At 38.9% G+C, this 119,453-nt stretch overlaps 3 protein-coding genes across 3 annotated transcripts; 1 reads left to right on the forward strand and 2 right to left on the reverse strand.

The window, feature by feature from the left end:
* Window positions 1-50,539: 50,539 nt before the first annotated feature.
* On the reverse strand, window positions 50,540-60,979 carry MAIP1 (matrix AAA peptidase interacting protein 1). The gene is made up of 5 exons (XM_016221126.2): window positions 60,252-60,979; window positions 54,477-54,548; window positions 53,936-54,062; window positions 52,289-52,436; window positions 50,540-50,840 (listed from the first exon to the last, which is right to left on the reverse strand). The coding sequence occupies exons 1-5, from the start codon at window positions 60,699-60,701 to the stop codon at window positions 50,762-50,764; spliced, it is 876 nt and encodes a 291-aa protein (XP_016076612.2). The 5' UTR covers window positions 60,702-60,979; the 3' UTR covers window positions 50,540-50,761.
* Window positions 60,980-61,004: 25 nt separating this feature from the next.
* On the forward strand, window positions 61,005-74,666 carry TYW5 (tRNA-yW synthesizing protein 5). The gene is made up of 8 exons (XM_016221014.2): window positions 61,005-61,097; window positions 64,269-64,423; window positions 68,152-68,221; window positions 69,850-69,894; window positions 70,708-70,845; window positions 72,590-72,677; window positions 73,064-73,180; window positions 74,255-74,666. The coding sequence occupies exons 1-8, from the start codon at window positions 61,020-61,022 to the stop codon at window positions 74,509-74,511; spliced, it is 948 nt and encodes a 315-aa protein (XP_016076500.1). The 5' UTR covers window positions 61,005-61,019; the 3' UTR covers window positions 74,512-74,666.
* Window positions 74,667-78,580: 3,914 nt separating this feature from the next.
* Window positions 78,581-89,817, reverse strand: C8H2orf69 (chromosome 8 C2orf69 homolog). The gene is made up of 2 exons (XM_016220890.2): window positions 89,400-89,817; window positions 78,581-81,477 (listed from the first exon to the last, which is right to left on the reverse strand). Exons 1-2 carry the CDS (start codon window positions 89,727-89,729, stop codon window positions 80,653-80,655), a joined length of 1,155 nt encoding a protein of 384 aa, XP_016076376.2. The 5' UTR covers window positions 89,730-89,817; the 3' UTR covers window positions 78,581-80,652.
* Window positions 89,818-119,453: the final 29,636 nt, after the last annotated feature.

Consider the following 119,453-nt stretch of genomic DNA (forward strand, 5'->3'; position numbering starts at 1 on the left):
CATATCTTTCAGTTACTGGTATTAACTATGTTCCTCCCTGGGAACTAGATGCATCTATGGCAATGTGTCTCTATCAGGGACAGTCTATTCTTTCTAAAGAGTCAAGACAACTGTTTTTGGCTGGGCCAAGGTTGGAACTGGAAGTATCCTCTGGGAGATGCTTTTCAGAATTCTATGCCAATTAAGTATTTTCATGTCTAACTTCCTACTCTGATGCAATTATATATAAAACCCATGTTTGCGGGTTCTGACCCTCAAATCCTAACAATATCTTCACTAAGTATTTCTGGGAGTTCTTGGAGGTAACTCATCAGTGACTTCTGATATTTTTGCTCTCTCCTCTTGCTCCATTCTCTGTCTTCGAGGTGCTACCATGTTCATCAGACTCTCCTGAACCTGCTGCACCTGCCAAGGCTTCCCTACGACTCTGCTGTTTTCATCTCCTCTTCTGATGCCACTCCCTGGGCTGGAGACCACCACCGATTTGGTCATATCACCCATCCAGCAGGCTTTCCTGCCTCCCCCAGCAAACCACAGGCTTCCAGTGTTGACTCAAGGGGAACTTGACCCTCAGGATGCTAATGGAAGTGGAGGGAGATGTCTCCTCCTTTTAGTGTAAGACTCTCTTACACTAACTTGATTCATCAGCATAAAAAATATTAGAAATAATTTTTCAGTGGTGAATTTAGTGCTATTCAAGACGTGTGCCTGGCTAGGTTCTGATAAGAATATTTGAAATACTTTCTTAGCCCTATTTTGGCGTGTGGGTTGAGATTAGGGAATTTCAAATGCTAATGAATGACTATAGTGACCCTTAGATGTGGGTTAAAATTAATTTACACACATATATCATGTTGTTCATGCTGAACTGTTTTAAAATAAAATACCACACAGGCAATACAGTGGATTCAGACATATTTCTAGTGGAAATCTGGACTAGGAGACAAATCTAAGAGCTAATCATTCTGCTACACTCAGAATGGTCCTTCTAGTTCATATTTAAAAATTAGTAACAATCTAATTCAGAGTATTAAACCTGATTCCTTTTTCTAGAATGAATTCAGTTTCTCTCAGGAAGTTCCTCAGACTCATTTAAATAGACTCTGGGTGGTCCATCTAACATTTCCCTAAATATGCCCAAACTTGGCATTCCATCTACTTGTAGCTCTTGAAATTTTGCCACCACACCAGCATGTATATGTTCTTTCCTCCTTTCTCCCCCAGTCAGATTTCTTTTCTCTCAAGAATTGAGCAGGCCCTTCTTTCTCTTTCAAGAGTTGTTGATCACACTTAGGGTTCAATGCCACCCTCATTTTATTTTGCTGTTGGAAGTGGGGAGGGACCAGTCACTCACTCCTCCTCACTTAACAGTTCTAACTAATTTGTAAATAGACTCAAGGAGTCAAATGAGAAACACAGTATAGTACTGGCAGAGTTGATTTGAGTACAGTGCAGAGGCACTCAACTTCTTATTCCAATTTGAACTCCTCACCGATGAGACATAAAAGCTGGAGAAATACAGACCTTCCCAGCAGGTGAAGGTCTAAAGCAGCAATAAAAGATCAAGCTACATGAAGCAACTCCATCAGCAATCAGGCAAATGAAAAAGGAGGGAAGAAAAGTGAGCCAAGGATTAGCATGAGCCACTGGAAAGTTAGACCCACCAAGGAGAGACCCAGTGAACATGAGACTCTCACCAGTGTCCTGCTCCAGAGTGTTGAGAGGCCCAAGGGGACAGGAGGAGAATGGCCCCCTTCCCATATATACCCAATCAAATATTTTAATGACAAGGGCAATTCATGACTTCCCTTTCCTCAAAAACTCATTTCTCAGGAAGAAGTAAGGGAATGTGACAAGGGAATAGAAATTTCGGAAGGAGGAGCAAAATGGAGTTAAACTTTTGACACTCTCCAGCTTTCCTTCCTCCTAGGAACTGGACGGTAGCATGAACGTAGACGAGGGACTCACGCTTGGGAAGTGCTTCACGGACAATCAGGTGGGGCCCAGAAGAAAGGGGACCTGGAGCTGCCTGTCAGGCCTGTTTATCCTTTAAGTTATTAGGGGTTAACAGAGTCCATAAATGCCCCATGTGGTCTGCTCGCTCCACTAGCATTACAAATTAGAGAGGTCTGGATCTAAAGACCTAGATGGAGATCAAAAAGTTAGCATTTGCCAGTAATTACTCTTAGGCCTTCATGCCTTCAAAACCAAGTGGAGCATCTCCACTAGCCATTCAGACAACAGGGAGCCAGTCATGTCTTTGCTTTCCTTGGAGACTAGCATTTTACCACAGATAAGCCCTTCCCAAAGCACCTGCTTATGTTTCCAAATACATCCAGCATTAGCATTAACCCCGTGACATGATCATAGGATGATTTATTCTCGAGCTAAGACTGTAAGCTGTCCCCATCCCCGCACACTCACATATCAACAGTGGGGTTTGGACACATGCTTGATTGCTTCTAATACAAATACTAGTAACTATTTTGGAAACCAGACAGTTGCTTATCAAATTCTTTTCTAATGGCCTAATGTTACAGCCTTAGAAGAACTTGGTAAGGAGCGATGACCTCATTTGAATCTTTAACAGTCCTCCACCTCTTTTTATAGATATCAACATGCAGCTTCCTCCTGATTACGTTCATTAAGTCCAAAACCTGTCCTTCACCATTGAGGCCCAGAACATTTAAGCACCACCTTTCCGACTATCTCAGTTGAATTATCTGATTTATTTTACATTTTCCCAAAAGATTAAGCCCCAAGTTATGAAGTTTTGTCTTATTGCCTACATTGAACACTATCATTACTCCAGTTATCTCATAAGAGTGCACAGATTTTTATTTGGATGCGTGAAATTTTGACTGTCCGTCACTTGTTTGGAGGGGCGGGAGTAGAAAGAAACAGGAAGAGGCAAATTACTGCTGATTATGAACTGAGTCTGATTTCATAAAAATCTATATTCTGGATTGATACACTTTTTGCTAAAAGTCTCAATTAACAACAAAATGGTTTTGGACTTTATTCTTGGGTAAAAATTTTACTTTCCAAAATCTGATTAGAAATTAGTTGGGTTCTTTGATTTTTACCTTTTTTTCGCACGTCTTGGAATTTTTAACTATCTGATAGAAAAGAAGAATTACTTGTATAACTTAATAAAACAGTTGTAAAGAAGCTGGTAATATTGTGAACACTTCAGATTAGCAAGAAGTTGTTAACCCCATGGGAGGACTGTCTGAATGGAACTGCTGTCCTGCATTGACTCTGAATATAGCCTTAGAACTGTTTTTAAGGGTTCTATAGCTCATCAAAGCGAGGTCTGCTGGGCTACTACGGCAGTGTGAATTCATCTTTGAAAGCTCACTCTGCTCCAAACACATATATGGATAAAAACATGGATAAAATACATAAATACAGAAAAACAGTTCCAAGAAATTCAATCGGCTTGAAAGGTGAGATCAATATCTTACTAGGCCAGTCATGGTCTAGTATTTCTTAAAAAGTTAATGTTTTTTATTTTGAGATCATTGTAGATTCACATGTAGTTATAAGAAATAATATGGAAAGATCCTATAGACCCTTTACAGAGTTTCCACCAATGATAACAAACTTCATAATTCTAGTGCCATATCACAACTGGGCAACTGACCTTGATACAATCCACTGACCTCATTCAAACTTCATGAGTTCCACATGCACTTGTGTGTGTACTTAATTCTATGCAATTTTATAGTATAGATTCATGAAATCACCTCCACTGTCTGGATACAGAAGAGATCCATCACCATAAGGATCCCTCGTTTTGCCTTTTTATGACCACAGCCCCCATTCCACTCCTTCATTTCTATATCCCCTGGCAACCACTAATCTGTTCTCCATCTCTAAAATTTTGTCATTTGAAGACTGTCACATAAATGGAAGAATCATACAGTATGTGACCTTCTCAGACTGGCTTTTAAAACTCACCATAATTCACTTGAGATCCATCCTAGTTGTTGCAGATATCAGTTCCTTTCTGTTACTGAGTAGCATTCTGTGGTGCGGATGGACCACAGTTTGTTTATCCATTCACCCACTGAAGGATATTCGGGTTGTTTTTAGTGTTTGGCTATTACAAATAAAGCTGCTATGAACATTTGTATACATGTTTTTGTGTGAATGTTAAGTTTTCACTTCTCTGGGATAAATGCCCAGAATTTTTTTCAACCCCCAAAAATAAAAACTTAATAGGATGAAATCATGTATCTCATATAGTTTTCATAATTGGTCTGTGAGTATGGCTCAAAAAACTGTACTAGTGTTAGAGATGGAGAACCTGGAATTATCAAAATGATCTACCAGAGTTACTCCGGATGTCAACTTAGAAGTTGGAATTCTTTCTTAGTTAAGGCCTTGTTCAGTCTCTATAGTAATCCTTTTGGAAGGAAAGTAGTTTTCTCCATATCTTGAAACATGATATTTATTACCTGTTACCTCTGAGATTTTTCATCTTAGTTTAGGTCCTTATGTCTAAAATTCTACACAGGTTTAGAGGTCTGTGATATTGAAAACTGATCCTTTTTTTATTCTCTTAATGTAGAGAGCAGTGGAGTGACCGCAGACAATGAGGAATGCATTAGCACCAACTGGGGGAGAGCAGGAAGTCTGCAAAGCCCTCAGCTGAGGCTAGCTAGCAGTCTCACATTCTCCCTCCCCATAAACTGGAAAACAGCTGTCCCTGAAAACTGTTCCAAAGGAGGAATTACTTACACTCCTCTTTAACTCAAGAGATCAAGGCCTGGCCAAATAAAAGGCCAAGTCATTTGTCTCTTCATTCACAAAGGGCAAATTTAGCATCCCCAACCTCTAACTGGCTACAGCTTCAAAAAGTAAAACTGAACACCAAGAACCGCCAAACCCTAACCTTCATTATATCTTCCTTTACTGTTTCACTTTATTCAAATGAGCCACTCACTGATTATATTTTTGCCAATGTTTATTCCTGTAAGAGAAGATAAAAAAAACTTAATGACTTAAACCTATGGTCAGCAAAACCTTAAAAATTTTTTTATTCTAAATCCATCAATCCCAAAATGTGCATTTCAGAAGATAGGGAGCCAGCCTAATTTAACAATATGCTAAACAGGTAACATACTTTATCTTAGAATTAAACTCATCAGCAATGAAACATGCAGCTTCTACACTCTGCCTGGAAAAGACAAGAAATGTGAGAGTCATAAATTCAGCCCAGGGTGGGCAGGGATCCAAACGACCTGAATATGCCACTTTCTACAACTAATTCAGATGAAATGAATACTCCACCTTTCCTAGATACTGGGTTAGACTTACATATGAATAGAATTGATTACTGCCAATAAGATGGGATTTCATATAAATAATAAAAACAATATTGAAAATAACAACTAACATTTATTAAGTGGCAGCATGGGGCTAAATGCTTCACAGGGATTACTTTCTTAAATCATCATGATAATCCTATGAGGTAGGTATTATTATCCCAATTATACAGATAAGGAAACTGAGGTTTAGAGAGGGTAACCTAAGATCTAATAGCTATTATGTGATAGATCCAGGATTCAAATGTGGGCATGTCTAATTGCAGAGTCCAAGTTATGAGCCATATCCTCAGCTTTTTACTCACAAATTTTACCTTTAGAAAGCCACTTATTTGGCATAAGACACAGTCTCTTGTTAAATGCCCAATCTCTTTTGATGGTGTTATCAATTACCAACTCCAGTGTCAATGAGTTCTTCAAATCCTTTATAACTTGATAACAAACTGGGAGGAAATGTTTCAAGGAAACAAAAGGGGAGTAGGTATGGGAAGTCTAAAGGAGGGCAGTGAGGGACTCTGGGACGATACAAGGAGGAAATAATATAACCAGTCCCTATGACTGCTCACAAGCCTGGAGACAAGCTCACTTTTACCCTTCTACCTGTAAAGGGCATTCACACCTACATAGGACTGACCTTACTCATTGTCTATTCTTTTATGGTCTAATTAACTCTATTGACACTTCCAGGAGACAGTAGTGCACCGCCCGCCCCCCCCCCCCCCCCATCTTCCATATGCTTTCATTTACTCCTTTGGATCTTACACTCTACATAGATTCAGTTGCCTTTGATGGTCAAGAAACCCATTTACAAATTAAAGGGATGGACAGGAGTAGAAACTAACATGCACTGAGGATCTGTTATTCACTAGGCACCGTGCCGGGGACTGACATATGTGATCTCATTAAATAGTCACAGCAACTCGCCCTTATACATACAAGGAAATCCACATGCAGAGCCTACCCACAGTCTTGCTTAATAAGAGACCCAACCAGGATTCAAGCACAGATCTTCTAGACTCCAACTTCCATTTTTTAGCCAGAAGATGAAGCAAATGAACTACAAAATAAATATCTTAGAAATGAACTACTAATTAAGTTTAAAAACGTTTTCGAAGGGGAACAGAAAGGGAACTAACACCTCTTGTGCATCTTAGCAGTCAGGACATAAAACAAGATTGGATTGGCCTGGAGGGGGGAAAGCAGTGAAAGTGATGGTAAAGAAAATCAGTCTCCAAACATCTTGACTCACTTTGTGTGTTTGTAAGTGGCACATGATAGTTACGGTCAACAGAAAGATGGCCTGGATTTTGAATCCTCATATCTTTACCTTAGAGGTGGACATGTGCAGGTAGCATTCTAAACAAAGGTACCTTTCTTATTCCAAGGCTTGTTTTGGGTCTCAAAGCCCTGTCTAGTCTCTTGGTGAGAGGGGATGGGCCACTGTGAGCCCTAGCTTCCACTTGGCCTTCTAAGAACAGCCATGCAGGAGATAGCCTTGGGTCTTCTCATTACCCTGTTATAAACAAGGGATGCTGGCTCTCTGCTGAGAATGAGAGCTTTTAGCTTTTGCATCTCCCACTGTAGTTTTGCTCCAATCCTTAAGAAAGGATGCACAGTATGTGACTGGCTGAAGTGTGTCCTTGTCTCATACCCAAGTGCATTTCTCTTGGCCTGAGGGAGAGAGTCTTGAGCCCCTCTACAAGTGGATGTTTAATTACCTCCTATTCGCACCTTTGGTGAAGGGATTCCTACCTACTTAAGGAGGCAGCCAAACACATGACACCCAACACTGCCCAGGTGAGACTGACAGGAGTTTATTAGTCATATATTCTCATATAGCCCAGGAGAGGAGGAAACCATACTCCACACATGGCAACATGGGGTAGTACTGGAGAACAGAGAGATCCAGGGGCCGTGGGAGACAGGCTTTGCAGTGCCCCTTGATTTCCATGGGAGGATAGTATTAACTTGTTTAATTCCAAGGGATCATATAGAACTAAGCCTGCTACTCAGAGATAAATAGGCGCTGTGCCTGGTCCCCATGATGAAAAGGCTTATTGGGCTAGAAGACCTTATTCACAGGGAGGGAATGGGGAGGCAAAATTGCCGTTAGACCATCTGAGGCCTTCCTGGTTGTGCTCAGACATCAAAGCATACATAATATTGGGCCTTAGTTTTAGTCTTTATACCACAGTAGGACAAGCCACTAATGGAACAAATGAAAACAATAAGGAACTATTTGTATACATCCTTCCTCCTTCAATTTACATGCTCTAAAAGTAAACAAACACGACTAGCTCTCCCCTTTTATTTCCCTCATGAAGCCTTGGAAAATACCCTGTCCTTTTTGATGGAACACCACAATAACTAAACGCTTGGTGTTATTGGTTGAGGAATTAAATTTTTTTTTTTTTGAGAAGATACTGCCATCCAATTTTTTTTATTAATTTAAGGAATATTTACAGAAACTCTAAATAGTGAACATTTTATAGAAGTTGTATCAGTTAGAGTTCTTTGGCTGCAGGCAACAGAAACTGACTCTGGTTGACTTTAGCAAAAAAAGGAATTTACTGGATTGGAATTGAGTAGTTTCGGGGGGGGGCTTAAACGACCAAGACTCATAAAAGACAATGATCAGGGCAGCTCCAGGATCTTGGTGGCAGAAACAAATGGACACTATACTAAAGACATCATTAGCTCTAATCCTCCAATCATGGCTTAGCATTCAAACTCCAGGAAGAGTATGACACAACTTAGGTCTTGGCCAAGGGAAGGGAACACACTGACTGAAAATATCATCAGATCTGCAACAGGTAAGGAATGGTTTCTCAAAAAAAAAAATTTTCAAGTGACTATTTACCCAAAGAAAGGGGAAGAGATTCTGGGGAGGCAGAAATAAAAACAAACAGGTGTTTATTTCTAGAGATATTTCATTACTTTATATGAATTAGAAAATCAATGATTATTAAGCATAAGAGGTAAATCCAATTTTCACCCACTCATTCATTGTGCTTTCTATTTTGCGTATTTCTATTTGTGTATATATTTTCTTATTTCATCAAAAGGAATCATTTTCAATGCCTTAACATCTAGTTGTAGAATAGGTGTGCTAAGGATTTAATCCTCAAACAGGCCAATCTGCCTTTAAGTCTTACCTCTTACCCTAAACACAAAAACTGTTTGTTTTTGTCTTTTCTTTCCCACAAAGAATAAGTAGAGGTATGAATGGATCCATGGAAATTCAATGAGTTGAGTGACTTTAAAACTACTTAATGAAAGTATATAACACGTGCACACTGTAGTGCTAAACTCGTGGTCAGGAAAAAATAGCTGCAGAGAACAAAAAGTACAACTTCCTACACCTAAGGAGTTTATAATGAATGTCCGCACACACAGTGAAGTGCAGGTTCAAATAATAAATATGCAACACATTCTGTCAGCAGAAACTCCACATTCCTGTCCCTCCCAGTTTCCTGAAGAATCCCAGAAGCTGCCATACTGAAGGTCACTTTTGAGCCTTAGTGTCTGCTTTCCCTGGAATCTTATTTTCACATTTATTTCTGCCCCAACTGCTCCCTTTCCTCTGCTCTGTGCCAAACTAGCAATACTGCCCTTGAAAAAAAAAGAAGGGCATATTTGAGCCTAGCAAACTTTACTCAAATTTTGGAGAAAAGAAGGGGTCTCACATCACAGATGAGTTGATAAAGTATTTGATATCTAAATTTTAAAAAGTCCTTTAGCTGTTTCAAATAATTTAGGCCCTGTCATCCTGTTATGGATTTTAGCTTTCTCCCACTCTCATGCCTTGACAGTAATTTGCCTCATGTTATTATGCAAAGCAAGTCAGCTCTCCTTAATTCAGCCCCAGGCCTCCCTTGACACATCTAAAGACTCCCTTGCTGTTTGACAGCGGGTCATCTGCTTTCTCATGGGTCACTACAGGAGAACTAAGCCAATATAGATTTTTCTCCCCCCCAGGAATATTAACCTTGACACTCATCCTTGAGGGCTAAGAATGGGAGCAGAAATGATTATACTTAGCTTGGATTTCAAATAATGTTTTTCTTTCTGTTATAACTGCTTCTTGCTGGCCCATAAGGGAGGGAAGATTGTGGGTCCAAGTGATAAGGAAGGGGTTTTTGTGAAACACTATGACTTGAACTCATGACTATGATTTAAAAAATGTTAGGGCTGAAGTTTAAACTGGAAATTTTAGGTTAAGTTTTCCTAACTGAATACATATATTTATCCCTTTCTCAAATCCCATCAAAATGTCATAAGTAACATCAAAAGAAGAACAAACCCACTGTCCTATGAAAACTGGAGAGAGATACCTTCAGGCAAGTAAAGAATTCTTGGGAGATATAAAGCATATGAAAATCTCCCCCAAAGCTGAAGAACCTGGAACCCCATGTAGTTTAGCAGAGTGTCCTCCCTCAGAAAAAAGAAAAAGAGAAAAATAAATTTTAAAAAGGAAAGAAAGGAGGGAAAGACAAAAGTTAGTTTTCTAGAAGAATCTTGGAATCCTAAGATCAAGGATAGTGGGCAATAAAGAAGGAGTTGGCTGTGGGATGGTGGGCTGGGTGAATAATTACAGGCCTGCAGAACAGCTGCACCAGTCCCTGCTTTCAGAATTGCTGGTTCTGTTATTTGCCCCAGGATACAGTCTTCCATTGGCCAAATAAATAAAAAATCTGATACAGAGAATTCCCAGAGTGGTTGTTGGAACCAGAAAAGCAGGGAGCTCCCTAGGTAATACATAAACACTATGTGATCCCCAGTGAAAAAAACAAACAACTTGTACATGATTCCCACTACTTCCCTCAGCGATTGCCAAAAGAAAAGTTGGTATATTCAGAACTTGTCCCTGCCAGAGAAGCAGGGATTTTTTACTTGGGCTGAGGAAATGCACTGCGGCTACCAATCCAGGTCAATATAAACCATTAATAAATATAAATATACAATTAACAATTACCAATCATTTGAAAAAGAAAAAAAAAGAATAGGATGAAAGAGAGGAACCAAACTCAAAGAGTGGGAGAACTAATTCCTGAAGAAACAGAGTTAATAGAAGAAACAAGAGAGAGTCAAGAGCATAGCACATTCAAAAGAACAGATGGCTCTGAAAAAATCATCTATCAGAATCCTTGGAAATTAAAAATATGATCACCAAAATAAACAACAGATGGCCCAAATAACAGAATTTACATAGCAGAAGGTAAACTTAGTAAATTAAAATATCTGGCCAAGGAAATCTCCGACGATGCAGTAAAAATAATGGGATGAAAATAGGTACAAAATTAAGAGACAGGGAAGACAGTTATAGGAGATCCAACATTCATCTAACTGGAGTTCTGGAAGGAGAGAAAATCAAAAGGAATTAATAAAATAAATAATTATGTACATACATTAAAAAAATGCTTAACATAACTAATCATTAGGGAAATGCAAATCAAAACCACAGTAAGATACCATGTCACACCACTGGGATGGCTATTCTCAAAAACAAAACAAAACAAAAACCCCAAAACAAACAAACTCCAGAAAATAGCAAATGTTGGCCAGGATGTGGAGAGACTGGAACTCTCATGCATTGCTAATAGAAATGTAAATGGTGCAGCTCCTATGGAAAACAGTATGGTGGTTCCTCAAAATATTTAAACATAGCATTATTAAATGATCCAGGAATTCCACTTTTAGGTATATATACAAAAGAATTGAAAGCAAGGACTCCAACAGATTTTTGTACACTGGTATTTATATTGGCATTAGTCAGAGTAGCCAAAAAGTAGAAACAAAGAGCTAGGAAAATTACATCAAAACAAAACACAACAAATAAAAAAATAAAGCAGGGATGGCAATATTACTATTGAGCAAAATTCAGGTTGAAAAGTATTAAATGAAAGAAAAAGAATTATTTTATAATCATAATAGTGATAAATGATAAAAAGCTTCAAGAGTACCAACTTATGAACCTCAGAATAATATTAAATATATTAATCCAAAACTATTAGGAAGATCAAGTTTTGAACCAATTCAGGGGATTGGAGAGGAAGGAAGAAATTTTGGGTAAAAAGGAATGACTCAATCAGTGGTGATAACCGGGCGATACAGCAAGGCCACCCTGAGGGCGTCTGAGGAAGAAATAAGAACAATGGAGCAAGTTGAATGCTGGGTAATGAAGCCTAGATTTTACTCTCCATGAAAGGTAGTGAGAAGCAGAAGAGAGAATGGATGAAAGGTGCTCTTTAGGAAGAACGGCAGCAGTGTACAGGACTGGCCAGAGAAGAAACCGAGTATTGGCAAAGCAGGCCAACGTACAGATTTATATTGGTGAATCAGTAGTGCATTTTCATAGTATCCATATGTTGAAGAGTTTGAAAACTGAATTCAATAATGTATATGAAATCACTCTGAAAATTGAGGTGCTATAAATATGTAATATTAATATTAATTATTCTCATTCATTTTATAGTATTATATTTAAATACTTAGAGTCTCTAAATTATGATCAGCGTAAATTGGTATCCATCATCCTTATCTGGTAGGTAATTGGAAGCTTTGAAGACTTTGATCAAAGTGAATTCTTTCACCAAGAATCCAAGAAAAGCCAGAGTATGAGCAATTACAGGGCTGTCCAAGCATATCTATTCTTCTTCTCCTTTCTTTGCATGGTATCCCACTCTACATGCAGAAAGTTAAGATAAGGAAACTTTGGAAAGGTTAGAAGGACATTTTTCTCTTGTGGGTGAAGCTTTCTTTTTAGCATACTAAATCAGTTTTATAAATTTAAGAGATTTTCAATACCTACATTTTTAAGGAAATATAATTCTTGACTCTGTCGTGCTTAGGATGTGCACAAAAGCAGGCTGTGGAGAATGGATTGCCTGGTTTTAGGAGCTGTTGTCAGAATTGCACTCCCACCAATCACCTGCATCAGTGGAGATAATTTCAACAGAAGATCATTCAAAAACACCTTGCTCTTTGGTTTGGGAGCACAATCAATTACTTTCTTTTCTTGCAGCCAGGTCTTTCTAATTGCATATTCCTTAGGTTAATGTTCAAAGTCATTTGCTATCCCTGACCACACACTAATTCATAACAGAAAGAATGGCCCAGGTCTGCTGGTTGGCAGTGGTGCATCAGCCTGGGATTAGCCATTTGCCACAGATAATTACAAATGGTAATTCACAGCCAGATAATTGAGAATTCTTAAATACATAATTTTTTTAGGAGCCAACTGTAAAATTTCTATGATATCTGTGATTGTGTGTGGGTGGGGGGAGAGCAATTAAGAGAAATTTTATGGTAATCCTCTAGCACTAAAAGGGAATTACTAAGGTATTGCTTTTAGGAATTAAAGTCACTCTTTAGCCACTTCCTAACTTTGAAAATGTGAAGATTTTGGTTCTTAAAGAAAAAAGTTCAATGATGATTTTTAAGTAAATGATTTTAATGTCACATAACAGGAAAAAGACATATATATTAAAAATGAGGCATCACTTTTTAAGTGGTTTTATCAAGAATTAGGATTTTTATCAAAGCCTCACACATTAGCAATAGCAAAAAAAAAAAAAAAAAGATAATTATCTTTCTGGTCTCACCAAGCACCATTGTGAGGTACTGAGAGCACCTATTTAGATGGATATAATAATTATTAAAGTATTTGAGCTATTTATGTTTTCTCATAGTATTTATAAAATATAATAATTTAGAAGGAATTATAATCAAAGTGTGTATACAATAACATTTTCTTGACAGATAGGAAAAGGTGAGTAGTCTATTCTTTGGTGAATCTGTTCCAAACTACAAAGCTAAAGATAAGACAGCTACTGATGCTTGGTAATAGCAATGAAGAAATTAAACAAATGCCAGCTTGTCAAAACCTTATATTGAAAATGACTGTCATTCTTCCCACCTATTTCATTCCTGCTGCTCACTCCCACTTCTTAGAGGATGTCTGGCCATGACTGGAAGAAACACTAGAACAATGTGTCCTTGATCATCGGACAATGTGAACTGATTGGACTAAGGTTGAAATCTCACCAAACCTGAGGTCATCACAGTCTCTCTCCTGGTTTCAGATGTGCAGACTAGAATACCACTTGTAATCAGAGATGGGAACTGCTGTTTTAAGGACATAAAGCATGAAAGAGGTACAGCAGACACAGGAGCCAAGGGGCCAGAGAGACGGGGAGAGAAAGAGAGTGTGAGAAGAAAAAGAGAAAATTTTACTGTTAACTTTCTGGTTCTATAATATTTGACCATACTTTCTAAAGTTGGGCACCTTGAGATGCTTCTATATCCTGACAATAAAATTCTCTTTAACGAGCCCGGCTTAAGTGAATTTCTTCTTGCAACTATGCATAAGAGATTGTTCGACCACTATGTTAATAGTCATGATTTCTAAAGATGGCAATAACTTACATTTTAGAGAGAAGCAAAGCTGGCATCAGAAATGCAGTTACCTTGCTATTGGTTTGGATCTCAAATCAGTTTAGGGAAGCAGTGGGTGACATTATTTTGCATGGCCTAGAGTCGACCTACCCTATTCAAATGTATGACCACAATAAGGAGACAGAAGCGGTCAAGAATTTTTAAACGATTTTCCTTTAGTGAGTGTGGGGATTATGTGGAGAAACTCAACCTTTCATACATGGCTAATAGGATAAGTAAATGATACAATCACTGCAAAATTACTTGACAGCTTTTTCAAAAGTTCACAATATACCTAACCTTACAATCTAGCAATTCCACTCTTTACCCCAAAGAAATGAAAATATATGTCCACAAAAAGATTTAAACAAGAATATTCACGACAGCATCATTATTACAGCATAAAATTAGAAACAACCAAATTGCCCATCAACAAAAAGATGGATAAACCAGTTATAGCATATTCTTACGATGGAATGCTCCTTGCTAACAAAAAGGAAGACACTACAGACACTCGCAACAATACGAAACTCTCTAAAAGACTTTGTTGAGTGAAGGAAGCTAGACCCTTAAACTACATACCTTGTGTTTAATTACAGGCAAAATTAATATATGGAGATTGAAATCAGAGCAGCGGTTGTCTGAGGGAAGAGGCTGCGGACTTTGAAGAGAATTTTCTAGGGTGATGGCAATGTTATATAACTTGACTGGGACACTGGTTTTCAAGTACATGCATTCATTGGTCAAAATTCTTCAGACTGTGCAGTTGAGATGTGTATGCTTTACTGTGAAGAGGAAGTGAAGATATTTGAAAACAGTACTAAGACAGAGTCAGCAAAACAGGAAAACAAAGGAGGGACATTCAGAGGAAACATACTCTGGCTTGTTGTTCACCTCCAAGGGTCCTGACACGTTTGCTTTTCATGGAGAGCCCGGTAATAGATACTTAGCATGAAATTCAAGGACTCATGAAAATTCCAAACACCTTCATGTTTATTGGCAGTAATCGTTTTGAGAACAAAACATGCAATAAAGCATAGTGCTACCCTTAGGATTGCAGTCCTCACCTCCAAACGGAGGGTTCAGTCCCCAGCTCTGCCACTACTGATGAGACCCTAGGCAAGTCAGTTCACTTCTCAGTTGTTAAATGGAGATGGTGAGAACAGCACTCGCTTAGGACCACTGTGAGGATCAAATGACTTCACACATACAATGCTCTTAAAAAGTGCTTGGCATGTGAGAAGTGCTTGATAAATGTTCGAATCTTATGGTTCTTTTTGGAAAAGCAAAGAAGATCTCTAAAGTGAATCCTCGTGCATAGGCTCACTACTGTGCAAATTTTAACATATCCAAGTAGAAAATGATATCCAGACCCTTGAAAACTTGAATCTGCCCATGCATTTCTCTGAAAATGTCATTGGCACTTTTGTGGAAATCTGGCCGTGATGGTTTCCAGTCAGAAAAGATGTGGTTCTGAACTTGATATGGCTGTTGTCAGGGAATCAAAGGCTGTGAATTCTAGTTAAGGTTTTACTATGTTGCCTACCAATGCTGGGTGGTAAAGAGCTATCGAGGTTGAAAGCATTTCTTCCCACACCGATGATTGTAAGTCTTGTAAGTCAACCATTCCATTAACTGAGGCTGTTACTGTGTTTGCTCTTCTCCAAATTACATAAACTGTTACTAGTTGGAATACTAGTGGACTATTGAATAGTGCATTTGCTTTTATTGGTTCATCCTTCATTTGATCAAAGACTATGAGCATCTTCATTCTGCTTCAGATTTTACCAATGGTATCCATGAATTAGCCCTCAAAATGACTGCATTACTACAAACTAGATTAACTCAGCCAGCTTCTGTTACTGGCAATAGTTTGTCTTTGTTATGAAATAAATATACTGTCCTAAAAATCTGATAGAGCTCTCTTGAAAAAAATCCAATGAATTCTCTAGTAGTGTATAGTAAATTCAGAGGCATTATTTACTGAAATGGATGCAGCCATGTAATGTATCTTATTGAATCAGAAATATTTCCCAGTTGATTATTGGATGCATAAATCCAATCGGAGTTATCACCTATCGAACTGAAAACATTAAACTTACAAAGCCAAATGGATCACCTGGCAAATCATAAATATTGCCGCCACAGCATCTACACAGTGGTACTCTGTTGTTTTGAGTCAGGGCTTGGGAGAAACATTAACTCTTTAGGGGACCAGGAGTAGGGCAGCTGTGTTCTCCTAGAGCTGACTCCACACAATCAGGTTTAGGAAACCAAACTGCTCTTCACATCTGAAAAGGCATCCTTCCAAGTAATACATGACAAAGAGTCTTCTTCAGTCCCCCTGTCCTTTCTCCCATGGAGCCAGTGACCTCCAGAGCTGTAGACCAAGCGGCATGTCTGCTGCATTTAAAACAAACAAACCGGGCAGGAAGGTGACCCAGTGTGATCAAGAGAATATTAGGCTGTTCTCACTGATCATAAGAATGTAGAGTTGAGCTCTCATTCATATGCTGTTCTTGCTTTCCTCCAGAGAGAAAGTTGAATTTGGGGTTAGCAGGAGAAAGCAGGGCCATCCGAGGGTGAAGCCGAGTGGATTTTTAAAGTTTTAATGTTAGAGTGGCTTGTCAAATCCCCTATTCTTCCCCTCCTCTCCATGCCCCGTTATGTTTTCCTTTGTCCTTTATATACATTTAGACACTCAGTACTAATCAAACATGTTGCATATTTCTAGACACTTCTGCCTCTAAAAACGTCATGCTATTTTCTCCATAAGCATACTCATACCAGTTGGGTCATGTCTCCTACATTTTAATTTGGAAACCAAGTTTCCCAGTACGCCCATGATGAAAATACTGCCCTGTTCTGTGCAGGCCGTTCATCTTTATTCCTCCATCACTCAGCGTGGCAGATGCTTGCTACACTGGCATGCGCAGCCATAGTCTTTATGATAGTTAACATTCTTTCGGTTGTTAACTTTGTGATAGTTAACATTCTTTTTTTTTTTTTTTTTAGTTAACTTAACTTGAATGTTACGTTAAAAAAAAAAAAAAAATTATTGAAAGGATGCTGAGGCAGCTCCCCAAATCTAAGGATGAAGTAAACAGCTAAGCCTGATAGCTGAAACCCAGGGAGCAGGAATCTGTGGATCTTCTCTCTGGGGTGCTGCCAGTGACCTGAGCCAGCTCCAAGTGATCCATCTCTGTGTGTCTCCATTCAAAGTCCTAAATTGGAGATTCTAGAGAGGATCTGACTTGCTGAGCTGAGGTCAAGTGTCCACTGCTGTGTCAGTCAGCTACAGCCAGAAGGGAAGGCTACCTGGAGCAACGTGGCTGATCCCTCCCTTGTCTATCCGGGGTAGTTCTCCTAGAGGAAAGGGAGAACAGCCAAGAACTGCAAGGGGACACCAAGAGGCGTTTGAAGCTCAGGAACCCCTCTTTATTGCTCTGAACAGAACCACTCCTGGCAAGCATTTCTCCAATACTTTGCCATGATACTTACAACAGTGGCTGGGAGTATTGTCTCTTCCTCCCCCCAAAATGGTACATTTTTTTAAACCCAAATGTTTCCATGGCTTTAAAAAAAAGTTTGGGTCACCTTGATGTGGTATATAGAATGCAAAGATAGCAACAGATTACAATATACCTAGTGAGTGCAACAAACCAAGTTTTGGAAAAGAAAACTTCCATGACCGAGTAAGATACATCTACCTTCCACAAGACGTAATTTAGGAGAGAAGAAAGAAGGGTTCTTTTAAAATGCCAGCCAGTTAGTTTATAGCTTCTATCAGTGCTGCAGAGATGGAAAAAGAAGGTGTCAAAGAAAGTAAAATAGCTGATTTACTGTCTACAAAAGATTAACAGCTTTGCTAGGCCTCGGCAAGTCTGGAAGTTGAACAGAATGAAATGTTCCCGTTGGATTCGCACTGATGAAAAGGGGTTGGGTGAGCAGATTGACCAACTTCTTTCTATTGTGTGTCGGGGGAAGGGAATCGCCATCCATCACCATCGAATCTGGCCAATCTAGGGAAGTGTTTGAGACTCTACATTGCTTGAGGTTCGTTTACACAAATTGAGAAAAATAAGTGATTCTGGGAATAAAAAATAACCAAATTCCTACTTTCTGTCTAAATTATGGATCTCACAGACCATCAGTCTCCTGAGGGTTTATTCAAGTTTTTGTTTTGGAGTAAGGGATACCAAAAGGCCCAGAAAGAGACTGTAAGTTGGCAAAGGTTAACATCAGTTGGATTGATATGACCAAAATGTGAGTCAAACTCAGAAAACAAGGTATCAGCCAGGATTGGAGGGAAGCCAGTTTCAGAGCCAGAGCTGCCCTTACCAGACATCCGATTGGCACATTCTCTATCTGAACACTGTACGAGACAAGTGCCCAGCTGGGGATCATAGTTCCTCCAGCCTGGGGCAAGAGCTGTACCAACCCTCAAAACCAAGCCTGAGTGTGGGTGGGGGCAAGGAACTGAGTGCAGGACAGCTGCTTCCATATATTTGGAGGCCAAGGCTGTTGACTGAAAGATCTAAGGAGGTCATAAAGACATGGCTAAGTTCTAAAACATATTGAAATAAAAATTAATAAGAAAATATCTTTCTAAACAGATATCTTTGTAAGCAGAACTTGGCCCTCATCAAGAACTTTTGCTGCCTCCAGAGAAGGGGGCCTTGGCAGCACGTGCTCAGCTGGACTTCGAAGTTGCTGTGACCAGTGACTGCTTTACCTCCCATTCTTCCCCTTTACAAATTGGAGTGTTTGGCATATCCTTTCCCTGTCTCACTGTTAATGTAGGGTATGTGTGGGTAGAGGAAGGGGATGGTGATAATTGCATGCTTAGTTCCTAAGACTCCAGATCAGTGGAGGAGTCCCATTATATATAAAGCACCTCATCTGCAGTTGGAACCTGATTTCAGTAATGAAATCCTGGACTTTGAGTCTGATGGCATCAGACTTTTGAGGGGCCTGTGAAGACTATAGTAGATTTGCAAAAAAGAGTCACTGTTTCTTTGAATTTCCTCCCATTAACACTTGGTCCTGTGACCTGCTTTTGCCAATGGGACATTAGCAAATGTGATGCAAAGAGAAGCTTGAAATGTGCTTGCACACTGGGGATTAGAATTGTGGCTTGGAAACCATGTAAGCAAGCTTGAACTTGCCTCCTATGGGATGAGAGGAGGTGAAAACAGGCCATGGCCATCCAGCCCATCCACAAGCCGACTGCAAACACACGGGTAAGCCCAGGGAAGACCAGCAGAATTGCCCAATTGGCCAATTTACAGAATTGGAGCTAATCAATGATTGTTGTTTTAGTTCACTAAGTTTTGGGGATGGTCTGTTACACAGCACAGATTAACTGATACAGTAACTCTACAGCACCCAGAGATAGGAACCCCAGCACCACGAACAGCAGTGTGAAGTTCCCTGCTCAGCACTGCAGGAGACTTTATTACCTGGCTCACTGGAGACATCAGAGATACCAGCTTATCAAAAGGAACACTGGCCACTCTGATTACTGACTTGTCTTATATGTCCCATTTTCACACATAAAGTTTTCAATCTTGCTAAATTATCAGATCCTGAAACTACCTGAGAAAAAGAAATGTCATGGTTTCTACTACCTGACATTTTTAGGCAGTTTCTCTAACTTTAGTTTTACCTTTGGCTTATGAAATCTCATCTAATGGAGCAGTTGTGCTCCCTAAAAGCTTTGGGGTTTTATCAGACTACCTGTTGTTAGTTCACCCCTATGAATTTCTCCCAATTATCCTCGCTTACTGAAAGGTACATGTGATTAAATATCATTAACCCAACAGAACGAAAGAAGGTTCATAAATAGACATGACAACCTTTGACTAAATACAATTCACAGCCTCTTTCAGAAAAAAATGCCGATTTCCTTTTGGCATTTCTGGGTTATATTGGGACTGCATGAGGTAAAAAGGGTTCTCTGAATTAGGAGTTAAAAGGCTTGGCCCTAGCCAGTGTGTCCCGGTTGGAGCAACCTCCGGCACACGGAAAGGTCCCTGGTTTGATTCCAGGTCAGGGCACAAACCCAGGCTGCGGGTTCGATCCCGGTTAGGGCATGTGCGGGAGATAACCGATGGATGTTTCACTTTCATATCATGTTCGTTTGTTTTTTTCTCTCTCTCTCTCTTTCTAAAATCAATTAAAAAAAAAAAAAAGCCTGGCCTCGAGCAAGGATTAAAAACTGGTCTTTCTATTTGGTGCGAGATCTCGGAGTTAATCAATCTCACTAAGCCTCAGTTTTCCCATCTGCTAATGCGAATGCTGACAGCTGCCCTGCCTACCCTCCCAGGGTAGGTGTGAGGAATAAACAAGGTGCTGCTTTTGAAGGGATTTTGAAAGCCGTAAGATGTCTACATGCGGCCGCGTCACCAGCTGTCGTCCGGCCCGCGGAGGCCTTGCTTTTGCATGTTTGCTCTGATAAAACTTCACCTCTACGCAGTCAGCGAAGTCGAGACCGCGGTGCTTCCCAGGGAGAAGGGGAGGCGATCTGAGCCACCCGGTGCGGAGCCCTGCGCGGCTGCACCACGGCCTGGAGGGGCCGGTCTCCGGGGGTGGGGGTGGGGGTGGGGGTGTCTCCCCGGGGGCCGGGGGTTCCCGCCCGAGCCTCCCTCCGCGGCCCGCGCATCTCCAGCACGCGCTGCACTGGTTCGTCGGAGCCCAGGCCATTTCTAGGCCTGCAGGATGCGCTTCTGCGGAAGCGGGTTTCCCATCACACACTCCCACGAACACCCGTGGGACCCAGGAGCGCGGCCAAGAACATCCACATGCCTTACGCATAAACAGGTTTAAAGCTCATAAAGGAGTTAAGTAAAATACATTGTATCCTCGTAGCCTGACAAACATACGTGCACACTATTGACCTTAAGAAACAAAAGCGCCGGTTATCTTACCAGCAAGACGGGTTTACCAGGGAAGAGCAGACAACTCCCACCTGGGTGAGCCGAGCGCGTGGGGCGCCGAGCGAGGCCACAGACGCAGAGGAGCTTGCGCGGCGGCGCTGGCGTCTCATTGGCTGAGCACCGCGGCTTCCCATTGGCGGGGCTGCAACGCCACAGCTTCCCATTGGCGGGGCTGCAACGCCGCAGCTTCCCATTGGCGGGGCTGCAACGCCGCAGCTTTCCATTGGCGGGCCTGCACCCAGGGGCCCGACCTGCGGACCCTCTGCTCGGGAGCTCCGTCCGCTTGAAGTGCTCTGCTGGAGGTGCTCTGCAAGGTAAGGAGATGCTCTCCCTGCGTCCTGGGGCCGCGTGGCCTCCGGTCTGAGGCCTGGGCGGCCTGTGCCGGCGCTCTCCCTTCAGGGCTCCTTTATTTATTTGTTAAGAACACCGACCTCGAAGGCCAGTTTCACATTAGGGTGCCTCACACTTCTCCGAGTTCCTTTCCGCGGCGTGGTGACTCCAGGCCCCCTCTCTCTTCCCACCTGCCCCGCGAAGGGCCTCAGGATCACGCATGTGGACGCCTTGGTCCCCGTGTCCAGGCTCCACCCACACTCCCGAAGATGTTGGCCTTTTTGGCCGCTGGTCAGGCTGAGGAGTGCCCTGGGAGAGAATGGTGCACACTCGCGTAAAGAGACTTAGGTAGAGGTTTGCACAGGCCATTTGGGCAGTGACTTTCAGGGTCCCGGACACCTAGCATGTGGTCTGGAAGGGGAGACCCGGACTCTATGTCCCCTCGGCCCTGCAGACTCCTCAGCCTTTAGTTATTGGAATCCCTGAGGCCTTTATCTCTCACAGGCAGCACCTCCCTCCGTCCATCTTCAAAAACAAGCCATGGCTGGAGAGGAGATTGTATTGGCCACCAGGGATGACATTAAAAGATGTTTTAAAATGAATATGGGGTGAATACCATCCAATCAGTCAGCCATTCCACTGGTAACAAGAGACCCAGACGATGAGCAGTTGCTGTGGCCGTAGGTCTGCCTGGAACTAGCGTTGTTCTCTATCTGATCATTATGCTTAGCAGTTCCCTGCCTGTGCTGTGCTGGCAAAGTCCCTGCACTGATGTTCTGCCTCCGTCAGCCTGCTGCGCTGGAACCCTTCCCTGCCTCCCGGTGTCCTTGACACCCTTCCAGCTTTGTCCCAGCTCCTTTTCCCAGGTGCTGGATGCCTCAGTAAATAAAACTACCTAGATGCATAGTGTCACTACCTGTCTGATATGGTAAGACCTGCGGCCTGTGTCCCCACAGCTCCTCCCCACCCACCAGCATGGGTCTCATTGAACTCATCAGGATTTATTCTTCCCTTTCATGACGTGGGCACTGGAAAGCTATCAAGCCAGCTATACTGAGACGGACAAGATGCAAACACAGGCCAATAGGAGCAAGACTTTGGTTCAAGCAGGGTCCTGTGCATCTGGCCTCTGCCTTCCCTGTTTCCAGTCTTGAGAGTCCCTGGCTTCAGCCTTTATGACCAGGGACTCCTTTCCACCCCTCCCCTCCAACCCAGAATTTCTGGATCCCACATCTTCTGCTCCACTTTCTTTCTATCCTTGGTCGTCTCACCTGGTTTGCTCTTTCTGCTCCCCACTTCCAGCAGTAGCTGTCCCTGACCCCATTTTGCCCTGTGCTCTAGCACTCACTCTTGCTTACCCAGTTGGAACACCTGACTAGTCACCTCCCACCCCTAGAGCAATTGGGATTCTTGATGCCCTCCCTGGGGCAACAAGCCCTTATGTCCCAGGCAGTGTTACATGGGGTACCTGAGCCCTAGGTGAAAGTACAAATGGAGGTCCATTTACAGTATGTCTAAATATTTTAAAGTTATACATTAAGCCAACCAACTGCTAAATTAAACATGTTCTAATCTCCGACCCTGGCAAATATACCTTCATAGTATCCTTGAAGTCCAGATTGAAATTTTAATTTATTGGCCTTCTCAGAATTTTATCCTAGAATATAAAGGCAGATGAGATTTAGTCCCCAATTCTTGGCCCCAACCTGCCACACTACCCTTTTTTCTTTCTTACCTACCTTTGCTCCACATGGGGGAGGAGGCCTTGCGAGGACATGTAGACATCTTAGCCCTCACACCCACATTTCATCTACACTTCCTGGAAACATTTTCCCTTAACCAGGTTGAATTACCAACCTGGAGAAGATGCCTGCACAGGCTCTGGAAGCAGGCTTGAGGCTACTTGGACAGGGAATTCTGGGGTCCTGGATTCTCCAGTGGATGTAGTCTAAAAAATGGAGATGAGGCCCTGACCAGTATTGCTCAGTGGTTAGATCATTGGCCCGCACACCTAAGGGTCATGGGTTTGATTCCCGGTACGTGTCTCTGGTCTCTCTCACATCCATGCTTCTCTGTCTTTCTCTCTCCTTCCCTTCCTCCCTCCCACTCTCTCTGAAAAGCAATGGAAAAAATATGCTCAGGCAAGAATTTAAAAAAAAAATCTTTTTTAATGGGGATGAGGACTTTAGGTGGGGATGTCCCCCAACCTATGAACTGCTTGCCCTATGGGGACTGGCGTAGCTGGGGAAGGGTGAGAATGAGGCCCCCTAAAGCCTGAGGTACAGTGCTAGAGCTTCTCTATCCAAAGTCTGAAAGCTGCTCGGCAAGAGAATGAAGAATTTGGTTTTAGGTGTGTCACGTAGGAGGAGCTGGTAAGAAACCCACATGAAGGTGTCCTGTAGGACTTTAGAAATGTGGGTGTGAAGTTTGATCAAAGAAACGCAAGCAGAAATGTGAACATCACTAAAATGAAACTAAGTGGATTTCCCACAGTGGCTGACAGATGGTAGAAAGTTGTTGAGAGTAGAGCTTCACAGTGCCCCCGAAACCACTGCTCCTGACAAGGCAAAGGTGGTTGCCTTCCTCCCCTCCTGGGAAGGCTATTTTGTTGCTTTCCGGTGGCCATTAGGGGCATTTGAAGATATCCTAAAATAGATTAGGTTTGACTACAAGTGCCAAAAAATATCAATGATTTATAAAGTGGCAGTCCAGGCTGCAACCTGATGCCACAGTCTTTAGGGGACCAGGCTCCTTCTATATGTCATTCTGAATAATAGTTTCCACCTCATAGTTCAAGGTGGTTGCTCAAGCTCCAGTCATCACAACCATGTTCCAGTCAGCAGAAAAGAAGGAAAATAAAGTATATACTTCTCACTTTAAGAATATTTCTTAGAAGTTATACAGGGCAGTTCTTTCATCTCATTGTTTGGAACTTAGACACATAGCCACATCTGACTTGCAAAAGGCTAGGAATATAAAACTTATTCCAGTCAAACAGGACCCCCTATACCCTAAAAGTTTGGAATTCTATTACTAAAGGAAGTAGATAATGGAAACTTAGGAACAATTATTGGACTCTGCCACAGGTTGGAAGAGAAGAGATAACAGAAAGAGTTGCCTTAGCAACAGCCTCTCTTCGCTTGTGATACACTGAAACGTCCCGGCTGTATACCCACCTTCGTGTCCTGGCATTTCTGCTGCTGCTTAGGAGGGTGTGGCAGCAGCCTCCCCAGCTCCCCAGCCTCATTTCTTTTCAAGGAAAGCCGGCAGCGGCAGGCTACTATCTAGATACTGAGAGTCACGTCTTAATTCGTCCTTGCACTGCTCATCAAAGGCTATTTCTCTCTTTGAATGAGCCGTAGCTGCAGCCGTCATTATGCCCGGAAAGTTTCCACGCTTCAGCAGTTTTGGTAGTTGACTCTGCCTGATCAGATGTAGAACAAATCATAAACTATTCAACATGTAAACACTGAGGATGTGCTCCTCATGGGTAACTCGCGTGAAGTTTGGTTGGCTTAACTGGTCCTGGGGGGCTGTAACCCAGACTGTGGGGGAGGGGCGGTTCTAAATCCTGCCAGCCCAACGTGGCAGAGTTGGGAAGGGAGAGGGTGCTGAAATGGGGGAAAGAGGAAAAAAGTTGGGAGCACAGGATCTGTTTTTCATGGATGAGGCTTCCCCACAAGAGCCTGTCCTCTTTCTTCCTGGTTAGCCCCTCAAAGTCATTGACTTCCTGGGAGCCCACTGAGAAGACTCTTCTGGATGCTGTCACACAGCAGTCTAGGGGGAAAAAGCTGGTGATGCAAATCCTGTGGAGCATGAGCCAAGCAGTCTCAGGCTGAATCTCAGCATTAACTTGACTCCCCTCGTTCTCTTCGCCAGAACAGCCCTCTCATTCATCTGTCCTTTCCACCAGTTCCACTTCAGGGGGACAGAGCACCTTCCTGGCAAATGCATGGATTTTGGAGCCATGTGTTTCCAGCTTAAGATTCCAGATCTGCTGTTTGCTAGTCATGGAGTCTTGAACACAGTATCTTTCTGACCCTCAATTGACCTACCTATAAAATGAAGGGAAAGGGGAGATACCTCCCAGGATTGCAGTGAGGCTTAAGTAAGACAGCATGCGTGAAATCCTAGCTCAGTTCTGGCCCATTCAGGTGCATAAGCTATAATGTCCTCCCATCTTCCTTTCTCCCTGCTGGGAACACTGAAGCATGTGGAGGACCTGCCCAGGAAAACCTGCTGTATCTAATATTTCTTGCCCACCCCCACTGCTCCCAGCAATGAATTTGCTCTCTGTTGCTATTCCAGACTCTCTGGTTGAGCCCTATGCTCATCTAATTCTTTTCTCACCAGTCACAGAATGTCCTTTTTCAACAGCTGCCTGGCCCCCATCAAGTCCTCGCTGCCCCAGAAAGACTTATGGAGGAAGTCTTTCACTTCTTCTGCCACAAAACTGCTTGTTGGCTAAGCGATGCCTCAGCCCACATGACTTGGGTCTGTCCAGTCCACGGTGTCAGTAAATCCACAGCTGTGAAAACAGGCGGTCCTAGTGGCTGAATATCCCTTGATTCTGAGGGTCCTCTGAAACACCCCGCAGTGACTAAAATCTCTTGGATCAGAGCAGGATGTGGGACTATATGGACAATCCCAGAACTTTCCTACGTGGCTGTTGCATCTGTTTGCAGTTCAAACCCCCTTATTCTTTGCTCATCTGCCTCTAGGCCAGTAAACATGAGCAGGGGCCGGAGGAGCCTGGCCACACTGGGTTCAGTTAACACTGGAGACCTGAGTAGAAATAAAAGAACTTGCTCCCGATCCTTGCTTGTTTGCTTAATAAGACAGACTTGGTGAGAACTGCATCTGTTTTATCTTCTTCCCCCTCCTGCCACAGTGTTAGGAGAGCCGTACAGCCAGCCCTCTGCTTGGGCTCTGATCCTAGGCTTTTTTCTGTTCCCTTCAGTTATTCCATCTTCCCTTTTCATTATCAATGCTCCCCTCTGGCCTGGATCATTCCCAACACCACACAAACATATTTTATCATCTTCCATTTAATAAACAAGCAAAACAGAGGCCCTCTTCTCACCCTGTGTAACCCTCCAACCACTGTCCCATTTCTCAGAACCTCTTAGGAGGATTGTCGGTACTCTGATTCCAGTTTCCTCCACAGCCCAGTTTAATCTGACTTCCTTTCCCTCTCTCTGCTGACACTGTTGCTACCAGGACCTCCAATGACCTCCATAATGATAATCTCGGAATGATTTTTGTCTTCATTTTGCTTGATTTGGCATCGACTTTCAGCGAGGTTGAACACTGTCTTCCTTTTAACCTTTCTTTTGGTGTCCACAACACCAACTGCCTCCTGGTTTTCTTTTCTACTCACTTTGCCTTCCCTCTGGCTTCTTTGCTAGCACACCATCTTCTATCCAATTCCTAAATACTGGAGTTACTTACTAATCAGCCCAGGGCCTTATTTTTTTGTTTTTTTATATCCTACCTTCAAGGGCCAGATAAGTCTTACCCGTTCTCATGGGTTTAGAACTCTTTAAGTACCATTTATGTGCTGATTACTCCTCAATTCATAAATATTTCTCAGGCCTCTTCTGAAATCTAAACTCAACTCACTACTAGAATTCTCAGTTGGGCATCTCATAGCTATTTTCAAATGGCCAATTCAGAACTTTTGATTCCCGTAAGACCCTCTTTCTTCCTCAGCCTTCCCAACCAAGAAAAAGGAATAACAATTCTACCAGTTACTTGTTCAAGCCAGTGATCCCTGTTGCATGTAAGCTCCACAATGGAAAGGATTTTTGTCTATTTTCATTGTTGATGTATCCCAAACAACCATAACAGTGACTGACACATAGTAGGAACTCAATCTTTATTTGTTGAATGAATAATTTCCTTATTTTTTCTCATGCCGCCCCCATCCAATCCATCAGCAAATCTGATTAATAAAATTTCCAAACCATATTCTTCATCTCAAGGCCACCATTCTAATCATCTCACCTGGACATCTGAAATAGCCTTTCTTTTTGTCTTGCTGCTTCCCCTTTTGCTTCTTACCAATCTGTTCTTTTTACAGCATCAGATTATGTCACTTTGTTGCTTAAAATCCTTCAGAGGGCTTGAATCCTTCCCAATGGGCTTGAAAAGAAATATAAACTCCATTCTTTGGCCTACAAAGCCTTGCATGGCCATTGTCTAACTCATCAGCATTATTTCATAACCTTTTAAAACTTTCTCATTAAGCTTTAGTCATTGTTCTTCCATGAATTCCTGGAAATTTCCAGTCTCTTTCTACCTCATGGCTTTGTACTCGCTGTTCCTTTTGCCTAGAGTGTTCTTCTCTTTGCTCTGTGTATGGAGGGTCTTTTCTTAACCTTTAAGTTTTAACTTAAATGTCACTTTTTCAAGAGACCTTATTGACTACCTAAAGTAGCCCACCTTGATATTTTCTATTACAGTACTCCCATTGTTAATATTGAATAGAAACTATCATTATTTTGACCACTTGTTTGTTTAAATTTTTATCATCTCTACCCACCTTTTCCCCCACTCCTCCCACACTAATGTAAACTCCATAAAGTCAGGGGTCATGTCTGTCCTTACCATCATATGGGTCTAGTACAGCATTTCTCTCTACTTATTGAATAATGAATGATTTACTCAGATGGGCTTCCTCTGTCAAGTTATATGTACCTTCTTGAGATACCTGGTCCTACTTTCAGAATCATTAGAATGTTAACTCAGATATCAGCCGATGTGCCCATTCTTTCAGATTTACATATTGGTGAGAGGAGCTCTCTTTCCTGCAAAAGTCCAGTGTCTTCCCCAGAGTGTTTGTGAATTGCTGGTGTCTTAGGTTCTCAAGAGCACTTCTCGTTTTAATTTGCTGTTCCTTTAAAGTCTCGATCTCATTCACATCTCTTCTCATGCATCTGTTCTTAGCCTTTTGCTCCAACATGACCCAGATGAGAAACTGGGCTTTCTCTTTCTCATCTCCCCCAAACACCACCCTACCAGGCATTTGAGGACGGAGCAGACTTTTTTGAAGTGTTGGAGCCTTGGTCGGGGTGGAGAAGAGGCAGACAGGGGAACTCAGAGTGTTTACACTGCAGCACTAGGAAACAAGCAGCTTTAAATTTTAATATTAAACATCTCTGTCCTTAAGTCCTTTTGTCACCACCACCACTACCCTGCCATTGGTGATTTTTCACTTGTGACATTTCTCGGCCCCTCCTCTCCTTTCCCTTGCTTTTCCCTCACTTCTTTTGGAGAGCAGTTTAGTGCTCTCTTCCTGTTCTTCCTAACCAAAGGGGTGGTGGGAGGGGACAAAATGGGAGGAAAAAGGGATTCTTACCTTTCAAATACAGTAGTGCCTTGGTTTTTGAATGTACTCCATTCCGGAAGACTGTTCGAGTTCTGAAACTTTCGAAAACTGAGGGATCAACAGTGATAGCTAGGCCTCAGGATCTTGCCCTCGTGGAAGCTGTGTGGCATGTTCCACTTCCAAGGTGTGTTGGAAAACCGAAGCATTTACTTTCGGGTTTACGGCGTTTATAAACAGAAATGTTCACCCAGAGATGTTCAAAAACTGAGGCACCACTGTAAACAGAGGGCAGTCTACTCCCAGAAAAATAGTCCAGTTTCTCAGAAGCAGAGTGTCTTCAGGGTGTTGCAGTTTTAAAAACATTTTTTACTCCACTTTATGTATACATCCTACGCACCAATTAAGCAAAGTATATTGCCATATGTGCTGACATTAATAGTGATATATAGAGAGGGGGAGATAGGTAGAGATAGGGCTATTTGGGGCAATTGTTTTGGTTGTTTTCCAAAGAACTCCTGTGGCTAAGCCAGTATCCAGTGGAGGTCGTTCTCAAGGAGTCATGACTTTGAGGTCTGAGCAAAGTTTCCTCTTGATTGAGTCTGCAGCCTCCCCACCCCTACCCCTTCATACAGATACCTATTACTCCTTGGCTCAGGTAGACCAAGTAAGCAAGCCTGATAGAGTGAGCTGCAGAAAGGACTTAGAGACATTTACACTGGTTCCAGTTCATGTTGGAGCCAAAAAAAGAAGAAGAATCCTCTTTTGAGTGTAAACTATGGAACACCAATGGGAACAGTCTGACTTGATTTCCAAAAAACAGTTTTGAGCACATAGGAAATGTTACACATCTCAGAAACAATAAAGAAAATAATAAAAAGATTGTGTTCCTCTGGTGAAAGAGATTGAAACCATTTTCTCTGGATGAAAACATTTGGAAAGGTCACGTCTAGATGACCGAAGGCACATAATAGCTGACTCCCAGAGCTCAGAGCTCTGTGGTTACAGTAGGTTCTCTTTTGCAATCAGTCCAAGTTGGTATATTCTAGACCATGAAGACCAAGGAAATTTGGTCTCTGAATACAGAAGAATTTATACTTTAGAGAGAGCTCTGACTCATTGCTGGCTTGCTTATATTATGGAGAATGGGATTATAAATTGAATAATCTGCATTAATTTTTCTGTGGGTTATGACAAGATACCTGCCAAGTGGTCTAGAAAGAATAGAGGTAGGACCATCCCACTGCCAGGGCAAGGTGGAGAAACAAGAGGCTGTTGCCGTTCCTGTGGCTTCCCTCTTCAGAAAGACGTCAGGTAGGGCCAACCTTTGGCCCAGTTGCTGTGTCTTCCAAGATGCCTCGTTCGGAAGCCAAGTCTTTGAAGGCAGCTGGAGCCTGTCTGTTGGACGCCAGTCCCTCTGATGAAGAGGTTATGTTCTTGTTCTTTGCATGATTTTACTTCCAATACTTCTATTGCACCCTTCTGTGTCTTCTTGAGTACTACCTTCCTAGTTTAGGTCAGTGGAGGACATTTGGTCAGAGTTAATGACTAACTGAATTCCTTTTACTTCTCTAGATATCAGTATCATTTTTCCATCAGTCAAAAATGTCTTTAGACATTGCCAAATGTCCCCGGGGAATAAAATCATTTCCATTGAGAACCGCTGGTCTAGAGGGACACTTACCATCTTCTGGTGGATTGCAGTGGTCTGGAGAACCTTGGATCCCACAAAAGAAAGGAGAAAATTAGACTGGTACTAGGTTGCTTTTTATTCCTGGCATGAGGACCAGCACAGGGTATCCAAAGGCCAGGATGTGTAATCCATCTACCTCTAGCTTCAGAAATAGATGAAAGATCTCCAGGATGAGGCCTGAAGCTCACTGGAGATTTCCAAAAAAAGGAGGTGAATTAAACATGACTGAAAAAATAATTCATGCAACAGCGACAGGATTTAATTACGGGTGACTGCAGTCTATGAATGTGAATCAGAAAAGTGCCAAAGGCACGTCGTGCAACGAAGACTGAAATGATGCTCATCATAAACGACTGGCTCATAAACCAGGACCTACTGAATGGAACGTGTGGAATGAGCTACATCTGGAAGTGGCCTTAATCAATAGGCAGGTCCAGGTAAGCTGCTCAGAACCTGCTAAACTGATGCTATCATTTGCCCATGGCAGTGGGATGAGAGTGCTTTATAAGTCATCTTGACATCAGTCCACGCACTGGAAAAGCAAAGGTCTCAGGTCTTAGGTCTAGAAGGACGTGGTGTGTGCACAGATAAATTGAGGAGAGAGAAATGATAGGGATGAGACAGAAGTGAAATGTGCTCCACCCATTACCCATGTGAAATAAACTCCAAAACTGTATTGCAGAACTGCAAATATAGACACAGAGAGGCATCCAAACAGTTAAGTAACTCAACCTAGAAGGAACTTGGAATGGAAAAAGAATTACAGTACAGAGCCTTCCCAAGGAAAACAGGAAACCCGCTGCACTGGGGGAAAGCACAGGACCTTTTTCGAGGAGGCGATCCTGCATGCAAGTGGAAACTTGAAAGGAGACATGGAGCCATAAACTCTCCCACAAACACTCAGAAACCACATAGCAGCTGCCAGTGCAGAGCAGAGTCTGCGAATGTCTTTGAAATGATCAGTGATAACAGCTGAATAGGACAGAAGCTGCGAAGGCTGCTTCTCTGCGAAGAGAGGCTTTGAGAAAGGATCTGGGAGACCACGGACTTCATGCTTTCGACACAGGGGAAACTGTTTTGAAGCTCTAAACCACAGCTTGAATATAAGAATTGCTAAGCAAGTTATGTTTAATTACAAAGAAATCAGCACACATTTTCAGTGGGGAGACTGGTCTGCACACCTGTGAGGTTAAATGGCAAAGGAAAATGTTAATGGCTGAAGCAGCCTCTCCAAATAATGTAAACACCTTTCTGGAAAGAATTTGACACCATTCTTTGTAAAAACCCTAACCTGCAAAAATGTACTCTGGCATTTACAAAGCAAGCTATTTTCACCACAGTGAAAAAGAGGGCCCCCAAACCAATTTTGAGATAGGCTATCGAATTACAGTCAGTACTCCCGCCCGGCAGCAAGAACACTGAGGCTCATTTGAAATACCGTGTGCGGCTCTGATAAGGGCATAAATATGGAGAAGGTGGAGCAGAGAGCACCCAAGTGATAAAGAGACTCAAAGGAGACATACTTTACATTAGCATGTATCTTGCAAAATCAGCAACTGCATGGCACTTGGTCAGCAAAGAAGGGATTTATGAGAGAATTTCATTGAGATGTTAAGGAAATATCTGAAGGGATTACAAATGATAATGCAACAGGGCTGCCCGACTTTGAATATAAGACCAGGGTCTCTGCAAATTCAGGCGAGTAGGAAAGTAAATTTTTAAAATATGTTCTTGTTTGTGGTTTGAGGGAGGGTTTGGGGTTCTTGAGGTGGGAGAGGGGCCGTGAGGGGTGTTGAATGGGATAGAGGGATAATGGACTAATTGTCAGAACTGTGGAAAGGGTAGAGAAAGAAGAAAATGGATTTTATAGCATGTTGGACATGATGATATAGAACCATCTTACCCTAGGCTAGAGAAACAGACACTTCCCTCCTTGAGGCCACGTCATAACGTAGTGTGTGTATATAGCTCTTTCCCTTCTTGGGTCCACCTCATGGTGCATTTTGTGTAATTCTGCTCCATGATGCAGAAAGTAACTTGTTTCACCTTCATAGAGAATCTAGATCACATAGATCAGATGTATTCAAGTTCTCTCTGGCTTTTCAAGTCCAAGCCATCCTTCAGGATTCAGCCCAAATTCTGTCTTCTGGCTTCTCCAATTGAGAGTGATTTCTTCCTGTTGTGAATTCTTTCAGCATGGATTACCTTTCATATTCGTAGGGTACTGTTCAATTGCAAGGAAGGGGAACCCAACTGTATCATAGGAAATTTAAAGGCAGGAACAATATCTTGTATGTTTTGTGTTTCCCCTTAATAGCTGTCACTGCACTTTTTGGTAAAGGGCTTAAAAATGAGTGAGGGTTTGGTTCATGAAGTATACTCAAGCGTCGTATAATGAGCTCATTGAAACTTATTACCCTAGGGCTTGGTTACAAGGAGAGCCAAGCTGTGAGGTTCTGTTGTGGTAGTAATAATGGTCACCATTAATTGTGTACTTACTATGTACCTAGCATAAGTTGTGTCAAGAGAAAAGAAGAAGATGAAAGTGTTGACAGGAGAGTATGGCATGTTGACTGGTGAGAAGAAGGAGGACCAGCTTAAAGTTAGAGAACTGAGGTCTAATTCTAATTAAGGTTTGAAAATTGAAGAAATCAATTTTCTTAGAAAAGATAGAAAAGTCTTTTAAATGTCAATGTATGCTTATATTTATGCTACAGTATTTCATTATGTTTTCATTATGTGATCATACTCTATGAATATGTATGTAAAAAAATACATTCCTTAATGTTCTGGAGGGCCATGGTCATTGTGGCTCAGTTGGTTGGAGCATTGTCCAGTGCCCCAAAGGGTCATGGGTTCAGTTCCGGGTCAGGGCACATACCCAGGTTGAGGGTTCGATCCCAGGTAGGGGTGCATACAGGAGGCAACTGATCGATATTTCTCTCCTACATCGATGTTTCTCTCTTTCTCCCCCTCTCCCTTCTTCTCTTTCACAAATCAATAAAAACATATCCTCAGGTGAGGATTTTTTAAAAAAGTTCTGGAGAGACAGGCACCTGCTAATAATTGTGATTTCCTCTAGGGAATGGAGTAACTAAGTGATAGACACTCAAAGGAGAGCTAATTTATATGACCACAACCAGAATGGAGTTTGAGAAGAAGGCGGAGATGACTGAGGACTTCTGATTTGCCTCTGTTTGTAAATTATTTTTATGTTGATAAATGCATATGCCTGTGTGTGTCAGCCAGAGTACTAATCAGGAGAAATAAACCACCCCAATTATTTTAGCAGTGAGAATTTAACATGAAGAAATTTTAACTAGGTATTAAAGAACTGAAAAGGCGGAAAGGGGCACATGAAGTGTCACAGAGGCAGTAACTTCACAAAGCAGCCACCACCTAGGGCTGGGGAATCAAGGGAGGAGGTTGGGATGATTCAGTTTTAGGAGCTTGAAAGGGATCTTGGTTGGTGCTGATGCCTCAGGATCTCAGAAGACAAATTTAGATCTCTGACAAAGGGGGGGCCTGTGAAAGTTAGGAAAACTGCAAACTGGAACCAATGGCTTCCGAGGAAGGGACAGGGTGGAGGGCCTTGCTGGACACCCTGGGGGGGGGGGGCAGTGTCAGGAAACAAACAGGAAGTGGCTGTTCTGCCTCATCCTTGCACCCTCCTGTCTCCCTTTGGCACCCCCTAATGGAGACGGATGGTCCAGCTCCTTCCTCAGGTCCAGGGTCACGTGTATAGCCTATTGATGATCTTCATCACAGCTTTTTATTTTAATTGAATTTATTGGGGTGACATTGGCTAATAAAACATACAGGTTTTGCCCGGCCGAGGTGGCTCAGCGGTTGAGCATCGCGGTTCGGTTCCCGGTGAGGGCACATGCCCGGGTGGCCGCTGGATCCCCAGTCGGGGGCGTGCAGGAGGCAGCCGATCAATGACTCTCTCATCATTGATGTTTCTATCTCTCTCTCTCCCTCCCCCTCCCTCGCTCTGAAATCAATAGATATATTTGTTTTAAAAAAACACAAAAAACAAAAACACACACAGGTTTCAAATGTACAGCTCTATAGCACATTATCTGCATACTGTATCTGGCGCTCACCAAAATCAAGCCTCTTTCTGCCACCATTTATTCCCCCTGTGCCCTCTTCCACCTCTTCCCAGGCCCCCCTTTCCCTCTGGCTATCACCATACTGCCCTCCTGTTCTGTCTGTTTTTGTTTGTTTTTACTTAATCCCTTCACCTTTTTCACCTAGCCCCCCCAGCCCCTCTCCCTTCTGACAGCTGTTTCTATGAGCCTGTCTCTATTTTGTTTGTTAGTTTATTTTGTTCATTCGGTTCCATATATAGGTGAGATCATATGGTATTTGTATCTCTGACTAGCTTATTTCACTTAGCATAATACTCTCCAGGTCCATCCATGCTGTCGCAAAAGGTAAGATTTCCTTCTTTTTTACCACCGAGTAGTATTCCACTGTGTAAATGTGCCACAGCTCTTTCATCCACTCATCTACTGATGGGAACGTGGGCTGCTTCCAAATCTTGGCTATTGTAAATAGCGCTGCTATGAACATAGAGGTGCATATATTCTTTCAAATCCGTGTTTTGAGTTTGTTGATTTACTTATGGTAGCCATTCTAATAGATGTGAGGTGATGTCTTATTGTGGTTTTAATTTGCATCTCTCTGATGATTAATGACGTTGAGCATCTTTTCATATGTCTCTTGGCCATCTGTATGTCCTCTTTGGAGAAGTATCTATTCAGGTCCTTTGCCCATTTTTTAATTGGATTGTTTGTTTTTGTGATGTTGAGTAGTACGAGGCTTTTATAAATTTTGGAAATTAACTCCTTATCAGATGTGTCATTGGCGAATATGTTGTCCCATTCAGCTCACCGCAGTTTACTGATTAAGCTATGTTGCAACCTCTACAATCCTGGTGGACAAAATAAACAGTTCAGCTCTATCATAATCATGGAGTCAGAATTGGCCTCAAAGAGGTTAGAAATGAACCCTGTGCTTATGTGTAACTAGTTCCCTTGGAAAAGAACATTGTTTTGATAGAGAGTATGCACAGTTATGAGCCAACTTTTTTATTCTATTTCTGGCTCTGCCACTAAGTAGGCAATCTTATATAAACCACATAATCTCTTTTAAAATAACAATAAGAGTTAATTCCTGCATGGCGCTTATCATGAGTTAGGAACTTTTATAAATATTAAACGATTTAATCCTTGCAATAGTTCTGTGAAGATCAGGGACTTCAGTTAATTCACCCAAGGTAAGGAAACAGTAGGGGGAAAACCAGAGTATGAACAAAGAGGTCTGATATATACAGATTTTCTCTTTCATACAAAGCTTTGCTGCCTCTCAAATATTTACATGAGGCTTATCAAATCCCAGGCAGTTTTCTACACCCTTAAAATAGAGAAAAACTCTCTAACATAAAGACTGTCACCCCCATTGCGCAGATGGGAAAAAGGAAGCCTGAAGAGGCTATGACGCTCTCTGGCCTGTGTTTCCCTGTCTGTCAAATGAGGAGGTTAGACCAGCTGACATTGAAGGCTATTTCTGCAATAAAAACTCAGATTTTAATACAAAGGAGCTTCAGGGTCCTGGCTAACTCAGGACTAGAAAGGAAGACTCCTCTTACATATTTACAGACCCCTCTGATTTTACAAGACTGATAATAGCACAATCTTGTACATAAAGTACAGAAATTGCCAACTTGACACAGGTTATTACTCCCCATCATTTATTCCATCATCTATTAGACAGGAAATAAAAAGGGGATCAACTGTTTTTTTAAAAAATTATCTAGGATAATCTGTTTTTTGGTTTTGGCACATAGCTCTGTGACCACATGTGACTACTGTAAAACAAAATTAGTTTTAGACAGCAATAAATAATGAAAGGCATTTATTTGAGCAGAAAGGAGCTGCAGCCTGGGAGACACAGATTCAGGTGGCAACCTGAATTGTGTTCCACTGGAACAAAAGGGAGGCAGCCTTTTATAGTGAAAGTTCCTGCCCAAGTTCTCAATTAGATCCATCTTATGTAAATGAGATATTCAAATTGTGCAGTTCTGATTGGATGGGGCAGGTCTCAGTCCATTGATAGAAAGACAAAACCAGGGTTTTCCTGCAGTGGTTGACTCTGTTGGCATAAACAAGCTGGGCATAGTGCAGGAAGCTGAGAGTTCAGTCTGAGGTTCCTTCCTCTAGGTAGGCAGAGTACGTGAGGAGCCCCTGACAGCAAATGGCTCCTAGACTCTTATTTATAGAAGTTGGGCCCTCAGTTGACCATAGGGATAAATTTCTCCTTGAGGTTCCCATCAAATGAATCTTTTTTCTCAACAGCCACACTCTAAGCCTTAATATTAAATCGAAGGGGATAACACACACCTTTTATTACTTTATTTTTTCCCATTTTTATATCCTGTTTGACTTCAAAATTTTCAGTCTACTACAGGCCTTTGAAATGGATTAGTATTTTTACCACAGGAAGGTTCAGAGCCCAGAGAAGCTTAAGAACTTGCTTAAGGACACCCACTTGAGCTGGGATTTGAACTTGAGATGAATTTTACCTAAAGTGACAGTATCAGGACTGCTAAGACTAAAATGGACCTTGCCTTAGAAATCCTATTTTTTAAATAAAAACTCTCCTGTTGATATATAACCTTGTAACTCTTCACAAGTCAAGGGTAGAGACATTGATAAACTGCCAGGCCCTCAGCCAAGTGACCCGACACTATTGAATTCTGGCAGCATCATCACCTGACAACATCTGGGGTCCACAGGTGTCTAACATCCCTGGAAACTTCACATCACACTACAGGGCCTGGTATGTGGAATATGGCAAAACCTCCAAGAGCCTCAGGAATGGAGTGATCTTATAAGGACAGACACCCATTTTCTTAGTATGTGCCTATAAAAAATATTGTGTGTCTGAGCAAAAGCAAGTCTTCTCTGCTCTGAAACATGACTTTAGTCAGCACTATTATAGTGACACTTTAGGCTTATAAAAAAGTTTCTAATAGCCTTTTGGATTCTAATCTGCTGGGAAATAAAGGGTTTACTGTAATAATAAGAAGCCTGCCTCAGAGAGAGATGTTGATTCCTCATTTGAACATCCATAGAACCCCCTAAAATAATTTGGATATAGATGAAAGTGAAGGGAGGAGAGCAAGACTTCCCAAGGAATGGTCCTGGAATGCAGGTTTCCTATCATTTACTCCAAGAGTAGTGAAGCAGAAAGAGGGTGGAGAGCCATTCCTGCTGCTCCCCTTCCCTCCCAGGCAGGCTAGAAGTCCTTTGGGAATTCTAGACTCCTCTTTACCATGCACCTACCACAGCTTGTGCCCAACGTCCTCCTCAAACTTGAAAATGAATTACAGTCATGTGCCGCATAACAACTTTTAGGTCAAGACGAACCACATATACAACAGTGGTCCTGATACTGTTGTAATTAGCTTGTTATTAATAATAGGAAAGGAGCAAAGGGAAGGCCAGACATTATAGGCATGTTCCCTGCAAAACATTGGGGGAAGGGCACTGAACAAAGGAAAGATAGACTCATGCCCAGTAAAGTTGAGGGGACTAGCAAAGGTGCTCGCTATCAATCACACTTGGGGACAAAGATGGTTGGCCAAATCTTCTGCAAGCCCACGAAGATTGGGGATGCTTAATTCCCTGAACAAAGAAACTCACTCTCTTGCTCTTGGGCTCTCTTGGTTCCTTTTGGCATACTTGGTTCATGGCTCATCCTTGGCTTCCTGGCATTTGTCCACATGGCCCATGGTCATGTGGACCTCCCCACACAATGGACTAATGAACTGTAAGTAGCCTGATGCTGAACTGGACCTGTCTCCAACATGGAAAGGAAATCCTATCCACTGGCTTTGCTTCTAGCTTTACTGAAACCTCAGCTCCACTTCTTCTATGACTGGACTAAGGGAAATTGGACTTTAGAAACACAGGGATTTAATTCCACCCAAATGAAAATCACTCATTCTCCCGTGTGAGTCTTAGAAAATGCTTTTTCTCAGGATATTGTAAGAACTCCACCCCCAGCAGCACCCAGTGGGGAAGAGGAACCCTCACTTTGTCTGATATCAGTCCCATAAGATTATAATGGAATTGAAACACTCCTCTCGCCTTGTGCTGTCCCAGCCATCCTAACATTGTGAGCACAATGCATCACACAAATGCCACCGTGTTAGAACTGCCTGTTGCATTCAGTACAGAAACATGCTGGACACGTATATAGCCTAGGAGTTGTAAGGGAAATTGTCACCCAAAACATGTGTCTTTGGCATGAGGATTATTTTAGGCTGGCTAATTTTACGAAACAGCAGATAAGGGATAAAATCTGAAAGTAGAAGTTACCCTTTGTAAAAGATATTTACATTTGTAAGGGAGATCTCCATTTGTAAGGGTGTCTCCCTCCCTGTACCCAGAAGAGGGAAATGACCTGATCTCTAGAAACTCTTATCAATGCAGAAGAGGAAGACTTAAATCTGCATAACATTTTACCCGTTTTTTTTTTTTTTTTACTGTGCTTTTCCTGATAGCCTCTCATAACTGGCTCCCCACCCCCCAATATATTCTTTTGTCTTTAGCTGGAGAAGTTATTTAAGGTGATACCTTGGGCCATTTCAAAGAGTTAGTTCCCTGGGCCTCTCTCATGTATACAGAAGGTAAACATGTTATTAAACTTTTGTTTGTTTTTCTCCTGTTAATTTGTCTTTATTACAGGCATTTCTCAGCAAAGAACCCAGAAGAGGAGAGGGAAAATTATTTTTCCTCCCCTACAGAACAGTAGACTATGCCATATATCCTAGGTGTGTAGTAGGCTACACCATCTAGGTTTTTGTAAGTATGGCCTATGATGTTTGCACAATAATGAAATTGCCTAATGACACGTCTCAGAATGTATCCCTGTCGTTAAGTGGCACATGACTGTAATTTAAATAACCATGAAAGTGAACAACTAATTAAACTCAATATTACTGAAGGAAAGTTGGAAAGCATTGGAGGTTTCTAAGAACGGGGTTCTAATCCCAGGTCCTCCACTGGCTGTGCAAATCCATGCAAGTACTCAGCCTCTTTGAGCCTGGTGAAAACAAAGGTCTATATGACTTTGATTAATTTTAGTTTTAAATCCTAGCTCTAGAAATCATCTCTCTCTCTATGTATCTACCCCTCTGAGACCTAGCCTTTTCCTTGGATAACCAGCAATCCCTGAGGCAGCAGAAGAGAGTAGCCCAGACCTGACTAATGATCATAAGGTCTGGCCTCTGGCAGACTAAATATGTTTCAGCTCCCAAGCCCTAGGGTGGAATGACACCCTCAGTCCTCTCCCATGAGACCAGACAGAGGGATGCTGGAACAGACCTTGGAACTGAACTCAAGACCTGAAGAAATGATTTTTTATTCTTAACTCACCTCCAACCAATCCCCTCCCAGCATGACCCCAAACCTCCTAACCCATGGTGTCTTGTGATTTTGCTCTATGCAATCAGTAACCCACACACCATTGGGGATTTGGGTCTTTAGAGTGTTAGCTCCCCATTCTCTGAATTGGCCAATTCTATATTAAACTATCTTTCTATACTTCAAACTCCTGTTCACACATTTCTTTGGGCCAGTGTGCACAGGCAGACAGACTCAAACATTGGGGGTCCCAGGAACACAGTTTCTTAATTTGACAAGTGGGGGTAATAATCTGTAAGTCATTGGCTGGTGTATCCATTCCCTAGGGCAGTAGTAACAAAGTGCCATAAACCAAAAGGCTTCAAATAATAGAAACTTTTTCTTTCATAATTCTGGAAGACTAAAGTCAAGGTACCAACAGGGTTATGCTCTCTCTGAAGGCTCTAGGGAAGAATCGGTTCTTCCCTGCCTCGTCCAGCTTCTGGTGCCCGAGCTGTTCCTTTATGGCAGCATAACTTCAATTTCTGCCTCATCTTCACATGTCCATCTTCTATCTCTGTGTTCTCTCCTTTTCTTATAGGGACATCAATCATTAGGTTTAGAGCCAACCCCAATCCAGGATGACTTTATCTTGTTTCTTAGCTAATTACACTTGCAAAGACCCTCCAAATAACGTAACATTCTAAGGTTCTGGAGGGACATGAACTTGGGGGAGGGGCACTATCAACCCATGATAGCTGGTTAAAGGTTTGAATGGGAAGTGCCTCATACACTAGTTACATGTGATGGTCTTTAATAGATTAAGAGGTGGTTATTATTATTGTTTTTTATTATTATTGCCGGTGCAGGGGTCATTGTTTTCTTAGAAAATGAAGAAAAAAGGTTTGATTTGGGAATGAAAGGGCAAGCCTGAGGACTAGCAAGGGAGGGGCAGTGGAGCAAAAGTAGGAGGTTCAGAAAGGAGAGGAGAAAGTGCTAAGGGGACAGCCATCTACTGGGCTCTCTTGGATCCTGTGCCCTCAGATGCCAACGCCTGTTACCAGACTAGAGGGGCTTGTTTCCCTCCATGCATCAGAGCCCAAGAAGACACAAGAGCTTGCAGAAAAGAAAGTAAGGGTTTGAAGAAGTGGCATGATGCCTGGAGTCACAGGTGAGCTAATGCTGAAAGACCTGGCTCCCTCTTGGCTTTCAGGGAATGGATTATATAGGGGAAAAATCATGGTGACTAAAGGAGTCAGGGTCATGGTCAGAGCTGTGGTCTCTACTGACTGGTCGGTGCTAGGGTAGGGAGTAGTTGATCAATGCACCTGGCCCTGATGTCAGCCATGGCTTCCTTTCTTCTGGTTTTGTCACTTCTCTGGGCCTGGAGCTGAAACATAACTGAGGCTTAGATGTTCTCTTTAGTTTGAAAAGCATTTGTCTCTATGGTAAATAGACCTGAGGCTTTGTTCCTAAGATTATTTGATGCTGACCCAGAACCTCATCGTCCTGAGGGCTTAATGATTAAGAGAGTAGACATGCAAGGGTGAAGGAGGCAGGTGAGTCAGGGTGCTGGACGAGCCAGTTTGAATCAAAAGGAAAGAAGGAAGAAAAGATCCTATTAAAGAAATGAAATTCCTGCACAGTTACACACCTGGGATAAGCTGACAGTGTTGGTCAGGAAAACTGGACACTGTAGCTTGGTCTGTGGTGCCATCTCCTCAGTGTGGCCTTACTTTCCTGACGGGCAACCCTGCCCCCCAAAACCCACATAGAAGAATCTGGGGAAAGGAACCCTCTTAAGCTCTGACCAGGTAGCTCAGTTGGTGAGAGCATTGTCCCGATACGCCAAGATTTCAGGTTCTGTCCCTGGTGAGGGTACATACAGGAATCAACCAATGAATGCATAAATAAGTGGAACAACAAATTGATGTTTCTCTCTCCCTCCCTCTCTCACTTTAAAATCAATAAGTTAAAAATTAATTTAAAAAAAGAAAAAGAAAAGAAACCCTCTTAAGTGCCTACTTCTTGCTCTCCTGGTAGGTATTTCAGAATTTTTCTTATGAGAGTGAGAAAAGAATTAATTCTGGAAGCAATACTCCCAGAATGCTGAGACCTCTCACTGAAAAGTATATGATCACAGTGCTGAGTGTGGAGAGAAATTCCTATGATTTCAGAAGATTCCTGAGCCCTGGAAAGTAACCAAGCATAACAAAAATGTGAAGTCAAAGGCAGCTGGAAAAGCTAGGCCCCCTTCCTCCCCAAGGCCAGGATGACATGCATCATAGATGCTCTAAAATTTAGCCAACACAATTCTGAATACACCAAAATTTCATTCTGATGTAATTGTACAATGCCAAGCTTTGTAGCTAATAGTTTTGACACAAGTGTGATATGTCTTTATGTCACCAGAAGAGATAGAAGGGCAGAAGGTGAATGATCAGTAAAAGTTATTAAGTATAAAGATTCCCTTGAAAACGTAACTTATCTTCTCCAGAGACCAGCCTAGTAGCTTCTCAGACAGGTTTTTTAACACTTTTTTTTTGTACCATGAACACTTATTTTTTTAAATCCTCACATGAGGATATTTTTTCCATTGCTTTTCAGAGGGGGACGGGAGAGAGAAAGAGAGAGAGAGAGAGAAACACTGATGTGAGAGAGACACATGGATTGGTTGCCTCCCAACCCGAAGCTGGGGATCAAGCCTGCAACTGAGGTATGTGCCCTTGGCCAAAATCGAACCCAGGACCCTTCAGTCAGCAGATTGATGCTCCAGCCACCGAGCGAAACCCTCTAGGGCACCGTGAACACTTTTGACAGTCTGGTGAAGTCCATGGACCCCTTCTCAGAATAATTTTTTAAACTAAATAAAATATGTAAGATTACAAAGCATACTAGTGATCAGATTACAGTTATTCAGATACCAATAATTAGGCCCTGGCAAGTGTGGCTCAGGTGGTTTGGCATCATCCTCTGCACTGAAGGGTTGCTGGTTCAATTCCCAGTCAGGGCTCATGGCCGGGTTGCAGGCTTGATCCCTGGAGGGGACATGCAGGAGGCAGCCAAGATGTTTTGCTCCCACATCAATGTTTCTCTCTCCCTTCCTCTCTCTAAAAATCAATAAAAAATCTTAAAAAAAATACCAATAATTAAAATAACAAATTTGTGATATGGTGCATATGTGCTTCTTTATTAATGTATTAAATAACAAGATCCAGCAGCAGGTCCTCTAGCTACTGTAATTTGAAGTTATGAAGAATATAAATGATATTTCAAGATATCTGCAGCAACTGTAGTGGGATCTATAAATACCTGTGATTTGTTGTCTATATTCATAATGGAAGAAAATACTAAATTTCAGTTGGAGGTTAGTGAAGTAGTTTTTTCCCAACTGAAGTTCACAGGATTCTATCCATGGAGCTTGGTGGCCCCCAAATTTAGAACCCCAGTTCTAAGAAAAATTTTCTGAAGTACCCAATTTTTGGTGGAACTCTGAGGGTCCACTTGAGCACCAAGTCAGTTATGTTAGCAAAGGTCGCCCCCTGCTGGCCATAAGGCTCATGCTCTTCAACCAAAACTCATTTAATTGGCCGTGTTAGAAAACCATAGGTCAGGCAATTAAAGCACTGACTCACATCAAGAAATGGAGCGGGAAGGCTACTTGTCAGCCAGGCCCCAGGATATCTAATCAGTCCAGATTTAAAAGCCCCATTTGGCTTAATGGGAAAGTTCTGAAGGTTTGTGCTGTTGGTCATTAGCAGAAGAGAAGATGCCAGCCTGGCAGGCTGTTTCCAAAGGGGCATCTGCCCCTCTTCCTCTGCTCCTGGTCAACAAAAAACAAAAACCCTGCAGATTGCTTAAAGGTTAGATTTTCCTATGGGTTTCTCTGACCACAGTTTTTAGGAGCTGCTTTCAGAGCTTGGAGCTTAGAGCTTGGAGCCATGGAAAAAAGAAGGGGGGAGAAATGAATTCAGGACTTACTATGTGCCAGAAAGCAGGCTAAGCATTTTTACATACACTATTGCCATTAATTCCTAAAGCAGCTCTGCATGGAAATTATTATTATTGCTATTATTGTTGTTGTTGTTTACAGAGGCAACTGAGGCTTGGAGAGGAGAGCTGTTGCTTGCCTTTGGTCGCTCTGAATGAATGACTAGGGGCTGGGGCATGAGGAGCCCATCCGGTGCACAGTCTCTGCAGCAGAGGCAGCGCAGTGAGATTCGCACAGCAGTTCTGGAGCCTGTTGTCCAATTTGAATTCTGGGCCTCACCACTTATTAACAGTGTAAATTTAGACAAGTTGATCAATCGTTCTGTGTGCCTCAGTTTCCCTGTCTGTAAAGTGAGGATAACTGATATCCACTGTAAGGTTGTTGTGAAGATTAAATCAATAAAACCAATAATAAATGATACTACTATTACTCTCAGGCAACATTGCCTCCTGAATTCCAAAGCTGCAACAAGGCAGCCAAAGGCCTGAGCCAGTGCTCCTCAACTGCAGGGAATTTTTTCCCTGGGGGCATTTGTCAATGTCTGGAGATGTTTTTGATGGTCACAGCTAGTGGGCATCTAGAGGGTAGAGGTCAAAGATATTGTTAAACATCCTACAGTGCGCAGGACATCTCCCCGCAACAAAGAATTATGTGGCCCCCAAATGTCAATAGTGCCAAGGTTGAGAAATTCCATCCTGAACTGAACACCAGTGAGGCAGAGAATATTTTGCAGATAGGATGAGGCGCTGTTTTTGAAACTGCAAATCCCCCTCCTAATGGAGGGAAGCCAGACAACCAATCAGGCAGTAAGAAACTATTAGATAACAATAAATGCTGTGATAAAAATGAAACATTGTGGTGAGAAGAGAGTGATGGGGTGACCAGAAAGTCTTCTTAGAGGAGGTGGCATTTAAACTGGAACCTGAATGACAAGAAGTGACTAACCATTGAAGATCTGAGCAAAGAGCATAGCTGGTGATGGGATAGTTCCTGCAAAATGCCAAGGTAGGGACAATCTTGAAGTGACTGAGGAGCAGAAAGAATGGAGGTTAGGGATTCGTGGCAGGAATGGAGGTAGGGTGTCAAATAAGGCCCCACAGAATGGCTTCCTTTGGACAGCGCTACTTCTTGGTTCATTCTCTAGAACAAATTCTGCCTCAAAGTACTTGACAAGGGCTAGAATACACAATTTGTTATGTGTTATAAATTTAAGTTGGTTTTAAAAGTCATTTTTTTCCCTTTAGGAAGCAATCGTAGGAAGTGTCTTTTCCAGTAATGAATTACTGTATTTAATAAAGGCAATTATTGGATTTGGTTACTTCTGGTTCAATAGCCATATTATATCTTTCTCTTCTTTGTAGCACGGGGCTATTCAAATGCCCTGCCATCAGAAGGAAGTTAAAAGGAAGGGAGACCAGGCTGCAGCTCTGCTTTGCTCCATTGGAGCTTTACAGCTGCCCTGAGTCCGATGCAATATTGCAATGCACATTTTGAGCATCAATAACGCCAGGATAGGGTCAGGGAGGAGGGCAGGCAGGGTGCCCTGCTAAACTCACACAGCTTTGCCGTTAGCCACTGTACTCACAGTGTCAGAGGCTAAGGAAGGGCTCAGAAAAAGAACTGATTAGCTAATCCTTCCACTGTTCCTTTCCAAAAATGATCACAGGACACTTTGCCTACTTCTCATGAAATGGAGCCAGAGTTGTCATTTATTAAGGAAGTAAATAAATTTTCATAGAATGTCCAGTAGACCCATTGGTTTATAAAGGGGGTGGGGGCAGGCAGGAGGCGGTTTCTGTTTTTGAAGATGGGATAAACAAAGCCAGAGCCCTCCAGGCAGAAATGTGTGTATGGTGTAAACAACAGCAAGGGAGCCCTCAGGGGTCTCGACACATTATTTGGAACATGTTTAAACAGCTCTGCAATCAAAAGGCCTTTTCTAGGTGCTCTGTTACACTTAGGTTTTAAAAATTAGCTGGGCTATGTTTAGGATGATTACCAAACCCCAGGGTCTCTAAAAGCTAAGCTCTTGGTTAATGAAGCTGGCAAAGCAAGCCTTCCAGCGATTTACCAGAGCCTGCACTGGTTCATGACTCAAGTAACCCAGTTAGGGCAAATTGCTAGTTGCTTCCTCCTTTCTTTAGTCTTAGGACTTCTAGTTATAGTTGGGACAATAAAATGTATCCAGCTAAAAGACTATATATTTCCCTGCTCCACTAATATTATTTGTGTCCATTTGACTAATCCCTATTCAACGAAATTAGGTGGAAAGGTTTTGTATAATCTCTGGGAAAGCATCTTAAAAGCCAGCTGATATATTACCCTTTGCCCATGTTTTCCTTTCCTTCATTCTGTTACCTGGAATATGGATGTGGTGGCTGGAGCTCTACCAGCCATTTTGTACTATGAGGACAAGGGTCATATCCTAAGAAAGTCAGTGGTGACTCAAAAGAGCCTGGATCCCCAAAGACTTTGTGGAGTTGGCATACTAGCCCAAAGCATCCTGTCTCTGGACTTCTGTTATGTGTAAGAGAAATCAATCACTTTTGTATTATTTAAGTCAAGGTTTAAGTTTTTGTTTCATGCAGTCAGAGCTAATTCTAAATGACACTAACCATTTGCCCAATCTGTCCACATTGTGAAATTGAATGACTAAGATTAAGTATTCTTCAGAAAGTCTTATCTAAGTTTCTTAAAAATATTATTTTGAAAAAATAAACAATTTATAATAAGATTAACAGTATATAAGGTCTTAGCTGATCAATTTTTATTTCATATGGCACCCTCATTAATCCAAGGGGTGTTTAATGCACCTTGGCAGATCTCATTAAATGAAGAGAATAGAATTCAGGTGTAATATGGCCTTTTTCATTTAAAACTGGTTTACAACACCTGCAGTCATTGGTATACAGGCAGAGAGACCCTCATCTTCAGGCTTCTATGGCAGAGTAGTGAATAATTCTCAGCTGATAATATATCACCAAAAGATCTAGGACATCCCCTCTGTCTCCTGAGCATCCTGCGGTAGTGAGCACTGAGTGGCTCCAAGATAAGCCATTCCTAGGGTTAAAACAAGAGAAATTGTTCTTGGCTGCATGTGGTGTTCATTATTGCTGCTCACCAAATGCTTCTCATTCTCTGCCTTCCAGTCACATGATAAAATATCTCCTGGATCTCTGTGGTTGAGTAGGGCGCTATGTTCTGGCCAATGAATTGTATCACTTCCAAGTTTAGCTTGTAATTGCTCGTATGAGACCCTTCAGAGTTGTTTTTCATTTGCCCTAGTATCAGGTAGTGGCTGCCCATCAGCAGTGTCCAGGAGGGAGGGTGATGACACCACCCATAGAATCCCCAGGCATCTCTTATTGGGCATGCAGTGTGAACAAAAAACATTTTTTTTTTTTTTAATTTTTTTTTGCCTCGATCCATTGAGATTTGGAGGTTTTTTGTTCCTGCATCATAATCTACATTATCCTAACTAGTACACCACACCATCCTTAACCTGCCTTCTGAGGGTGGGGGTAATCACAGAGGAACTGAATGACATAATCTATGGTTCCAACATTTAGAGATGTAGGAAAAAATTCCCTCTGACTGGACCCATGCCTTAACCCTTTTAACATCAACAACTTTTGTTTCTAAAAAAATTTTTTGAGCACTTTCCTGTATCTATCTACAAAAATCTTGTTAGTAAACAAAGCAATCCTCCCATTGCTCAGTGAATTCAGGCCTTATCAATTCGTACACGATTAGCTCCACCATGTGGTGTGTAGGATAAATAACATTTATTATAGGAACAAAAGCAAGGTCATGTGCCCAATAATACCACATCCCTCTTGGGAGGGGGACTGTACTTGATAAAAGAAAGCACATTTAGCTTGCTAGGGCATCAAATCAAAAGCAAGAAGAAAAATGTTCCTGTCATGTGAGTCAGGAAATTCAGTAATGAAGTTCACTCATTTATTCATTCAACTAATATTTCCTGAGCTGTACTATGTACCAGATATTGTTACAGGATCAAGACAGAAGAAGTTCCTGCCTTAGTTGGAAAGCCAGGTAACAGAACAAATCAACATAGTAATATATGTTACAATGTCAGATGTGATAAGTGCTATAAACCAAAATAAATCTGCGTCAGGACATAGAGAGTGATGGGGGTGGGGTGGGGAAGGATGTTTTAAATAAGGCTGACAGAAATAAAGGCAAACAGTCCACATTTAGCTTTCCCAATTGCCTTTGGATAAATGGTCCAAAACCTCAAATATTTATAAATATGAACATTCTTTTGCAGACATAAAGTGTCAAAACGCTTCAAGATGCCCAAATCTTGGTTTCTAAACATCATCCCTGTCAGTCCATACAGGCTGCTACAACAAAAATAATACAGACTGGGCAGCTTAAACAACAAACATTTATTTCTCACAGTTCTGGAGGCTGGTGAGAAGTCCAAGATCAAGGTGCCAGCACATTCAGTGTCTGGTGAGCGCCCACTTTCTTGTTAGCCATCTTCTCACTGTGTTGTCACAAGGCAGAAGCAGGGAGGAAGCGGGTTTGTTTGTTTTTTAATAGGGCACTAATCCCCTCATGAGGGTTCCACCCTCGTGAGTTTAACAATTGCCCTGAGAAAAAAATGATATCTCTTTGGAGAAACCAGAGTTTTCAGCTAAGGCAGAAAATGGACAAACGATCCCAGGACATATTGTTATGCCAGGAAGTGCAAAAACACTCAAAGACTAATGACAGGTCATGTAGACAGATTGTAGGGGCTCCCAGTGGCCAAACTGGGGGCTATTTAAGCATCAAGAATAAGAACTATTATTAATACTATATTGGATGATTAAAATCCATGCATTTGCAGTAATATTTTAAAATATCACTGTTCTATAGAATGCCAGTAGAAGGTATAGAATTAGAGAATCCTCATTTTGCCAACTCTTATGCAAGGATCATGTTGTATATTAATTTCCTGTTCTAATGTAACAAATTACAACAAACTTAGTGGCTTAAAACAACTGTACATGTCTGAAACTTACTTTCAAGTGGTTTAGATAAAAACTGTATGATATGATTTTATATATGTGGTCTTTATCCCAGTTTCTGGCACAGAATTCCTAAAACCCTTGATACTTCCTAAGTGAGAGCAATAAAGGTGTCTTGATATTCATAACAAACCCCTTTCAACCACACCTGAGTTTATGAGGTGATTTTTGAAAAGCACCTAAGATGATGGAACCTGGTTGCCAGAACTAACCATGTGATTAGAGGGTTGGAACTTTTAGTCTCATCTCCCTGACTTCTGGGGAGGAGAGTGGAGCTGGTGGTTAAATTGATAGCCAAGAGCCAATGATGAAATCAATCACCTATGTAATGGCTCCTCCATAAAACCCCAGGATGATTGGAGGGCTTCCAGGTTGGTGAACACTTGCAGATGTGGGGTGTGGGATGCTCAGAAGGCATGGACACTCCACACCCCTTCCCATATATCCTGCCCTTTGCAGTCACTCAAGCTGGCTGTTTCTGTTACATCCTTTTATATAAATGGATAACCTGTAAGTTGAATGTTTCTCTGAGTTCTATGAGCTGCTCTAGCAAATTAATGAAACCCAACGAGGGGGTCATTGCAACCTCTAATCTACAGCCAGTTGTCAGGCCAGGTGATAACCTGGACTTGTGCTTGGCATCTGGAGGGGGGACTCTTGTAGGAATAAACCATTAACCAGTGAATCTGATGTTTTCTCGATAGTGTCAGAATTGAATTGAATTGTAGGACACTCAGGTGGTGTCCCAGAATTGCTTGACATTTTGGGGAAACCCCTAACATACACACTTGAATCTAGTACCAGATTAGTCTGTGTGTGCATGCAGAGATTAAACAATATGGCAAAATGTTAACCTTTGTTGAATCTAAGGGGAGAGTATATAGTTGTGTATCATACCTGTGGCAGTTAATTTTATCTGTCAACTTCACTAGGTCACAGTACTCAGATATTCAAACATTATTTTAGATGTTCCTGTGAAGATAGTTTTCAGATGAGATTAACATTGGAGTCAGCAGACTTTGAGTAAAGCAGATTACCCTCCATCATGTGGGTGGGCCTCAATCAGTTGAAGGTCTTAATAGAAAAAGACTCATTACCCCAGAAGGAATTATGCTAGCATACTTGCCTGACTTTAACTGCAGCATCAGCTCTTTGCTGGGTCTCCAGCCTGCTGGCCTCTTCTGATTTTTGACATACCAGCCTCCACAATCTTGTGAGCCAATTCCTTAAAGCAATAACCAATTGCCCAATATGTATGGGTCAATTTCTGAATCTATTCTGCCCATTGGTCCATAACATTTCTTATAAAACAGGTCTACTGGCAACAAATTCATCTTTTCCCTGTCTTTTCTCACCTTTTATGAAGGATATTTTTGCTGAATATAGAGTTGTAGGTGAATAGGTTGTTTTCTTTTAGCATTTTAAAGGTATCATGCCAAGGTCTCCAACTTGCGGTTTGAGAAAACTGCATTCATTCTCTGTAGAAAATGTTTTTTGTTTCTCCAGCTGCTTTTACAATTTTCTCTGGTTTTCAACACTTTATGATGTACTCAGTGAGGTTTTCTTTGTGTTATTCTGCTTGTTGAATTTTATGGATGTAGGTTTATAGTTTTCATTAAGAAAATTTTGACATTATTTCTTAGTTTTTATTTCCCCTACCCCAACTTCTACAGCTCCAAACACAGGTATATTAAGAAACTTGATATTATCCACAGGTGGCTGACAATTTTTCCCCCCCTTTGTGCTTTAGAAAGCTTCAAGTTCACTGTGCAGTGACCAATCTGCCATAGTTCCATTCATTCCTCCTTCTCATCTAGCTAGTGATCAGAGGTAATCAAATAGCAGCACTGATTTAAAAAAATAAACCTTATACATACTTGAATTATTGGTTTAAGTATATTGACCATAAATAAAATATCTAAGGGCTATTTAGAAATGTGTAGTTTTTTCAATACCTTCATTGTCTATAAAATTAGTTTGTGTATATATACACATACATGTAACATTAGAGATGACAGTGAATGTGACACCAACAATGGGCTGTTGTAGTTTATTTTGATCTCTTGTACAGAATGTGACAACAATCTATGGAAATGCTTTATTATATCATGCCAGCATCCTACAAGGAGTCTTTAAGAATAATACAAAAGTAATCCACAGACTTGACTAACTGAAAATCAATTGATCCAAAACTTTTCTTCCTTAGTTTTTCACAGCAATTGCTAAAAGTCCCAAATAAGCTGATTTTCCAAGAAAGATTATTCTAGTAACTTGGAGTGGTCAATCCGTGCAATGGTCCAGTCAGGCTTTACTCCTTGTGTAAACTCCCTCTGAAATCTAGGAGAAAAATTACAAATAATGTGAATCCTACATGTCCAAATATTTCTTAGATAACTAATCTGCAAGTGTACATTAGAGGCAGTTTTTAGTAATAAGCTAATGGTCAATGGTCAATAAAAATAAAAATTAAGAAAGTTTACCAATTCAATCACAAAACATATCCCCACAAAATCAGAAGTACATTCACAACTAAAACGAGTATTTTTAATGGACTGATCTACGCTCCAATGTCTACCAATCCTGTGCGAAATGAGGGTATTATTCTGTCATTAAATACTAGCTATAACATATGCCTAATATGAGGAGAAATAAACTGGACTATGGTGATAAAAACAGCACTTTAGTGTTATCTGGTTTATATACATTAGATCTTGAAAATAACAGTGTTTATGAGGTGCCCATGGTCTTAGCAGGGAAGATCAGAAGAACCAAAGGTCAGTATTGATTACAGTGTCCTTTAATTATAAATGATATCTCAAAAGAGACAATTCAGTAGATTTAAATAAGTATTTAAATATATAATTTTATCTCCATTGACTTGCTTGACTTGTTCACTGCTCCAAATTTTATTAGCACAAAAATACACAATAATGTCTCTTTTAAATAATTTGCTAACTTCCTACTAGACAGTACTCCTTAAGGGCAAGTACCCTTTAATTTTGTATTTGAACCCCAGAGTAATTGGTAAATGGGAGATAGTTGATAAATGTTTAGTGAATGGATAGTCCATGTGCCAATCATGACAGATTTTATTTTCCAACAAGGGCCGTAAACCATATCTCCCACTCAACAGGCTCTTCTGCAATATGACCTTTATGTTGCCCCATAAAGGTGGAATCTCCAGGCCCTTTTACCTGTACAGGTCCTGTGACTGCTTTGACAAGTGGACTATGGTGGAAATGATGTTGTTCCAATCCTGGGCATGGCCCTTTACTGGTCTAGCATCTTCTGTCTTCTGCCTCTTGAAAGCCAATCATCACAAAACATGTGACTAACCTAAGACTACCACAAGCCCAAGCCACAAAGAAAGGCCTTGGAGAATGAGACATGTGGAGAAGCCAAGGGGCACCAAGGTGTCGCACATGTCAGTGAAGAAGTCACTGTGGAAATGAGTCCTCTAGCCTGTCACCCCAGTTGATGCCAGGTGAAGTAGAGAAAACCCCATACCTGAGCCTTTCCAAACTTCCTGAGCAGTAAAACAGGAGGCAAAATGGGCTGATAGAAGCTACTGGGTTTGGAGAGGTTTGTAATGCTGCCACAGACAGTTGAAACACTGATTACATTCAGAAATGTTACCTCCTCCTACATTTCTGAACACTACTGCTTTATGGCCAGTATGTCATTCTGACTTCTTCTCTTCATAAATAACTTGTCAAATTTCAATCGTTTCTTCCTAAAGCTCCCTTTAGTTTTCTAATCATAGTATGAAATGTGATTAGACTTACTCATAGCTTGCACTAAGAAGTTGTTTAGTTTCCACATTCTGATCCCCCAACTTAACCTGGAACACACCGGCTCCACTTAAAGTTTCACTGGGGATGTTGGCACTGGTTAGATACCAAAAGCACATCAGGATGTTAACAAACTTCCTTCCTTAGGGAAAAAACATACACATACACACACAAATAGGAATCACAATAATCTATCATCCATATATCCAAAATGAAATCGAAATTGGCAGTAGTTACACAAATGTTACAGATCAAATTTTGTGCTTCCTCTAGTCTAACAAGATACCTACATTGTTAACTTTTTATTTTCAGAAAATTCTCTTAGGGTAAATGACATATGCATTGCAACAATAGCAGCTAGTATTTACTGAGCATGCACTATTTACTAAGTGTACTACATAGATTCTTCTCAATTTGTGGCATTTTTCTAAAATTTTAATAGATATCTGTTGTGAAACCAAAAATGAGGGGAGAAAACATTTTTTGCTGCTAAGTACTTAACCTCAACTGCCAGAAAGATGACAGACATCTATTCTACCCTAATCCACTTTGCTATGCCTAGTGATTATGACAATGTCTTGTGTAAAAATTAGGTAGTGACTATGGTGCTAAGATGCAATTTGAAATATTAGGGTAGAAAAAATATTTATTAAAAATATGTAAAAGAATCTTGACAAATGTTTCAAATTAACATGGAAAGATTTTAACTATTAAGAGTCCAAATCAGAATTGGTTTTGGAAGTGTGTAAACAAAGGCTAGATTTCCTACATGCCTGACACATAGTACATATGCAAATATTGGTAGCAGGAATAAATAAGTCAATAAAAATTCAGGAATGCTGAGGAAGAAGTTTGCAGTGGACAAGAAGATGAACCAGATAACCACTAAAGTTCCTTTCAATTTTTTTCATTGTCTCCAAATAAATCCAATTTGGGAGTTCTATAGTTAATCCTCCTTTCAAAACAGTCTTTAGCTGATATTATTTACTTTTACTTCTTTCTCCTTCTACTAAATGTACAGCCAGAAATTTAAAACACTCAGTTGTTTCCTTCAAGTTAAGAAATCTGAAACACAATTATTTTTAATTTGAGATAATGGGAGCTACTTGTCCTAGAGACTATTTTCATCAACTTAAGTGACAATGCTGTCTCCTGTGAATTAAATACCAGTAGGGAAAAGTTCCAGATAGAAGGGCAGAAGAAAATTTTACCACATCTCAATTCTTCCAGAGCTAGGTCTTTAAAGAATGAATATACTGCCTGACCGGGCATGGATCAGCGATTGAGCGTTGACCTCGGATCCAGGAGATCGCAGTTCGATTCCTGGTCAGGGCACATGCCCCGGTTGTGGGCTTGATACTCAGTTTGGGGCGTGCAGGAGGTAGCCGATCAATGATGACCCTCTCATCATCATTGATGTCTCTCTCTCTCTCTCTCTCTCTCTCCCCCTCCTTCTCTCTCCCTTCCTCTCTCTGAAATCAATAAAGACATATTTAAAAAAAGAATGAATATACTATTTTCTCCGAAGTCCTATAAATATCCACTTGTACCAACCAATTCTCACTATTTCATGATTTTCCAGTAGTTTAGCTTATCTGGACAATTGTGGATCATTTAAAGTTGCCTACACTCCAGCATTACCTTTGTCATCGTAGTAAATGGAGATGTCTCCTGTTGAGGTGTACACAATTTCATCTATGTCAGCAGCGAGGGCATTTTTATGGCTGTCAGGTAGTGAAGTAACCTTTTCTTTCAACACGTGCAGCAGCTAAGTTTGGGGAAAGCAAACTGTAATTCACCTCTTGAGTTTTCGAAAGCTTTTCAAGAAGCTCAATAAATTATTCATGGAATGAATTTTTCTAATCCTGTTTTTAAATTTATTACCATGTTTACTCAGCTTCAAAAGCAAGGCTAAAAGGCATCTGGTTATTCAACTAGGTAATTTATTACAGAACATTCTATATAAGAACAATTGAGAGACATATTTACTTACTTATGCCTTAGTAGCAAGTCATTCTCTGCTTTTATATGATTCTAAGTATCCGAAAGGAATGACACAGGGACTCTGGCTGATGGCACACATACTATTTTTAAGTATATATAAAGACAACGTACTGTATATCATGTGATTGCAAGGAAATAATACATTTATTTCTAAAGGAAAATTAAAATTATACTTTACCTCTTTGGCCACAAGTTCTTCCAACAGGTCAAATTTACACTGTGACAGCAATTTGGATACATGAGCAAAAGCCTTAAAAAAATAGTGGAGGGAGGGTGGTGATTATTTCAAAACCCCAGGCAAAATACCATACAGTAATGCACAACGCTCAAACTTAAACGGCTAAGTGTAACAAACTATTTTATGATAAAGGCAATAAACAATGTCAAGCACCAAGATATCAATGTTAGGCACAGCTCCTTCTAGTTGACTGGCTCTTCTTTTCTCAGATGGCCTTTTCACATATATAGCAGACAGCAGGCAGGTTGTTAATTATGTATCCACTCTCAGGACCTGGGAAAAGACAGTGGCTGGTGTACACACTAGGGCTGAATAAAAATCCTCCTATATATTTCCTTTTAAAATAATGATAAAGTAATCAACCATTCCGAGTGTTATAAGACCTTCCCCCCCAACTCCTACCCTCTTAATCAAACATACATAGGAGCTGGGAAGCAGCACAATCTAGACTGTACTGAGTCTAAAGATCTGGGTTGTAGTTTGAACCATTAAGCTAGATAAGGCAGGTTGGGGAAAGTGGCAGAAAAGAAAATGAGTTTTACACAGTCTGTTACAGTAAGTTTCAACTTTGATGTATGAAGTCCCATTTTAAAGTGGGGAGAACCAATTGCATTCCTCCACATTCCTAGCAGTGGGAAATGAAACTGTGCATAAGACTCATCCTGTCTTCAAGTAAGGAGGAAGGCAAGTAAACTGACAAGTTCAAGAATTATGACAAGGGTAAGAACAGGATGATGTGGGAGTAAATAGAAGACAATCTGGGAGGCCCAGAGGCGGCTTCCTAAAGGAAGTAACATCTAAGGTGAAATCTGGAGAACTGGCACGAGAAAGATGTACAGGCATGTAAGAGAGACAGCGTTACATAATAATTATGAGCTGCGTTGTGTTCTCCCCAAATTCCTATGTTGAAGCACTAACTCCCAGTACTTCAGACAGCGATTATATTTGGAGGTAGGGCCTTAAAGAGGTGGCAAAGTAAAAGAGGGTGGGCCCTAATCCAATCGGAATGGTGTTCTTATACGGGGAAACTTGGACACACAAGAGAACACCAGGGGCACATATGCACAGAAAACACACACACATCTGGAAACAGAAAGAAGGAAGCTATCTGTAAGCAAAGGAGAGAGGCCTAAGAAGAAACCAAACCTGCCAGCCTCCTGTTCTTTGACTTCTAGCATCCAGAACTGTGAGAAAATAAACTGTGGTTTAGGTAACCCAGACCATGGTATTTTGTTATGGTAGCTGTGACAAACTAGTACAATGAAGCTGAATTTTGAGAAAATGCACAAGTCCAACTGGATTCAAGGACCTCTTGGAAAACACCTTGGAGGCCCTCAGGGTTCAGAGACCCTGTACTGTTTTAGTAAGCCTTCGTGTGTGGAAGATGGGTGATATTTTGGTGAAAAGAAACAAAGACCATACCCATCATATTGAAACCCAACCATTAAGACTCTAGTTTGTGTGGCAAAGGAAGATTATACCTGAGCAAATTATCCTGTATGGTAATAATAAACCATTTGGAGGCTGTCCTAATGAGAAAGGCTTTGATGATACAGGAGTATCTAAGCTAAAGAGGCTTCTAGGAAATAGCCCTCTTTTTCAAAAAGCTAAAATGTGCAAGCAAAATATAGGAAAACAAACAGTATATGATTAATGTGGTTTGAGGGCAATAATAGGGAAGATATACCAATATGCACATATCAGTGGTGTGATACTGTGATATAAGAAATATATACAGCCTGGCCAGTGTGCCTCAGTGGTTGAGTATTGACCTAGGATCCAGGAGATTGTGGTTTGATTCGCTGTTAGGGCACATGCCCAGATTTTGGGCTCGATCCCCAGTCGGGGGCATGCAGGAGGCAGCAGATCAATGACTCTCATCATTGATGTTTCTATCTCTCTCTTCCTCTCCCTTTCTCTCTCTAAAATCAATAAAGACATATTTTTTTTTTAAAAAAGAAATATACACAGTAAAACCTAGATATAAGGGACTAATTTGGGCCAGGAGGTGTCTGTTAAAGTGAAAAGTCCATTATATAATAAAGTAGGTTTTCTGAATGCATATGTTAAAAAATTGACAAATTAGTTTGTTTACCTGTTTTTATTTACATCAACACATTTGTGTAATTAAAATAAGTATGTATGAAAAGTTTAATTTTACAGAAAAGTTTCCTGTATGTATTACTGTAATTTTAAATTTATACTGAATAGGTGTAGTAAATTCATGCATTCACCAGTGACTGAGAGTAAACAAATGTATACAACTGGGGTGTGGCTTAGTGCACATGGGAATGTTGGCAGGCAGGCGTAAAACTGCTGCAGAAAATCATGCCATGCAAAAACAGAATCAATTACTGTATGTGATGCAGTGTGATCACGTGCTGATCATTCTCCAAACAATGTTTACAAGCAGTGACTTTTGGATTTAAATATGTAGACTATAATTGCAGATATGTAATATTTATTTATGCCGGTGAAATTACTAGTTTTTTCCAAAATATGGTCTATTTGCTAAAATTTTAAAAAATAACAGTGAATTAAAAACAAAAAAATAACCTGTTAATTTAATTGTTCATCACATGGAAGCTCGAAAAATCGAGGGTTTACTGTATTTGGTCTTCATCCTGGTTCCTGGCAGAGCTCCTAAAAGAAATCCTTTTCAACCATATCTGAGTTTAGGCTAATGAGGTGAATCTTGGAAGATGGGTGACTCTTGGAATATGGGGGTTGGTTGTCAGAGGAACCAACCTTGTGATTAGAGGTTTGGAACTTTAAGCCCCACCTTCAGACTTTCCGGGAGGATATGAGTGCTGGAGATTGAGTTAATCACCAATGGCCAATGCCTTCATCAATCACACCTACTTAATGGAAGCCCTATAAAAACCCTATAGGAAAAGATTAGGAGCTTCCAGGTTGGTGATCCTCAGAGATGTGGGAAATGTGGTGTACCTGGAGAGGGCATGGAAACTCCACACCCCTTCCCACATACTTTGCCACATGCAATGGTTCCATTAGTCTATTCCTTTAAATTGGAAATAGCAAGTGCTGTGCTTTCCTGAGTTCTGTGAGCCATCCTAGCAAATTATGGAGGGATGTGGGAATCCCAGTTTTATAATTAGTAGATCAAAAGTATGGGAGGCCAGGACTTGGGCTGGGTTTGAAGAGGAGGCAGTCTTGTGGGTCGGAGCCCTTAACCTATGGAATCTACATTAAATCTGGGGAGTTAGTGTCAGAACTATTGTAAGCTGGCCTGATAAGGAGTATCTAACCTAAAGAGTCTTCAAGGAAATAGCCCTCTTTTTCCTAGAAAAGGCTAAAATGTGCAAGCAAGACATAGGAAAAGGACACAGTATATGATTAATGGAGAGCAGGGTCTGTGGAGCTAATAAAGCCATTTATAGCATTGGGTCACCTATTCCCCTGGCTCAGGTGATGAATAAAAGCTTGCCCAGATGGTATTTAACCATCTCAGTTTTAGTGACTCTGGAGGACCAAGACTGCTTGTAGAGTGGGTCACAGGACAGTGCACCTCAGCAGTCACTAGCTCTGCATCCTTAAGCCAATCATTTCATTTTTCTGGAACTTGTTCTTCTCATATGTAAACGAGGAATAGACTAGAATGATAAGCTCTAATGTGCCTTTTCATTTTCATGTTCTGTGTTCTAGAATTAAAAAAAGAAAAATCATAATAAACATGACCTAATTGATAACTTGATATTCATAGCCCAAGGTAACATCTTATTGCTGGGAGGTTAGCCTAAGGAGAAAGGGCAAGTGGAGCCTATGAGTAGATACACAAGTTAATGTTTCTGCACCAGCTTATTCCCCAGCCCTGAATTACATTCATGTGAAGGAAGGTAGTTACATTATGAGATCTAGTAGGCAGAAGGTTTTTTAGCCATGTCTTTTTAAATCTTAGGTGATAAAGAACTGATTTGCTTGATCTGAAAGATATGCTAAGTAACCAGTAATTTAAGGGAACTGCCAAACATTTGCCATGGATGACTCGACATCCTTTTTGGATACCAGAAGAGCTAAATACACAAAAACTGATTTAGAAGAGACAAAACTGCATACAGACTGGCTGATGGAGTGGAGATGCTACTTAATAGCAAAGGTGGGGGTGGCCGGTGGGGGTTGGATAAAATAGTTAACAGTTGGAGGACTCCTAAGATCAGAGAGTGAGTAATAAGTGTCCCATGCTCCTGTGTTCAAAGGAAATAGGGACTAAGGCCTGATTCCTGCCCATGGTAGGGAGATGACTTCCATTCTTTATTAACACATAAATGAGCTGTAGACAAGCTCACATGTCATCAGCAGGCACTGTAGAGAATAGCAGGATCACGCAACGTTACCTCTGCAGGGACAAAAGATTTTGAGAACTGATATAAGAGGTTTACCCCTTATAATGCTTTAATCAAGTTCTCTTTGCTTTTTAATTTTTAAAAACATATAAATTAGTCAAGAGTTGACTCAGGGAAGGAGTTAATATTAATACTGATTTAAACATTTAATTTATAACTAACAGGTCATATAAATGGCCGTGTTTATAAAAATACTCTAAAATAAATTAGGAGTAAATATATCAGTACCAGTATTCAATCAACTGTAAAATGATTACACTGATGGCATAATTTTAAGGTACGTGGAGGTATAAACTGGGACATAAACTATGATTTCTATTGTTTGTCAATAGTTCTGAAACGTTTGGGAATGACAAACTCTGTAAGAGATTCAAAAGAAAGTTATAGATGGACTTTCATCCTAGAAAAATGCATGTATACACAAAATCTGCAAATCTCAGGACCCAAAGTGACCAACATGTAGCAAGGGTAATGCGGAATATTATTAGCCACTCAGAAAGAGGGGCAGAAGTGTCAGGGTCGGGGCTGGGTGCTGTGCACTTATCAGTGACCAGGTTGTCTCAGCAAATTTGAAGGGGGACAGCTGCTCATCTCTAGATTATTCTTTTTTTAAATATATCTTTATTGATTTCAGAGAGAGGAAGGGAGCGGGAGAGAGAGAGATAGAAACATCAATGATGAGAGCCATTGATCCCCCCGCAGGTGCCCTGACGGAGAATCGAAACCCCTATCTCCTGGATCCTAGGTCAATGCTCAACCGCTGAGCCACGCCCGGCCGGGCTAGATTATTCTTTAGGAGTAGGATGGGAAGGGGTGGAAGTGAGGGTAAGAGGAATAAAGGGCAAAGGAGCTCTGGCAATAGGTGGCAGGAAGTTTTGTCTTTCTCCCAAAATGACACTATAGCACTTTAGAAATGTTATCTCATTTACTCTTCAATTTTATCCACTCATTTATTCAGCAAACACTTATGGAGTACCTACTATGTGCCAGGCACTATCTTTTCATTTTGCAGAAAATCACGTTCAGAAAAGATAAAGCCACTTGACTTTTAAGTGGCAGAAATGGGCTTTGAATTCATTTCTATCTGACTTAAAACCCATAGAGAGTGGAAAAAGTAACTGGGGAACTTCACCCTGGTGTCTCAATGGAACCGAGGAGGACCTCGGCGACCGTGCAGACGGAAGCAGAAGCTTACTTTAAAGTCAAGAAGGGGCCGGGGCTCTACGCCAGGTTCACTTCCCGCGGTTGATAATCTGGGACCCAGTGAGGGCACCGCTCTGCTAAACACTTTTACGTGTACTAGTTGAATGCAGGAGAAGCGTACAGGTCAACCCCGGGTAAATAAACAAACCTGCTTCGCGGCCTCTGAGAATTCTGCGATGCTGAACTCTTTGTCGAAATAGGCCCAGATAAGGAAGGCGTAAATTCGAGTCCGAATCCAGTTGATGGGGTTGGAGACGCCCAGAACGAGCATCTTGGTTTTCTGGCGCTGCTGTGGCTGCTCCTCCGTGCTGTAGCTTCGTCGAGGGCCGGCGGGGAAAGCGGGGAGGGCTGCGGAGAGTCCCGGAGGGCTGAGCAGGGGACGCCGGGCGCCCCAAGCAGGCAGCGCCGAGGCCGCCGAGGCCCAAGTGACTCGCGGAAACGGGACCGTTCTAGAGACGACGTGGCGGCGGCAGAAGCAGCAAAGTCCAGCCAACAGCGGCCTCATCTCGGCTGCGCGGGGGATCCCGGGTCTGGCGGCTCCGCCGGGCGGAGGCCCAGAGAAAAGCCAGCGGGGTAATAGACGAGCAGCCAGCGCCATCTTGTGACCTTTCACCCCTTGCTGGCCTGTGCAGTATCGAAAGAAAGTCGATGGGAAACCAACACCTCAGCTGGGTTCGGAGAGACTTAGAGTAAAGCGGGATGCTGCCACCACCTCCGGGAGGCGGCCCCGGCCCCGCTCTCCAGCACGCAATCCACAGAGGCCCGAAGCCAGCGAAGGAAACCCGCTGCTCTCGCGAGTTCAGCGGCCTCGCGGACCTTTTCTCTCCGGGTCGTGTTTCCGGGCGGATCGGCCGTTGAAGAACGTGTGGCAGGGTCTGGGTTCCCGGGACTCGGAAGACGAAGAGCTTGAGCGACCATGGGCGGGCAGGACCTCCCGGTACCCCGGCTGGAGGGTGTTTCGAAGGAGCAGTTCATGGAGCACCTCTACCCACAGGTGAGGCCCTCGGGCCGGGCAGAACCGCGGGAAGCCAGGGGATACCCGTCCCGACCACTCGGCCTGCTCCGAACTTGTTTCTTGCTACTCAGTGTGTGGGGAGAAGGCGGCGTCTTAAGATGGCTGGCTAGCTCTGCGACCAGGGGAGAGGCGCGCGGGGATGTCAGCTGCCTCATCCGTTACATTTTCCGGAGAGAACAGCTCCACGCTCTGGGGAGCAGGGTGACGGGGGAGAGCTGAGTGCGAGGAACGTTTTGTCTAATGAAAGCACGGCTCGCTGGGAAGAGCGGCCTCGCAGGAGCCCTGTTAGGAAGCCGCCTGCCGTTACCTTGGCAACGAAGGGAGCGTTCTCTACCATCACCACCCCGCCCGCCTTCCTGTCTTCCTTTGGGTTTCTTAAATTTTAGAGGTTTTGAGGTCCCCTGTCGGCGCGAATGGCGCCTGTCAGTCCACTTGCTACTGGATTTAAAGGAGCAATTTTTCACTGTACTGAGCGAAAGGGAATAAGTGGGAATTCCCTCAGGAAACTTCCACTGGTCTTGGTTTCTAACTAATCTGGTTTCTGGTTCAAACGCTGGGATCTCTTATATGTGTAATTCGAACCTCAGTTCTTTAAAAGGAAACTTAAACAAAAAAATATTAAGGAAAAAAATGTATTTTTACTTGCAGTGCTTTGTAAGGGAGTCTCCGAAAAACGGAGAATAGAGTCCAGAAGATATTTTAAAAAAAGAAAACCGTAAAGTTGTACTTAGTATGCTTATGGTAGAAAACACCCCCAGCAATTTTACTTGGTATTTACATCTATAAGGGTGGTCATAGAGCTACAGTTCTGAGTATTATGAAAGTCAGAGATGAAGGGTGGTGGTGGTGGTGATGGTGGTGTTGGTGTTGGTGTTGTTTTAGGATTTAGCAACCTGCAGATGATTCAAGCCCTCGTTTATTTGGGGGACTAGTGCTGGATGGGTTGTTGCCTGCCCTTTCTCAGGATGTTAGTATAAGATGCCTTCAGGGCAGTATTGCGAAGATCAAATGTTGTACATGGAAGTGCTATGTACAATGCATAGCAAAACGTATTTTGCAATTTAATCTTCCCAGACAAGACATAAAATATGCCACAAAGCATCACTAAGTTTCATAAAGTGGAACATTACAAACAACACTCTGGTCACAATGTAATAAAGCTAGAAGTTAATAACAAAATTGCAAAACACCTTCCTGCTTGGAAACATTAAAGAAAAGCAGTGAGGGGGCATAATCTTACCATGAATAGACAGAGGAGAGGAATAGAATAGAAAGTCTGTTGAAATTTATCTATCATTTATCTATTCTATCTATCTATCTATCTATCTATCTATCTATCTATCTATCTATCTATCTATCTATCTACCTATCTATCTATCTATCTAGATAACCAGAAATACATTTCTATTTGCATGGAAATTTAGTATGTGATAAACTCTAGTTACCAGACTTATTTTTTATAGTAGTATGACTTAGCAGTTGTGAAAGTACTTATTGTAAATTCTAGGATTGTGCAGTTGATTAAACATTGAGGATGGTAGGAACCCAGTTTCTCACTGTTAGAGAAGGGAGCTACAAATATATAAACAATAAAGATTAGAATGAATCTTGTGATACAGGATCAGTATTGGAGGTATCATGATTCATACACACACATCCGTTAAGTGTGTTTCTATAGTATATATGGAGAGAGATAGATATAGGTATATACATTTATGTTATATGTGTGTATATATATATTTGGGGGGAGAGGGGATTACACACATACCTTCACCTATTTCCTAGCTCTGTCCCCTGAGAAGTAATGTCAGCCCAATAGCAGTGGACACACCTAGCACCCAGATTATAGTTTCTAAATAGCATTCGCTACGAAAAGAAACCAGAGCTGCTTGAAGAAATGACTGTAGGGCTGAGACAGAGAAAGTATAAAAGTATGTTGGGTTGTGTTATTTTGCCATAAAATAAGGAAGCGCTCAGATAAAAAGTCACAAGAGCCAGCTTGAAGGGGCTCCTACTGGCCAAATCTGGGATAATTTGATATAATCAAAATTATATCAATAGACTAACCAAGTGAATAAAATAAGTGGGGAAGTTAGAGCTCATTTTGACATTAGAATGTCAACTAATACATGTAGATGATGATGGAATTTTTAAAAATCACGATTTTTACACTCACAAAAATACTTGACTTCAGGCAGGAATTGCCAGTTGATGAAAATTAACATCACAAATAATTATACCATCTGATGTGTTGCACTGAGAAGGACACAACATTGCTTCTGTAGTACATTCTTTCCAAAAATGCATAACCTGAATCTAATGAAGAAACATCCAATGAACCCAAACTGAAGGGCATTCTACAAAATAACTGGTCTGTACTCTTCAAAAATGTCAAGGTCATGGAAGAAAAAGCTGAGGAACTGTTACAGATTAAAAGAGACATGGCAACTAAATGCAGTGTGGCATCTCAGAAGTAGGGGGGAAATAACTACAAAGGATATTATTAGGATGATTAGCAAAATTTGGATATGGACTGTGTACTAGATAATAGTGTATCAGTGTTAACTTATAATTTTGATATATGTAAGATAATGTCTTTGTTCTCAGGAAATATAGTCAAGTTTTTGGAGATAAAGGAACATGATATCAGCAACTTATCCTGAAATAGTTCAGAAAAAAAGAAGCTTCTCTATACACACATAGTGAGAATGAGAACAAATGGTAAAGGAAACAGTTGGTGAATCAGAGTAGAGGGTATGTGGGAGTTCTTTTGCAACTTTTCCATAAGTTTAAATGGTATCAAAATAAAAAGTTACGAACCATATTTGTAAAGTACAAATTTTAATAATTTAGTCATAAGTAACACTCCTGAAAATGCTTTGAATAATACTCATATTTTTCTAATTTCTTAGCTATTTATGGTGTCACTGTTTTGTTTGGTTTTATTTTCCTAATGTTAAAATTTTGCTCTAAATATATTGGATGGGTCCTCTTTCTATTTTAGTTACAGTGTGAACTGTCAAAAGGTTTGAGTTTGAGCATCTTGTTATCAAGAATCATTTTATTTTTGTCCTTCAATTGTCAAATGAAACTCCTGATATATTTATTGGTTTTCCTTTTTTTTTTTTTGTATTTTTCCCCCACTTACAGAGAAAACCTCTAGTGTTGGAAGGAATTGATCTGGGGACATGTACAAGCAAATGGACAGTGGATTACCTAAGTCAAGTTGGAGGGAGGAAAGAAGTGAAGATTCATGTTGCTGCAGTTGCCCAGATGGACTTCATTAGTAAGAACTTTGTATATAGGTATTTTCTTCTGAGGTTTACTCTTGGGATACAAATAACTTGTTTTAAACCTTTAAAATATTTTTGCATTATTATACAAAGACCATATGGCACTTTTATCTTTTGGCTAGTTTGATATAATCATGGACTAGCTTACTAAATTTTAAAGAATGGCTTTTAAAAGACAAGAATTCTAAGTTTACATATTATACAAAGATATTTCCAAACACCATTTTTACATACTTGACACCTTCTAGAATCATGGAAAGAACGGAGAATTGTCATACTAGAGTTAGATTACATCTGGAGTTGGGTGTGCTGTCATTAACTAATTTATCCTACTACATTAGTAATTATTGTCTAGAGTAATGAGTTTTGAAGTTTTTCATTATAATCTATTTTGATTTTTAATGCCCTGTTTTTGGACAGTTTTCTAAATCCAGATTGTTTTTATTTATTTATTTATTATTTTTTTAAAATATACCTTTATTGATTTCAGAGAGAGGAAAGGAGAGGGAGAGAGAGATAGAAACATCAATGATGAGAGAGTTATTGATCAAGCCCGCAACTGGGCATGTGCCCTGACCGGGAATCGAACCCCGATTGCCTGGATCCTAGGTCGATGCTCAACTGCTGAGCCACACCCGGCCGGGCCAGATTGTTTTTAGATAAGTATAAGCCCATGCTTTGTTTCCTACCCTCTCCAGAAATGTAGGGCAAGTAGTTGCTATGTTTGGTATAATCTTTCATCAACTCAGATAACTTAAAAAAAAAAGTTATACTTAATTTTCTCTTTTGACAAAATAACCTTGAATACTTTTAATTTTCTTCATGGTTGTCACTTTATGTTTTAGGATCTGCTAAAAGCAAATAAGAGATAGTTAAAAGCTGCTGGTTGTCTAAATTTGAAAACTTTTAATACTGTAATCTTAAAGTTTTAATATACTATTTATTCCTATGAATTTTGTTAAAAATGTTAAATTGAAAAAACAAATGACTTCACATTCTGAGCATGTGCAGTTCCCAACAAATTCAGTCTATTAAAACACCATGCAGTTCCCAGTAGCCTAATTTTTAAAGGGAGTTAGCTATCACTGTTCCTTCCAGAGCTTAGAGATGAGTTAAAAAGAGCTACTAATGTCCAGGGCCATTCCTTTCTCATTAGTTTTCCAAGCTCATGTAGCAGCTTGCCAAAGCATTTCTCTGTTTTTGATCCTTTCATATTCACCATTATAGTTTTGGTTTTTAATAGGCCATGAATTGAATGTAATTGCCATAAGTTTTTCCAAACCTAAGAACTTTTAATTTTTATTAAATCAAGAAAGTGGAAGAAAGTGCTGGAATGATAAGCGTTTTTCAGCCTGCAGTTAATGATGTTTATTTTCCGGAGAGTCCAATGCCATAGCAAATGGATATTGAAACGTCCTCTTGAATTGCCTTGATGTTTTGTCACGTCTTACAAACTTTTCAAAATAAGATTATTTTTGGCAGTTAATGGGGAGTAGGAAAGAAGGGAGACATTTACTCCACAGGCAGACTAGAAAGTAAGAAATCCTATACACATTTATCACTTCAGTTTAGTAATAATTATATAGATGAGCAAATGGAGGCTTAAAAATGTTAAGTAACCTAATATCATATAGCTTGAAATGATGGAACCAGGACTTATACCCAAATCTGCCTGACTCCACAGAGCCCATGATCCTAGCCCGTCTTTGATATTACCTCCCTTACTAGTCTGTATGTCAGTCCAGACAAATGGAACTTCCATAACAAGTGCTCTCTTTTTTTTTGAAACATGAATGGGGTAGATAAGATCTCAAGGCCAAGGAACTTGCCAATTCATATACTTCGTTTCCCCCTTTCTCGGCTTTGTTTTCTGCAGAACCTCTGACAGGTACCACTACCTAAAGGAGAAAGGTGCTGGGAACACTCCTGTTCTACTTCTCTGGACTGAACCAGTCTATCTGCCCTGCTCTTGTAAAGGTCTTGAAACACTTTTGGTGTCTCCTTTGTGAAAAAGCTAAGCCTGGGCAACTGCACCAGTTACAGAGGCAGCTCTGCCAGAGAAGCTTCCACATTATTCCCAAACTCTTCAAAGATGTTTTGGTAGGAATAAAGGGTATATGGTGAGATCAGAGATGGAAAACATTGGATAGGACGATGCCAAGTGAATTTGTTGATACAATTAGCCAGAAACTATAGTAGGAGATTGGTCTGAGTAGATGGCAGACTCCTTTTGTCTCTCCTTCAGTGCTCACTCTACATTACCAGCAGTGTCCTTGAGTTCAGGTTGACATTCATGCTCACAGGACCCATGGGTCCATAATCTGGCATCAGATTCACTTGGCTTTGCAGAAAACAGCATCCTAGCAGGATAGTATCAGTAGGTGATCCATATACCAATCTGGGAGTCACTTTTTGGCTCACCAACTATTACAGCTTAGTTGTAAGAGAACAAGACTAGAGATGAGTGCAGAAACACCCTAGCTTAGACACTGGTATTACAGAACAACCCATGAACTTATGTAGGTTTCTCCAAGAAGCATCTCAGTTGCAAGAGTTACACTGCACACAAGGAAGCCAAATCCGCTGCTTCCTAACAAGTATTTATAATCCACCACCAGCTTTCTAGTCGGATACAGCTCACCAACATAGGGTCATTTTTACAATAAACAATTTACCTGATATCGCAGTTGACATTCCACATTTATCTTAACCCAGTGTGTTTCTGGGAAAACATTGCTAGGAGAAAGTAAACCCAAGGTCATTTTCTTATAGAGAAGGAGAAAGGGTTTTGCTAATAATCCTTTCTCCCCATCCCCCCAGTACAGATTTCAAGTGGAAAGAGTGAAAGGATTATCACTTTTAATCAGAGGTTTGGAGGCTGGAGTGCTGTGCTAGAGTAGGGGAGTGGCTTTTGACCTGGATGCTTTTGAGGACTTTATTGTCTTGATGTTACTGATCAGGGATCATCTTTCTATGGGGGGCATTATTTTTGATTCTAGAATGTTGAAGGGATAAGGTGGGACCTCAAGAAAAAATAACCCTCAAGGCTCAAGAATATGAGTAAAGGAAACACACTTTCCTTCTACAATGTTCAGACCTTTTCAGCAGGGTGGAAGGAGGCAGGCATTTGGGTAGAAATATTAAAGGAGAATAAAACCCTGTCGCTTCACTTGGAACTCTCCCTGAGATGTTCCTCAGAGGCCCTAAAATGACAGAGGGTAGTTCAGGAGGGTGAGGGCAGTTGTTACAGGCTTCTGGGTTCTGTGCTGGTGCCACAACGCAGGAAGATCAGTGAGAGGGAGAGACTTCACCTTCATTGACCCTTTTCTATTGCCTCTTCCAAAGGAACTTTAGTAGTTGCCCCATCATCACAGGACATGTTTTGCCATGATCCTTGAAAAGAGATAGTAATAAGAGCTTGAAAGTGTGGTAACCAGACACCATAGGAACATTTTTGTAACAGTAACTTGGAATAGGAGGATATTGATATATGAGAAGGATCTGTCTGTACCATAGATTTAAAAATTAATTGTTGAAATAGAAATTTCAGACTGCCTAGGTCATAGAAGCACACCATTAAATGAATTTTGAAAATTTATAATTCCATATAAGTTATAATAAAAATTATGGATATTGTAAAACAGGTCATATCCAACTTCAACAAAACCCCTGTGTATATAGTGATTAGAGTATTATTAATTGATTTATTAACTCCAAAGATTCTTTTGTGTTTATTTCAGAACTTTACCTTTTGACAAGTTGGTTCAGAGGGCAGCTGAAGAAAAGCATAAAGAATTCTTTATTTCAGAGGTAATTAGTTTTAACATTTTCTTTAGAAAGCATTAATATATATACTAAATGGATTTTCTTATAAGAGAATATTATATGTACAAGAGCTGTATCCTCTGATATCACTGTTTTGTTTTGTTTTTTAATATATTGATTTCAGAGAGAGGATGGGAGAGAGAGAGACATCAATGATGAGAGAATCATTGATCAGCTGTCTCCTGCACACCCCCGACTGGGAATCGAACCTTGATCTCCTGGATCCTAGGTGACTGCTCAACCACTGAGCCATTCCTGGCTGGGCTGATAGTCACTGTTAAGGTTTGGTTGTAATTGTCATCGATACTAGTTTTACTGTTTATTAGGTCTCAAACCTTGGCCAAATTATTTTTCTGTGCCTAATTGTACTCATCTATAAAATATAATAACAGTACCTATTTCATAGGGTTTTTTGACGATTAACTAACTGTAATCCATAGAGTAATTATTAGCACAGTTCCTGACTAGAAACTACTCAGTAAATGTTAGCTATTAGTATTACTTCCTTTGAAAATGCTTTGGTTTGATATACCAAGTTTCAATGCTAATGCTAATGGAGAACTATGTCTTTATTTTATTATTGTTAGTTATTATCAGTGTTTTTTTTTGGTATTTGCTATAACATTTATTTAGAAAAATTCTACTGATTTACGTTATAATCCACCCTTAAATAATTCAATTTAAATATCTTGGAACTCCTGAGCAAAGACTGCCTGTTGTTAGGGGATTCCTGTGTTGGGCAGCAATATCTAGGCCTCGGTTTAAAAACTGAGGTGGACCTGAAGGAGTTAACAGCTGGTAGCTGTAAGTTAATCACACTCTTTGCAGCTAAGCAGTGGGTGCTTTCTTGAAGAGAGGGTCTGAAAAGTGAATTTCTGTCTGTGTTTGCCACATGAATTTGTTTTTTAAATCCTGAAATATTAGAACTGGTAGAAAACTCTTAGAATTTTGAAGAACATATTTTGAAACCTATTTATCCAGTAATAAATTTATAGAATTTTCCTGATATGGTATTCTCTAAAAACATAGAAACAATGAAACTGAAAGTATCAGATTACTATTATAAAATGACATTTCTAATTCACATACATGAGCTTACTCTTAAGAATTTGGCTTGAGAATTATATAATCAGGGATAGGCTTAGCTTGATAAAATATAATGATTCCTATTTTAAAAAATTATTATTAAAAGTATTTTTTATTTTTCCCCTATTGTACATTTGCATTATATTAAAGGAGTTTTTTGTTGGCACTCAAAAGTACCTTGAGATCATGTGTTGTAAAAGTGGAAATTCTTTTAAGTCTTAAGATGTTAAAGAGTCTAAATAATTCGGAGTATAAAGTCTAAATTGAGTGTCATGACTTTAGATGTGGTATGTGTATATTGCTTTTAGAATTTATCTTACTTATGTTTTGTGGATCCAGTCCTTATTACAAGCAGCATATAAAGACATTTCTTTATACTGCCACCAGAGAGCATTAGTCGAAAGGGTAAGAAAACGGAACTTTTCGGAATAGCTGGGTTAGATTTTAAGACTTGTTGAATCCTTTCATCTTTACTTTCTAATATTTTTAAGTGAATATTGATGTTATTTCTCTTTGGGATGTTTAAGGATGAAAAGTACTACTTACGGTCACTTGGGGAAGACCCAAGAAAGGTAAGAATTCTGAACGTGAAACAGTTGCTTCAGGTTTAAATGATGTTTGTATTTAACTGGCACTTTAATTTTTTTACTTACTCTGCCTGTCATATGACCTGTTTGATCCCTTTTCATTATTTTCTCAGTGATTCGTGCCCTTGAATAAGTACAATTATTAAAAGTTGATAACTTAGTTTTTAAAGTAGGGCCATAGAATCTTAGTGTTTAAAGGGATCTACTGGTAATCTCTCCACAATTAAAAAATTCTTTCTATTGTATATTTTACAGGTTGCAATTCACCTAATAAAATATAATCTTAAATAATTATGAGAATTTTAAATAATTCATTTTATAAGCTTTGATATGCATTCAGACTCTAATTAATGTGGCTGCAGTGTTAAGGAGTGATCCCTAAAATGATTAAGATAATATTTTTTCCCTTCATATTCCCATTTAATTCTTTACCTTTTTTTATTCTCCTTCCTCAGTAGAACCACAGGTTTTACATAGTTGATAACATTCAAGTTGTCGATTCCAAATCTAAAATACTTAATATTAGGTGACAATTGTATGAATCTTGCTTAAAGTAGGAAAAACCCTTCTATAAATGAAGCATATTAAGATTAACAGTAGCGATATTGTTGAATTTGCAGTCGTGTTATATAGTCTGTATTTATTTGTTGCCTGTGGTCACATCCTAGTATTTTAAAGCAGTGAGTAGTTTTACTCCATTCCTCCTTTATGTCATGGGCTCTGATGGCAGCCTTAAACAAAATAAGCAGTATGCCAGTGTTTTTTATTAAAATTCTTATTGTGTTTCCTTCAATGCAGGATGTTGCAGATATCAGAAAGCAGTTTCCTTTATTGGAAGGCGATATTAAGTTTCCAAAATTCTTCAAAGAGGAGCAGTTCTTTTCCAGTGTTTTTCGAATTAGCTCACCGGGATTACAACTTTGGACCCACTATGATGTATGCTATACAGATTAGAAATCTAAAGCTACTGTAGATCTTTAGCATTGATAGACTTAACAGTCACAGTTTCAGCTCTCTGTAGGCTACCCTAAGATCTTTGACATGTAATTGGCTGAAACATGAGGTTTGAAAACAGATGCTCTGCAAGGAGGTGATATGGGAGTGAATTATTAGCTAGTGCCAAAGCCTAGTTTATCACATTTGCATTTCTCTGTGGTCTTGTTCTTGATTCATCATCATCATCATATATATTAGGCTTTACTAAATGTGTGTGTGTGTGGGGGGGAGGTTAACATGTGAGAAATGGCCACCAACTGAAGGGGAAAATTGTGAAAGTGGAAAAAGTGATTGGTTGTGATATGAGGATGTTGAAATAATATGCATGACTAGATTGAACTGTTATTCAGGAGAAAGGCAGAAGCTCATGAAGAGCCATTTCCAGTTACAAGAATTTGGGGCTGTCTGAAGGTCTTAGGATATATATCCCCCCGAGAGTGTCAGATGTCTACTTTATTTGTTGAGTAGCAAGATATGTAGATTATTGATCTTGATTATTTATTCTATGGTGTTATAATTTTATTTGCTTAAATATATGCATATTAATGTTTTACAAACTTTAAAAATCTGGTATGTATGGTTTGGTGTTGGGTGGGGAAATTTAGGAAACTAAAGTAATACCTACCTAAAAATTTTTTTAAAAATCCAATTAATTTTTATAAGTATGTTTTATAATTCAGTGGAGGACCTCTTGGGAGGGTTTTAACATAGCAACTCTATAATTGAGTGAGATAAAATCCTAGCATATTGTTTTTTTAAAAGTTTTTCATAAATGATATGGTAAGAAAATGATGTGATAACTCATACATTTTTAACTGAATTCTATGACTATATTTTTAAATAGTATCCCTTTTATATTGAGTTCTAATGGAATATTATAAAGCTTTTCTTAAATTAAAAATAAGTCAAAGGAATGCTAGTTACATAGTTATATAGTTAAGGCTTATATAAGTAAAGGGTTAGTGGTAAAAGGAGAAATGCTTAGGTAGGAATGATGTGTAAATAATCATGAAATATCTTACTTAGTGTTTATTTTAATTACTTAGTTGAGAATTATCTAGCTCTGCCTTTTAACATTTTTCACCATCTCTGCCAACAAAGTGCACCCTTGCATACACAGGAAGAGTCAAGGCTGCTCCATTAATAAGTATGTCAGGAAAATTTGCAAGGTTATATCCTATAGAAATAATTTAGAAATTAAAATGCCTGTAACCAAATTATGGTTGGACATATATTAAGTTATTAAAAAGAGCAGTGTTGCCACAGTACCTTGTATTTTCCCGGCGTCTAATATTTCTAAGTGCTGTTAATCTGTTGTTGAATATTGGCCTTACAGCATCCCTTGACGGATAAGTAATATGTACTAACAAGGGGGAGCCTCAAATAGGTCTAACTACCCTCACTGTCATAATGGTGGGGTGAGGGCAAATTGTTTCAACTTCAGATTTCCTAATGGCTTTCCATTTTAAGGTCGTGCTACAGAAATACCTTTAATAAAGGGACAGTTGTGTTTAGAATACAGATGTTTTCATTGTTACATTAGAACATTACTGTGAGATTTTTAGATATAGTGAGTCAAGTCTTATTAAAGGGTGGGATTTACAGTTCACTATTTGGAATACCATTGGCTTTATTTATATGAATTTTAAATACTGTTTATTCATAAGTTCTTATTGGTCTTCAGGTAATGGATAACTTCTTAATACAAGTGACAGGAAAAAAGCGTGTTGTACTGTTCAGTCCTCGAGATGCCCAGTATTTATATTTATCAGGTACTTTTTTAAAAGTTTTTGTTCTTAAAATCTGGTTTATTCATCACTCTTTTTGAGAAATCTCTTTATTCCCATAGAAAAACATTTTATGGCTTCTTCCTAATTAAAATGTATCGTGTTCTCCATTGTGTATGTGTTTACATGTAACGATGGGCTAGATGAAGAATGAGATTTATAGATTTTCTTAACCGTATTACATGGATGGCAGTGGTCATACTTAAAGGATGGGTCATTGAAAAATGTATTAGGTTTCAGGAGAATAGTAATTGTTTTCACAGTGTGGGTACAGTAAGTAATTATACAGAAAAGATTAAATTTGTATTTGTACTTTTTAAAAAATGTTAACTTTGCTCAATATATATTATCCTTTTTTTGAAACATTTCAGGTACTAAATCGGAAGTACTGAATATAGATAACCCAGACTTAGCTAAATATCCACTGTTTCCCAAGGCTAGAAGGTATGAATGTTCCCTTAAAGCTGGAGATGTGTTATTCATTCCCGGTAAGAATTCTGGACCTCTGTAATTTGCTATTTATGAAATCTGTACTCTATCACTTAATCATTATATGGTTTTTTAGTACAAAAGTATATTTGTTATATGTATCCTGGTCTATACAAGATGATTTTTGTACACAACTATGTGTGTGTTTAAAGTATGCTTAGATAAATTCTTATAAAATTAAATCTTGTTTTTTGAAGGCAACCTGTAAATATATTATTACACTCTTATTAAGTGACGTCAAGCAAGATGCTTGATGTCTGGAAAAGATTCTACTTGGTTATTCTTTTTAATCATTTTACTTCTAAAATATTTACATATTTTAGAACTATGTCAGTTAAGTATTTACCAAGAAATGGTAAATATATTTCAAAGCCAAAACAGATTAGAGATTTTATTAAATGTCAAAATGTTATAATCGTTAACACCTGTGATATCTTTTATATGCATTATTTTTCTATAGTCTGAGTTAGTGTTAATTTCTTTGTAAATAGGCATTAGCTGTTACTAACCAGTGATGTAATTAACATCTGTAATTATTCTGAAGTAAATACCTGAAAATTATAAAACTGAGGAGGCTACAGTGAATGCAAATTTAAGCAAGGTAGAAAAGCAAATGTAGCTTGAACAGGAAGTCTCTGAGAACAAAAGTATTGTACTAAGTCAGAAAAGGTCAGATACACTCTTCAAATAATTGAAATGTTCTGTGTACAAAAAAATAACTACTTTTGATGTGGTTGTGTGACTCAGGAAATGTAAACAAGTAACACAAAACACGGCCCAAATCATAGAACTATAAAACAAATATAACTGTATGTCTTTCAAGTTAAAAAGGAAAAAATTGCTATTTGCAAAGGTTTTAAGTGTGGGGTGGTGCTATTGACACTTTAAATTGGTTGGCAATTCATAAAAGTTAAAGTGATGCTGTTAAAAGTTGGGAGGGTGCTAACGAAGGGATCTAGTTACAAGAATTATTTCCTACATTGGTTATATGCAATTCGTGATATTTCACTGACATTTTGGGTGGTTTTTTTAACTGTAGGTTTTATTTTTAACTTTTCAAAAATTTTCCCCAGCTTTATGGTTCCATAATGTAATTTCTGAAGAATTTGGAGTGGGAGTGAATGTCTTTTGGAAACACCTTCCGTCGGAGTGCTATGATAAAACAGATACCTACGGAAACAAAGATCCTACAGCAGCATCAAGAGCTGCACAAATTTTGGACAGAGCCTTGAAAACACTGGCTGAATTACCAGAGGAATACAGGGACTTCTATGCACGGCGAATGGTCTTACACATTCAGGACAAAGCCTATAGCAAAAACTTTGAGTAAATAATGAAGTGAATACAATGAATATAAACTTTTAAATATAGTTCAGTTCAAATATTAGAAAAATATAACAAAATATAAATTATTTTTTGGATTCTTTGTTAAAAGAAGAAATATAAATCAATTTCAAATTTACAGATTAAATACAAAGTGGGTGTTTGTGTGGTTTTTACTTAATACAGATTGTTACCTTTTATTTTTATTTTTTAAATATATGTTTATTGATTTTAGAGAGAGGAAAGGAGAGGGAGAGAGAGAGAGAGAAACATCAATGATGAGACAGTCATTGATCAAGCCTGCAACCAGGCATATGCCCGGACCGGAATCGAACCCCAATCGCCTGGATCCTAGGTTGACGCTCAACCGCTGAGCCATGCCCGGCCGGGCCAGATTGTTACCTTTTAAAGAATGCTGTACTGGGATCCCTCTAGCTTTCAGATGCAAATAACTAAAAATTTAACTTAAAATGACAAAATGTATTAAATCATTATACATGAAGTCTACTGATAAATTGGGCTTTGGTATTTTTGATCCAGTGATTCAGCAGTGTTTTAACCCTAACCCTAAACATAGCCCTAACCCTTACCCTACCCCTACCCCTAAATCTAACCCTAACCCTAGCCCTAATCCTAACTCTAGCCCTAACCGTAACCCTAAATGTAGCCCTAAGGGCAACCCTAACACTATCCCCAACCTAAGCCCTAACCCTAGCTTTAACCCTAACCCTAGCTGTAATCCTAACCCTAATCCACCCTTAACCCTAACCCTAGCCCTAAAACTAACCGTAACCTTAGCCCTAACCCTTACTCTAACCCTAACCTTAGCCCTAAACCTAATGCTAATTCTAACCCTAACCCCAACCCTTGATCCAGCCTTAACCTTAGCTCTAACCCTAATCCGAACACTAACCCTAGCCCTAGCCCTAACCTCTAGGGTGTTTTCAGCTGTTTTCAGCTGCAGGATTGGCATCATCCTAAGGCTGGCTACTTTCACGGAATGATTGCCAATAGCAGTTCAGGCCCCGTGGAACTTCATTTACATGCAGTGGAGGAGTCAGGCTGGATTCCAAGGGCCTTCTCAATATAAGAAAGCTTTCAAAATTTGCCACCAAATCCTTGGGTTTCATTGATCTAAAGTGGCTTAGACCTGTCCATCCCTGAGCTAGTCACTGGCAAAGGGTACAAAGTGACCCTTAAGCCTGTGTGGACCTCCTGGAGCTGGAAGTAGAATTCTCTCCTTTGAGGCACATATGGGCAGAATGGATAATTGTTTAAATCAGGATTCTGGTAAGTGGAAAAAAGGAGCAACCAACAATGTCTACATTAATTTTTTGAGCTTTTAAAAACAGATGCTTAGGTCTCAACTTTATGGACTTGGAATCAGTGTTTGGGTGTTGGTATGGATATCTGTATTGGATAGACCTTATAGTTTGTTTTGATGCATAATCAGGACTGAGAACAATTGGATTAGATGCAATTTGGATTAATAGTTTTCTGATTCACCCAAATGTTTAATCTGATCCTGGTTTTTCTTAGTGCCCAGAGTAAGTCAGGCCTGCCCTTTTTCAGTTTTTAAGTGTCAGAAAATATTAAAATCAGTTTTAGTTTATACCTAAGGCTAAACTTTCACCTAATTTTCAGCTAATCAGTTTTAGTTTATACCTAAGGCTAAACTTTTCACCCCACTAACTGCTTTTCCACCTATCCCTTAAAAAATAATTTTTAAGAACAAAACGAGAGATCCCAATGTCATCATCGGAGACAATGAGCCATTGTATGTAGGTCTGTGCTATTCTTTGTTTTGGACCTAGTAATTATTTGCACTGGCATTGAAGATGAAATATATTTACTGAACACAGATGTGCCTATCTAAAGAAATCTGAGTGTATAAATTTGGTGCATTTTAATTACAGAGAAATAATACCCTCTTGAAAATAATTCATCTACTCATATCCTGTGTTTAGAGTTAAATTTCAGGTATAAAAAGCAAATTATAGTAAGTAGGAAAGATATAAAAATTTATTTTGTACTTTCTAGGCATCTTTGAAATACTGAAGTTACTTAGGTCAACAAAAATGAAGTGTCAGAAAAGGAATTGTATTAGCCAGACCTAATTGTTAGATTTTTATTATTTGGTTACTTAGGATAAGCACTCTTTAAAAGATTCTTTTTCCTTTGGGAAGGGAAAAACAACAAAAAACCCTAGAATTTTATTGCTGAAAGGGATTTCAGAAATCATCTAATCAGTCCAGATTGCTTAAATTGTCCAGGCTCACAGCTAGGATATAGAAACTGGAATTACAGTTGTGACCAGATTAGTAATTCTCCATTCTTCCTCCTTTAAGTGCAGCTCATCTCCAATACTTCTGAGTACATTATATAGTTATTCTTTGGCTATATTTTCAGGGCCTGACCTGACCCACAAAGGAATAGTTCTCCTGTGCCAGCAAAACTTCTCATTGTGCTGCTTGCTGCATAGACAAGGGATACAAAGTAAGACTAATGATGATGAACAGGTAGACAACAGAGTGTAATGTAAAAATGGAATACTATGCAGAGGAGGAGGCAGATACACGCATACATACATACTGGCAAGGAGTTTTTCCAAGGTAATTAAACAGGTTTGAAATTATTGGTATGGTAATGCAGCCATTTATGTAAAACAAAGATATAAGTAAACATATGGGGGTGGGCAAAAGTAGTTTTACAGTTATAATACATGTAAGAATAAACTTTTATATACAACAGTAAACCTACCCCTGTATATTTGTACACAGAATTATCACTGCAAGGATACACAAGGAACCAGTGATAGTGACTACCTCTGAGGTTAGACAAGTAGGTGGGCAGACTGGAATCTGCAGTTGTCTATTATTTAAATTTTTTTGCCCCTTAGCTATTAGAAATATTTAAAAATTACCTGAGATTATAATTCACTTTTCATGAACAGTATTTGTCTTGGTACATAATCACAATGGAATTCTATTCAATAATTAGAACATGGGAAACAAAATCAACCAGGCTTATTTTGTATCTTTTTGTTCTTTTAAATAGCAGCTAGGTGAACATTTATAAACTTTAGTAACAAGGCTTTTCTCTCACCTAAAGTTGACAGCAGGTATCTAAGCTGTTTCAGAAGTTGACCAAAAAAAAAAAAAAAAAAAAAAAAATGCAGGAAGCCAGAATGCAGGTGTGGATGGAGTTGCAACTATACTGAGGTGACTCCCCAGTGCTGAAAAACAGATGTAGCCAGGAGGAACTAACATACATTGGCAGTCACCCACATATCTGGTGTTACTTTGAAGTCTTATTTCAAGCACACAGACCATGAAGTGTTTGGATGTCTTAAATACACCTAAATTGTATTCTATTTTTAAAAATTCCATTAAATGAGATATTAAAATGACCATCTAAATTATTATGCCTGTCTCTGCCAAAGCTACTAGGCCTCTGCCTTTGTGAAAAGCAATCTGAATTTACAGATGAGGTCTATCTACATGTATATCTTACCCTGTAAAACATTTTTCTTTCAAAGGCCCTTAAAATGTAATGTATGTAACACAACAGTGATTATAAGAATACTACCTTTTGTTTCATTATTTTCTCTCTTAGACCTTACACATTCCTGTACTCATGCTGGGACTGTTTTGTCTGTACTATATATCCTTAGTGCTTAGACTTTCCTTGACCTTGGTGGGTGCTTAGATATTATATGAATGGAATGGGGGGGGGGGGAAATCACACTATATTCTAACCAAGTCTCTTAAGGAGAACTAAAGGAATACGGATAGCTGAGATAATTAGCGCAGAAAAGGAAGAACTTATTTTTGAGATATTTTGTTCTCTGAGCAATCCCAACAAAAAAGATGGAAATTATGCAAATTTTTGTGGAGCAATATAAAGCAGAGAAGAGATACTTTTATAGGAAAGGTTCAAAGTTAGTCATTTGAAAAGAACATGGGGATTAATGAAAACACAAATCCAAACTGGCAAAGTGGAGAGAATCAGCTTCCTTCCAAATAATGATATGAAGTTTTAACAACTCTGGTAACATAAAACACATCAAAACAGACTTCTGTGGATTAAATTTAATACAATTGTACATTCATGCTGTGGCAGTAACTTTCACATTACTTGTATGACTTTTCTCAGTTGACTCATGACACAAACATAAAGGCACAATCCAAAAGAACATACTAACATTTACAATAGTTTTAAACAAATGTGGAGAAAGAACAAATTTGAAGTAGTCAAGTATTTGAATATGGATCAACTTGAATATCTTAATTCAAGAAACACTCTACTTTTCAACTGTCATTTTGATGGTATGGTAGTTCCAGGTGTCCAGTGACTTATTTTTAATATTCATTGAACATATAACAATAAGCATTCACATGACTGAATAGCTAAAGAACCCAGATTTTTAAATACCTTGTTTTTTTTGGTAATGAATTCTGAAAGTCCCCTTTCCATTGTAGTTAATCGTATAAAAATAAATGCCTTTCCTTCCGCCCTCATTAGAACATTCAGTAACTTAGCTATTTTACATCAGATACACATGAAGTTAACCAAGGATTATGAAACATTAAGTCAATCAATTATGGTAATAAAATGCTGGAATCAGGCTGACTTGTTTCCTTGTTACAAACTTGGGTCTCAAACAACAGGTATTTAAAGAAACTGAAGCAATATAAAACTACTTTGTCCTTAAAAATAACATACTATTCTGTAATTTATAGAATTAAAGGATGTTATTTTTATGCGTGTGGTAAGAATCCTTTCTCATAAGTCCCTGAATATTTGGAATGTGTTTATAGTATTAAAATATAATTCTAGGGAGAAAACACGAATTAACATTTTCACTCCATACTGTTTTATAAATTTAGGTCCTCTGGGTTATTAAGATATTAAGCTTCAGTCTTTTTTTTTTTATTCTGAAAGCAGCATGTTACTTCCCTGCTTTATTTCATACCCCACAAAAGCTAATTATAAAGTGACCACTCACCTTTTATTTTAATCACACAGCTATGTTTCAGTGTTGGTTGACATTAATTAGATCTTGGTTTCTCAAAATGTATTTATCTAGGTCAAGAGAAAGAGGCAGAAGGAAACCTCACCCAAATTATGTAGCAGTGTTAAGTAAATTCAGTTTTTGAGCCAAAATTAAGTCATGTGTCTTCAAACTTTTCCTTGTAACTTTTCTTACAGCAATATAATTTTTGCATTCTGGCCAAAGAGAGCTGCTTTCTTTTGGCAGACAAAATCATGCTTCTGGAGAAACACTGACTTAGATTTATAGAATCTGTCCCCCTGTCAACAGAGCACTAACAAATAGAGTGTTATATATTTATTTTACCTAAGTTGATCTCTCTCAAAAGATTGATATGAAAAAATTTTCAATCTGTAATATATTTTTACCCAATATACATAATTATGTTCACTTTAAAATAATTTCCCCCAAAGAACTGGTTTTCAGCCAAGATTTAAGAAACTCCAAAATGTCTTAGCCAAAAGTTGTCAATTAAAAATTTAGCCACAGTGCTTAAGTGTAATGTTTTTAAAAACCAACTTTACACTACTGCACATTCTTGGATATTTGGAAACAAATATATTTTGACTCTTGAGAAAAAACACTTGGTGGCACACTAAAGAATGATTCCATAAGTTTACAAAACATAAAGGCAGGGTACAGTTATTCCAAAATGATGGAAAATATCTGTGTGCTTTTGCTTTGTTTGAAGAGAAATGGAGTGTTTCCACTCAAAAGTTTTCAGTGCCAGAATCACTAATAATTGTTAAAATGCCACCAAAATTAGTTTTAAACATTACTCAGAAAATAAACTATTTCTAACAATAACAATTTTAATTCCTTTTGTAAGGACTATATTGTAACTTTGATTAAGGGTCTTATATATCTCCTCAGGATTATCACAAACCACCTTCTAGATTTAAAACTAATTCTAACCCAGTCCAAATTAAAAACTTCACATTCAGAGGCAAGAAATACTATTGCACATTATACTCATATTTTAGGAATGTGTGTTCCCTCCCACCCAAACATAGATGCATTATCTATGAAGTGCATCTCATCTGAATTTATAAAAAAGTGCTTTTTCTCTTCCATGGAACAAGTACATTAATATTCTCAAAATACTTCATGAACCCTGAAGTGATTCTCTATGGAAGGAACTTCCTTTACAAAATGTATTTGGTTAGTCACCTGCATACCAAAATCTCCAAGTATCTGAACAAATTTCTTGTGTTCCTTTCCAATCCAAGATCTCATTGGATCACGTACTTGGTAAGGTGTTACGTGGGTGTGAACAATAATCCCTGTTTGTGCAAATTCTTTCAAGACTTCTGGATTAGTAATCCAAGTATTGCTTCCTCCAGAATGTCCACCATCCAGCCAGTACATTGTTCTTATGCTGTTGATAAAAGCATCTATGTTCTTGTCTTTCTTAGCTTCTTTCAATTCAAAAAGCAACTGATTCAAAACGACACAGCCTTTACTGAATCCAATCAAAGTAAAAGCAGCACCATTTAGTGATGGTGGATAAAAACTCATCGCAGACTCATCAAAGTTTTCACAGGGGCTCTCTTTTTCTCCCTGGCAACCATTAGTATGAGAAGAACTGGATCTACGATTAGATGCTTTGGAGTCCTTATTCAACTCTTTCACATTCTTCTTTGATAGCAAACTGTTCTGACTTAAGTTAAAAGCATTAACTAATAATGTATAAAGGTGCTTAAAAGCTCCAAAGTCAGTACTGTGTTCTGGAGCACCAAACATATTACTTTTCACAAAATTGTCATAGCAGCTGAATTTGTGCAAATGCATTCGGGAACACTTTATCACCCAAATATAACTATTGGGGAACCGGTGGGCTAAAGTGGTGGCAACATTTTCTAGACTCCAGTTTTCCCACTGATAATTCTCAGGATGATGAGTCATAATTTCATGATAATTCTGAAAGGTAAGAAAGATGAAAGAAGCATTAAATACACATTCATACAAAATTATTTCCACAAAATAGTTTCCTATTTTTATTGTGGAGGAAGTTGAGATGTTATGACCTATGGTTAATATACTATAAATCTTGCTGGTTACTTGCTGGTTATAAAGTTTTGAACAAATTACTTCTTTAGCTTGACCCTCAAATTCATCAAAAGACAAGGTTATAAGACATAATAGCTAAATAGCATAGTAGGAATTTAAATAATAAAACACTTCAGAAGGATTATCGATATTTTTAATAAATTTTATTTAGTATACATACAATCTATTATTTATAACGTATTAACTAAAAATAAAAATTTGGTTTATTAAACAGTTTTTGACCAAAGAATTTTAAAATAGTTTTCTTTTAAAGCTGCCATCTTGAGCCCCTTTCTATTTGGGTTACTCTAGCAACCTGAATGCTGTTTGATTTCAATTTTTGTTTCACAACCAAAGCTGCAATGAACATTATAGAAAAATCTTTTTACACATCTATGGTTACATCCTTAAAAATAAGTTCCTAGATATGGAAAAACTAGGTTAAAGAATACTTATAATTTAAGGTCGTTTATGTAGACTACAATACTATTTTCTAGAGAGTTCTGTTTAACTTTTATCTGTTAAAATTCATAGGCAAAGGAATGATATAGGTTTATTGAAAATCTGAAGTTGAAAGTTTGTTCATATATTTATTAGGCATCTGGATTTCTACTTGTGCAAGTACATATCTTTTGCCCTTTTAAAATTGGATCTTTTATTTATAAGCATTTTGTATGTATTAACATTCTGTTTAGGTTCTAGGACAAGCATTTAAATTTTGTTTTAATTTTCATTCATAGCATTTTTTTTAAAAAAAAGGTAAAGTCATTCAAATTTATCCACCTGATCTATAAAATTTATTGGATACCTATTGGTTGGGTATGGATCAGAACAGACTAAACTGTCCACATGGAGCTCACATTCTAAGTACAGAGATACACAACAAACAACTCCATTAGTAAATAAAGCAACATTATCCAACAGAAATATAACACAGGATACACATAAAGTTTTCTAGTAGCTACATCTAAAAAGTTAACAGGTGAAAATTATTTTTAATAATACATTTTGAGCATGGTATGTCCAAAAGACTACTGTTTCAACATGTTACCCATATAAAAAACTACTCAGAGATTATTACATTTATTTTTCTTACTACGTCTTTGCAATCCAGTGTGTATTTTTTATCCTTACAGCACATCTCAATTTGGATGCTAAATTTTCATTGGAAATACTTAACCCAAATTTTGATTTCATAAAATTTATAGTTGAAAAGGTAGATTCACATACCAAGTTGTTCAACATACTTAAAACTTTTCCAGGAACTGACTTGAGTATCAATTTTTATATTTAAAGTTAAATGCAATTAAAAATATATTTCCTTGATTAGACTAACAACATTTCAAGTGGTCAGTGCAATGGAGTGTAATAAATGAAGCAGTGAAAAAGGAGTACAGTACAAGGTTTTGGAGAGGGTGGGAGATGATTATTTAAAAAACAGGTGGTTTCCAATAAGGTGATAGTTGAGAAGGACCTGAAGGAAATGAGGGAGTGAATCATGATATTTTAGGCATAGGAAACTGCAAGTCAAAAGGCCCTGAAGTGGAAGCATGCTCGGCATAAACAAGAGGCAAGAGGAGCGCCACTGGAGTGAACAAGAAGCAAAAGTCATCAACAAGAAAGATTTCTGGGGAGGAGGGATGTGCTGATCATGCTTGTAAGACACTGTGAAGACTTTGGCTTTTGCTCTGATAGGGTTTGGAGCAGAGGGCTGATATAATCTATATTTTGAAAGGACTGCTATGTGTGAAAGGGCAACAGTTGAAGCAGAAGCTACTGATGTATAATCCTGATGAGAGAAGATGGCTTGAAGCAGAGTAGTAGTAGAACTGAAATTGGTAAAAAGTGGTTAGATTCTGAATATATGTTAAAGGGAGAGTCAACAGCACTTGCTGACAGATGGATAGAGGGTATGAGGGAAAGAGAAATAGAGTTGTAATTTTTTCTTATTTCTATCAGTCATATACCACACACACACACACATATATATATATATTATATATATGTTTCAAATACACCTCCCTTTTGATTTAATAATTCTGCTCAGTGATTCTACTAGGAATTTATCTGTGATATACTTGAATACACATATAAATAAATATGTATATTTATTTCTGCTTCAAAAGAATGAGACAGCCCCGAGTACTCATATGGGTTGTAAAATGACTTAAAAAAACCCCGTATGCCAATGCTACCATTTGTTTTTAAAAAAAGTTTGCATTGGCATAGAATATCTCTGGAAGGACATATAAATCAGTAACAGTGACAGCCTTGGGGAAAGAAAATGGGAGACTAGAGAGAACGGGATGGAAGGGGACTGACTTTTCAACATACAACCTTAAATGGACTAAATTTTTAGCAGAATACACATTTTTTTCTATTAAAAAATTAAAAGTAATACTACAAAAACTTAGTCTATATGTAAAGATATAAGAAAGAAAAATCCTCCATAAAATCACCAATTAAAAATAATCATGATTGCCATGGCTGGCGTGGCTCAGTTGGGTGGAGCATCATCCTGTACACCAAAAGGTGGCAGGTTCGAAATCTGGTCAGGGCACATATGCAGGCTGCCAGTTCAATTACCAGTCGGGGGGCATGTGGGAGGCAACCAATCAATGTTTCTCTCTCACATCATGTTTCTCTCTCTCTTCTTTCCTCTAAAATTAAAAAAAATATTATTATTAAAATAAATTTTGGTGTCTAGCATTCCAGTTTTATTTAGTATACATACACATATACATGTATGTATATAAGAGCATTCTTTGCTTCTCCTGCAGGAAGCTTATATATACAGTTTTTTGTTTTTTTAAAAAAATATATCTTTATTGATTTCAGAGAGAGGAAAGGAGAGGGAGAGAGACAGAAACATCAATGATGAGAGAGGCACTGATCAAGCCCGCAACCCGGGCATGTGCCCTGACTGGGAATTGAACCCTGATCGCCTGGCTCCCAGGTCGACGCTCAACCACTGAGCCATGCCTGGCCGGCATATACAGTTTTCACTTAAAAATATAGTATAGGCATGATCCTGTATCAATAATTATAGATTTGCATGATAATTTTTAGACTTCCCATCAGTAAGATTAATACCAACTTACATTGCCACTGAAGTATACAAGAGTGCTTATTTTCCGACATCCTGGCCCACACTGGCTATTAGCATTAATTAAAAAAAAAAATCTTCCCTACTATGATAAAGGGATGTCTACTTTTGATTTAATTTGCATGTTCTGATTCCTAATCAGGTTGAGAATTTGTCTATGTTTATTGGCAATTTTCATTTTTTTCTTTTGTTCTCTTTTCATGTCCTTTGATAATTTGCCCAATAGGATGCTCAAAGTTCTTCATTAACACTTTAATGTTTGTGTCTCATTAACAGTAATAGTTTGTCGTATGTTAAAAGTCTATCATTTATTTTTATGGATTATGCTACTGCCTTCTGCACATCAGATTTGTGATAAAAGCATGGTAAAATTACCATAGGAGCTTATATCGAAAAGGGTACATCTAAATTATTTTTATAGCTAAAAAAACTGAGGTTCTAGATACTATAGTTATTTATATAGTTATTTAATGAGTCAAAATCAACTCAAGATTTTATGATTCTCCATTTAGTCTTTACTACATGGGAGGTGGTAAATCTAAAAATTTGGTATTTTCTTTTATTTCTCCCATGATCAGAGAGGAAAATACTTATACTAAGGAACTGTGTGTACTAAAATGTAAAAATGGGATTCTTACTGTTGTGTCAAAGACAAGATCTGAAAACAATGGATAAGCAGTCCCATATTGGACAAAAGACATCAGACATTCTCATAGGATTTGCCAATCAGTAGCCAAAACTGGTTCTGCAACCCAGATAATGACCATTGCAATCTACAGAAAAGACTAAAGACTACAGAATGTACTTATTCTCCCTGTAGGGGTGAAAGGTAGGGGGCAAGGTTCTCCTCATCCCAAGGTGAGACAGGTGGCAAGAGAATCTATCAGAGAGATTAAGGGGTGCTTACTGCACAGGCAGATGCTTGCTAACCTGCAAAACTTATAGGCCCACCTCACAATGCCACTGAAATTAAGGTACAAAGGATTTTTAGGAAAACTTGACATGTGTCTCCAAGAATTTGCAGACATTCATGATAAAGATTTAAGCTAGATGGACTGGTCCTACAGCACAGTGAGAACTAATTAGGTACAAGCTGTATTTTCATAAAAAATGGGGCAAGGGGGCATCTTTACTGAGCATAAAGTATATATCCTAAGTAAACAAGATAGAAGGACCATAACAGGAATCAGCCTAAGAAGGATGCTTGACAGAGTCTCAGGGGTACATGACCAGGTGTGAAATAATATATATACAGAGTGGCACAAAAGTTGGTTTACAGTTGTATGTGGAACTGAGAGTTTATTTTTGTTGTTGTTAATCCTCACCTGAGGATATTTTTTTCCATTGCTTTTCAGAAAGAGTGGGAGAGGGGGGAGGAGTAAGAGGGGAAGAAAGAGAGAGAGAGAGGAATATCGATGTAGGAGAGACACACCGATTGGTTGCCTTCTCCATGCACACCCCCACCAGGAGGGGGGAGTGAAGCCACAACCCAGGTACATGCTCTTGATGGGAATCAAACCTGAGACCTTTTGGTGCATGAGCTGAAACTAACCACTGGACCACACCAGCGAGGGCCAGAGTTTATTCTTGTATTACTATTGTATTATTTTCCATACAAACAACTGTAAACCTACTTTTGCTCAAACAATGAATCTGTGTTAAGATGAGGCAAAGCTTCCACTGATACCCTAGAAAGTTGTTTGGTCCCATTCTGTTTAATACTTATCCAAATTATGAATAAAGATACAGATACAAACCAAAATAATGGTTCTAAAAGGACCAATATCCCGGCCGGGCGTGGCTCAGCCGTTGAACGTTCACCTAGGATCCAGGCGATTGGGGTTCGACTCCCCGTGAGGGCACATGCCCTGGTTGTGGGCTCAATTAATGACTCATCATTGATGTTTCTCTCTCTCTCTCTCCCCCTCTCCTTTCCTCTCTCTGAAATCAATAAAGATATATTTAAAAATAAATAAATAAAAAGTAAATAAATAAAAGGACCAATACACTAAAAAGATGAGATGTATGTAACAGAGTAAATTTCATATGGATAAACATTAAGCTCAAAAGAATCAAGTACAAAGGTACGGATAAGGAAATCTGAGCCTAAAAGTATTTCATATAATCACTTCATGCATTGTTCAAAGCAACTTACGTACATTGATTCATTCAACAAGTTATCTATTGAACACCTACTACATGCCAGTCACTAAACATCATAGACGTATCAGTGAAGAAAACAGAGTTAAAGGTTACACTGTAGTGGTGGAAGACAAAAACCAAAATGAATAACTAATATGCTTGATTATTAAACAGGATGGTCAGAAAAGGCTGCACTGTAAAGGCAACTTTTGAGCAAAGATCTGAAACAGATGAGGTAATGAATCCTGCATTTACTTGCATGAAGGCTGTTCCTCTAGGCAGTTATCTTCAAAGCTTTTGAGGTGAAGTGTGCCTACCATGAGCAATCTGAAGAAGGCTGGTGGGGCTGGAGCAGAGTAAAAGAGAAAAATGAGATAGTCAGAAAAGCAACAAGGTGGAAAAAGGTGAAGATAGTGAAGGGCCTTGCAGGCCATCAAGAGGTCTCTGGCTTTTACTCTGAGTGATAATGGGGAAAAACTGGAGCTTTGAGCAGAGAGGTATGTCATGATTTGACTTGTTTTTTTAAATGATCACTTTTAGATACATTAAGAATGTGAAGCCACTTTGTTGATGGATTAAGATATCTGGTGTGAAAGAGAGGACTAAAGGATAACTTCAAGATATCTAACTTGAGCAACTAAAAAGGAGGTTCCATTAACTGTGATGAGGAAGGCTGTAGGAAGAACAAGTTTAGGGGTAAAGATTTTAGGTTTGCGGTATCTATTTAATATTCAAAATGAAATATTGCGCATGCAATTGGTAAGTCTAAAGTTTGCGGTATACGTCCAGGTTATATACACAAACGTTGAAGGTTGTCAGAGTATAGGTAGTCTGTAAAACCACAGGTCTGGAAGGGTTCACTAAGGGGGTAAAGGTACACAGAGAAAAAGCCCAAGAACTGAATACAAGGGTACCTCCATAATTAAACAGGTCATCAGAAAGATGAGAAGAAACTGTAATTCACTGGGTATTTACATATTTAATCCTCACTGATATCCTATAAATTATTATTCCTATTTTATAGTTAGGTAGCTGCAATTTGGTCAAAGATTTAATAGGTAAAAAGTGCAGAGTCAGGGTTCAAACCTAGGCAATCTGGCCTAAAGCCTTTTGGTGCATTATCCTCTATTTCTTCTCTAAAAGACCTGGATTTTTAGAGCGCTTCATACTCTGCATAAACCAACAGTATATCACTGTCCAAAAATCTAATGGAATCTCAGGCTACATAAAGAATGGATGATATCAAAACAAAAGGAGGTATTACTCTAACTGTATTTTAGCATTTCTTAGACCTCACCTGAAGACTTGTACTATATTCTGGCAGGCACATTTTAAAAACACTGAGTAGGTGTTCAATAAAGGTTAGTTATCATACTATCATCATCATCTTTATAGATGCACACAATAGCTGGTCCACAATCTGGAAGTCTGTCAGCAATGTCATGCTGTTTTTGTAAACTGAGCAAAAGGGCACTGATTGAATAAATTAAGCTTCTTAAGTCTCAACATTAGTTTTTATCAGTGTTTATTAGCAGTCTACTAGATCAGTGAATTATTTTGAGGACAAGAGAAAAAAACTACAGATATCTTAATCACCATTTGACTCAGGGCACAGAGTTTGTAAGTATATCATTTTATAGCATCAATTTCAAAAACAATAAATTAAGTTTCATGGTGTAAGAAACATCTAGACATATTCTAGCTTTACCTGTCTACACCAACAGTATCCAGTAGACGTCTCTGTGATGATGGAAATATTCTTCCGTACCTATCTGCCCTACTCGTTACAGCACGCACGGAGCTTGGCTGCAACTGAGCACCTGAAATGAAGCTAGTGACTGAGGAAACGGATTTCTAATTCTATTTTAATTAACTTAAATTGCCACATACAGCTAACGGCTACCGTATGAAACAACACGGCTCTAGATTAAGATCTAGATCGACACCCAGCTTTCCAGGAAAACATATTCAAGGTTATTTGCCCTGCAGCTATAAAATTAATAGTATAGATAAAATCACACAAAAAGCCAAAAATACAGAATTTAGGTATCAAAATGTTGACAGGCATGGCAATTACTGTCCCTTTTCTCCACCCACCCTCTCTTTCTTAGGGTTACTGTCATTTGTGGGTTTCTGTCTTTGTTTTACTTGTTTGCTTTTTAATAACTGCCAGTGGAGCCCCAGGCGCTTAAGGTAATTTAAAAGCCGTCTCTCTGTCTCTGTCTCTGTCTCTCTCCCGCCTCTGAGAAACCAAGTCAGAGAATGAATGTATATCATGTGTCATTCCTCCTATGCTTCAAATTCTGCTCCCCTGAAGCCTGGGCTGACAGCTGGCGCTTCGGAGGTCGCAGCTCTCCAAGGACACCTTCCCTCTGGGGCTACAAGAGGAGGGGATGAGGGGCGCGGACGCAGCGGCTGCGGCTCCCGCGGAGTAACGGGAGAGCCAGCGCGAGCGCGGGTGCGGCTGTGCCGCGGCGCGGCGAGAACCTAGGGAATTCGCACACACGCAGGGAAGGAACCGGTGCCCAGGCAGGCCCCAGGTTACCTGCACGTCCCCGGGGAAATAGACTACGTGATGCTGGGGCGGCGGCGGCAGCTCCTCCTTCGCCAGGTCCCCAGAGAGATCCCGCCGCTCCGGTTCCCCCGCCGACGCCAGCAGGAGCACCTCGTTGCTGCGCTGCGGGTCGACTCCCGGCACCGCGGACAGACGCAGGCACTGGAGTCGGCGCCCCTCGGCCGTGGGGGAGCACTGCGCAGAGCCGCCGCCGCCCAAGTTCATGGTTCCGGCCGGAGAGCGTGAGGCGGCGATTCCGAGTCCGAGCTGCGGCAGCAGGAGCAGCAGCGGCGGCGACCGCAGGAGCCCGAACCCCCACATGAGTCGCCGCCGCCGGAACGGATGGCGGGAGGGTGGGGGAGGAGCAGTGTGAGGCCCTGAGGGCGGGACTTCGACGAGCAGCCCAACGGTCGGCCCGAGCCGCCCGGGCGGGAGTCGGCGCGCGGGCGACGACAGCGTCACAGGCAGACGTCAGCGCGCAGCGTGCGTAAGGAAGGAGGGGTGTGCGTGAAATCCAACTCCGGTTCCCGGAGGGGGACGATGGAAGGGGCGTGTCCTGAAGAAGGACATTTGTGATTGGCGGTTTCTGCCACAGCCGGGAAGTTCTAAAGGAAGTCTGGGGAAAAGCGGAAGGACTGCGAAGAAAGTAAAAACCAAAGACCCTGCTAGAAGCCGGGCACTTGTGGCGCATGCGCAGCCGCAGGAGCGGCCTGAAGGTCGCTGTCCAGTGACGTGGCACAGGGTTTTGTGCCCGTTTCGGTCGGCTCACCTTTCAGGTGAGGGTTCCCTAGTCCTTTTAGCCTTTAAATGGACACAGCCCCAGAGATATAAGTGGGATAATTCTGCCCTGTAGACAAATCTGTGGAAAGTCTTCTACGTGCCCCGGGTAAAGGGAATCTTCCTCCTTTCATACCCTGGGATTTTCTTTGTAGCTATACCAAGATTTCTAGGTTTGTAAGAATTTATGATTAGATATGAAGTCTAATGCATCTCTTAGTGGTAGCAGGAAACAGGGCACGTAGATTGGGACAGAAAAAATGGGGGCAAGACATGACTTATTATACATTTGCTGCTGTTTGCTATTTTAGGGTTTTCAAAAACCAGTTTGAACCGTGGAAAAATCATAGGTGTCCAACAACTATTTGTGGCCAGTTGTGTAGGAAGAAGATTTGGTCAAGTGTATGCTAAAGACAAAGAAGGGAGAGGGGAAGACCCAGGATTCTGAACTGAAGTGCTTATGAGGCAAGGCACTGGGAAGAACCTTGTGAGAGAGATTAGTGAGAATTATAAAAATTAAGTCCAACATTTATTGAGGCCTTACTGTAGGCCAGGAATCAAACTAAGCACTCCATATTATTAACTGTCCTGAATCTATATATGTGTGTGTGTTTAAACACACATACTGCTCTCTTTGCTCCACACATTAAATATTAACAATTGCTTTGAAGTAAGAGCACAGATGAGCAAATGATAAAATATATATATTTATATATACTTAGTGACATTATAGAGGTGTAATATGCCATCCTACTGTGGTCTAAATTATTGAATTCCATTTGACATCGTAAGAATGTAACCAATCTAAAATTATTTAATTGTTATTACTAAGTAGATCTGTTTTCTAAAAATAACTGGTTGAAAGAAGCAGAGGCTAATTATATGATAATGAATATATAACCATATTCAGGCAACCAGCCTTCACTGTATTTTGCAAATCACATACATGTTGTTACTTTCTCTCATGAGGTAGAGAATTACTGAAATCCAAAAGCTGAAACATGTACATGTTCTTCAAATGCAGCTTTTGATTTTTGTAGTATTGTTTTTCATTTTAGTCTCATATAATTAATTTTAAGTGACTCTATCACTATTGAATCAGATGGGGAGTTCTTGTGTTTTAGAAAGAAAATTAATTGTAGTAAAGATAAATACTGTGAAGTTGTCTCAGTATCTCTAATATTGAGGTCTGTGAGAAATGCATTTAAAGATTTAATGGTTTTTAAATTTTTATTGATTTCAGAGAGAGGAAGGGAGAGGAGAGAGAGATAGAACCATCAATGATGAGAAAAAAGCATCAGTGATGATGGTTGCCTCCTGCATACCCCCCACTGGGGATGGAGCCCGGGGAATCTAACCATGACCTCCTGTGTCATAGGTCAACACTCAAGCACCGAGCCACACCAGGGCCAGGCAGATTTAAAGGGCAGAGTAAAGAAACAGACTGAAGTAAGCACAGGTTTTTTCCCCCACAGGCAAGGATTTACACAACCCTGTAGGAGCCACTTTCAGAGAAATTAACAGCTCTAAATTCATCAGTTGATTTATGGTAAGTCATAGAAATTGTAATTCCTTCTCATAGGTCCTGTTGATACTACCGTAATATTTGTTATTCTCTCTCCATCTACTCTTCCTTTTTCTAGGAAGACCAATTTTGTAAATCACTACTTTTCTAATAACGATAGGCGCAGACAGCGCAGCACTTTCCCCCTTTATTCTCTCTTACAACTGGACTGCCCTACCCTGCAGAGGTTTTACATATACAAAGTTACTGTAATCAGTTGAGTTTACCTTTCCTTTCTAACAGATAGAGATCTCCGCTGGGATTTTATTAAGCTTATAGTGCCTAAAAGGCTACAGCTCATCTCTGGACTCGACAATTCTCAAGGGATCCTGTGGGGGCTCTCAGAACTCTTGTTAGACTAACTATAATAAATAGAAAAAGTTGCAAAATTAGAGAGTCTGAGAAAAACTAGCATTGGAAAGGACAACATGAAAAAGATCACAGACTTCAGTATCTAGAGGCTAGGTCTATGTCATATATAGTAAATTGGGCCATATGTAATCAATAGGAGGTGGTAAAACTGTAGCAAACAACAGGAACATGTCATATTTGAAGGAGGCAGTCATATTTGCTATAAGCCAATTATAAAATTAATGCAAAATTTTGTCAAATTTTCAAGGTAAATCAAATACACAGATATTTATGTGTCATTTTCCAAATATTGACAACTAATTAAATTTGCTTTTAAAATATTATATCAAATTAAATGCATGCATAGGCCAAATTTGGCATATGGGCCACAAATGCACATTTTACCTTTTTCTACTAAAAGGTAAAGTGAATGGATACAAGAGGGAAGAAAATGAGGAAAAAAGACAGAAAACTTTAAATGTGGGTCTCTACCAGAGATTAAATGGGAAAGGAATGGGGTGGGGGGGATTTTAAGATGTTTTTTCATGGGATTTGAATTGGACCCCATTTTATATCCTTTGAGAGATTCCAATAAATATTTTAATTCTTTTCAATTTTTCTTGATTTGGGGTAGGTGTCTTTTTCTGTATTGTTAAATCTCTGTATTAAAACTGGACATTGAGAAGAGGGGGCTTCATATTAGGTTTGCAACTGTAGTATATAATTTTGCCTCCAAAATACCTGATGAAATAAGACTAGAGAGTAAAGGCATTTGGGGATTTGAAAGCTTATTTTTTAACTGCTCTCACTAGCTAAGTGACACCTTTTGCACTATACTTTTAGCATATGATTTAAACATGTTTCAATAAAGTTCATGATTCACCAAAATACAAATCACTATAAGCCAAGTCCTTATGGATTATTTTTAACACTTAATGAATCCTCAAATGCAATGATATTGGTGAATGTAGTTCTATACATTGTACTTTACCTACTATTAAGGTGAAGGAAAAATTGATTAAAATCTTGATAAATGCTCAAAAAAATACTAGGAAGCCAAATCCAGCAACATACAAAAGTAATTATATACCATGGCAAGTGGAATTTATCCCAGGAAGGCAAGGTTGGTTTCACTCTGAAGATCAATTACCATTATACACCATATCAGTAGAATAAAAAGCAAAACATGGCATGGTAATCTTAACAGAGGAAAGGCATTTGACAAAATCCAACAACCTTTCATGATAAAGGGGGGAAAAATCAACAAATTGGGAATAGACGGGACCTCCTCAACCTAATAAAAGGCATCTTTAAAAAAATCACAGCTAACATCATACTTAATGGTGAAAAACTGAATGTCTGTCTCCCAAGAACAGGGACAAGATAAAGATGTCTGTTCTTGCTACTGCCAGTCAACATTGTACTGGAGGGTCTAATCAGAGCAATTAGGCAAGAAAAAGAAATAAAAGACATCCAGATTGGAAAGGAAGATTAAACATGCAGATAACATGATCTTGTATATAAAAAATCTGAAGGAATCCACTAAAAACTATTAGAAATAATAAATGAGTTCAGCAAGGTTACAGATTAATATGCAACAATCAATTGTACTTGTATACACTAGCAATGAACAGTTTAAAACAATTCTGTTTAAAATAGCATCAAAAAATAAAATACTTATGAATAAATTTAATGAGAGAAGTGAAGAACTTGTATACTGAAAGCTACAAACATTGCTGAATGAAATTAAATAAATTTCTAAATAAATGGAAGGGCATCCCATGTCTGTGGATCAGAAGACTTAATACTGTTAAGATGGCAGTTCTCTCCAAATTGATCTACTGACTCAATGCAATCCCTATAGCAATTCCAGCTGCCTTTTTTTTTTTTTTTTTTTTGCATAAATGTACAAGCTGATCCTAAAATGTGTAATGTGTATGGAAATCCAAGGGACACAGAATAGCCAAAACATCTTGAAAAAAGATGATCAAAATCGGAGGACTCACAATTCCCCCATTTCAAAACTTACTACAAAGCTATAGTAACCAAGACAGTGTTATACTGGCATAAGGGTGAATGTATAGACCAATGGAGTATAATTGAGAGTCCATAAATAAACCTGAAATTTATGGTCATTTGATTTTCAACAAGGGTGCCAAGATAATTTAATGGAAAAAGAAGTCTTCAACCAGTAGTTCTGAGGCAACTGGATAGCCACATATAAAAGAATGAAGTTGGACCCCTTCCTCATACCATACATAAAAACTAACTTAAAAATGGATCATAGACCTAAGTGTATGAGCTAAAACTATAAAACTTTTAGAACAAAAAATAGGAGTAAATCTTCATGACCATGCATTAACCAAAGCTTTTTATACTATATGTATCAAAACCACAAGAGTCAAAAGAAAAAATAGACAAATTGGGCTTCATTTAAATAAAAAACATCTGGTAGATCAAAGGACTTGAAAGTGAACAGCAACTCATAGAATGGGAGAAAATACTTGGAAATCACATATCTGATAAGGGACTTGCATCCAAAATTTATAGATATTACCATCCACCAGTAAAAGGACAAATATCCCAATTTTTAAAAAGGGCAAAGGATCTGAATAGATATATTACAGAAGATATGCAAGTGGACAATAGGGACATGAAAGATATTCAACATCATTAGCCACTAGAGAAATGCAGGTTAAAACCACAAATGATACCATTTAATACCTACCAGGATGGTTGTAATACAAAAATACAGATAATAACTGGCTTTGGTGATAATGTGAACAGATTGGAACCCTCATGCATTGCTGGTAGAAATGATGCAGCTGCTTTAGAAAACAGTTGAACAGTTTTTCAAAACTATCAGGAATAATTATATCCCCCCAACCCCCCACCTCAGAAAGGCCTAGATTGGTATCTGAGGCTGGTGGCAGCCTGGAGTTTCTAAGTCAACTAAGAAATTATATTGAAGCATTGAAATATGGTTACCTTTGTTAAATGATAGCAAAACAATTGGCCAAACTCTTGTCTGCAGTAAGAAGATAAAAATTAGCCTAATGAAATTTTAAGAAGTTGAACTTATTTTCAACTCATTGTAGATTCATGTGCAGATGTAGAGGTAATAGAGATCTCTGTACCTCCCTCCGTCTTTCCCTCCTCCGAACCCCTGGCAACCTCTGATCTTTATACTGTCTCTATAATTTTGCCCTTTCTGGAATGTCATATAGTTCAAATCATATAGTATGTTGGCTCTTCAGAATGACTTCTTTCACTTAGCAATATGCTTTTAACTTTCCTGTATGTTTTTTAATGACACAATAGCTCATTTCTTTTTATTTATTGATGTATCACAGTTTTTTTAATCTATTAACCTATTAAAGGACATCTTGGTTGCTTCCAAGTTTTAGCAATTATGAATAAAGCTACCATAAACACTCATGTGCAAGTTTTGTGTGGACATAAGTTTTCAAGTCATTTGGGTAAAATACCAAGGAGTGTAATTGCTGGATTGTGTGGTAAGAGTATGGCTAATTTTGTAGGAAACTACCAAACTGTCTTCCAAAGTGGATATACCATTTTGCATTCCCACTGTCAAGGAGCGAGAGTTCTGGTTTCTTCACACCCTCACCAGCATTTTGTTGTCAGTGTTTTGGATTTTAGCGGTGCTAAATAGGTATGTAGTGGTATCTCATTGTCATTTTATTTTGCAATTCTCTGATGACATATGATGTTAAATGCCTTTTCATATACTTATCATCTGTATGACTTTTTTGGTGAGATGTCTGCTCATATTTTTTTGCCCATTTTTAAATTGGGTTGTTTGTTTTCTTATTGCTGAGTTATAAGGGTTTTATATAGATTTTGGATACCGGTCCTCTACCAGGTATGTGTTTTGCAAAATTTTCTCTCAGTCATGGATTGTCTTTTTATTCTCTTAACAGTGTCTTTCACAAAGCAGATGCTTTTAAATTGAATGAAGCCCAACTTCTCAATTGTTTTCTTTTATGAATTATGCTTTGAGTGTTATTTAAAAGTCATCACTGCTCTGGCCAGTGTGGCTCAGTTTGTTGAGCGTCGTCCCCTGCACTGAGAGGTTGCTGGTTTGTTTCCTGGCCTGGTTGCAGGCTCAATCCCCGATGGGGGTTGTGCAGGAAGCAGCCAACTGGTATTTCACATTGATGTTTCTCTCTCTCCCTCTCCCTTTTTCTCTCTTTAAAAATCAATAAAAGTATTTAAAAGTCATCACCTAACCTGAGGTCACCTAGATTTTCTCATATGCTATCCTCTAGGAGTTTTACAGTGTCACATTTTATATTTATGCCTATGATAGAGTTTGAGTTAATTTTTGCATAGGGTATAAGATCTGTGTCTAGATTAATTTTTTTGCATATGGATGTACACTTGTTCCAGCACCATTTGTTGAAAAGACTAAGATCATTTGACTATATTAGTATGGTTTTATCTTTGGGCTCTCTATTCTGTTCCATTGGTTTTGTCAGTGGCCTTTTAATAATTTCCCTTATTTGCTTATGCTGATATGAGTTGAATTTTTATCAGTTGCAGCTAAAATATCACTGATTAATTCAAGCACTTGGTACATGCCAAGGACTGTGCTAATCTCCTTACATAAATTCAATCACAGCAGTCTTTTGAAATAAATGAGGAAACTCGGGTTTTTGAGTTTAAGTAACATGTCCAACATCATACCACTAATAAGTGACACAGGTCTGTCTGCCTGTCTGTGCTATACTACCTGTCCAATATGACCTTCTTCATCCTTACTCAAACTATTACAGTTGCTCTAATAGTCTGTCTTCTGCTAATTACTGCCTCTAATTACACTATAGTTGTCTTTTAAATTAAATACTGACTCCTTAGCCAACATTTAAAGCCTAACTTCTCCAGCTTTTAAAAAATACTCTTTTGCATGCTCAGTGTGACTACTCTGTGATCTTCAGTTACCTCTACTGTTTTATTGTACCAGCATGTGACCTAACCTATTCCTGATATTTGCTGCATCTCCCAAGTATTGAACTGTTTTTGTCAGAGGCCATCTCAAAGGTCATCTTCTCCCTCAACCTTCTCAATTTTGTACCCCCACCTCACCCTAAAACTGGAATTGAAATCTTCCTCCTTAAAATAACCAAAGCATTTAGTTTCAATCTCAATTGTGGCACATCTTATGCCTTGCTTTTCAGTTATATGAATTTGTCTTGTCCTTACTACTAGACTGTCACCTCCTTGACACCTTGTATACTGTGTAGAACCTGGCATTTATTTTAAAAATTTTATCTATACCCAAAATAGCACTTGCTGGGGTGGCAAAGATAAAAGACATAACCACTGCCTTAAAGAAGCCTATAGTCTAGTAGGAAAAGCCAGGCCAACTACCAGAGCTTCTGCTGCTGCTAGAGGATAAAAGACCCCTGCTCATTGGTATCTTGACTTGTAACAGGCCAAGAAGAATGTTAACGAAGAGGCAGTAATAATGTAATAATTCTAGGAAGCAAATCCTAGAAAAGTTTATTGAGCTATAATTGAGTGGAGTTTGAGGATTATAGCTTTTGAGGAAATTATGTATAATATTAGAATACTTTTGCCAAGTTTCTCTTTCTCTATTACTATTGGGAATACTTAAGTGAACTTAGACTTTCATATTCCCCAAAAGAAATTATTTCAGAACCAGTTTATAAAAAGAATTTTAATCCCTGGATATTGATTTTGCAGAGCAGTCCCAAGTGAGTTTATCAGTTAAAATCAAAGCCAGAATCAAAATAAATCAGGCATTATATGGCATATTAAATTTCTGGAGCTCAGCTCAGTTCCCTTAATCTCTTAGCGGCAGTAACAGAGTGGCAGCTCTCACTCATTGCAATGGGGAAATAACAAAGCAAGAGTAAAACTGCTGTTGCAAAATGAAGCACATCACCACATTTCCATCTAATGCATTATAGTTCATGAATCTCCCAGGAGCCAGAAAAACACAGCGAAGTCTTTAAAAGTGAATCCAGATGTCAGCTATCACCATAGCAGTGCTTTAATTATCAAAAAACAAAGAAAGAACTCCTTAGGTACATTCTAAGCAGGTGTTCCTTCACAGCAAACAGAATAGCTTAGGAAACAGCTGTGGCATTATATCTTCTTCAAGACTAGGGGACAAAACTACAACCTAAATAACAGAGACTACCCAGAGGGAGCACAGACAAATCACAAGTATTAGAATTTTGCAAGGATCAAGCTATCCAACATAATGACTAATTAATATTAATTATTCCATTTAACAGATGGGAAAACTGAGTGCCTTGTATGACAGCCATTTCTAATTCAAAGTCTCTCTTGGACAAGTTCACTATATAATGAATTTGTTTTGCAAGATCTTTTAAGTACACCATATAGCATGGCATGGTTTTTTAAAACACATCAGTATATTTTAACACAATTCATTTTCATGTAGGAGAATTAGAAAATAAAGATAAACAAAAAGGAAAACTTTAAATCATCTGTAATTACTTTGTGATCAACAAAGTGCCCTACAGCCTCAACCTCTTATTTAAATGGTTCGTGTGTTACCTGAAAGCTGCCTCAGCTCCCATGCCCTTCTCTGACACTAGAGGGAAGAATGCATACGGACATAGATAAGTTTGGGAGATAGATGGAGAGAATTTTGAGTTCTTTGAGAAGAAGGAAATGAGGCCATCGATTGCAAATGTGAGAGTAGAGGCCTTGAGGATAATGGTAGAAGTATATTAATGGCTACTTGGGATGGTAGGTGCGGTGAGAGGGAATTTTCACCGAAGGATAGGAAGAGGGTTGGCAAATAGTATAAAAGTTTCAGCTGAGACCAGTGTGAATCTCTGTCCACAAACTCAGGTCTGGAGAAAATACCACACTGTTTTTTTAAAGCTAATTTAAATTTAACTCTGAGCCTTATGTTAATAAAGATGGAGACTAACTCATTATTGGGGCTCCCTAACATCCTCCTCTCTGAGTTGTACAAAAGTTACTACTGTAGAGGGTCCTCAAGACACTTGGATTTAAGTTATTGGCTCATTCTGTTTACTAAAATAGCCACTACCCCAGCCCATGACCAGTCCTTTAGATCCAGTAACTCTGCTGCCTGCTTGGAGAATAGGAATTTTTGCTAGTTAGTAGCTCCTGTTCCTTCAATCCAGTCCACTTGCATGCCCTCCGATGCTTTATATACCTGGTGCTCAGATTCTGGGATCTGACAACCTCTGAGCTTTCCCAATAGAGGATGTAATTATAATGACTGTAAATTTTAGATAAAATGTTAAAAGCCAGGTAGGTGGCAATGGTGGAGAATACACTTCAATTAATCTGTCGTTTACTCAGAGAATAGCCTCAACTTGGGTGGGAAGTTCAGAATCAGATTTTCCCATCAGGTGATTCAATTTTGAAAGTGTCTACAGTGAAAATTTGGAAAATGTGAAGCTTGAAAGATGCCTAGGAACATAAGATTGGGAAACTAAATTCTAGAGGATCCATGAGAGTAGGGTTGTCAGTTGACTGCAAACAGAACTCAACTGTGATGGATTAAAGATGAATGCACATTCTTGGATATTGCTCTCATTGAGAGGTAGAGTCTAATTCCCCACTTCTTGAATCTAGACTGCCCTTAGTGACTTAGTTGATCAATGAAATATGGTAGAAATGACACTCCAGAACTTCTGAAGCTAAGTCATAAAAAGCCTAGGAGCTTCTATCTCAGCCTCTTGAAACACTCTTTTTTGGATCCTTGAGAAGCCATCTAAGAAGTAGGAACATACACTCATTTGTAGATAAAACTATTATGAGGAGCAAGAGAGGTATAAATTCAAAAATCAAATAGGTAGTTATTTCTGAAGAGGTGGTGGGAAGGGAATGTGACCAGGTAGAGCCTCGAAAGGCTTGAAAGGTAACGTTTGTTTTCTTAAACTGGTTGGTGATTACATGGATGTGTATTTTTTTATTCTTTGAACCATATATATTATTTTTATGTATCATGTTATATATGTGTATTTATACATTTTGTAAGCATGAGATATTTCATAATTTTATTTATTTACTTATTTATTTATTGACTTTTTCTTTATTGTTGAGACCATTACAGATATCCCCCTTTTAACCCCACTGATCCCCTCCACCCCACATCCATCCCACCCCCAGGCCCTCCCCACACTGATGTCCATGTCCATGGGCCGTGCCCATAAACATACAAGTTCCCTGATTAATCTCTCTCCCCCACCCACACCCTCCCCACCTTCCCTCTGAGATCCCTCAGTTTGTTCCAAGCTTCTATGTCTCTGGATCCACTTTGTTCATCAGTTTATTTTGTTTACTATATTCCACATATAGGTGAGATCGTTTGTACTTGTCCTTCTCTGACTGGCTCATTTCACTTAGCATAATACTCTCTAGTTCCCTCCATGCTGTGCCAAAGGCCAAAAGGTCCTTCCTCTTCACAGCTGCATAGTATTGAATGGTGTAAATGTGCCACCATGAGCTTTTTTATCCACTCATGTACTGATGGGCACTTGGGCTTTTTCCAGATCTTAGCTATTGTGAATTGTGCTGCTGTGAACATAGGGGTGCATAAGTTCTTTGCGAATGGTGTTTGGGGTTCCTTAGGATATATTCCTAGAAGTGGGATCACTGGGTCAAATGGCAGGTCAATTTTTAATCTTTTGAGGAACCTCCATACTGCTTTCTATAGTGTCTGCGCCAGTCTGCATTCCCACCAGCAGTGTACTAGGGTTCCCCTTTCTCCACACCCTCGCCAGCACTTGTAGTTCGTTGACTTATTGATGGCAGCCATTCTGACAGGTGTGAAGTGATACCTCATTGTGGTTTTAATTTGCATCTCTCTGATGGTTAGCGACATTGAGCATTTTTTCATATGTTTCTTAGCATCTGTATGTCCTCTTTGGAGAAGTGTTTATTTAGGTCCATTGCCCATTTTTTAATTGGATTGTCTTTTGTTAAGTTGTATAAGTTCCTTATATATTTTGGATATTAACCCTTTATCTGACATGTCATTGGCAAATAAGTTCTCCCATACAGTGGGCTCCCTTTTCGTTTTGCTGATGGTTTCCTTTGCTATGCAGAAACTTTTTATTTTGATGCAGTCCCATTTGTTTATTTTCTCCTTAGTTTTTCTTGCCCTAAGAGATGTATCAGCAAACATATTGCTATGAGAGATGTCTGAGATTTTACTGCTTATGTTTTCCTCTAGGATTTTTATGGTTTCATGCCTTATATTTAAGTCTTTTATCCATTTTGAATTTACTTTTGTGTATGGTATAAGTTGGTGGTCCAGTTTCATTTTTTGGAGATATTTCATAATTTTAAAAAGCCCACAATAAAAATAAATTGCATTTATTAGAGTTCCAAGTTGTGTTTCAAGGCTTAAGAAAAACTGTTTTTTACCTATACAACTTGAATAAATTGGATGCTATTAGAAGCACAGCAGTTGTTAAGTCCAGTTGTCCTTTGCACCCATAAAAGCTCTTTAGAACACTTCAAAACTCTGCTGGCACAGTTTATACCCCCTTTCACCCCTCCTCAGTGGGGTTTCTATCAGAATATGGTTCCTGTCTTTGGTGAATTTTGGCTTTTACAAAAAATAGAAGTAGCTTGAGTATATGCAACTTGTGCTTTTAAACTAAACCAGCTACAAAACTTCCCTGACAGGGAATCTAGAGCATGGCTGAGGGAGAGAAATCGAGGGAAATAGGAAAAGTGAAACTAGCAGCTCAGTTACCTTGCTATGGGTGTTTTATTACGCTTCTTAATTTTTCTTTCTGTGTGTAGTTTTGTCAGGATTTTTACCATTTCTATGACCTCTTCCTATCAGTTTACTATAAATAACTTGTTCATTTAAAAATTATTTAAAAAGTTGTATTTTAATACATTAATAGCCAGATGTTTTTCTCACCTCACAATTTTCCCACCCAAATTTGTTTTAAATTGGCCTACTCCTGAAAGTCAGCCTTTCATCCTGGCATCTGTCAATGAGAGAGCCTGAAGTCATCCCCAGTGACTTTAGAATCGAATTTCCTTCAATGAAACCTTTGTGTGGGTATTTGCTGACTTAGAAGAAAAATCTTCCAGCTGCGAATTGCGCTTTAGGTTCTGGACTCTGTGCTCTTCCCTCAGAAGTTCTGCTGAGTTCTTTCCCTTCAGCAGAGTTTCCTTTTCTCACAGGTCTCAGGGAATCGGGCAAGATACAAATTCCAGAACCCCTTTGCCTTCTTTTTCTTTCAATTTTCCCTCACCTGTGTTTTCTTTTCTTTTCTCCCTGTACCTTTTGCTACTATTTCTTTTAACTCCTTCCCATTTCTGAGTGTGTAACTATTTATTCCTGAGATCCCCGAGTAAACATAGGAGATTGAGTATCTATTAGTGGCTAATGTGCCCCGCGCTTCTGCTGCCTCTTTGCTTTGCTTGTCTTCAGGCCCGTTTCAGTTTGTGTGTTCCTGTCCCACCTCCTTCCAAACACAATTTCTTGCCTTTTACCAAACACACTTCCTCTTGGTTTTATTCCTGTTTCAACTTTAAGTCTCTTTTTCTTGGTCATTATTTACAACAGTTTCACCTGGGACGAAAGCAATGTATTTGATCTCTAAATTCTCACTTAGGATTTTATGATAAGGAAGAAGTAGTTATTATTCACATTTTACAGATTGCTAAAGGAGGTGTAGAAAGGAAAATCTTTTGTCTTAAACCATATATTAAATCTGTTAGAAAGGCAAACTAGCCAGAGAACAGCTGCTCCCTCTACCTGGTGCCCTTATCACCTGGCACATTTTTTCTCAGAAGGGGATCTAGGGAATATCTACACAAAAGCCACTCTTGGTGCTTTTCTGCTCCAAACCCAAAGATTCACAGGTTTAGGAGAGGGTCTCCATTTTTAACAACTCCCAAGGTCACTCTTAGGCACAGTAAAGTTAAAAAAGCCAAAAAAAAAAAAAAAAAGCCACTGCTTCCTAAGATAGTGAAGGAACTACTTTTTTGTGCACATAATGTGTGTTTGTTATTGTTGATTTAATTCTATAAAAACTCATTGAGATAAGTTTTTTTTATATCCATTTTGTAGCAGAGAAACTGAGGTTTGAGTTAGAAAACTGCACAAGGTCAGTCAACTGGTCTTAAAGTAATTAAAATATATATGCATGGGTTCATTTTGGGGCTCTCTATTCTGTTCCATTGTTCATTATGCTAGTACCATACTGTTTTGATTACTATAGTTTTGTAGTATAGTTTGAAATTAGGAAGCATGATGTCTCCAGCTTTGTTCTTTTTCCTCAGTATTGCTTTGGCATGAGAGTCATGATTTTATCTTTTCCCAGATATTATCTTTTAACATAGATAATGTATAATCGAACATTATGTTAAAAGATAATATAATGGCTAAAGAATTGAAAATTATGAAGATGTTAACTGTGTTATAGAATTATGATCACATGCTAGTCATAAAAATTACAATGAGGTGTTCTGGGTGAGACATACCCCATTTTTTTCTTTCTGCTACCTGGTCTATGAATTCAACAGTTGGAGGCAGAGTAGCCACCTTGAAACACAAATTGGAGACTGAATACTGAAGAAGGTAAGAAGAGCCTGATTCTGAATGTGTATGCATAATGCCAGTCCTGATCTTCTTTCTGGATTTTATATGAGAAAAAAACTCTCTTATTTAAGCACTGTTACTTGGGGTTTTCTGCCTCTCATAGCTGAACCTAATTCTAACAGTGATTACTTCTGTTATATAAAGTTCTATCATGATAAATATTAATGATTGCGAGAGTTAATAAAGTTATATTTGGCATCATTTCAAAACCTTAGTCAATAATGAGGATGTTGTATTTTAATGCAATTAATACACATGTTGCCATTTTTATAGCTTCTGAGTTACAATTATTGAAAGTTTTTTGTTTTTTTGGTTGGCAATCCAACATAAAAATTGTAGCACACTTCAAAATGAAAATAAATTCAAGATGAAAATTACAGAAATCTATTGTTAAAATAATTATTTCTGATTCCACGGTAACATTTTAGAGACAGCTTTGCTATGTCAGAAATAAAATTTGAGTTTTATAGAATGAGTAATACATTAAGACAACAGAGGAACTCTCTTTTCCCAAAGTTTCCAACCAGGTTTCTAGCTCTATTGCACCAAGTCAGATGTCCCCTATCTGTATAAAGTACTCCAGCAGATTTAGGATTGGAATGCAAAACTCACGCTGTAATATGTATAAAGCTGGGGCTAATGGTAAGAAATAGGAACTTTTGGAGAAAGTTCAAGTATCAGCTGAATTAGTCAAAGAATTACAGTTTATCATGACTGTTTTAGAGAAATGTCTTCTGGTGGATGAAGGTGAAAATCCTGCATTCCCTATTCTAGAAGCTGACCCGTTGTACCTCATTTTGTTAGAGCGGAATTTACTCCCATGTTTGTTTGCTTTTCACATTGTCCTTCACAGAGGGACAGCATCACATGTGTAGGAGGTGTTGTTTTTAATCTGTTTCCATTGTGTATTTACGGACTAGGGAGATAAAGAGGTAAAGTAGGGTTGGATTTCAGAGCCTATAGAGAACATGAAGAATCAGAATTTGATTTTAAAAAGGAAAATTTAATGTTTTATAACTAAGGTAACAAATTTTAAGAAATTTCTATCTTTCTTGTTATTATTTTTGAGTGCATGGTGCATTGAACATGCCCAAGCAGGAAGTTGAGAGGTGAACTTAAGGCAGGACTGAATTTCTGCATTTAGAATAGATTCTGCTACTATTTTCCTAAATGTTCAAATATTTTGAAAAAAGTATATAACTTTAATTTTATAAACTTTGTACAATGGATTTCCCCCTTTTTTATTTAACATACATTCACTTGGGAATCTGGAGGCACTCTCTGAAGCTATAAGAAATACTGCGAACCATCCCACAAGGATTCCAATTTAAGAGCTCCCCTATAGGACAAATGTAGTGAAAGCTCACTTCTAAATTTCCTCCTATTTAATGCCAGAAGACCAAACTGACCCTGTGGGCATCTGATCCTTCAACTCAGTGATTTCTCACTTGATATCTGAACCATTTAATAGTGCTTTAAGTACTTTTTCTTACACTGCATTTCTAATCAGGGAAACATAAAACAAGACCTGTCCTTAAGCTGTTTTACTTTACCTTATAATGATCTCCATTTCCTTTCATGAGGCATTATCTTGATAAATTGCTGTTTTTAAAGATCACTCTTTGCCTGGAAAGTGTGCAATAGATCAGGTGCTGAAGGTTGTTGATGGGGTTGGGATTTTGGCCACATGTTGTATAACCTCCTGCATCCTGTATTAATACCCCACAATATTCCTGATTTTGCTCTTTGTTTCTAATTTGTATACTGGCTATTTCAGCAAATTAGACTGGCTGGATTCTCCCAACAACAAAGCACACACTTTAGCTAAACTAAGAACTAAAAAGCATACAAAAATGTTACCATACTTATAAAGATCCATAGAGTACTGAAACTGTTTAAAAAGAAAGGAAGAAAGAAAGAAATAGAACAGTCCTCTAAGTCAGGTCACATTCCTTGAATTCAGATGTTAATTATTCCCAGTGAAAATTGCCTTGGTAATTGATTTATAGAGGTATGTTAGAATTTGAATCACTTACCTACATTCATCCCTAGAAATCTAGCAGTAGTTTAAAGAAAACTTAACATGGTAATTTGTCTGTACTTATTACACTTGGAGGAACACTTAAAAAGCACTACACATAAACAAAATACAAAGCAGGCACATCACTGTGGAGTACAAGTTCCTTCGAGTGACAATAACAATTAGTATAAAAAGAGCAACGCTAGCTCCACTGAGGACTACCGTTTCCTCAAAGCAAAGGAGCAATTTAGAGGAAAGCTATTGGAATTAGTCACCATATCAGTGAGTTGATTGTTAAGTAATGCCCTAAACTGACTTTGAAATAACACATGGGTATAACTATGCTACTGGCAAATGGTACAGAAAAAATTTCTAAATTCATTTACAATTACCTGACCTTTTTTTCAAGTGTTATTTTTTACCACCAGGAAGTCAAGAAAACACCTGCCCCTCTGTTAATATTTATAAGTATTAGATTTATCCCTCAAATAGAGGATTAAAAGGCTACTTTGTAATTATCAAGCATGAATCTCAAATTCATATTTAAAAATAAAGTTAATGTCATACCCAAAGTCATGGAAAATTTTAGAAGTGGTGTTTAAAATAGAAATTTAGACTACTGACTTGAAATCCCATGCTCTGACCACCAGACCACACGCCTGCCCAAGGATACTTAAATTTTTTACTGAGTTATTCTTCTTTGTAATTAGATGCAGTGATTAGAGTGTCTTTTGCATTACTCTGCATTTTTCTTTTAAGTCAGGGTTGCAAGCCACATAGGGCACTGTCCCTTACAAACTAAACAAGGGATTTTCAGTCTTGCAATACAATCTCTTGATATTTGTTTATAGGTTTCACACATCAAAAAAACAATGAAATCTGTAATTTTTCAAATTACAATCTTTTCATTCTCTAAGTTATGTGCCTATGAGAATTTTCAAATCTTTTGAAGAGAATGTAATCTTTGTGCTTACAAAATGTAGGCTTTCATATTTGGGTACAATTACAAATCAAGGCCTTTTTCCCCCATAATAATCAGTTTCTCAAAGTTGTGGGTTTTCTTCATTTGAAAATAAATTAATGGGAATTTAAAAATATAATTCATCCAGTTATTAAATCTTTTCAGTCTTTAAAATTAGAAACCATTTCTATTCTCCAAAGACGCAATGACAGAAAATGCCTTATATTATAGCTTATTACAATTAAATATTTTGATTGAGGAAATAAAAATAAACAGCTAACACCAGTTTAATTTAAATTCAAAAAGGGAAAAAACTTTTATGTGACTGCTTGTCATTATGCTTTTTTTCATGACAGGTATATTTTATGTGCTTAAAGACTGAGTTTTTCTCTATCAAGTACCTTTCAAGAGAGAAGGTCAGTTTTGGAACAGGAAAAATTCAAAGTACTACAGATGGTTTTTTAAAGGAATTCAAATTAGATGGTATTTAATGTTGCAAAAGACAATGATAATCTCTATAGCTCTAAACATCAGTTTTTTAAAATAGAGATTGATATATAAAGAAACTAATTTTGCATAATTATTCTTTTTAGAATAATACATCATAGTTACTAAATTATACAGTAACTGTGTAGAGACACATATTTCCTGAATGCTGTCATGTAATTATTTAGAAATTTTATTATCAAAACCTTGACTTTTGGACACAGATTACTTTTTTTCTATTAATACTTTATTTTGAGATGAAAATATGGACATTCATATTTTTTCCAGACTTTCCTGGGGCAACCTTCAGGGCAGGGAGTGGGAGTTGGGGGAGTAGGGTGGCAATAGACATATGTAAAACTTGTTAAACCTTATATACGAACATAGGCTTTGATGAGGATCTAAAGAGTGCCCCAGAGGGAAAATAAAGTGGAATCAGGAGCATCAATGCCCTTACAAAGAGATAGTCTTCCAAGTAGTGGTTGCTCTGTGTCAGAATTCTAGAAAATAAGCTTGGAGAGCAGGTTCTTTGTGTAATTTGCTCAAGACTGTATGTCTGGTGTCTAGAACAGCAAATATTTGTTGAATGAATAAATGAGTGAATGAATAGTGATTCTTTGGACATCTTTTAAGTCAAATTGCCAAATTAACATTAATAATCATAAACTGAAGGTAATCCCATTGATCAGTGAGTGGTATGGGAAGTATACACATGGCAGATATTTGAGAGAACAGAACCACGCTTGGGATCAGGGATTCTTGAGGGAAGCCATTTGGGTAGCCCGAACTTTTTCAAAGGTAAGATCACTGGAAAGACCTATTGACATCAAAAACCTCCTCTTAAATTTATGGATAAAATATGATAACTATGTTTTCCTTTAAATTATACTTCGAGGGGTAGGGTGGAGGAAACTGGAAAAATAGATGGGGTATAGACGGGGTATAGATGAAATAAAATTGGCTACATGTTGATAATTATTGAAGCTAGATACGTGGGAGCCATTATACTCTTCTCTATGTTCGTGTTTGAAATTTTATATAAAAGTCAGCAAACACTTACCTCTCCTCTTAAGAGTCTGGCATAATAAACATTTATGTGGCCTGATATGTAGATATCAGTCTAAAATTAAAAAGCCCTTCTTACAATATATACATAAAGAAATTAAAAAAAAAATTGTCTTCATGACAAAAAATTACTTTTAGCTCTAGATAAAACAAATTATGATAGAAATCAATACCATATCATGTATATCAGGTTTTTTATAATCTTGGAGAAAATCTAAGGAGGTATGCCTAGACTTATCTTTACCCAGTGCCCAAGTCATCCTCAGCACATCTTCACACTCACTTGGAGGAGGGCCCAAGAACTCAAGGAGATTATTGGAAATGTAACCAAATAACCAAGCTAACCATGATAACCTACCTACTGCTGGCCATCTGCAGAAAAAAACGTAAGGGTAGCCATTTCATCAAGTGCTGGAATTTATTACTTAGTAGTGCTTTTATGTGATTCTCATTGCTTGATCATGAACCAGATTTATTTATCAAATGAAATTAATCTTAGATTCTGGCCTAACAACCATCTTAATCCAATCAGCTGCTATAAAAAAAAATACTGTAGACTGGGTAGATTATAAACAACAGAAAGTTATTTTTTACAGTCCTGGTGGCTGGGAATCCAAGATCAGAGTGCCAGCGTGGTTGGGTTCTGGTGAAGGCCCTCTTCCAGGTTACATATTGCAGACTTCTTTCTGTATCCTTTTATTGGGGTGCTTGGGGTCTCTTTGATAAGGGCACCAATCCCATTCATGACGGCTCCACACACATTACCTAGTAATCCCCCAGATGCCCTGCCTCCTAATCACCTTGGGCATTAGTTTTCAATGTATGAGTTCTGGGGAGACTCAAACATTTGACCATGGCAAACCCTTTAATGATTTTCCATTTTTTTTCAAGTCTAATTTCTTAACAAGGGATGCATATATTCAATCCCTATCTCTTCAGAGGACTTTTTCAGGTCTTTTTCAGCTCAGTGATTTGTGACTTCATAAATAAACAGTCTTATATAAAATAAAGTACAATAAGTTTGACTTCTCAGTTTACCTTTAGGAACCATCATAAGTGATGTGATGCATTCACATAAGAGTTGATGAGAGGTGATTTTTCCAGCCCAATCCCTGTGCTTTCCTACTCAAAGGATATTTTCACTAACATTAATTTGTGAATGTTTGGCATAGAAACTTAAATTAAAAAAATATGTACATTACGGGGTCCTATAGTTCAGGAATTATCTCTCCACAGTACCTTTTTCATTTTCTCATAGTACCTAATTAATAATTCTTTTGCATAGTAGACCCCAATACCTTTCTTCGCAACTACTACCATCACTGTCACTACGCAGCCGGGTATGAAAATAAATGACTCCAATCTATAATAGGGTTAATCTGAAAATGTTAAAGCCACTCTTGTTACTGAATTAAAAAACTGTACAATGGCACCAGTACTGAGACTGAAAAATCATTACTGTAGCAGAACAAGGTCAAAATTAAGTGAGCTGTTTGCTTCAAATTGTGCCTTAAGTCTGGTGTTCATACATTACATTGCAGTTTCCAGCCAACCTCTCAAACCTACTTACAAGAAGAGAAGTTTATAATTCAAATATTATAGGAAGAGAAAATCTAATTTTGACCTTGAGTCAAATGGATGCTAAATAGAGTTTATGGTTTTCTTTACTTTCTAAGCTGTAATTACAAATACAGTTTCCTTCATCTAACAAACTAGTCCACCCTGAAATTTTCAAACAAAAATAGTTTGCAGGAACATTGGCAAAATACATGTTCAAAAGAAACTAACTAGTTTCAATTAAAAGAAGAGGGAGGAAAAAGATGATAGAAATTTTAAAGGGATTATGTTTTCAGTATTTTGGATGCTCAATGTCTAATTCCTGTTGCTTTTTAAAAAAAATATTTCTCATTTAAGATTTAAAAGTATTAGAAATTTAAATGTGCTTAATTTATAAATAAGATAAAAATGACATGAATGTGAATAACTTTAAGAGAAAAACACAATATGAATATCTTTAAATATTGAATAGAAACAAAGTTGTCAGCAAATGCCATAAAATACTAAGATATGTGGGTCCATATTATGGCATTAAAATGTAGAAATTAATGTAGTTTATTTAACAAAAAATATTTTGAATGACTATATTTAGCAGAATATTTGATAATATAACTTTGTTTAATGCCATAAATAAATTATGTTGGTTGCCCTGAACACTGTTTGTTATGGTGTGTCTATAGGTTAAATTTAAAACCATGCTTAACTTTGAGATGAACTGACCCATTGCCTTTGCCAGGATTGCCTAGTGTTCAACATAAGACGCATGATGATTCTGGTTTTATGAAGTTAGTACATTATTTCAGTAGGTGAGAGATTGGTGTAGGGTAAGAACTTCACATTAAGTAGAAATGTTTCCCCTCTTGCTTCTTATTGCTGCAGGTTCCAGGTTCTTACACTGATCTTCTCAATTCTTGTAAATAGGTAACTTGTGTGTGTGTGTGTGTGTGTGTGTGTGTGTATGTGACGCGCACGTGTGTAAAAATTCTCACACTCAAGTGTTTTTGATTCTAGTGAATATTGAACATGGACTTTCATTACTGTGTTTGACCAAAGTATCACAAAGGAACCCACTAAAATAGTCTCCAACGTTTTTTGTTTACCTTTTAATTAAACTTATCAAATACTGAAATGATAGGTACAGTAATGAAAACAGGAGATACCTGAATCACCGAGAAGACCTAAATATTGAACTGAGGTAGCCATTTTTCTGTTAAGTGGCCATCCTCATGTTAAAGAGAAAAGTCAGAGGTTCTTATTTGTTTCTAGGAAGAAATTAAATACAATAAAACAAAGGAGCTGGAAAAGATCCAGAGCAACATCACACCTTCCCAGAATGGCTTCTGGGTCTGGTCAGGTAAAAATTATAGGTTTAGAAAGATAAAGCCATTTCCTGAAGTGATATTCCACCCCACCCTATCAAAATCCTGCCAGATTAACCAAACCAAAATCAACTAAATTAAAACAAAAACAATCAGAAAATAAGATAAAATGGATTTTATAATCATTAAAATTGTAATAGCTATTGTGAATATCCAAGAAGACAATATACCAAGTGAGATCCAAACTTATTTTGATTGTGGGAAACTTAGCACCTCAATGTGTAAATGTCCCACAGCCTTCTTCAGAAAAAGATTCTTTAAAGGATATATGATTGTAGTCTGTAAAATATGAAAGGTTCAGAGAATTGCAACCTAGATTTCTGAATAGTAGAATTATCCTCTGAAATTTGAGGGAAATATTTATATGTAAAAAATTTTTCTGCAGAGGTGGTATATATGGAAAGTAAATGGTATTAAGAAAAGTTTAAAAACTTAACAGATAGTACTTCTACCTTTGATCACTAGGAGGAGGAATTAGAGATGATCTTGTTAGACCCCTAAACTGTACAGGGCAACACTCGTCATATTATCCCTGGGAATATGAAAAGAGAATACGAAGGTTGGGCTGTTCTCCCACCCAAGAGAACATTCGTAGAATCTTAACCTATGAAACTGGAAAGGACATTATAGAATAGATACTTCGTCCAGCTCCCCCATATTTCACATGTGGGAAATGAGGTACAGAGAGCCTGAGTCATTTGTCCAGTGTTACCCACTTGGTAACAGGCTGGAATAAAAATGTGGCTTCTTGATCTGTAGTCCAAAGTTCTTTCCACTATGCTATACTGAGTAATCGGGGACCTCTCTATATCCACTCAAAGCCAAAAATGTGTTTGGCTTTGAGTGGATATAGCATTGATTGCCTTCTTACAGAGATAATGTGGATTAAAGAGCGTTAAATGCCATTCCAATTATTGTTGTCAGGGTTGTTAGATTTCACTGCTCTGATCCAATTGCTGGGGCTCTAGTTTTAGCCACACAGGTTGGAAAAGTAGTCTACTGTCCAGTAACATAAAATAGTTACTTTGGGGTCAAAACAATTATATGATAGTTCCTGCATAAAAGTTCTCTTTTTCAACAACCTCTCCTTTTCCCATTTCCCAAAGTAATGGTACCTTATCTTAGAGAAGAATGGAGCTTGGATACCCAGTTGCCCTAGGCTGAACCTGGTCGGCAGTTCTCGGTGTTTCCATTTGAAGAGATGAACAAGAGATGATCAGGGAATAAAAATCTTCTAATATATGGCTATGTTGTTTATCTCATGAAGGAGAAAAGGAGACTGTGTTTTGGGATGGGAAAAACAAAAAAAAATTATAGCCAATTAAACATTTCATCTATAAAATTCAATTTTAACTCCCTCTGTTAGTAGAAATGCTTTTTCCCAATCTGTAATCCCATGTAGGCTCACCGTACTGCCTTTAGCATTTGATGCTCCTGGCAGTCTGTGCTGAATATCTTCTTTCAAGTCAGAAACAAAACTCACATGGTTGAAAAAGAGAAAGAAGCTTCAAATCTATTTACACCATCTCCTTTCCATTTTACTCTCCTTTTAGATTTAGAATAGAGGTATATAAATACACTTTTCAGCTGAATGCCAAACAGTGTAGTATTATAGCAACAATTTTCAGAGGCTGAAGCTAGATACCATCATAGGATGTACTTCCTAGATGTAAGAAATTTGAAATGTACACTTTTACAATAAAAAATCTCAGTAATTAAAAAACTTAAAATTTGACATCATGGTACACGAACAAATATTCAGATTATTGTCAATCTCTTTCCCTATTTTTCAATTTAAAAACTTAAAGATTTCTATTTGTTTTTCATATGAGATTACCAGCTTTCACAATCTTTCCTATTTTGCAATACTTTGCTCTTCCGATACTTCCAGCACATAAGGAAATTGTAATTCCAAGTTATATCTGTACATTCAAAGTGAATATTCAAATATTAATTGGTTCATTGCAATGGCCTTCCTTGTTGGCGTTGTCTCCTGCTTTGCTAATTGTACATAATGTAGACATCATGATGATGACGCAGGTGTGTGGCTATTTGATTTTCCAAAGGCTAAAGGGGACTTTAGAAATAGAAATAGAAGCCAAATAGAAATCTTGACCACATACTAAAGTGAAAGTCAAACTTCACTAAGTCCTAATTCAGAATATGGTAGAACATTTAAATAACTAACAAATATCCTAATTTTTTATAGTTTCTATATTCTCATTTCCTCCTTTTCTGGAGAAGTAACTAGACATTTTAAACTGAAATAAATGAATTCTTCTAAAATCCACAAGATGGTGCTATGAAGTGGTGTTTAAAATCTTTTTTAAAACCTTATGCCTTCTAGGAGTGATATTTAGGCAGGGCCAAATAAATACCATTTAATAACATTGACTACAGATAAATGCTATTTAAAAAAACAATGTAAACCAGATTAGTTAATATAAGGCATACCTTTACTCCTAATGTTGCTTTTTAATACTTTATCCCATACTGTTAACTCTGTTATTGATATCAGCTTTTAAGAATATTTTCTAAGAAGACTAGGAATTGAACTTGGATCTCAGCAGGGCTAAGTCATAATGTAAAAAGTACTAGACTGAAACAGAGACCAGAGTTCAAATCTCTAAGCTACACCCGAATTGCTGCATCCAGCTGTTCTCAACCAAGGGCAGTTTTGCTCCTGGGGGACATTTAGCAATCTGAAGACATTTTTAATTATCACAACTGAATGTGGTGGTGGAGACTGTTATTGGCATCTAATGGGTAGAGGTCAGGGATGCTGCTAACACACAGGACAACCTCTACAGCAAAGAATTATCCTGTGCAAGATATCAACGGTGCCAAAATTGAGAAACTTGACCTATTCACTCCTTTTTTGGTTTTCTGTTCATTTATTAATTAGCCCACACATTCATTCATTTATGTACTATCCACCTCTCAGTCCATTAATTCATTCCTTCAGCAGATTTTTACAAAGTGTCTGCTATGACTCAATAATGGACTAAGCTCTAGGGATTGCGAAGACAAGAATTATCCTAGTCTTGTGCAGTCTAACTGGGGAGAGAGACAGGAAATAACAGCATGATAATATGCAGTCGGTGTTTCAGTGGTAAGTGTGAGATGTTATGAAAACACGCAAAGAGCGTGATGAGTTCTGGAGAATGTGACAGTTCAGGAAGGCTTCACGGGTGGAGGTGGTATGGTGGGTGGGTGGAGGGCGGTCATAGAATGAAAACTTGGGCAAAGCACAAACAAAGCCAGAGACAGAGTAGTCCCCAGCACGTTTGGTGAGCAGTATACTGTGGGGTCTGAGACTAGATCGAGGAGGGAGGTTGGGAAAGCACAGTGGGGCCACCCCCATGGTTAGGTCCTTGAACTTCATCCTACGGGCCTTCACAGTCTCTTCAGAAGAATTACGTTAGGCATGTGGCCGTCACGCAGCCCCATGAGGCCTGACTATTACTGCATTACCACTAAAGTATCTGGCGAGATACATTTCAGGGTTCATTTAGAAATCTTAAAAACTGAAGTTGATCTACTAGATATACTAAATACTGTATATTCTTAGATTTATATTACAATGATCAATAAAGATGACATATCTATAAAGAAAATATCATTTTTATACACAAAAATTGTGTTGTCACAGATATTTACTTTCATTATAATGAATCAAATGTAATATATTCCTGTTAATATGTTTGGTGTTAGTTTTAAGGCTGGAAGATCTAGTTATTCTGCAGGATATACAGTCTTCCTATTGGTTTATTCCTATGTCAATAACTACTTTAGGTTACACCCAGGATAATTTTTTGAAATATTTTTTTTCTCAGCCTTCACTACTATTTGTACTTTTATCAGTAAGTTTTAGACAATCTAATTAGAGCTAAGTTGTTTAACATATGTTTTATAATTTGAATAACTACAAAAATATTAGATTTAAGGGAAATAAAACAATGGAGTATTTTATGTCTTACATTAATAAATAAAGAAAACCCAAAGATTAACAACTGTTTGGATTTTACTTGAGTAAAATTAGTAACTATCAAGTGAATATTTGATATAATTTGATTGTGATTTACAAAATATATTTTTATTGTATATTTTTCATTTAGTATGTTTATACTTGTATTTAAATTCAGCTTTAAAATATAGGTAGCTGAAACCACTGACAAAGACCACTTCAGTTGTCATTTAGAATTTAAGCCCAGAGATAAAATAGCATAACATGAAATTAAAAAAAAAAAAATTGAATGGGTAAGGGGTGGTTGCAGAAAAGAAAAACGGGCTCCATATCTAAATTTAAAAGCAGAAATCTCATAGGAGGAAAACTCCCAGCCTTTTCCCCAAATAGAGAAATGAAAACGCCGATGTTAAAAGTGACAGAGGCCCTGGGAAGGCCAGGGCCGCGTTAGTCTCCCGGACGCCTAGTGGTGCAGTGGCTGAGCCGCTCTCACCCTCGCCTGCCTGCCTATAATTGTCTACTCTATTTGACTGCATCTGTTTGAATCGTTTTTTCTCCTCCCCCAAAACCTTTCTCCTTCTGGTTTTTGTGCCACATACTCTCAAGTATTAATTAAAGCCTTTGATGGATTCTTTCAGATATAAGTACCCACTCATATTTATTTTTATTCACAAAAATTATCAAAACCCACCTAATAATTTAAAAGTAGTAGTGTAGTCATGAGACAGAATCATGGACTCATTTCAAGAAGAGGGTTAATCTTCAGAAGGTGATAACCTTCACAGTGTTATAAAAAAGGGTTTCAAGTCCCGGAACAGTGACTGAACTAGGTGGTTTTCAAAGGCACCTTGCGGTTCACAGAGGGGCCACAGAAGCAGCAGTAGCAGGGGTCAAGTGTAGGATGCTGGACATGGCCACTGCCACCACCCACTCCTACCCTGCTTTATCCCAAGCTCTGCTTCCACCTCTGTTGCCATCTATTCCAGACCAGATACTGAGCAAAGGTTCCGAGGAGGTGCCAGATGCTCTCTCAGGTCCATTCTGAGCTGAGCTGCTATAAATTTTTACTTTCAGATTCTTTCCAGAAACACAGAGCTTCAAGCTAAAAGGGTTTCATAATAACTGAGAGGCACAAGGTAGGGTAAAGAAAATGTGAAAAACAATAGCACCCCAAAATTAACCTTCCCCACCTCTTCCTAAGAAATTAGACATTTTCTATTTAAGTGTAATTAAAATACATTTAAAAAGTTAAATCTCTTCAAACACTGAGATATACAGTAAAAGACAAACAAATCAGCAAGAAAACCTTTCCTCAAAGTTTCAGTTTGAATGTCCTGCAGAGACCAAGCTTGGAGATCTGCCCAAGAGCGGGAGAAGTGGTTCTCTTTGAAAGGGCTCCTGTTCAAACAAGGGATGGTTCTGAACACAAGTGAACTGGGGCATGCAGACATCACAGCAGTCCTTCTGTTCAGGGTCTCTGACTCCTGTTCATATAAGAGGTGACCCTCTCGGTGACACTAAGAGTTGACATTCACTTGCATATACAAAGGACATTAAATAACCATAATACAGAAGTGCCTATGAGTGCACCTGGCATTACTAGGCGCTATTGCAGCGTCACAATATGTGTCGTTTTCCTTAACGCAATTTGGTAGTTATTACCCACTGGTTAACATTTTCACATGAATATTTATTGATGAAAACCTCATAGCCCAACAAAAACTTATGTTACTTAGGGGAAAATGTTTCTAAACATTCTGAGCATTTTTCTGGATATAATAAGGTACATTTTGTGAATTACAGTAGTTTTAGAAACAATCTTAACGTAGTCCTGTAAGTTAAAACAAATTTTTAGCAAAGATTCAAAGTCTGTTTTAGGAATTGCTTTTCATCTGCAATATAATTAATAGCTATATTTAAAAAACAAATGAACAACAGCTTTGGAGAGAGGCTCTAGGAGACACTTCATTCCATCCAGTGCCCAGGTCCAAGAATAAAGGAATGTATGACTACATGGAAGGCGTAAAAAGGCAAGGAATGAATTAAGGGGTGGATAGATCATAGACTTTTAACTTTTGGCTAGTTACATGAGATATTTCGAGTGTTGATGAATAGAATGCGTAACGAGTGATTTCAATTTAAGCTAATAACTATGCTTACATTCTAGACAGCTGGTTTTTCATGATAAAAGAGATCAGCTGACTACAGAGGAAGAATCCAATTTATGTTGTGTAAAGGGAAAGACATTTCCCAAATTTTAAGGTGAAAAAAAGGTTAATTCTGGAAATTTTGTGGTTTTTTTTTCCCCCCCTCCATTAAGGCAAAAAATGCTTAGAGATCATCTCCCATAACACAGGCAGAGGTGAATGGGAATGGAGGTATTTCTGTAACTTTCTTCTGGACATCAAGCTCCTTTTCTTTGTTTAAAATAAATGAATACCATAGCTTCCCCCCCCCCCCGACTAAAAATGGCAGCAATGAGACCCATTTACTATTTTAGAAAATGACTAATAAAACACATATTTCATAATCATGTGATTCAAATAACTTAACACATACAAGTAATTAAAACCACGTCTGCACTTGTCCTAAAATGACAGTCACATTTTAAAATCTTTCACTTATCAGGTCACATTTACATGAAAAAAATAAAATAAAATCTTTTCATGTTCCATGAGGAGGGAAGGAGGTAGAATTAAATCTGACACAGTGCTAGAAGAAGGTGAGTGAAATCTTTAATGAAAAAACTGCATTAGGAACTAGACTTCTGTCTTTCTAAGGGAAATGCTCTACTCATGTTTTCCAGAAAACATAGTTGCTAGAATGTGAAAATAGAAAACACCCATTGCATTAATTAAAATGTTATTTAAAACATTATTTCAAAATCCCATGTGACAATAAGAAACTTCCTAATTACCATATTCTGAAACGTATCAGGTAAATAGGTAATGAAATGCATTCAATTAGTAGAGTTGATTATTTTGCTTGTTTTAATAAGGGTTTGCCTTCTTGTAAGATAAGTTGGCCAAACTGCATATATATGAAAGCCTAGGAAACTCTTGAACAGACTATAAATTATATGGATCCACCGACTAGGAAATTTCTACCCTTGACATTTCTGGTTTTGTTGCCCATTTGGGGGTCCAAGGAGAGGATGCAGGCAGAGCCGAGTGGTGCAGTTTCCTCTCAACCCTACAATCAGAAACAGGCTGGCACAAAGGGGACCACGACCATTGGGCAGGGATCAGGGGGAGGTGAGTGAGACTAAGTTGGCAACTGCAGGGTAGGAGCCAGTCTTTATTTAAAATTTTGCTATTGTGTTCACTGTGGACTTCTAATTTTGCATCAATTTTGATTTTTTAAGGGATTGCATTACCGAGTTTTTTGGCACCCACTTAAATTTTGCTCCCAAGGTGAGTGTCTCACTCACTCACCCTAGCCCCAGCTGTGCCCAAGTGGCACCTGGGCTCTGGGTCCCAGTAGGCCCATGGAGCCACACTAGAACACAACCTTTCCCTTCTACCGCCTCAGCTCTGATGGGCCAGGGAAGGCTCCTGCAAGAACTACATTCTCCCTGCTTGCAAAAATGAAATGAAGGGTACAGAAAAGTGTCTTCTTTGTCTCCCAGGGAACCAATGGGAAACAGTTGTCATTGATAGAACTGACACTGGACTTTTAGCTGTGCTCTCTTCCAGTGCTTTTATTTCTGGACAGAAATGATAATGAACAAAGGAATTAATGCCCTGAACATGGATTTAGCCAGAGAAACGAGGAGTCAGAGTAACACATTCACCCAAAAAGTATGAAAAACCCCTCCAAAGCATGCTAAGTTCAATAAAAATGAGAGGCTTGATGTACATACATTGTAGATATGATATACAGCCTTTTTAAACGTGAAATGGGCAGGTTACACGTGGTACAGCTAAACTAGCACCAAGGGTACCTTTCCATTCTTGAAGAGAAGAAAATAATACTCTGAAGCTTATTGCTACACTTCTCATCACACTTGCTGATACCCGTGTCCTTGTCTTTTCTCCAAAGATATGCTGACAGTCCTTAGGCAGGGCCAGTCACTGCCCCTCCGTAAAGAACACAGAGGCCCTGCTTTCTCCCCATTTGTGTTTGGTGAGAGTAGAGTGGAGAAAGAGACTAAGGTTTACTAACTCCCGGGTGTTCATACTTTCAGAAACGTTATCTTACTTGATGCCTGGCAGCCCTGTAGGGAGAGAGCCTCTCCGAGAGGATTAGGAGGAAGGGGAAGAAGCTTTAGTTCTGGCATTGGCTACAGCTAG

This window comes from Miniopterus natalensis, chromosome 8 (assembly GCF_054644295.1).
Source record: "Miniopterus natalensis isolate mMinNat1 chromosome 8, mMinNat1.hap1, whole genome shotgun sequence".
Taxonomy (NCBI): Eukaryota; Metazoa; Chordata; class Mammalia; order Chiroptera; family Miniopteridae; genus Miniopterus; species Miniopterus natalensis.

Bases quoted from the DNA above. Each gene is read 5' to 3' on its own strand.
- TYW5 (XM_016221014.2), top strand. From the start codon at position 61,020: ATGGGCGGGCAGGACCTCCCGGTACCCCGGCTGGAGGGTGTTTCGAAG. The intron at 64,424-68,151 runs GTATTTTCTTCT...TGTTTATTTCAG, and splicing joins AGTAAGAACTTTGTATATAG to AACTTTACCTTTTGACAAGT. The intron at 70,846-72,589 runs GTATGCTATACA...ATTGGTCTTCAG, and splicing joins AACTTTGGACCCACTATGAT to GTAATGGATAACTTCTTAAT.
- MAIP1 (XM_016221126.2), bottom strand. From the start codon at position 60,701: ATGGCGCTGGCTGCTCGTCTATTACCCCGCTGGCTTTTCTCTGGGCCT. The intron at 54,063-54,476 runs GTAAAGTATAAT...CCCCAAACTTAG, and splicing joins AAGAACTTGTGGCCAAAGAG to CTGCTGCACGTGTTGAAAGA. The intron at 50,841-52,288 runs GTAAGTCTAATC...TTTTTCTCCTAG, and splicing joins CTTCTTAGTGCAAGCTATGA to ATTTCAGAGGGAGTTTACAC.
- C8H2orf69 (XM_016220890.2), bottom strand. From the start codon at position 89,729: ATGTGGGGGTTCGGGCTCCTGCGGTCGCCGCCGCTGCTGCTCCTGCTG. The intron at 81,478-89,399 runs GTAACCTGGGGC...CTTACCTTTCAG, and splicing joins ATTTCCCCGGGGACGTGCAG to AATTATCATGAAATTATGAC.